Below are 138829 nucleotides of genomic sequence, written 5' to 3'. Positions count from 1 at the left end.
CACTTCCTGGGTTCTACCATTCCAAGTGTTGCAGAATTTTAAGGACTACGTTCCATTTAGGAGAAAGAAAAAGAGATTTTTTTTTAAACTTCTTTCATGCTTAAAGAATTTCCATGGGATTTTTTAACAGGTTGACAGTTAAATTTAGCAACTATAAAAAATTCTTGTGGAGAAATAGCCCCCTGGGTAGAGAGGCAGATGTCACGGGGTGTGGGAGAGAACAGGCAGAGAAAATGCAAAAGTAGAAGAGGCGTTTGAGAAAGAACATTATAAAACCTGGATGATTTTTAGAAAAGTTCTAGACTGTCCCCATTGCCCCAAACATGTCTGTATTCTCTCTCCTATCTCTGAGTCCTGGCTGCTGTGTATGTGTGCCCCTGCCATCTACCTGAGAGAGTCAGAACAGGCCTTTTCTACTTCACAAACCAGGTCACATCATGCGGCATAAAATCGAGGCCTTGACTTCATGTGGTCATTAAAACAATGGCCTGCCCTTCTCTACCATCTTTCTTCCAAGGATCTCAAACATTCTATAACGAAGTCTGGCAACTGTCCTGTGAGGCAGGCAAGGGAAAACTTCACCAACCACTGAAATGCAGCCACCTCTGGAGTAGAACGCAGCAGCTAGTCAACAATGCTCAACAACACTGTATAACAGCTTTGCATATAAAGTGAAGAAGAATACAGTAACTTATGGACATGATACAGGGGTATGACCAGAGTTCAGGTTTGATCAGGATACCAGAGCTACTCTTAGGAAGAGCACCATGAGATTTTTCATGACAAGATGAGGTCAGGAGGACATCTATTTCACCTATACAGGCTGGAGCACACAATAAATACTCCCACACCTCCAGCCACACAGTACCTCTAGCCCCACATTACGGCCTTCATTCCATTCCTATCCAAAGGGAAAAGCACATGCCACATAACTAAATGCCACTCCAGTGAGCTATCTACAGATCTCCCACCTAAGTACGATGTAGGATCAACCTGGCATCTTCAACACCAAAGGCACAGCCACATCCTAGTCAGTTAAAGGAGTCACTGCCTTAACTGCTAGTATGAGCGGGCTCAGTATATATTTATATGGACCAGTCATGGGAAGGCAACATGACACACTTAGCCAGAGGGCTAGATCCAGGCCACACCAGCTCTAGCCCTGGGCCCGATTTTCAGTCATGTTAAGTCCTCTTTACACTTGGGGGGGGCCTGAAAGTCAGTGTAGCATAATCTGCAGCCCCTCTATGCTGCCAGAGCTGTGGAAAAGTGCCAGATAGCATAACTGAGCGAATCCGGCCCAGATAAATTACACGAGGTTACAACAAAGCAGCAGGACCTGATTCCCCATTGCCCAGCCTCTCACACTGTCACTTACCCCTAGAGTATTTTATGCCCACTTTGGCCCTGGAGTAAAGTATGGCACTCTGGAAATCTGGCCCATAGGTGCCATATGAAGATACATTTACGACCCCCTTCCCCCTGGCCCATAGCTCCCCAAAGTGTCTTTCTGGTATAAACATTTGAAGAATCCAGTTACAAAAACTCCAGACTAGTGTTGTCAGAGGAACCTGGGTCTCACATGGTCAGATCCTACTGAATTTCTATCTCCTATTGCCCCCTTTGAGACACCCAATTGCTCTGCCCCTGGCATGGCCTTGGCATTCTAGGTCTTGTGCCAACAAGTGAAGCCAACAGGTTCTTTAAAGGTGGAGCCGTTGGGTTTAGGCTTCACATCTGGATTTTTGCAGCGCTGATATTTTAAAGGTGTACTAGAGACTGAGTTGAAGGACCCACTGTGGAGAGGTCGATAAGAGAGCAAGAGTTCCCAACTCTGCCACTGTTGCCAATGCATGTGATTCTCGTGATAGCTGGTGCTTTTCTTAATGCCCCAGCTCCTGAAGTCCTGGGATAATATAGGGCATCTCAGCGTTTCTTTTGTTTTGTTTTAGAGGACATTTTCTAGCCCTTGTGGGTGGATGGGCTAGAAGGTCAAAGTAGCCCCAGTGCGTCCCTAGAAGCTCAGTGGCCAGAAGGCAAATAGAAAGGACCCAACTTTTATTTATTTTTTTAAAGTCAATGTCATGAGTTGTAAGCCAACTTCATGATTTTAGGGACCTGCCTCATGATTCCTGAATGCTCAGGGCTGGCAATGCTGTATCCCTCCTGGTTCTGAATGGTCAACACTGGCTTAGATGCATTTGGGGCCTGAGTCTCATTTACACTAATGCCCCTTTACACCACTCTGGCTGCCAAAAAGAGTCTTAACGTGGCTGTAGCTGTAAGTTGCACTTTACACTGCCAGGGCAGAGTGAGGGAGAATCCAGGCCCCTGTGTCTGTGATGCTCATAGGCAGAGCCTTGCTGCCTCTTGAGCTGAGCTCCTGCTTGGCTTTGTCACAGACGTTGAGTTGCTCCGAGGGCTTCTTTTCTTCTTTTCAAACTCTCGTCTCGTGAAACAAAAGGGAAGGAAATAATCAAACCCACATCATGCTCAAACTGAGGTCTTCTCGCTGTGTGGAATCACCGTGCTAAGAGAGGCAGCTTCTAAGCCTTGAATGGGACTGACCTACCTGTTTATTAGGACTGTTTGCAAAAGTCCATCCCCATTCTGCATTCGTTGGTTCCCAAGACAAATGCTTCAGAGCTGTTTGCTTCTAAAAGAAAAGCAAAATGTTACCCACCCAGCAGTTAAGAGAAACCCTACAATAACAGCCCATTGCATGCACCCCGGCACTGACAAGCAAACCACAGCGAGCAGCCCAGCATTCACAAGCACCCCTATGAAAATAAGCCACTGTCTAACCCAACGCTCATGAGCATCCCTACAATAACAACAAACCACTGCCTGCAGCCCGGCGTGGGCAAGAATCCAGAGGACGTTCCACCCCATGGGATGAGAACTGGCATGGGACAGTCCCTGGACTTTCAGGGGTGGATAGTGTCCTTTAATCTGCTTTGCTGTGCTTGGGTCTGCAGCTCCCATCCATCGATCAGGCACTCCCGTGGTTATGTCCTTTGGAAAGAAGGAAGGAGGAGTATCGAATATTGTCCTGATCCATGTGACTCCTGGGGACACTACTCTCATTTCCACAGACTACGGAAGTGTCTACATCTAAGTGTCTGCCCTCAGGACCCCATGCTGGACTGGATCTGCCGAAGGAGGGGGATGGAGCAGAACGGTGTCTCTATCACTTGGAATTGGAGCAGACTGGAGCCACTACTGTTCTGCCAGGCAGGGGTCCAGCCCACGGGACACGGGGCTGGGAGAGTTTCCTGCTGTGTCTACAATCATGGATGTCTTGCCACATGTACTGTGTGTCTGCCATCATCCTGCTAATCCTAACAGCCTCGTGACAGTGCAGGGAGAAAATCCGTGTGTAGGGACGTAACATATGGGCATCCATGGAAACAAGCCTGGCACTCTGACCGATAGCACGCCATCTCTCAGTGTATTCACGTGGGTGGGCGCATGCGCACATGCATTCACGGATGTTCAGATGCTTCCAAAGACAGGGGGCGTCTTATCTTCTTTTAAATTGCTATCAAATAAACAAAAGGGAATTAAATAATCCCATCTGCTCTTATGCAAAATGGAGCGCATCGGCACGTGCATACACACTCATACGTGCACTGACACATATACACACATGTACACACCCATATACATGCATGCACACACATATATATATATATATATATGCACGCATATCCAGACACACAGAAACTACACTGGTTTCTTACAAGAACAGGGATTGAGGAGACCATGTAAGGAGTGAAAAAGAGAGAGGTAATAACATGCTTTACAATGACACAGAAACAGCACACACACACACACACACAGATTCTATATAGTGTTTCTATCTTATGGTAAAGCACTGCCTAATACAGGAATGGTGGTGGGAAAAACCCAGAGCCCCTAACAGCTGCACTTTGCTGGCAAAACCCCCAGTGTAGATGTAGAAAAGGATGTCTGTCAGGATAGGTGTTGGTGTTGGTCCTGCTTTGAGCAGGGGGTTGGACTAGATGACCTCCTGAGGTCCCTTCCAACCCTGATATTCTGTGATTCTATGATATTAACAGCACGTATTAATCTAGCATACAATACTTCTATAGAGATATAGCACCTCTCTTTATATATACTAAGGTGTATCTAGGCAGATTTTATAATGTTATATATCTCTGTATAAATATTGTGTTCTTTATTAATATCTATATTATATATAAGAGGGAGAGAGATTGGATGTAGTTAGATCCATTGATAATGCTTCTGCCTCACTTGTGCATATTAGAGATATGTAAAAGTATTGCAATGAGGCTTTGGGTTTTGTGCAGATATCCCAGGATTCAGCCCTGGTTCACAAACCAGGGCCAAATTTCAAGCCAGCCTGGGGTTTGTAGTGGAAGCCACTTTGGTGTTGAGTTTGGGGTTTTCCAATCACACGACTCCAGAAGGCCAGGTGAAGCATGTGGAGAAGATGTTCCTGAGAAGCCCCGGGAGACCCCACATTTTGGCGCTTCCCATAGCTCCGCTGCACATATTTCTTGAGCCACCGTAGACACACAGACTCATGCTGTCTGTATACTGGAGGTGACTAGGTGGCGGAGTTGACACTGTTGCCATGTTATCTATTTAGCCCAAGCCTAGCTAGGTAACCCTTCCACCTGGAATCAGAACCTTTCTGCCCCTACTGAGATTCTGAAGGGCTAAAGGCCAAGGGTTTCTACCTTTGTGATGCCTTAGAAGCCAAGCCCACTTGGAGATAGATGGGCTTCAGCTTGAGGGAGCCCATGTGCTAAGTGGCCAATGATGCTGGTGATTGCTAAGGCAGAATGGGGGTCGGGGAGTAGTTTTCAGCTCCCTCTCGGAGCCACGTAGTTGTAGAACTGGGCTGGTTTCTTGCAGAAACGGTGTCCAAAGTGATGTAATGTAAAGATAGAAAGATGGAGAATGCCTCTGCTCTCCATATAAAATATCTATTGAATATATAAATCTCTATAAATGAAATATAAATCTTTATTTTATTAGGGAGATCTAACAGAACTACTGAGCACTTTGTTGTCGGAGGGTTGAGAAGTGGGCACAAGATTCCATCAAGGTCAAGGGACAAATTCAGGGGAGCCAGGGCGAAAATTTCAATGAGAAATGTTATCCAAATTTGAAACATGCACAAAAAACCTGTTGAAATGTTGGCAAAAACATTCATTGAAATGCTGACAACATTTTATTGAAACATGAAATCTTGATGAAAAAATATTGTTGCAATTTAGATGGAAATTTTCATTGATATCTGAAATTATGACAAAAAATTAATTAAAATGTCAAATTTTTTATTAAAATGCTGACATTTTAATGGAGATTTTAATTGAAATCTGGAATAACAGATTGTTGGAATTTTTATTAAAATGTCATTGAAATTTTGATGGAAAGTTTCACTGAAATATGAAATGTTGACAAAAATTGTCATCAGAAGTTGAAATGTTGACCAAATAAAACAGGGAAAAATGCAACACTTTCACAACAGTTTTCACCTATTCTCAGACCAACTCGAGAGCTCAGAGGCAGCTCATAACAAAATGTGAGAGGGAAAAACTGCTACTGTTACAGAGAACAGTAACCCCAGATCTGAGCAAAATGATGGGGTGTAAGAAATCTGCACCTAGTTGAGAATTTTACAATGAGAATGTATAATGGACATGCAACCTGGGGCCTGATATACAGATATGAGCATGGATTTATCTCAATTTACCAACATTTCCCCCACTTATGAGCTGGCTTCAATTCTGGGCGAAGTGCCCTCATCCCTTGATAAACCCATCTGCACAGCCACTGATGGAAGCGGCTTTATGAATGCACAGAGCACGTTCCTTTGAGGAAGTGAAAGAAAGAGGGGACTTACCCACTTAAGTTCAATATGATAATCAAACATAAAACCTTGAGACACTGCTAACTTTTTTCTACCACTATTCTCAGCTGTCGGTAGCCCCTCGGAGTCAGGGTGAGCTGTGATGTTTTAACAAGGAGTTTAATCCAAGATTACCAGCAGCAGCAACAAAGCTGATTTAGTGGAATGACAAACTGATATCTGTACTTTGTATATGGACCTGCCGACATACAGGCATGTACGTACACCGGCTTAGTGTTAAAGCAAACCTGCTACTGCTCATTTAGTTCATCTGGGTATTAACGTATTTGGTTTAAAAAGAAAAAAATCTATGTTCATTTTTGCCTGTTAATTACGTACTGTACTGAAAAAAATATAATATATATATAATGAGGGAAGACGTGCTTTTATCCACTGGAAAGACTTCACATGAAAAGTCTGATTTTATTGCGGGGGGGCAGGGAGAATGTTCTTCTATTTTTTTCTCTGTTTGGGAAAAAAAAGTTACTAAATAAAAATATTCAGATTTTAAAATCGCTTTTGAACATGTCTCTTTCATTTGCCCTGGTGAATGAAAGGCAAATATATTGAGCCAGATTCTCATTGACACTCAGGCCCCTGAACTTTTCTGGCAGTTCATTGTTTGTAGCACAGCCACATTAATGCTCCTGATGGAGAACATAGACACGCAGTCAGCTAGAGACAGTCCCAGCCTCAAAGAACTCACGATCTAAATAGACAAGACAGAGGAAGGGTAGGAGGACAGAAAGGGTAACATTTCCACAAGCGTCTGAGTGACTTATCCACCTCATGCAGCTATATGGGTTTTGCTGCGCTGGCAGAACAGCCTAGTGCAGACACAGCATGTGCGGACAGGAGTGCTGCCACTATAGTAACACCTCCCCATCCCAAATGGCTATCATAGAATCACAGAATATCAGGGTTGGAAGGGACCTCAGGAGGTCATCTAGTCCAACCCCCTGCTCAAAGCAGGACCAACACCAACACCTATCCTGACAGACATCCTTTTCTACATCTACACTGGGGGTTTTGCCAGCAAAGTGCAGCCATTAGGGGCTCTGGGTTTTTCCCACCCCTGACGGACATAGCTATTCCAACAACACGTTGCAGAGCAGACCTGGTTCCTTGGTCGCTTTGGAAGATGGGGCTGAGGTTCCTAAATGACCTGGGCATTTTTGGAAATTCCACCCATGAGAGCAGCAGAGCCAGGAATAGTCTCCAGGTCTCTTGATGGCCAAATCAGGGCTCTATCCACTAGACCACACTGCTTCTCCAAGTCAGGCCCCCTTTAAAGTCTCTTTTCACTGCTAAAGGGATCTGATTATGAATGAGACTCTTACCAGAATCAGAAATTTAGGGTATGTCTACATTGCAAAGAAAAATCCATGACACCAAATCTCAGAGTCTAGGTCCAATGCCTCAGGCTTGCAACCCCCAAAAAATTTCAGGAGGAGGGGGCTAGCCTTTATATCCAATAGTCCTGTGGTTAGGGCACTCCCCTAAAAGGTGTGGAACCTAGGTTCAAATCCCCACAAAGGATTTTTTTTAGCCAAAAATTTTGCCCAGCTCTACTCATTGGACAACTGTAACCAATGAAGTTAGTGGACCCCCGCCTTCTGACCCATATAACCCTAAACTAGATCAGGTGACTGGGGATGGAGAATAAAATTTACACGCTTTTCAGCACTCTTGTGTGTCATACCTGGGGCTGGGGTCAGGAGTGGTGCTGGGTGGTGCTGCCTTCCTACCATGGGGGCTGGCCCGGGCCCCAGCTGCGCCCCCCTGAATTATCCTCCGTGTTCCACTAGGGGGGCACGCCACACAGTTTGGGGATCTCTGGGTTACAGGGATGTATTTAGGGCCACTGGGCAGAGTCACCACCAGCCATCTGCTCCCTCCAAGGCAGGGAACGGAGCCCATTGGAACTATTCTGGTCCTGGGATGATTCAAGATGGCATCTGCTCATGCCACAGATCCTCCTGGATGTCAGCTCACATCTCTCTTAGGTCATCCAGGGGGGTGAGGAGGGAGGAAACAATGCTACTTATCCAACCCAACTTGGAGAATGTTGTTAGTAGCTAAGGGAAGCAGCTGTCTCTTGCACACACCCCTGCTAAAAATCACCACCCAGCAACAAAGATATTGGCTATGAACCCAGTTAGAGGTGTAGCTCAGGGTACGAAAAAGCCACTGGTGCAATGGGTGGGATGCAGACGAGAATTGCCTCAGCACATCAAGGCAAGAGAAAGGCTATAGAGATTACCTGAGCAGTATTGTCTCGGGATGAGAGAACTGGGAGCCAGGACTCCTGGGTTCTAATCCCAACTCTGATGCGGTGTAATCTTTGGCCTAATACCTGGACAATCTTTCCTGTATAGCTGAACGTGGCTGTTTATTCAGCTCAGCCTTCAGTGCCCTTATGTGATTGTTTTCTGTTATTTAAACCACGTTCTTTATTATTTAATTCAATTTTAATGACGCACAAAAGCTTGCAGCCATCATCAGCTGCTGTCATCAGAGGCTGCGTAATTATCAAACCCTAATCTGAAGCAGTTTGGGGCCCAGTTTGCATGAGGGAAAGATGCTCTGTGTAATAAAGGGCTGGTTTTGCAGGCCTCACTCAGGCAACCCTGCCTCGGACTAGTCTCAAGGCTGAGGGTAGATTCAGTGGGTGAAATCCTGGCCCCATTGAAGTCAATGGCAAAACTCTCACTGACTTCAAGGGGGCCAGAATTTCATCCTGATTGCCATCCTTATTTAACACATGGGGAAACTAAGGCAGGCTGAGGTAGTGGGAAAGACTTGCCTAGAGTCACAGAGTGAATCAAGGACTGCATCCGATGAAGTGAGCTGTAGCTCATAAAAGCTTTTGCTCAAATAAATTTGTTAGTCTCTAAGGCGCCACAAGTACTCCTGTTCTTTTTGTGGATACAGACTAACATGGCTGCTACTCTAAAACCAGAGCTAATTCAGTAATTTTCTAACAGAGAAGCTGTCAGACTAAATCAGAGCTGAGGCTTTTCCAATCCAGCCCCATCTCTAACAGTGGCCAGCACCAGATGCTGTAAAGGAAGGTGTCAGAAACAGGCCAGAGGCAACTGGGAGATAATCTGCCCCCTACATTAAGTCTCATGAACCAAGAAGGTTCTGTTCCTTCCAGAATATTTGTTTGCATGAACTAGGACCACTCTAGATATTCTAGCTGTCCGTAGATATAGTCAATCCCTCTTTTAATCCATGCTGAATTCTTGGCCTCAACAACTTCCTGTGTCAGTGAGTTCCACAGGCTTATCACTCACATTTCCTTTTGTCAGTTTTGAATTAACACAAGCTAACCCAATTTAAGTAAAGGTTAAACCAGTTCAAGTGCATCTACATAGGATGTTTGTACCACTTTAACTAGCCCAGGTAATCACATATTGGCCAGGCCCGAAACATGAGCACAATCCACAATGTCACAGCTGTCCTTTTGAAGTGTTTCGTCCGAGGAGAGACTGCAGGATCTGACCCCAAAGCTGCACTGTACTCAGTATAATATTAAAATACACTGTGTTTATGATGTTTGTATACATCATACATATATCAAATATATCAAACCCAAAGTGGGACTTAAAACCCAGTTGGAATTTTATTTATGTGTATTTTTTTTAGTTGATATGATCATTTTAAAAGATGAGTTTTATTTTTCACAGTGAAACACTCTTTATACAGTCCCTATAGCTTTAAAACTCCTTGCTCCCTCCGTCCAGCTGTGCTGGGATCACACACAGGACATTGCTAATGTCTCCTTTTTTTCTACTACTTTATATGGAGATTTTGCATATTGTCTGGAGTATTGGTTGATCATAGGATGATTATGAGCTGCCAATGTGATATGGCTGTGAAAAAAGCTAATGCGGTTTTGGGATGCATCAGGAGAGGCATTTCCAGTAGGGATAAGGAGGTTTTAGTACCGTTATACAAGGCACTGGTGAGACCTCACCTAGAATACTGTGTGCAGTTCTGGTCTCCCATGTTTAAAAAGGATGAATTCAAACTGGAGCAGGTACAGAGAAGGGCTACTAGGATGATCCGAGGAATGGAAAACTTGTCTTATGAAAGGAGACTTAAGGAGCTTGGCTTGTTTAGCCTAACTAAAAGAAGGTTGAGGGGAGATATGATTGCTCTCTATAAATATATCAGAGGGATAAATATAGGAGAGGGAGAGGAATTATTTAAGCTCAGCACCAATGTGGACACAAGAACAAATAGGTATAAACTGGCCACCAGGAAGTTTAGACTTGAAATCAGACGAAGGTTTTTAACCATCAGAGGAGTGAAGTTTTGGAATAGCCTTCCAAGGGAAGCAGTGGGGGCAAAAGATCTATCTGGTTTTAAGATTCTACTTGATACGTTTATGGAGGAGATGGTATGATGGGATAATGGGATTTTGGTAAGTAATTGATCTTTAAATATTCAGGGTAAATAGGACTAATCCCCTGAGATGGGATATTAGATGGGTGGGATCTGAGTTACCCAGGAAAGAATTTTCTGTAGTATCTGGCTGGTGAATCTTGCCCATATGCTCAGGGTTTAGCTGATTGCCATATTTGGGGTTGGGAAGGAATTTTCCTCCAGGGCAGATTGGAGAGGCCCTGGAGGTTTTTCGCCTTCCTCTGTAGCATGGGGCATGGTTGACTTGAGGGAGGCTTCTCTGCTCCTTGAAGTCTTTGAACCATGATTTAAGGACTTCAATAGCTCAGAGATGGGTGAGGTTTTTCATAGGAGTGGGTGGGTGAGATTCTGTGGCCTGCGCTGTGCAGGAGGTCGGACTAGATGATCAGAATGGTCCCTTCTGACCTTAGTATCTCTGAATCTATGAACTAACACAGTCAGTGGAGCAATTGGTGGCTCAGATACCACGGTGATGGGCACCGATGCAGCGATTAGACGGGGATTCCGTATGCCCCTGACTCAGAGTTGCCATAGAGCAGAATTTCTTTTCAGCTGATCGCAAGGGGCCCCCGCTGAGTAACTGGGGCCATGGAATGGGGACCTGCAGAGGTAAGAGGGGATGGGAACCTGCCACCAGCCTGAAGGGCAGCCACACAGGAGGGATCCCTGAAGTCACAGATCCACCCGTCACTGCCCCACCTCCATGCCCTCCCTCCGCACTCCCGGACACCCAGCCCCCCTGCACCAGCCCCCGCACCAGCCCCCGCAGCCCCTGCCACTCTTGCTCAGCAGAACCCCCCCAGTCCCACTGGCAGGGGAGGCCTCTGAGTCAGGATTGGGCCCATCTCTTTGGTTTCACGTTCCAGCCTTAAAGTGATAGAAGCAGAAAAGGAAAATTGGGGGCAGCGTCAAGGTATTTCTGTGAGGCATAGGGAGAGTTAGGCGCCTAAGGACAGGAGCCGCGAAGGGGACCAGTCAGACCCTGATGAGACAGGGGGAGCCCCTCCCTGGCTGGGGCCTAAGTGTAAGGGCCTGTTGACCCCTCACTGAAACTCAGTGGGGTTTTTTGGTTGGCCCTCTCCCACTCCCAAAAGATAGGCGAATAAGGAAATCAAGACCCTGTGACTGACAGTCCCCAGGGCCAATGGGGAGAGGACAATGCTGTAGGGGAGACTGATTGACAGGGCAGGCAGGCCAATGGGGAGAGGACAACGCTCGAGGGGCGCCTGTTTGACAGGGCAGGCAGGCCAATGGGGAGAGGACAACGCGCGAGGGGCGCCTGTTTGACAGGGCAGGCAGGCCAATGGGGAGAGGACAACACTCTAGGGGGCGCCTGATTGACAGGGCAGGCAGGCCAATGGGGAGAGGACAACGCTCGAGGGGCGCCTGATTGACAGGGCAGGCAGGCCAATGAAGGAGTCAGGAGCCTGCAGTCCCGTCCTCCGTGTGAGCTAGAGCTGCCTGAGGCAAAGTGGGCCGAGCTAAGGGGAGAGCAGCAGCCTGAGGTGAGCTGGGAGAACAGAGCCGCGCCGGCCAGAGCCAGAGGGGCCAGCCCAGGGGGCCGGGGCCGTCCAGAGCCGGGTGCGGGGAGCGAGGGGGACCCGGGCAGCGGGCCCAGCGTGAGGAGACGCCCCCAGCCAAGGGGCCCTGCAGGCCGGACTGGGAGGGGGGAGGCGCGACGCTGCGGGGGAAGGGCCCTGGCACCTGTGGGCATGTGGCCACCGCCACAGCAGGTACCCGGCCCACAGCACAGCCAGGGCCTGGGCCGCGGGAGGAGGCGACTGGGCACTTCCCTCCCCTTCCCATGGGGCAGGGTTACCGCTGTGCCTTTCACCTTTCCCTTTTCGGTCCTCCTTTTTGCGGCGGTTGCTCTTGAATGAATTGTCTTTGCTTTGAACTATAAGCAGCGAGCCGTGGGTCAGGGAAGCGGCCGGTGCGGAGAGAGCTCCCTGGAGTGGGGACACCCTCACCCCTGCCCTAAGCGACCACGACAAGGTTGGGGGTCGAACCCCCCAGGAATCCTGGGGGTTACGAGAACTCTGCCCCACAGGAGGGAGGAAGGGGGAGTCCTCCAGGTCAGGCAGGCCTTCAGGATAAAAGGACTCAAATCCTTTCACTAGCCCATTTCACCGAGGTATGGTATAGGCCAGGCAAGTTCACCACAATAGTAGGACCATTCCCCCGCTTACATTAATAATAGGTGGGCCTATCAACCACGGCTAGAGAAGTGGGAGGCGGTGTGGCCTGGGGGAGGGAGCTCTGGCCTTGACTCAGGAGACCAGCATGCTATTTCCTACTCTGTTGCTGGGTCACCTTGGGAAAAATCATTTCACCACTCTGTGCCTCAGTTTCCCCATCTAAAATGGGAATAATGCTACGGACCTGCTTTGTAAAGCACTTTGTGACAGATGAAGATTACTACATAACACCCAGTGCTCCTCTTATTGCTAACAGTAAATAATTACAAATAATGACAGAAGTGTCTCACTTTGACTGGTGCTGAGAGCCCTGCAATCGTCACTAGGGGAGCAAATCACTGACATCCCAGCCCAATTCAGATTCCTTATTTGCATGGCAGACGTCCAAGTTCAAAGCCAGGGAGCACCGCTGTCTGGAACAAACACCATTGTTCACTGGAGATTGTCAGCCTTTCCGGACTCAGCTGTAGAAACACCACCACTGTGGCCTCAATCATCTCCTTGGATACGCTCCAGTACTGATGGGTTCCATAGCCGTTCCAATCAAAGATCATGTGTTCCAGTCCCCTAATCATTTTTGGTGCCCTCCACTGGATGCTTTCCAATTTTTCCACATCTTTTCTTGTAGTGTGGGGCCCAAAACTGGACACAGTACTCCAGAGGAGGCCTCACCAATGTCGAATAGAGGGGAACGATCACGTCCCTCCATCTGTGGGCAATGCCCCTACTTATACATCCCAAAATACCATTGGCCTTCTTGGCAACAAGGGCACACTATTGACTCATATCCAGCTTCTCGTCCACTGTAATCCCTAGGTCCTTTTCTGCAGAACTGCTGCCGAGCCATTCGGTCCCTAGTCTGTAGTGGTGCCTGGGATTCTTCCGTCCTAAGTGCAGGACTCTGCACTTGTCCTTGGTGAACCTCATCAGATTTCTTTTGGCCCAATCCTCTAATTTGTCTAGGGCCCTCTGTATCCTATCCCTACCCTCCAGCATATCTACCTCTCCTCCCAGTTTAGTGTCATCTGCAAACTTGCTGAGGGTGCAATCCACACCATCCTCCAGATCATTAATGAAGATATTGAACAAAACCAGCCCCAGGACCGACCCTTGGGGCACTTCACTTGATACCAGTGGTCAACTAGACATGGAGCCATTGATCACTACCCGTTGAGCCCGACAATCTAGCCAACTTTCTATCCACCTTATAGTCCATTCATCCAGTCCATACTTCTTTAACTTGCTGGCAAGAATACTGTGGGAGACCGTGTCAAAAGCTTTGCTAAAGTCAAGGAACAACATGTCCACTGCTTTCTCCTCATCCACAGAGCCAGTTATCTCATCCTAGAAGGCAATTAGATTAGTCAGGCATGACTTGCCCTTGGTGAATCCATGCTGACTGTTCCTGATCACTTTCCTCTCCTCTAAGTGCTTCAGAATTGATTCCTTGAGGACCTGCTTCATGATTTTTCCAGGGACTGAGGTGAGGCTGACTGGCCTGTAGTTCCCAGGATCCTCCTCCTTCCCTTTTTTAAAGATGGGCACTACATTAGCCTTTTTCCAGTTGTCCGGGACTTCCCCCGATTGCCATGAGTTTTCAAAGATAATGGCCAATGGTTCTGCAATCACATCTGCCAACTCCTTTAGCACTCTCGGATGCAGCGCATCCGGCCCCATGGACTTGTGCTCGTCCAGCTTTTCTAAATAGTCCCGAACCTCTTCTTTCTCCCTAGAGGACTGGTCACCTCCTCCTCATGCTGTGCTGCCCAGTGCAGTAGTCTAGGAGCTGACCTTGTTCGTGAAGACAGGCAAAAAATGCATGGAGTACCTTAGCTTTTTCCACATCCTCTGTCACTAGGTTGCCTCCCTCATTCAGTAAGGGGCCCACACTTTTCTTGACTTTCTTCTTGTTGCTAACATACCTGAAGAAACCCTTCTTGTTACTCTTAACATCTCTTGCTAGCTGCAACTCCAGGTGTGATTTGGCCTTCCTGATTTCACTCCTGCATGCCCGAGGAATATTTTTATACTCTTCCCTGGTCATTTGTCCAGTCTTCCACTTCTTGTAAGCTTCTTTTTTGTGTTTAACATCAGAAAGGATTTCACTGTTAAGCCAAGGTGGTCGCCTGCCATATTTACTATTCTTTCTACACATCAAGATGGCTTGTCCCTGTAACCTCAATAAGGATTCTTTAAAATACAGCCAGCTCTCCTGGACTCCTTTCCCCCTCATGTTATTCTCCCAGGCGATCCTGCCCATCAGTTCCCTGAGGGCGTCAAAGTCTGCTTTTCTGAAGTCCAGGATCCGTATTCTGCTGCTCTCCTTTCGTCCCTGTGTCAGGATCCTGAACTCAACCATCTCATGGTCACTGCCTCCCAGGTTCCCATCCACTTTTGCTTCCCCCTACTAATTCTTCCCGGTTTGTGAGCAGCAGGTCAAGAAGAGCTCTGCCCCTAGTTGGTTCCTCTAGCACTTGCACCAGGAAATTGTCCCCTACACTTTCCAAAAACTTCCTGGATTGTCTGTGCACCACTGTATTATTCTCCCAGCAGATATCAGGGTGATTGAAGTCTCCCATGAGAACCAGGGCCTGCGATCTAGTAACTTCCGTAAGTTGCCGGAAGAAAACCTCGTCCATCTCATCCCCCTGGTCTGGTGGTCTATAGCAGACTCCCACCATGACATCACCCTTGTTGCTCACACTTCTAAACTTAATCCAGAGACACTCAGGTTTTTCTGCAGTTTCTTACTTGAGCTCTGAGCAGTCATACTGCTCCCTTACATAAAATGCAATTCCCCCACCTTTTCTGCCCTGCCTGTCCTTCCTGAACAGTTTATATCCATCCATGACAGTACTCCAGTCATGTGAGTTATCCCACCAAGTCTCTGTTATTCCAATCACATCCTTGACTGTTCCAGGACTTCCTATTCTCCCTGCTTGTTTCCCAGGCTTCTTGCATTTATGTAAAGGCACTTGAGATAACTCGCTGATCGTCCCTCTTTCTCAGTATGAAGCAGGAGACCTCCCCTCTTGCGTGCTCCTGCTCGTGTTTCCTCCCGGTATCCCACTTCCCCACTTACCTCAGGGCTTTGGTTTCCTTCCCCCGGTGAACCTAGTTTAAAGCCCTCCTCACTAGGTTAGCCAGCCTGCTTGAGAAGATGCTCTTCCCTCTCTTTGTTAGTTGGAGCCCGTCTCTGCCTAGCGCTCCTCCTTCTGGGAATACCATCCCATGGTCAAAGAATCCAAAGCCTTCTCTCCAACACCACCTGCATAGCCATTTGTTGACTTCCACGATTCGACGGACTCTACCCAGGCCTTTTCCTTCCACGGGGGGGGATGGAAGTCCACTCAGTCCTACTTCTTGTTCAGCCGATTGCTAAGACAAACAAGTTTGTTTACATTTATGGGAGATACTACTGACTGTTTCTTATTTACAATGTCACCTGAAAGTGAGAACAGGTGTTCGCATGGCACTTTTGTAGCCAGCGTTGCAAGGTATTTACGTGCCAGATATGCTAAACATTTATATGCCACTTCATGCTTCGGTCACCATTCCAGAGGACATGCTTCCATGCTGATGATGCTCATTAGAAAAATAATGCGTTAATTAAATTTGTGACTGAACTCCTTGGAGGAGAAATGTACATCTCCTGTTCTGGTTTACCTGCATTCTGCCATATATTTCATGTTATAGCAGTCTTGGATGATGACCCAGCACCTGTTCATTTTAAGAACACTTTCACAGCAGATTTGACAAAATGCAAAGAAGGTACCAATGTGAGATTTCAAGGATAGATACAGCACTGGATCAAAGGTTTAAGAATCTGAAGTGCCTTCCAAAATCTGAGAGGGACGAGGTGTGGAGAATGCTTTCAGAAGACTTAAAAGAGCAACACTCCCATGTGAAAACTACAGAACTCGAACCATCAAAAAAGAAAATCAACTTTCTGCTGATGGCATCTTATTCAGATGATGAAAATGAACATGCATTGGTCTGCTCTGCTTTGGTTCATTCTCGAGCAGAACCCATCATCAGCATGGACACATGTCTTCTGGAACGGTGAGTTGAAGCATGAAGGGACATTTGAATCTTTAGCACATCTGGTACATAAATCTCTTATGATGCCAGCTACAATAGTGCCATGCGAACGCCTGATCTCACTTTCAGGTGACATTATAAACAAGACATGGGCAGCATTATCTCCTGCAAATTGTAACCAAACTCGTTTGTCTGAGCAATTGGCTGAAGTAGGACTGAGTGGACTTGTAGGTTCTAAAGTTTTACATTGTGCTTCTCTGTGGCTGGTCCAAAAATAACTGCATTCAAAAATAAAACAAACTCAGACATATACAAACACGCAAATCCTCCCCCCTACACACAATCGCACAAAGACACACACATCTGTCTATATTTAAAGTAGAACTGATGTTTTTAATAGGAGCTATGACCAAGAACTATTTCACATCCCTGAATCAGTAGCGGAAGATCTTTATAAGTTTGAGAATCACAAATAGGGGGTAGGTTGTAGAACTGGCTGGACTGGGAGCTGCTGGAGGCTCAGGACTTTTGAAAGTCAGGTTTCTTATTGAAGAGTCTTTTAGGGTCAAGATTTTCAGACTGATTTTGGGTGTCCAACTCAAGACATCTGAGGCCCCTTCAATGTGTCTCAAGATAGGCACCCAAAATCACTCATCACTTTTGAAACTCTTGGGCTTGGAGTCAAACTTTTTATATTTAGATTGGAAGTTCCTTGGGGCAAGGATCATCTTTCTCTTCTGGGTTGTACAGCACCTAGCATTTTGGAGTTCCTGGTCCAGTCCTGGATCTCCTAGGCATTACTGTAATACACCTAATAGATAATGGACAATGCCTACCCCCAAGGGATCCTGGTTCAGAACTGGGGCACGTAGGCACTACTGTAATACACCTAATAGACAGTAGATAGTGGCTACTGGTCCAGGACTAGGGCACCTAGGTACTATCGCAATAATTAATAATAATAGCCTTAGGCAACCATCTTTGAAAATCTTGGCCCTGGAACATGGACAGAAGAAAATTGTTGCAGCTAATTTAGGGTGAGTTCTGGTTGGCAGGAGGCTGCGTTAGGGTTTGGGAGAATTATTTCCAGGAAGAAGAGGGAAAAAAGCCACTTGCCTGGTCACTTGGATGAGGAGCAGCAGGAGAGTGAGTCGTTTCATTGTTGACTTTGCAGCTGGGAAAACAGTAGATCAGCTGGTTAATAGCCAGGCTGGAGGGTGGGAGGGCTCCACCCCAAATCTTCCTGATCCCAGGGCTGCCCTGACTCTCTGCATAACCTGCCCATGACACTAACATCCCAGAGGAAAGGTTGAGACCCTGCAGCCCTTGAGTTCAATGGGGGTTTGCTTGAGTGGGGATGGCATTGCAGTGACAGACTTAAAGCAGTTTTCATCTTCAGAGCCCACTGAGGGCTCAGTGATGGGCTTGTGGGACAGAAAGCTCAAGGGAACCAGGCTGGGAGGGGAGCTCCGGAAACTATGGTGCCTGCAACAGGTGCTAGGAGGAAACCAAGTAGCACAAAGCAAGCCCTCCCGCTGCACTCCCTTTGCTAACTGAGCCTTGCATCACCCCTGCAAGGTGGACAGGTCTCATTATACCCATTTTGCAGGTGGGGAAACTGAGGCAGAAATGGCCTGACCTAAAGCGCATGGAAGTCAATGGAATGCTTCATACAGGCTTCAGTCAGCGCTGGGATCAGGTCCAGAGAAGAGAAGCGAGGGGATCAGTACCCAAGTCCAATCTCAGACCTTTTTCTAGGAGTCTCTCTCCTTGCTTTGCAGCAGAACTGACACCAGAACATTTCACTCATGCCATGGCATCTGCCTGCACACGGCACACCCACAGCTTCACAAGCCCAGCCAAAGGGCCCTGCAGCACAGCTACCCAGTGCTAAGGGTAGGCGGAGTGGGGCTTGTAGTTAAGGCTCTGATTCAAAAAAACTGGGTTCAATTCCCCCGTCACTGACTCCTTGGGCAGGTGATGGGCTCAGCTCCCCACCTGTAAAACAGGAGTGAGAACGGTTCCTACTTCACTGGGTGCTCTGAGGATAAGTCCATTGAGGCTCATGTATGCTGTAGTGCTGGGGAGCCAGATGGGCTGATGCTGTGTAATAACAACTCCTAGTGCTGTTCACGAGTACATCTCAAAGCACTTTACAAAGCAGCTCAGTAGCATTTCCTCATTTTACAGATGTAGAGAAACCAAGAACATCTTGGGCTTTTTTTTAAAGTGTCTCTTTGCCAAGTGAACATATTACAACTTCCACGTTAAGTCACAATGTAACACACCGAAGAGAGGGTCAGGACCCACCTGGTTCATAGGTCCAATGTCTGAGGTTTCCAACTGCAGATTTGAGCATCAGAAACTTCTTTCACAGAGAGACAGAGCTATTCCTCTGATGCATTAACCCCTCTGTCTTAAATAAAGCACCAATAGCGAAAGTGACCTTTCAAAAGCAAACACAACAACTACCAGCATTATCCGTACACATGGGGATTGGGGAGAAGGTTTCAAGTGAACACCTAGAGCAGGACAAATCTAGTTCGTCTTTCATCTTCATCAGCCCCAATGCTACTTCTGCCAGTCCAGCCAGGGAACTCCATGTTTACACACGAGCACATGGCAGGCCTGGCCTTATCAACTTATCACGGAGCATGCTGCTGCTGAATATTGGTTCAGGGGGTGGAGAAGAATTGTCCCAATGAAGCCGCAAAGGATGTTGGAGCTCTCTAGATCTTTCACTGCTATAATAAAGAAGCAGATTAAAACAGGAACTTTGTAATTTCATTGAAACAGCACCTCGGCCCTTGGAATTCAGAAATAACTCCAGCCACTAAAAACAATCAAGGGATCAGAACAATTTGTTTAATTTTTTTCGTGTCTCTTAAGAACGGTCCCCTCTTGCAGAGCATTTTTTATCCACAGATCTCCTTCTGCTTTCCAAAAGGGATCAACATCGTTATCTCAATTTACTGGAAAAAAAAAAAAAAAAAAAAAAGATGCACCAAGAAGGGAAGAAACTTTCCTGAGTCTCCAGCAGAGCTGGGAATAACCCAGCTCTCCCGGTTCCCACTCCCCACTGGATCGCACAGCCTCCTCTTTGCAGCACAATACCCTTTCTGCTCTAGTTCTCCAGCAACTCACCAACATCCCTTAGTCCAGTGTTTCTCAATGCGTGGGGTGTGTCAGTGCCCCACTGTGACAGAATATACCCTTGTGTTCACACCCTACGCATTACTGTAATGATTTTGTACATTGCATGTCTTGTAGGGTACCATTTGAAAATTTGTAATTTGCTGGTCAGCATCATCCTGACAAAATGTGTGGCATCATTATATGTGACATTGTAAGATTTCCCTTTATGTTACTAAGCCATGTTCCAAACAAGTCTGTCCTAAACAAAGGAATATGTGCTCTGCTAATTTTCATTTAAGCAGTAAACAGAGTCATCAAGCAGGAAGAGACAACAAAGTAAGTTCAAATACATGAAAAAACCAGCAGGGAACACCCTTCCACATAGACTCTGTCTCCTAGGGCTCAGCTGGAAAGGTTTTTCAAGAGGGGGACTGAAACTATAACAAGGATGGACAAACATCCAAGGAACCCCCCGGCTAATACATTTATTGCACCTAAAGAGAAAAAGGAAGCAGGTGTTGGACTCTGGTGGAGGATTCCTGACCTGCGAGTTTGGTCAGTAACACTACTGAAAGCACGTGGTGAGAAACATTGCTTGAATCTAATATAGTTTGTTCTATACCACAAGGGTTCAGTCCCTTTCAAAATGTTTGTTCACATAAACTAGGATCACTCTGAATATTCTAATTGTCCATAGAAATAGTCAGTCCCTTTTTTAATCTTTGCTGAATTCTTGGCCTCAACAACTTCCAGTGGTAGTGAGTTCAACAAGCTGATTGCATGCATCTCCTTTTGTCAGTTTTGAATTAACACAAGCTAACCCAATTTAAGCAAAGGTTAAACCAGTTCAACTGCATCTACATGGGATGTTTGTACCACTTGAACCCAGATAATCTCATATTGGCCAGACCCCAAACATGAGCACAATCCACAGCATCACAGCTGTCCTTTTGACAGGGGTGTTTCGCCCGAGGAGAGACTGCAGGATCTGACCCCAAAGCTGCACTGTATACAGTATAATATTAAAATACAGTGTTTATATGTTTGTATACATATATATCAAACCCAAAGTGGGACTTAAAGCCCAGCTGGAATTTTATGTACATGTATTTATCTTTTTTAATCATTATAGTTTTAAAAGATCAATTTTAAAAGATTAGTTTTATTTTTCACAGTGAAATACTCTTTATACAGTCCCTGTAGCAGCAAATCTTGTGCCATCTGTCTGGCTGTGCTGGGATCACTCGCAGGACATTGCTAATGTCTCCTTGTTTTCTATTACTAAACCTTTTACATGGAGATTTTGTATATTGTCTGTTAATTACCACAGTCAGTGGAGCAATTGGTGGCTCAGATACCACGGTGATGGACACCAACGCAGAGATCAGACAGGGATTCCATATCCCACTGACTCAGTTGCTATAGCACAGAATCTCTTTTCAGCTGATCGCAAGGGGCCCCCGCTGCGTAACTGGGGCCATGGAATGCAGGGTCCCACATACGTAACAGGGAATGGGAACCTACCACCAGCATGAAGGGCAGCCACACAGGAGGGATCCCTCTAGTCACAAATCCACTCATCCCTGCCTTGCCTCCATACCTTCCCTCTGCACTCCCAGGCTCACTGACCCCCTGCACCAGTGCCCGCAGTTCTTGCAACCCTTGCTCAGCAGAACTATCCCAGTCCCACTGGCAGAGGAAGCCTGAGGCAGGATTCACCTCTTCTACTCAGATCTTTGGTTTCACATTCCAGCCTTAAAGTGATAGCAGCAGAAAAGGAAAATCAGGGAAGCATCAATTTATTTGTTAGGAAAATCTCTTGGGCACAGTATGATATTGGGCCCTACCGGGAAGATCCCAATTCCTTGTGCCACTGGAGGCTGGGGCAGAGCCATCTCCCTGCGCTACAGAGTGACCCCCTCTCCAGAGGGGTGAGGAACAGGATTGACTGTTCCCCTCTGCCCTCCACCAGGTAGCACTATGGGGTGCAATGCACCTTGGGCTGCTGCTGAGGAAATCGTCATGACTAAGTCCTGCCCCTCAAAGGGATTTACGCTGGGCTGGAGGGAGGCACCTAAGCCAGGTTGGTCGTTTTTTGAGGCAGAAATTTCAAGTCACTGTTCCAGTGTTTGGGGGGCAGGGTAGAGCTTTCAAGACAAAGTTGCCAGAATTTTTTTTTTTTTTTTTTTTTAACATGGACAAAACACTATTCTGGGTAACAGCTGAGCCCTTTCCGCTGAGTTAAAAAGAAATTCAGACGGGGTGGACACCAACAAGGGAAATTCCAGCCCAAAGGGTTGAAGTTTGGCAAAATTATAAGCAATGAAAACAGAGTTTTAGAACCTAGCAACTACAAATAGAGAAGGTGGGGGGCGAAGGGATGAAGCACTAGACTAGACTCAGGAGACCTGCATTCTATTCCCCACTCTGCTACTGGCTTGCTGGGTGACCTTGGGCAAATCACCTCACCTCTCCATGCCTCAGTTTCCCCATCTAAAATGGGAATAATGCTACTGACCTGATTTGTAAAGCACTGTGAGATCTACAGATGAAGATCCCTTCATAATAACACCTAGTGCTCCTGTTATTGCTAACAGTAAATAATTACAAATAATGACAGAAGCATCTCATTCTGACTAGTGCTGAGAGCCCTGCAGGGCTCTCCGTCACAAGGGGAGCAAATCACACTGAGACCCCAGCCCACTTCAAATTCTTTATTTGCGTGGCAGACGTCTGCATTCAAAGCCAGGGAATAGCTCTGGCTGGAGCAAAGCAGTGTCGTTCACTGGGGCACGTCAGCCTTTCCGGACTCAGCGGTAGAACAGCAGCACTGCTGATTCAATCATCTCCTTGGATACGCTCCAGTGCTGATGGGTTCCGTAGCCGTTCCAGTCAAAGGAAGGGAAATCGCCACACTGAACCGGGTTCCCTTCTGGGAAGAACCCTCCTCCACCCATGCAGTGCTGGAGAGAGAACAGAGGAATTGCCAGGCTGGAGCAGAGCTGGGGCCCATCTAGCCACTCTCCTGTCTCCAGGCCAGTGCCAGCTGGTTCAGAGGAAACCACAAGAAACCCTGCAATTGCCAGTTGGCAAATAATCTGTCCACAGAGAAAGTTACCTCTTGACCCCCACCAGTCAGAGGTCAGCTAATGCCCTGAAGCATGAGGGTTTAAATCCCTTCCTAACTCTTGGGACCAGATTCTCCATTGCCCTGGCTCTTATGCAGTCACTTACCTTGGTGCAAAGGGCCCTCAAATGACAGCGTTTGACACTCCTTTAGTGCTGATGTAAACATCTGCACAAGGGGCAGGGCCAGGAGGCTTTGGGCCATTGGGTTTTTATTTTTAGTATTTATTGTTTGCATTGAGTCTCAGAGCCCCCAGCCATGGCCCAGAACCCTGATGCTAGGCGCTGTACATTAGTTATTAGGTGTATTACGGTAGCACCTAGAAGCCACAGCCATGGCCCAGGACCCCATGGCACTAAGCGCTGTACAGACAGAAGAGAGAGATAGTCCCTGCCCCAAAGACCTCACAATGTTCTCCTAGCCCATCCTTGATTGAATCCTGCTTGCGGGATAAACACAGACTGATGGAGAGGGCTGGATGGGTAGTTAGGGAAAGGCCAGGCATTATCTCCCTCCTTGAACTGCAATATCTGCACATATGGACTCAACTCATGACTCCAAGCTCCTGCTACTGGATTGCCCATTAGAAAGCCCTTTCCCCCTAGAACTGAAATAAAGTCTCAGGTTTCACATGCAAACACCCGGCAGGTTTGAGTCCCCTCTGGCAGGATGTGGCATCTCTTCAACAAGAAGAAAGGGTCAGTTGAGACCAAATGTGGGCTCGCAACCAGCGCTGGCTGGTCCAGCCTGGAGAGTTGCTAGGGCTGATCACTGAGGGCCCAATGCACCAGAAAACACACTGATTCAGCACATCCACCCCCACCCCCCAGCAACTTCTGACAAAGGGCTCCTGTGAGCTGGTCCTTCCTTGATGGAACCTCAAAGGACAGAAATAACATCAGCACCCCCTAGCCTACCTGGGGGAAGATTGCCTGCATGGGCACAGCTGGCCCTGCTGGCACAGGGGCTATAAACTGAACCCACCCTGTGCCAGTGCAGAGGTAAAAAGAGGCTTTGCACAGGCAGTGAGCTCCAACAGTGTGACACTAGGCAGCTCCACAGCAGAGCTGGACAAACAGCTTCTGCTGGAAAATGCAGTTTTCATAGAATATCAGGGTTGGAAGGGACCTCAGGAGGTCATCTAGTCCAACCCCCTGCTCAAAACAGGACCAATCCCCAATTTTTGCCCCAGATCCCTAAATGGCCCCCTCAAGGATTAAACTCACAACCCTGGGTTTAGCAGGCCAATGCTCAAGCCATTGAGCTATCCCTCCCCCCAAAAACTATTTCTGAAGTAAGGTTCAATTTAGCGAATACTTTCAACGTGGGTGTGTGAGAGTGTGAGTGTGAGAGAGGATATTTGGTTTGAATATTTAGCTATTTTATTCATTTTAAAAATGGGGGGAAATATACACAAAAAGAAACAACAAAAATAAAAAATACCAGGTTGTTTTGAGTCAAACAAAACATTTTGTTTGACCCACCACAACTATTTTGGGTTTTTATCCATTTTGGGTTGACAAAGAAATGGTGGTTGTTTTTTTCAGATTACAGTGGAGTCACATCATCGCACGTTTAATTTACGCTAATTCAACTATACACAAAAGAAAAATAACTTGCAGCGGTGGAGTACTGTACAGGAGTCGATGGGAGAGCGCTCGGGGGTTGATTTATCGCGTCTAGACTAGACATAATAAATCGATCCCCACTGGATTGATTGCTGCCTGCCAATCCGGTGAGCATCTTGCCGCGATGAGTGCGATTCTAGTGTTTAAAGATACGTATTTTTCGTACAACCTGGCCCCTAAATGCAAGCCAACTACTTCATCTGGTGCTCAACCAAAGAAACAGCAATCTGTTCCAATGCTGGAGGAAAAACTGGCTGTGTTAGATTTATTGAGAGACAGTATGTCGGTCTCCAACATGGCACGTAAATATGAACTCAATGAATCTAGCATCCGTGCCATCAAGATTCGAGAGAGAGAAATTCGTCAAGCCGTGGCATCAAGTGCTCCAATAACTGCTAAGATGACAAGCCAGGTGCGTGATAAGACTTTAGTGAAGACTGAAAAGACATTAAAACTTATGGCTGGAAGACATGAACCGTAAATGTGTGCTTATCAATGGCAACATGTTGCGAGAAAAGGCTCTTAGCCTCTACGCGCTGTTCAAACCTCTCGCTGAAGAGGGACAGCCTTCTGATGAGAAGGAATTCAAAGCCAGCCAAAGTTGGCTTAACAATTTTAGGAACCGCTTCAACCTCAAAAATGTGCAGACTACTGGTGAAGCTGCATCTGCCAATGAAGAGGGAGCAAAAGCCTACCCCAAACAATTAAAGAAAATCAAAGAAGAAAAGGGCTATCTTCCGGAACAAGTTTTTAATGCTGACGAGACTGGCTCTTCTGGAAAAAAAATGCCCAACCGCACTTACATTTCGAAATCAGAAAGACAAGCCCCTGGCTTCAAAGCAGCTAAAGACCATGTGACTGTGTTGTTTTGTGGCAATGCGGCTGGGCATTTAATAAAGCCGGGCTTGATCTACAGGACTGCAAATCCCCTTGCCTTAAAAGGCAAAAACAAAAGTCTCCTGCCTGCATTCTGGCAATCAAATAAAAAGGCTGGGTGACGGCAGCATTATTTCTGGATTGGTTCCACAAGTGTTTCATTTCGGAGGTCAAGCGGTACTTCGAAGAGAAAGGACTTAACTTTAAATTGTTGCTGATCATAAACAATGCTCCTGGACATCCTGAGGCCCTCCAGTTTATACATAATGACGTTGAAGTCATCTCTCTCTCTCTTTTTTATTCTTTCATTCTTCCCTCTCTCTCTCTCTCTCTCTCTCTCTGACTATACACGATTTTCGCCTTACACACTGACTTTAGAATCTAACCCCCGTGTGAGAAGCAACTCCACTGTAACCCCACTCTGGTCAGATACTCACATGTTCGGTGTTACAGCCGGTGACTTTCACCCCAGCACACAGAGCCATGGCCGCCTTCTCAGAATTAAATACACTGAACTGGATGTAGCCGGGAACGAATTCAGCTGGTGACAGAAAACGGGAGGTCAGAACCATGGTTTGCCAGAGACAGGTGGAGAGAAGTGATTTAGCTCTAATCCCAGCCAAGCCCCTTTGTTAAGTCCCTGTGTGTAAACTGGGAATGATTAAGAATCTGGAACTCCTGACTAGGCCACTGCAGAGAAACTAAATGATTTCTTTGCATCGGTCTTCATGGCTGAGGATATGAGGGAGATTCTCAAATCTGAACCATTCTTTTTAGGTGACAAATCTGAGGAACTTTAGATTCCCAGATTTAGGTGTCATTAGGGAGGTTTTGGAACAAATTGATAAATTACACAGTAATAAGTCACTAGGACCAGATGGTATCACCCAAGAGTTCTGAAGGAACTCACATGTGAAATTGCAGAACTAATAACTGTGGTATGTAACCTATTACTTAAATCAGCCTCTGTATGAGATGACTGGAGGATAGCTAATGTGATGCCAATTTTTTTTTTTAAAAGACTCCATAAGTGATCTTGGCAATTACAGGCTGGTAAGCCTAATTTCAGTACCAGGCAAATTAGTTAAAAACTACAGTAAAGAATGGAATCATCATAGATGAACGCAATTTGTTGGGAAGAGTCAACATGGTTTTTGTAAAGGAAAATCATGCCTCACTGATCTACTAGAATTCTTTGAAGGAGTTAACAAGCATGTGGACAAGGGGGATCCAGTGGATATAGTGTACTTGGATTTTCAGAAAGCCTTTGACAAGTTCTCTCACAAAAGGCTCTTACACAAAGTTGTGGAATAAGAGAGAAGGTCCTCTCATGGCTCATTAATTGGTTAAAAGATAGGAAACAAAGTGTAGGAATAAATAGTCAGTTTTCAGATTGGTAAATAGTAAATTGAGGTAACTAGTGGCATCCCCCAGGGGTCTGTACTCGGACCAGTGCTGTTCAACTTATTCATAAATGATCAACAAAGGGGTAAACAGTGAGGTGGCAAAATTTACAGATGATACAAAACTACTCAAGATACTTAAGTCCAAAGCAGACTGTGAAGAGTTACAAAGGGACCTCACAAAACTGGGTGACTGGGCAACAAAATGGCAGATGAAATTCAATGTTCATAAATGCAAAGTAATGCACATTGGAAAACAATCTCAACTATACATATAAAGTGATGGAGTCTAAATTAGCTGTTACCACTCAAGAAAGAGACCTTGGAGTCATTGTGGATAGTTCTTTGAAAACGTCCACTCAATGTGCAGCAGCAGTCAAAAAAGCGAACAGAATGTTGGGAATCATTAGGAAGGGGATAAATAATAAGACAGAAAATATCATATTGCCTCTATATAAATCCATGGTATGCTCACATCTTGAATACTGCGTGCAGATGTGGTTGCCCCATCTCAAAAAATATATTCTGGAATTGGAAAAGGTTCAGAAAAGGGCAACAAAAATGATGAGGGGTATGGAACAGCTTCCGTATGAGAGATTAATAAGACTGGGACTTTTCAGCTTGGAAAAGAGACGACTCTGGGGGGATATGACAGAGGTCTATAAAATCATGACTGGTGTGGAGAAAGTAAATAAGGAAGTATTATTTACTCCTCATAACACAAGAGCTAGGGGTCAATAAGTGAAATTAATAGGCAACAGGTTTAAAAACAAACAAAAGGAAGTATTTCTTCACACAATGCAGAGTCAACCTGTGGAACTCTTTGCCAGAGGATGTTGCGAAGGCCAAGATTATAACAGGGTTAAAAAAAAAGAGCTAGATAAGTTAATGGAGAATAGGTCCATCAATGGCTATTAGCCAGGATGGACATGGAAATGTCATGGAGAAGGTCCTCAAGGAATCCATTTTGAAGCACTTGGAGGAGAGGAAGGCAATCAGCAACAGTCAACATGGATTCACCAAGGGCAAATCATGCCTGACCAACCTGATTGCGTTCTGTGATGAGATAACTGGCTCTGAGCATACAGGGAAAGCAGTGGACGTGATATATCTTGACTTTAGCAAAGCTTTTGATACAGTCTCCCACAATATTCTTGCCAGCAAGTTAAAAAAGTATGGATTGGATGAATGGACTATAAGGTGGATAGAAACCTGGCTAGATCGTCGGGATCAACGGGTAGTGATCAATGGCTCAATGTCTAGTTGGCAGCCAGTATCAAGCGGAGTGCCCTAGGGGTCGGTCGTGGGGCAGGTTTTGTTCAACATCTTCATTAATGATCTGGATGATGAGATGGATTGCACCCTCAGCAAGTTTGCAGATGACACTAAGATGAGGGGAGAGGTAGATATGCTGGAGAGTAGGGATAGGGTCCAGAGTGACCTAGACAAATTGGAGGATTGGGCCAAAAGAAATCTGATCAGGTTCAACAAGGACAAGGACAAGGAAGAATCCCATGCACCACTACAGGTTGGGGACCGACTGGCTAAGCGACAGTTCTGCAGAAAAGGACCCGGGGATTAGAGTGGACAAGAAGCTAAATATGAGCCAACAGTGTGCCCTTGTTGCCAAGAAGGCTAACAGCATATTGGGCTGCATTAGTAGGAGCACTGCTAACAGATCAAGGGAAGTGATTATTTGCCTCTATTCAGCACTGGTGAAGCCACATCTGGAGAATTGCATCTAGTTTTGGGGCCCCCACTACAGAAAGGATGTGGACAAATAGAAGAGAGTCCAGCAGAGGACAATGAAAATGATTTGGGGACTGGGGAACATGACTTATGAGGAGAGGCTGAGGGAACTGGGATTGTTTAGTCTGCAGAAGAGAAGAGTGAGGGGGGATTTGATAGCAGCCTTCAACTACCTAAAGTGGGTTCCAAAGAGGATGGAGCTTGGCTGTTTTCAATGGTGGCAGATGACAGAACAAGAAGTAATGGTCTCAAGGTGGGGAAGGTCTAGGTTGGATATTAGGAAAAACCATTTCACTAGGAGGGTGATGAAGCACTGGAATGGGTTACCTAGGGAGGTGGTGAAATCTCCATCCTTAGAGGTTGTTAAGGCCTGGCTTGAGAAAGCCCTGGCTGGGATGATTTAGTTGGTGTTGGTTCTGTTTTGAGCAGGGGGTTGGACTAGATGACCTCCTGAGGTCTCTTCCAACCCTAATTTTCTATGACTCTATGGGATGTTATCCCTAGCCTCTGTTTGCCAGAACCTGGGAATGGGTGACAGGGAATGGATCACTTGATAACCTGTTCTGTTCATTTCTTCTGAGGCACATGGCATTGGCTTCTGTCTGAAGACAGGATACTGGGCTAGATGGAACATTGGTCTGACCCAGTATGGCCATTGTTATGTTCTTATGTTCTAATTCCAGTCCCACACAGGAGATGGGCAGTTATCCCATCACAGCTGGGCCGACCATAGCTCTGTCACTGTTCTGCGTGTGTCTTTAGTGCACTGCACCTTTCAGTTCCTAGGAGCCCTGAGTAGTGTTACGATCTCAAAACACCCTCCTGGCATGAGCTGCCAGTGCAGCCACTGCCTCATTCCCCAGCTGGAGATTTCCACAGTCTGGACTGTGGAGGGGCTCCTTCTGTCACCCTGCTGACTCTCAGGGCTTGCCCTGGTCTGGCTCTCCCCAGGCTAGGTCCTTATCCCTGGTCTGTCTGTCTGTCTGTCATGGGGGAAGGGAAGGTCCTTTTCGCAGGCATCTCCTCAACCCTTGCTGCCGCCTTCCTTCAGGGCCAGCTTTAGGGCCTAAGCTCCCTCCTGCCTTTTCTCCTTGGCTCCTTTCCCAGAGATGGGAAACTCCAGATCACCTGTCTCCTCTTCTGGCCACGCCCTCACCAAGTATCACAGACCACCCCATGCCGGAGCCCTTTTGTGTTCAGTTGCCATGTAGCATGTTAAAGTGGAGAAAACACACTGCGTGCTCTCCTGGGGATTCTCCATATCCTGTCTCTCATTTCATCGTTTGCCCTTTCTCTAAAACAAAGGTAATTCAGACTGGAAGGACAGGGCTGGTCTGTGCAGGTGCAGAGGCAGAACCCGCACACTCACTACCAGACTTACTTCGGCCATTTGGAAAGTAATAGCTGGAGGTTTGCTGGGCATCGCCATAGTCGTAGATGATGGGCACAGCGGGGCCATTGTTGGTCTTGCAGACACCAGCACCGTATTTCACTGGGTATTTCTGGGAGACACAAACACGGCGAGTATCCAGTGTTAGTTTCTGTCCCTGTGGCAGGGCAGCTCCAGCACAGACAAGGCAGCATTGACTAAAACTTGCTTACTGGGTGATTTGTTCAGTCAGTACCTCTGCTCACACAGGCCAGCCCGAGGGCACAGCAGTGACTCCAGCAGTGGGCAAAGAATATGACATGTCAAGATGCCCCTTGGGGTGGATTTATCACAGACTATTTGGGGCAGGGACTGCTGTTCTGTTCTGGGTCCGTGCAGCACCTAGCACTGTGGGGCCCTGGTCTGCGGGGGTCCGCTAGGAGCTTCCACAATGCGGGCAGTAAAGGATAATAGGTGAGAATCAGCATGTGTCCAGCATTGATGCCCCTGCACCCCAAGCCCTGCTAAGATGCCTGAACCCCAAAGCCAGGGCTTAAGGGTGGGTCAAGGGCTTGGCCTAGCACTGAAGCACCTGTGTCCACTGGCCCCCCATCTCCAGGGTATGAGGAGGGGTCGGTCTTCATAGACCATTCAGCCTCTCTGCTGAGTGTGTCAGCGAATCAGTGCCAAGGCGGTGGCTGGTTTGGGATGTGAACACCAGCAATTGGTTGAGAGCTCCTTGTCCCATTATCAGCCCCTGGCCCCCCAGCATGGAGCGCTTTTAGCATGTTGAGAATTTGCCCAACCAAGCTCCTCCCTCTACACTGGGGCCAGCAGAGCCACCCAGCCCCTCTTGCACATGTCCCTCCAAAGCCCCCAGCTCAGCACCATCACCTGGTAGAGTCTGAGGAGGTTCCCCCACCTCTGAGGACAGGAAGCCAGTCTCGGTGTGGTACCTCAGGATGGACCTGTTCTTCCATTCCTTCAGGGGTGTCTTGTTGTTTACGTGCCACACAGACAGGTCCCGGGCTTGCAGATCGTAATAATCAGGGTTCTGAAAAGCAAGGACCCAGCTGAAACCTCTCAGCCACATCCCTGGTACTTACCCACTCCCTCTGCCCCCCATCACTGGGGAATCTGGGCACCTCACCACCTGTGGTATACGTATCCTGACACTCACCCCACAAGGCAGAGCAGCACGAACCTCATTGTAGGGGGAGAACTGAGGCACAGAGACTAGGTGACTTGCCTTAGGTCACACACGGGGACCTAAGGGACTCAGCCTTGGGTTGCCAACCCTGCAGGATTGACCTGGAGTCTCCAGGAATTAAAGACTAAGTCACATGATGAAACTTCCAGGAATACATCCAACCAAAATTGGCAACCCTAGCTCAGCCCCAAGACCAGGGCTTGCACCCTCTGGCCTCCCTGTCGGAGTCCTGCACGCCGTTCCTTCAGCTGAGACTTATGCCAGGGTCCATAGAGGAGGGGGGAGATTTTCAGAGGCACATGCTGGGCAATGGGAGTTGGGCGCCTCTGTGCCACTTGTGTCTCTGAAATTCTCTGCTGGGGGAGACCAGCCAGACACTGACGAGGCAGCAGGATCCCTGACAAGGTTTTCTCTGCCGGCAGCTCCTGTGCATGGTGGAGGCCTAAGTAGCAGGGCACTGACAGAGAGCTGAGGTCTCGTGTCGCTCCAGCAGCAGGGAATGTAAGGATAAAGCCTTTTCCTGTAACCATATTGTAAGGCCTAAGGCCTTTGTCTGCAGGCATATTAAGAGAGCAGCAGCCATGAGCTAAGAAGCAGGAAGTCACATCCTCACATTCCATGTAAATTATATTAAAACAACTTAATATTGGGCTGTTAATGGCACCCACTATCAGCAGGTAAAGAAATAGATCTTATGATGGTTAAAGAAAACTTAGTTTGATAGCATCCTGTCTGGCAAGAAATCACTTATCAAGAGTTGTGGTTGTGAAATCCTCATTTCTTTATTGTTTTATCTTTATGGTTCCCACTTCTCTATTGTTTTTCTGTATGATCTCTGTCAGGTTCTTTGATTGTTTCTGTCTGTTACATTGCTAGGTGTAAATTAATTAAGGTGGTGGGATGATTAGGTTAGAGAATTTTGTTACAATATGTTAGGATTGATTAATCAAATTTTAATAAAATGATTGGTTAAGATACAGCTAAGTCAGATTCAAGTTTCACTATGTAAACTGGGGTCCAAAAGGAAGTTCTTTGGGAACCAACTCCAGGACACAGCCCCTAGATCAGAGCAGCCAGACCTCAACACTCTGCCAATGACACCCTGAAGAAACTGTAGGCCCCCAGATGACCTGATCCTGACTGGCCAGCAGGGAAAAGTTCATCTGTCTCATTGGGAGTGGTGAGCACTGTATGTGTACCATGTGCAGTCTGTTTTGGTGATTGTTAGTGAATAGAGATTAAGTAGGACACTACTGTGTAAGGTTTCAGAGTAGCAGCCATGTTAGTCTGTATTTGCAAAAAGAAAAGGAGGACTTGTGGCACCTTAGAGACTAACAAATTTATTAGAGCATAAGCTTTCATGAGCCAGAGCTCACTTCAAGTGAGCTGTAGCTCACGAAAGCTTATGCTCTAATAAATTTGTTAGTCTCTAAGGTGCCACAAGTCCTCCTTTTCTTTTTGCGACTACTGTGTAAGGCTCTTTCACTGGTAAAGGACCCAGTAAACCCGCAAAAGATTAATCCCTGAGTCCACAGGGTATGGGTGTTTGCTTGGAGTCCACAGGGAAAGTGTGTTTAACCCTCTGGGGCTCCAGGATCTACTCCTCCGGGCTCTGGGTAAAGTTAGGTGCTCTTCGCCTGGAGCCCTAAGAATTGGAAAAGGGTAGGGGGTGCCTAAATGAACCGGGTTACGCCTTGAGCCCTAGGAACTAGGTAGAGGTGGGATGCCCTAGAGTGTGCAAGTGACAGAGAATTTTGTGCAGGTAACAGGAGGGCCCCCTGCACAAGTGCTTAGCACACAGCGCTCCCCCTAGTTTGCATTAGTCAAAGGGCCCCTGCTCATTGTCAGTCCCAGCCCTGCTGGAATCAGCCCCTGAATGTATTCAGAATGAGCCAGCCCTGGTAATGCGATTGCCCACAGTGGCCATGGATGGGCAGGTGTCCCTGCTGCCAGAGCAGAGATGCCCGGGTGCATCTGAACCGACTGGACCCAGCTGTAGTCTTTACATTGGGCTAGAGCAGGCACCCAGCAGAAATCAAGCAGCTTCTGAAGATCCAGGGATGCCCCCTCTGCACTCACCTCTAGCCCCGATCTGGGTGGCTTTAATTTGCTTGCAGCTGCGGGGCAGGCTCTGGTAGGTCTGGTTACTCTGGGGGCTCTGGCTGACATGCGTGTCCTCCCACGTTTCCAGCAGGTCACGGATGGCGAGCTTTAGCGCAGCAGCACCCCCGCTCTCATCTGCATAGCAGGGTGAGGAGTTTCCATCTGATACCATTTATGTGGCCAGGATGGCAGAGCCCTCAGTCCCCTCAGTGCGGAGATCCCGAGTCATGGGAAAGCCACTGGGGGAGTGACATCATGTACACCACACACACAAGCACACAGATGCACAATCAGTCACACACACACACACAACTGAACACATACAGCCCCCCCAATCATACACAACACAGAAACACACACAGCCACACATACAACCAGCCACAGAATCACATACAGCCAGAGAGAAACAAACTCAGACATACACAAACACGCAAAACCTCCCCCTACACACAATCACACAAAGACACACACATACACCTGTCTATATATAAAGTAGAACCGATGATTTTAGTAAGAGGTACATCTAAGAACTATTTCACATCCCTGAATCAGTAGTGGAAGATCTTTATAAGTTTGAAAATTACAAATAGGGGCTAGGTTGTAGAACTGGCTTGAGTAGGAGTACCTAGGCACTACCGTAATACACCTAATAGATAATATACAGCTCCTAGCACCATGGGGTCCTGGTCCAGAACTGGGACACCTAGGCACTATCACAGTAATTAATAATCATACCCTTAGGCACCCATCTTTGAAAACCTTGGCCCTAGAACATGGACAGAAGAAAATTGTTGCAGCTAATTCAGGGTGAGTTCTGGTTGGCAGGAGGCTGCCTTAGGGTTTGGGAGAATTATTTCCAGGAAGGAAAAGGAAAAAAAAAAAGCCACTTACCACAAGGATGGCCCCTGGTCACTTGGATGAGGAGCAGCAGGAGAGTGAGTCGTTTCATTGTTGACTTTGCAGCAGGGAAAACTGTAGATCAGCTGGTTAATAGCCAGGCTGGAGGGTGGGAGGGCTCCACCCCAAATCTTCCTGATCCCAGGGCTGCCCTGACTCTCTGCATAACCTGCCCATGACACTAACACCCCAGAGGAAAGTTTGAGACCCTGAAGCCCTTGAGTTCAATGGGAGTTTGCCAGAGTGGGGATGGGCTTGCTGTGACATTCTTAGAGCAAAAAGAAAAGGAGTACGTGTGGCACCTTAGAGACTAACAAATTTATTAGAGCATAAGCTTTCGTGAGCTACAGCTCACTTCATCGGATGCATTTTTGGATGCTGTAGCTCACGAAAGCTTATGCTCTAATAAATTTGTTAGTCTCTAAGGTGCCACAAGTACTCCTTTTCTTTTTGCCAATACAGACTAACACGACTGCTACTCTGAAACCTGTCATTATTCTTAGAGCAGTTTCCTTCTTCAGAGATGGCTCAGTGACAGGCTTATGGGGTGGGAAGCTGAGGTGATCTGGGCTTGGAGGGGAGCACCGGGGACCATGGTGCTGTACGGGGCACTGGGAGGAATCCAAGTAGCATCATGTGCACAGAGCAAGCCCTCCCCCTAGACTCCCTCTGCTAACTAGGGCGACCAGATGCCCCAAAAAAACTGTCCATATAAAATCGGAACTTTTTCTTATATAGGCACCTATTACCCTCAGCTCCTGTCCCGATTTTTCACACTTGCTATCTTGTCACCCTAACAGCCTCGCATCACCCCTGTAGGATGGACAGGTCTCATTATACCCATTTTGCAGGTGGGGAAACTGAGGCAGAGACGGCCTGACTCAAAGTCAATGGAATGCCTCACACTGGCTCCAGTCGGTGCTGGGATCAGGTCCAGACAAGGGAAGCAAGAGGATCAGTACCCAAGTCCCATCTCAGACTTTTTTCTAGGAGTCTCTCTCCTTGCTTTGCACAGGAACTGACGCTATCACATTTCACTCATGCCATGGGATCTGCCTGCACACTGCGTGGCCACACCATCAGGAGCCCAGCCAAAGCCCTGCAGCACAGCTACCCAGTACTAAAGGCAGGCGGAATAAGGCTTGTGGTTAAGGCTCTGATTCAGGAGAGCTGGCTTCAATTCCCCCTCTGTCACTGACTCTTCGGGCAGGTGATGTGCTTTCTCTGAGCTCAGCTCCCCACCTGTAAAATAGGGGTGATAACTGTTCCTACTTCACTGGGTGCTCTGAGGATAAGTCCATTGAGGCTCATGTGTACTATGGTGCTGAGCAGCCAGACGGGCTGATGCTATGTAATAATAATGCCTAGTTCTGTTCATGAGTACATCTCAAAGCACTTTTCAAAGCAGCTCAGTAGCATTAACCTCATTTTACAGATATAGAGAAACCAACACACTTGGACTTTCTAAAGCTACTATTTGCCAAGTTAACATATATATAAACACACAATTTCCACGTTAACTCACAATGTAACACACTGAAGAGAGGGTCAGGACTCACCTGGTCCGTGGTTCTAATGTCTGAGGTTTTCAGATGCAGATTTCAGTATCAGAAACTTCTTCACACGGAGAGACAGAGCTATTCCTCTGATGCATTAACCCCTCTGCCTTAAATAAAGCACCAGTAGCGAAAGTGACCTTTTAAAAGCAAACACAACTAACAACCACCAGCATTATCCGTACACATGGGGGTTGGGGAGAAGGTTTCAAGTGAACACCTAGAGCAGGACAAATCTAGTTCATCTTTCATCTTCACGCCCCAATGCTACTTCTGCCAGTCCAGCCAGGGAACTCCATGTTTACACACGAGCACAAGGCAGGCCTGGCCTTATCAACTTATCACGGATTACTTGCGTGCTGCTGCTGAATATTGGTTCAGGGGTGGAGATGAATTGTCCCAATGAAGCCGCAAAGGATGTTGGAGCTCTCTAGATCTTTCACTGCTATAATAAAGAAGCAGATTAAAACAGGAACTTTGTAATTTCATTGAAACAGCATCTCGGCCCTTGGAATTCAGAAATAACTCCAGCCACTAAAAACAATCAAGGGATCAGAACAATTTGTTTAATTTTTTTCGTGTCTCTTAAGAACGGTCCCCTCTTGCAGAGCATTTTTTATCCACAGATCTCCTTCTGCTTTCCAAAAGGGATCAACATCGTTATCTCAATTTACGGGACAAAAAAAAAAAAAAAAAAAAAAAAGATGCTCCAAGAAGGGTAGAAACTTTCCTGAGTCTCCAGCAGAGCTGGGAATAACCCAGCTCTCCTGGTTCCCACTCCCCACTGGATCGCACAGCCTCCTCTTTGCAGCACAATACCCTTTCTGCTCTAGTCCTCCAGTTACTCACCAACATCCCTTAGTCCAGTGTTTCTCAATGCGTGGGGTGCATCAGTGCCCCATTGTGACAGAATATACCCTTGTGTTCACACCCTACGCACTACTGTAAAAATTTTGTATATGGCATGTCTTGATTTGAAAACTCATTTTCAAAAACAATTTGAAAACTCATAATGTGCTAGTCAGCATTGTCCTGATAAAATATGTGTGGCAACACTGTATATGAAGTTATAAGATTCCCCTGTTGTGATGCTCTGTACCTTGGGGGAGCACCCTCATGTTCATCCTCGTAAAATAATTGTGTGGCATCAAATGCAAAGTTTGTCATGTCGGCTGTCTTCGGAAGGCTCATGATGCACTGAGCATGTTGTTACAGTAATGTTATAGGTTATAATTTCATGTATATAGTTATGAGGCTGAAAATTTATCTTCATGGCTTAAAATAAGCCCAGGCAAAAACTCTGCAAGAGCTGAGAGGCAGTATGGGATAAACTCAGCCCATCCTCACAGGAACAAAGGACACTGGCATAGGTAGCAACAAAAGAATTTGTTAGACTCTCAAGGGAGTCACCCTCTTCCTTTGGGCAGTTTGGAACTGCGATGAGATAATGCTCACCTGACTCTGAAGTGGGGTGGGGGGTAAAGCCAAAAGGGAAGAAAGAACATGATAAAAGGGGGAGACATTTGCCATGCTCTCTCTCTGTCTCTCTTCCACCTACATCTACAGACACCACACCAAGTGACTGAAGTGCTAATCAAAGGGGAGAGCCTGGCTGAAGAGCATGGCTGAGAAGCAAGTAAGTTTGTAAGGGCACTGAAAGTGTTAAGATCAGCTTAGAATGCGTTTTGCTTTTATTTCATCTGACCAAATCTGACTTCTTGTGCTTTGACTTATAATCACTTAAAATCTCTCTTTATAGTTAATAAATCTGTTTATTCTACTTAAAGCAGTGCGTTTGGTTTGAAGCATGTCAGACTCCCCTTGGGATAACAAGCCTGGTACATATCAATTTCTTTGTTAAATTGACGAACTCATGTAACCTTGCAGCATCCAGCAGGCATAACTGGACACTGCAGGATGGAGGTTCCAAGGGTTGTGTCTGGACCAGAGATATTGGCTAGTGTCATTCAGTTGCACAATCCAAGGAGCAGCTTACATGCCAGAAGCTGTGCGTGAACAACCCAGGAGTGGGGTTCTCACAGTAGAACAGGGTAAGGCTGGCTCCAGAGTCAAAGATTGGAGTGACCTAGCAGATCACCAGTCCAGATAACACCAGAGGGGAACATCACACCTGTATGATATTATTAACCTGTTTTCAAAACCCCACAGCCCTGCTCAAGCAGACGTAGGCAAAACAAAGGACTGTGTGTTCTGCTTAATTTGCATTTAAGCAGTAAAAAGAGTCATTAAACAGGAAGGAAAAACAAAGTAAGATCAAACAAGTGAAAAAGGCAGCCAGGACCATTCTTCCGCTTAGACTGTCTCCTAGTGCTGGAAAGCTTTTTCAGGAGGGGGACTGAAACTATAAGAAGGATGGACAAACACCCCCAAGGAACCCCGCCTCCCCCTCTCTCTGGCCAATACATTCACTGCACCTAAAGAGAAAAAAGAAACAGTGTTGGACTCTGGGGGAGGATTCCTGACCTGAGAGTTTGGTGAGTAACACTGCTGAAAGCATGTGGCGAGACACTTTGCTCACTCTGAAATAGTTTGTAAAGTTAGGCATTAGTCAGCAGTTTATCTTTATTTTTCATGTAACCATTTCTGACTTTTATGCCTCATTACTAGTCACCTCACCTTTGTCCGGCTTGTCCTCGTCCATCCCTCCACGAACGCAAGTCAACACCACATCATTCCGTTTTGTTGTGAGGATGTTCTTCCCATTTCTGGCCAAAGAGTTTTGTCATGGGATCGGCCCCACACATTTTCAGTCTTCCCAGCGGTCGCATGTGGTCTCTGGGAATCCAGTCACTGATGTGGTTGTCCACCTATTGTCTTGCCTGTGGACTACATGACCTGTCCATCTCCACTTTGCATTGTACGTCGCCTGCACTACATCGGTTACCTCTGTATGCCTTCTGATCTTCTCATTAGGTATGTGATCATGGAGCATTACACATTCACTGTCATGAGTTTGAGCCTTTTGGGGTGTCACCTGATGTGCTGGGGTGCCACTGAGTCAGCCTATTTGGCCAGCCTGGGTCCCCTTTACTTGGCCTTGCTGGGCTAGGCTCACAAACCTCTTCCAGCCAAGCGCACAGGCAGGGCCACACCCAGCTGCACAGAGAGACAGAGACCTGCTCTGGAAAGATTCAGCCTTAGGGGCTTGCCCCAACACCCTGGCGCCCACTCCCTTTAAGGGATACAAAAACCCAAAGGTTTTATGAAATTCGCCCCCTCCCTCAATGTGGAGGGAGATATGCACAACTTCTTCCCCTCCCCCCCATTAGAAATTACATAAACTGGGTTATATGACAAACAAGCAATACATTTATTAACTAGAAAAGGTGAATTTTAAGTGAATATAAGAGATAACAGACAGAGCAAAGCAGATTACTGACCAAATAAAAGCAAAATACACCAGTTAAGCTCAATATTCTTAAGAAACAGGTTACAAAATGTAAATTCGCACCCTAATTGTTATTCTAGGCAAGTTGCAAAGTTTCTGTGGTTCAGAGTTCCAGTTATATTCCTTTTCAGACTGGACCCCTGTCTCAGTCTGGACTCCCCCCTTGCCTTCCCTGCAGTCTTTGTTCTTGGGCAGACAGTCCATGGAGAGGAGGAGTCCTGTTTGCCTTACTCCCCACCCTTAAATAGGATTTACATAAGGTGGGAATCCTTTGTTTCCCAAACTTGACTCCCACTTTCTTTACAGTGGAAAGTTACAAGAAATCCTTCTAATTTCATGCATGCCCTCCTTGCCGTCAGATTCAGTTTCCTTGCTGATCCTCTGCTTGCGTCCCAGCATTTTCAATGCCTTTGCCTTCTTAGCTGCTGAGATTATTTGCGAGATAAACTCTTCATAGTCCACATCAATGTCCTTGTTGACCTTATACTCGAGGTCCATTTCACTCACTTCCTGTGCAAATGCCTCTTCATTAAAGTGCCACTTTTGCTTCAGTTTCTGGCTTCTCTTGACTCAGTCTTCATAGGTATTGTCAACGCATAGTTTTGAGCGCAACATATGATGTGCAAATTATTCATTCACCTATTGTCGCTACATCATTGAAGAATCTTCTGGCATCCATCAATACATAATCAACCTGATTCAGTGCGACTCCATACGGGCTTTCCTATGTCCACTGCCAATGTTGTTCTTTTTGAAATATCATGTTCATTATGTGGAGATGGTCTGCCTCTGCAAATGCAACCAGATGTGCTCAGTGATCATTTCTTATACCTTTACCGAATTTTCCCATGTACTTTTCATTCTCACTCTCTTTTTCACCTACTATTGCAGTGAAGTACCCTTGGATGATTGTGTAGGTGGCTCTGCATTGCCTCCTCTAGCTCTTCGTAGAAATGTTCAATTTCTTCGTCTTCTGCTTGTTGCATGGGAGCATACACCTGAATAATTTTAATCATTCTCCTTTGTTTTATCTGAAGCATGAGAACTGCTGTCCGGGGTTATATGATGTTGCAGCTGACTATCCTTGAACTGTTTCTTTCCTGACAATGAATCAACGCCTCCAGTCCTTACTCTGTTGTTGAATGATATTCCTAGGAATACTTGCTCTCTGCTTTTCCATTGTGCAACGAGGTCTTTTGTTCTTCTTGTTTGGCATATCCTGATGACATCAGTTTTTATTGATTTTGTGACTTCAATATAAGCATCAATGTACAGATCAGATGATAGTGTTCTTTGTTGTGACTTGCAACAAATAGTTGGACTATTCTTTTACTCATTTTCCATTTTTCATCCTGTGTTACCCTGGGTTGTGAGCATTGGTGAGACCGATGCACAAGTCTGTGCTCAGTTTCCTGCTTTATTCTGCTTTGCGTGGCTTATTTGGCAGGAGAGTTTTGCAGCAGTGTGTTCAGGGTGCCAGCCCTTGTGCCTTATAGCTGCTGTACCCCCTCCACTTTGGCCAGGTTGCCCTAGAGTAATAGATGTATGGTCGGACTCCCTACTAATCTGGATGCTAGCTCATTACTTGTATTCACTTAAAACAGTAAAACAAGTTTATTAACTACAAAGAGGTGGATTTTATCTGATCAAATTGTGTTTAAATTGAAATGTCTGAATACCTATTTCAAATGATAAGCCGACATATTATTCCCTTTAAGAAATAATGGACTTAAAATATTTTGCACTTTCCAGGAGAGGGCTGGGTAGTACAAGACATCCATTTCTGGGAAGAAATTGGGGAGTGTGTTGGGTCACTCTGCAGTATAACTCAGACTGGTGAGAGCCAGAGTGTAATCCGAGTGTGGCTGGCAGGCTGCAGAACTTTCTTCCCTTCTTGATGAGTTGTTGTTTTTTCTGTAAATTGGGATGTCAACACTGATTCCTTTTGGGAAGAGTGGGGAGATCTGCGGATAAGACGTGCTGTGCAAGAGCAAACCGGTTCTTATTGAAAGACAGAAAAAGTTGACACTCAGGGCATGGCTTGCATGCTGGAAAGCCGTTTGTGAGCAGCCCAGCTGGGAGCTACTTCAGCAAGGCATTGGAAGAAGCACTGAGAGTTTCAGGGCAGGGTTGACACAGCTACTCATTAGTCTAGATTATACCTTGGTATGTCACACCCACCTAGGGATCTTGGAGGCCGGGGGTGCAGAAGCACCTCATAATTGTTCTGCAGAGTCTCAGTTTGTATTTGAATAAACAGCCTCCTGCTGTTCCAGCTGTGCAGAAAACCTAGACAATGTGACCCAAGTTTACCTAGTGCGGGGACATCTGCTTGGGTCTGCAGAGAGCCTGAAACAGTAACTGAGGGATGAACTGCCCCATGCATTTCAATGGGTGCTAACTCAGAGCATACCAATCTTTGTGACTATTTCATCAAAGTGTGTGAGGAAGCAGGGGAGGGGGTCAGTGGATGAAGAATTACAGGATCATTTACTAAAGTGAGGGGCATGTCCAAAGGGCTGGGGTGGAAGGGGTAAGGGTAATGTATGAATTCACAGCATATGGTGCAGGGGATGGGAGAGGGGCATGAGTGTTCTTGTTTTCCTAAATGGGAGCTCAGCTGTCAAATATTTGCAGCTTCACTAACCCCAGTCACTAAAGACTCTCACATCAGACCCTTTAAAAAAAAATCACGAGACTGGCTTAAAAATCATGAGATTTTTTTTTTTAATAGATGACATGGGAATCTCTCTATAGGTCTGCTGGTTTCTGAGCCTTTAGGGTACACACAGACCACGTTAGAAGGTTTTCTCTGCAACTACGAAGGCTGGAGACTGGTCTGAATGTCATCACAGTGGGAAATCCCCACCACTCCAAACAGTCACTTTCTGCACAACCAACTTTTTCCATGAGAAATTTTCATAAGAAAGTTGTTCCCTGCTTTGGACTCCCTGCTTCTTAGCAGCCTGCCTGGCTCCCCACCTGGCTGGCTGCTCCATTACAGGAGACCCCAGGCCTTCCACATTCCCAGATCCTCAGTAGCCTAGAAGCCCTAGGAATTCCAGCTCCCAAGCTCCTGCCTTGCAGGCTGCTGGGGCACATGGTGACTGTGACCAGGCCCAGTGGTTAAGAGCAGGACAGAGGCATTAGAAACTGGAGCCCAGGGTCAGAGGCAGAGGCCAAACACCAGAGCAAGGGTCAGGACCAGGTTACCTGGAGCAAAGGAAGGCAGGATTAAGGCTAGGAACAAGCAGGGGCAGGAGCTATCACAGCTGTGGGTGAGTGCACTGAGCAGCTGCTGAATAGCTGCTGCTGGGTTTAGGAGCCAGTCTGCTGACTCTTCCCAGCAATCAATCAGGCAGCCTACTGCACTTGTTAGGTTGCCCAGAGGCAGACTCAGCTGCAGGCCCACATTCCTGATTCCAGGACACCTCGGGAGCTTCAGAAACAATATGAAAAAAATCAGAACAAAATGTCATTGACTTTTTCTGAACAAAATTTTGGAATTCCCTGTCCACAGGAAATTTTAGTTTCAATTGTTTTGGTTACATTTTGGAATTAATTTTTGTGGTGTGAATTTTCAGAATTTCCTGCAGGATAGGGATTCCAGTTTCCAGCCAGCTCTATCTATTTTTAATGAGAGCTGAGATTCACACCTAATGAGCTGATTCGGGGAGCTGGAGCTTTATGAAGAATGACAAAAATGTCATGAGGCTCATGCTAAAATCGTTAGAGCTGGCAACACTGAATTTGGGAAATATTGACTTGGTTCTTAGGATCTGCAGGAATAATCTGCCATGCATTACATCTTGCCTAGCGCTCACCAGGGATAAAGCAACATTAGATTTTTCATCTCTAGGCTATTTCTATGGGAATTCGAACAAGACAATTTTGTTTGAAATTTGTCACAGGAATTTTCTATTTTTGATAGAAAAAACATTGAAACAAAAAAATGTTGGTTTGGTTTTGTTTTTATTTTTTCATTACCTTCCCCTCCCCTTCTCCCCCCCCCCCCCCACATACCAAATGGCATCAAAAATCAACTAAGGGACTTTTCTGTTCCTAATCGATTGCCCATCCAGCTGAATGGGGTCAAAAGAAGATCCCTAAACTACAACTTCCACAATGCACCCTGGCGCTATTGGTAACTGATGTTCAATATCTAACTGACTCCAAATGAATCCCCACAATTCAGTTCAACAAACAGATGAATCATTTTGATCTGGGGACATTGAAACATTATTTTTCCTGGAAAATGTCAATATTTTGATTTTTCCGGACAAAAGGTTGAAAGATCGGAATTTCCCATGGGACATGAAATTCTGATTTTCACGAAGCTCTAGCTCTAACTGTGACAGATATGGCAATTTTCTGCACTATCTTTGGGAGATCTTACTTTGTGTATCATTGCAGGCCACAGACTGTGTAGTTCTGTGGGGGAGGGTGACCACAGCTCCCCCAGGAACTAAGAAAAGTAGGGGGGAGGGGATGGGGTACCTGCCCCACACTGGGCTCTAAGGGGTTAACAGAGCCCTAGGGAGGCTGTGCAGGAGGCAGCCAATCAGAGAAGGGCTGAAGGGAGCAGCCAAGCAGGCCTATATAAAAAGGGAGCTGCAGGGCAGAGGAAGGCAGTTCTGCTGGGTGCACAGGAAGGAAGAACTGTCTCTGGAGGGTTGAGAAAACTGCCAGCACCCTGGACAGAGCAATGCCACTAGCAGGGACCGGGGGAGTGACAGATAGCTCCTGGCTGGCTGCTGGGGTTTGCAGGCTGCAGCCCTGAGGCAAGGGCAAGGGCAAGGAGAATACTGGGGCCACGAGGAAGGGGCCAGACAATTCACTGCAGTGGCCACTAGGGGAAGTGGCTGAACAGCGGACTCCCAGAAGAGGGGAGCACAGCGTGTGGCACAGCCAGAGAGCTGTGTCACTGAAGAGGACACTGTGGTCCTTGGAGAGACCTGGGTCCTAGAGCAGGAGTGATGGCAGCAAGGCACCACCCGAAGATTGTGCACTAACATGCAGAGCTAATTCCCAAGACAGCAGCAGGAAGTGCCAGACCGGTGAGTGAACCCCGTTACAGGGGGTGATTAGGCAAATTAATTCAGATTGTAATGCCTCTAGAGAAGTACCACCACCTGGGGAGGCTCCAGATACTAGTTCAAACTGGGATTCTCCAGAGACCAACAGATAAATAATCTGAGTTTCAACTGGCTCAGAACCTTCTTTCTGATCCAGCAAACAGACAAGACCTTCTGTCCAAGAGGGGCCCCAATCCTTCCTGTGAAGGGTTGGAAGTACTTTGGCCTACTGATGTCCCATAAGCCTGACAGATGACTGGAAAGTTTTCTGCACCCTGTCTGGAGGTTTACAAATCCCAGGCAGGACGCAGGCAGAAGAGTCTTCCCTGCTCCCAGGCAACCAGGCTGACCACACCCCAGTACTGCTGCCAGAACTGCCACTCATGGAGACAAGAAACCCACAGCTGGGCCCCATAAGAAAACAAGTCCAGCTATGAAAGAACAGAAAGGTCTGCAATGATGAAGAGGAAACAGTAGCAGGCCAAGCTGACTCCAGGGAACCGATCAGGGGACACAGGAAAGCTGTAGGCCCTGGAGCTTAAGGGCTGATTGGTTCATTTCATGTTAAAAGTGATGGACTGAGCCCATTGAAGTTGAATAGAGGAAAGCTGGTTCAATGAAAATTGGGCCATAGAAATGGTGTGTACACAGAACTGACACATACATATAGGAACTTGTGTTGGTTTGATAAGTCTCTCTCTGCAATGCTTTCATCTTACCAATAAATGTACTTGCTTGTAAAGAGCAATCTGACAATGTGCGACTGCTGGCAATTACAGCTGTTCATAGCCCTCAAAGAGAACACAAAGCAAAGACGCTGGCCTGGTTAGGCAGTCTGGCATGCTGGGGATATCACAGTATAAGCAGGGAATGGAGCAGCCTGGAAATAGCCTGGTCAGGACAGAGAGAGATGCAGGTCTCTGACCAAGAGAGGTGGTGGCTGAGGATGCAGAAGGCTAGAGCAGTTGCCCTCGAGGGACCATTGAGGGAGAATCCAGGTGCAGTTGCCCTGAACTGTGACAATAACCTTCTCTGTAATTGTTGAGAAAGCAAATGAAGAGGAGTTGGCAAACTGCATCTGCAGAGCGATTTCACAGGAGAAAATTCATGGCTAGCAGTTTTGCTGAGTACATGCTTTGGAAACGTGTATAGACAGTACCCTGATTGACCTGGCCCAGCCTCTGCTAGGCTTACACAATGTAAGGCGTTCGTACTGCCTCACATCACCATCATTAATGATTTGTATTATGCTACCACCTAGGAGCTTCAGTCATAGAGCAGGACCCCATTGTGCTAGGGGCTGTACAAACACAGAACAAAAACTAGTCCCTGCCCCGTAGCATCTTAGCACCTTCCATGGCAAACAGATGACTTATGAGGGAAGATTGAAAAAATTGGGTTTGTTTAGTCTGGAAAAGAGAAGACAGAGGGGACATAACAGTTTTCAAGCATGTAAAAGGTTGTTACAAGAAGGAAGGGAAAAAGTTGTTTTTCTTAATCTCTGAGGCTGGGACAAGAGGCAATGGTCTTAAATTGCAGCAAGGAAGGTTTAGGTTGGACATTAGGAAAAAATTCTTAACTGTCAGGGTGATTAAACACTGGAATAAATTGCCTAGGTAGGTTGTTTCAAAATCTCAGAATTTCCCACAGGAGGCAAAGTCCATTTTTCGACCAACTCTGATCCCAAGTGAATGTCTGGGATTAAATTCATACAGATCCTCCAAGGGTGGCTGGGCCAAAGCCCTAGGCAGGAACTAACTAAGGGGACTTTCATTGCATGGTACGTATTAACAACACGGACGTTCCTCTGATGATCTTAAAACACATTAGAGAGCTGGGTAAATATGAAAATTATTCCCATTTCTCCTAAAGAGTTAGACAGGGCACAAAGAGAGGGAGTGACTCTCCTACGTGAAGAAGTGGTAGAGTGGGGAAGGAAGTGAACCCAGGAGTCCTGAATCCCACTTTCTTGCACTAATCACTAGTCCTCGCTGCCTCCCAGGGCTGAGACTAGAACCCCAGAGTCCTGATCATCAGTCTATCTACCCTAACCCTTAGACCACACTCCTACCTCTACACTGTAGACTGGACTTTGCTTCCATACTGTTCATTACAGCAATATGAAAGCTAAGGACATATTTAAGTTTTGCTAATTAATTGTGGGGTCACAGAACTTTACTTCATTTTCACCCATTTCCCCCTTCCCCAAAAGAAAGGACTGCCTTGATTCTGACATACTGTACTCTGGCTTTACTGCCATTTCCGAGTGGTTACTCCTCATTTACACTGGAGTTACTCCTGGTTTACAATGCCTATCCAGATCCTCACTTTGTTATTTCCTACACTAGTAATCACTAGCTCTTACATCAGTAGATCTCCAAAGTTCTTTACAAAGGAGGTCAGCATCATTATTCCCATGCTACAGGTGGGGAAACTGAGATACTGGGGAGGGGAAGTGACTTGCCCATGGTCACGCTGCAGCAGAGCTGGGAATAAAACCAAGTTTTCAGTCCACTAGGCCACACAGCCCAGTGACTTCAATAGAGCTTTCCCCCAATTTGCCCCAGCTGAGTTTCTGGCCCAGAATATTTACAGCTTCTGGTTTACAACAGAGTTACACCCTGTTTACAATGGAGTAGTTACAGTAAAACCACATCCAGTTTACAATAAACCATTTAGTTATAATGGGGTTACCCCAGGTTATAACAATATACTGTATGTACAAGAGTTACTCGGGTTCATACCAGCATTACTCCTGGTATACAGGAGATTTACCCTTGGTTTGCAACAGAGTATCGACATCTGTTACTCCTGGTTTACAGCAGTGTATTTACAACAGAGTTATGACTAATTTACAATGAAGTATCTATTTATAATGGAATTACTCACAGTTTATGATGACATATTTAAGATGGACTTACTTTTGGTTTACAGTGAAGTATTTACAACAGAGTTACTCCTGGTATACCACACACAGACACAGACACAGACACCCTTGATTTGCACCAGTGTCAGTGACAGCAGAATCAGCTCTGATATTTGACATTTAAATAGCAAAGTAACAAATGCAGCAGAAACTTTAGAAATTCAATCATGGATTTTATATCCAGCTCAGGAATGAAATTCTGACATCAGGTAGGAAGCTCAGGGGATTTCCAGGAGATGTCGGGATCCTGTCTGCACCTGGCACTGGATTTTGGTCCCTTGCCTCATGGAAGGTGTTTCAATCTCTCTCTCCTCCTCCTTTCTGGCTCACTTCTTAGCATCCAAGTTGAAAGCTTTAATAAGCACCCTCTGGGCATCAGCAGCCACTGCATTCACAAAGCTCCTCAGCATCTTGTACGTGGTGGCAAAAGACAGTGCTCCAGATGCAAGCGAGCCCAGCAGCGGGACAGAGCTCAGCACCTCTTTGGCTAGCTTAGGTGCCTCACTGCCTGCCTGTAGCAACAGCTGCACCACCAGGATGTTGGAGATCTCCTTGGCCAATGGAGACTTGATCACGGCCTTCATCTGCTCTACCGGCTGCCCCATTTGTGCTGCCAGCTTCTCCAGAGAGTCATCATCCAGGCCAAAGCCCTTGCAGTAACCTTGCAAGGTCCTGGCCAGGACATCCACATCGCAGGAGATCAGGAGCCCTGGAATGGGCGCGGCATGGATACCGCAGGCCACGGTGGAGACCAGCCACATGTGTTCCAACATTGCTGCCTTTTTCTTCTCCAGGATGTGCAGGGAGATGTTGGGCAGGGCCATCAGGAAGGCGTGCCGCTTGTGGTTGCTCAGCTCCCTCTCCAGCATCTCCCCCAGGAGGTGGAAGTCATACTTGCTGAGATCAAAGGCCGAGAGGAGGAAGACCTGGGGTGAGCGGATGCCTTGGGCCTGCAGACCTTCCAGGCAGTTCTGCCGGATCTCCTGCAGCACCTCTACCTCACCGTAGCTGGATGGCCGGCACCTGAGGGAGGAATCCAGGTCCACGTCCACTTTGGAGCGGACGAAGTAGAAGCTCTTGTCCATGGCCTGGATGTGGCGGGCCAGAGCAGCGTGGTTGGTGGTGAAGCACTGTGAGGCGATGATGATGAAGATGTCGTAGCGCGGGAAGCCGACCTGCTCCAGGTAGGCGTCAGGATGGAAATCAGGCCTGCCAATCCCCGGCAGGTCCCAGATGGTCAAGTTGGGGTACCGGGGATGCTGGTATGGAGTCGGCTCCCTGGTGGTCTCCACCACACCAGTGCAGGCGGCACCTGCATCCTCATCATCCAGGCCCCGCAGGGCATTGATGAAGGACGACTTTCCGGAGCCAGTCTCGCCTGTGATGCCCATGTCCAGGTGGATGCTCTCCAGTGACTCCAGCATCTCCTGCAGTCTGGAGGCCACTCCGGCAAGGTTCCCCTCCTCAAAGGCAGCTTTCAGGGCCTCCAGCTCCTCCCTCGACAGCTTGATGATGCCCTCGCTGCTCTGTGAGGCCATGTCGGCTCCGGCAAACTGCTGCAGCCCCTGCCTTACAGAGGGAAAGGCCAGTTCTTGTACAAGTTCCTGGGAATGCTGAACGGCTGAAATCCTTGTCTAGGTCTTTTGTCTCTGGGCAGCTCCTCCCAGAGACCCAGCCCCATCCCAGCCTCCATCTTCTCTGGCCCAGCCAATGGCAGCTCCCTCCCCTCTGACCTCCAGCTCCCCCTTCAGCTGAGATTCTCACCCTGGCCTCCATCTCCTCTGGCCTGGGCTATCACAGCTCCCACCTCTCCCCAGCTCCCAGACCTCCGCTCGGCTGGGATTCCCCCCTCCCAGCCTCCATCTCCTCTGGCCTGGCCTATGGCAGCTCCTGCCCTCTGGCTTCCCAGAGCCTTAGACATCAGCGTGGGCTGTCTGGGAGAGTGTGGGCTCAAAGCAAGAGCAGAAGTGGAGCTGAAGGGTGGGAGATCGTATGGGTAGGGCCCTATCAAATTCATGGCCATGAAAAATGTGTCATTGACCGTGACATCTGCTCTCCCTCCCCCTGAAATCTGGTCTTGTGTGTCCTTTTACCCTATACTATACAAATTTCACAGGGGAGACCGTTTCTCAAACTGGAGATTCCGACCCAAAAGGGGGTTGGGGGAAGGGGGGTGTTGCAAGGCTATTGTGGGGAGGGCACAGTATTGCCACCCTTACATCTACACTGCCTTCGGAGCTGGGTGGCCGAGAGCAGTGGCTGCTGACAAGGCGCCCAACTCTGAAGGCATTGCCCCACCAGCAGCAGCACAGAAGTAAGGAGGCAATACTCTACCAAGCCACCCTTACTTCTGTGCTGCCTTCAGAGATGGGTGCCCGGCTAGCAGCCGTGGCTCTCCAGCTGCCCAGCTCTGAAGGCAATGCCATTGCCAGCAGCTGTGCAGAAGTAAGGGTGGCAATACCAAGATCCCACTCTTACAGAAGCCTTGCAACCCTCCCCCTCCTTTTGGGGTCAGGACCTCCATGGTTACAACACCATGAAATTTCAGATGTAAATATCTGAAATGGTGAAATTTATGATTTTTAAAATCCTATGACCGTGAATTTGGCAGGGCCTCTTAGGTGTGAGGTAACAAGCAACTAGGAACCTTTCACCAAGACCAGCTCCATGGAACCGGGAAGGGTCATCAGGGAAAAAGTGGGTGACTCACAGTGGGGCTGAGAGAAGATGAAAGCCAAGGGTCAGACTGAGGGACGATTCCTTACTCTGACAGTTACAGTGATGAAGGCAAGAGTCCAGCCACTCGACTCCCACTCGCCTCCCAGAGCTTGGTATAGACCCAGGAGTCCAGTATCCCAGATCCCTGCACTCTAACCACTAGACCCCACTCTGCTCCCAGAGCTGTACATCGAACCCAGGTGTTCTCACTCCCAGTCCCTCACTTCCCTCACCCACCTGCCCTCCCAAGGGAGCTCTGGGTGCAGAGATGGTTCTGACTAGGGCTGTTTAATACACCAGCAGGGATTTAATGCACCTCAGAGCAGGTCACTCCCATTCACAGCGGACTGGCCTCAGGCCCTGGCTCTGCCCCAGCATCTTATACCCAGGGGTGTCTGCAGCACCATCCAGGACTGCCATGGAAACATGCTCACATCTTATAGCCACATGCTGATTGGCTGGCTGAGTCTTCATATGTGATGTCAGCGGCTGTGTGGTGATCCATGGCATTCATTGCTCATTTGCATCAAGGGGCTCAGTGACAGCTATAGGAAAACAGCCCCTGCAGGATGGGGCTAAACAGTTGCTATGGGCTGGGGTGCCCAGCCCCACTAGCTCTCCAGGTCTGGGATTGTTCCTCAGAGGACCAGGAATGAGGCACTTTATTAGAGACTTTCCAAAGGGAAAAATAAGAGTCCATAAGAGAAGATCCCGATTGCAATCCCCCAGCTCTCCACCAGTCTGACCCTCAGTGCCCACTGGCAAAGGGCCTACTCTCCTGTAATTCACCCTAGGCCTAACACAGTCACTACCCCCAATACACTGTTGTCCTAATATGTATCTAAAAGGTGTCATGGAAAGTATCATCCATAAACAGGTGACAGGCTGGTCCTGAAAATCACGTGATGCATGCACAGTGTGGATATAAAGAATGATGTATGAGTGCTGGCAATATGTTCTTACACTGTGTTTGGGAGGCAGTGCCTATAGCAAGGCTGCCCCAGACCAGGGAATGTGGGTTCCCCTCTGAGCGGCTTGATAACAGGCAGAGCCCAATGAAAGGACATTTACATACAAGATAAACAAAGCTATCAAGCAGCAGAGAAAACTTAGTGAGCTCGCTCCAGGTCTGAGTTTGTGCCCTCTCCCCCAAAGGCTTCCTGGCTCGAGACAAAGACAAGGAGGCAAAAAGCCACTTTGGTTATCCACCACTCAGAAGACATAGGATGGCGCCTGTGAACGGCGGATCCTCTTTGCCTGAAAGGCAGGAGCTAAGTGAGAAAACTGCTTAGGCAAAGATTACAAGTTTTAGGCAGCAGACAGCGAGCTTTGTTTGTAACCAGTCGCCTCTTTTCCTCAAATCTCGGTTGTGAAAACTTCTGAGTTTTCCTATAAACCATCTCTGAGCTGGTCTATTGAATCATAGAATACCAGGGATGGAAGGGACCTCAGGAGGTCATCTAGTCCAACGCCCTGCTCAAAGCAGGACCAATCCCCAACTAAATCAAAGTATAAAGTGAGCCCTCAGCTGGCTTAGCAGGGTGGTGTGTGCCCAGTCTCTTTGGAGACAGTGAACTTAATTTCTGTGAGTGGCCCGGGAGAGGCACTGGATGCAGACACATCTCTGGGGAACTGCAGTTCACTGAATGTTACCGGCAAGGCAAGGAAAAGGCTGGCAGAGGCTCAAGGCATTTGCTGGCAAGACAGACAGCCTGGCAGAGCAGGGAGCCGAGACACAGTATAGTCTCCAGCAAAGCTCACGCTTGCTAGGGCAGAAGGGTAACACCATGGCTTGCGGCTCTGGGTGTACCGTTCTGGTCAGGACAACAGGGATGGAGGCCTTACCCTCTCACCTCCTGCATAGGGATCCCCCAACCCCCCAGCTTCACTACAGCCTTGTTTGGATCGAAGTGGAGCCGACTTGTTCTGATTCAAGCGCCTATGGCAGCGGGAAAGGCGACAGTCCTAGTCGAGCCAAGGACTCCAGCGCAGAGCTGTATGTGAGGGTAGGTTCTAAGGGCCAGTAAAGAACAGGGCCCTGTTGTGCACCCCAAACACCTCATCCCCAGCCCCACCTCAGAGCCACCCACCCCTCCCCAGTCAGAGCCCACATCCCCTCCTGCCCCCCCCAGTCCGAGCCCTCCCCACCCACACACCCAAACCCTCTGCCCCAGCCTGGAGCCACCTCCCACACTCTGAACCCCTCAGTCCCACATCACCTCCATATTGGTGCACATAAATTCATTCAGCACATGGATGTAAATTTCAGGAAACATGCTGAAGCTCACCTGCTACTAAAGCCACGTCTACACTTACAAGCTCACAGCTGTGCGGCTGTAAGATTGCTGGTGTAGCCACATTATGCTGACAGGAGAGCGCTCTCCTGTGGAGATCAGGAAATCAGCCCAACAGTGGTGGTAGCTCTGTCGGCAGGAGAGCATCTCCCACCGACAGAGTGCTGGGCACATGAATGCTTATGTTGGCGAAGCTTGTCACTCGGGGGTGTTTTTTCACACCCCAGAGTGACAAAAGTTTTGCTGACATAAATGTAGTGTAGACGTGGCCTGAAGTCTGCCAGAACAGTCCCAGCCAGAGACCTCAAGTTCTCCCCAGCCAGGCTTCCATTAGTACCTGTGTGAAAAGAGGGGTGGGGAGAGTGCTGCTAGCAGAGTTCTGCAAATAATGGATGTTTTTATTTGGGGGCTGAACCAAATATTCTGAAGAATCAGGTTGGAGTTAAACCAAATCCAATTTTTTTTAAAAAAATTTTGTCCAAGTGAAAAATTCTTGTTCTGGATTAACAAACATTTTGGTTGGCTCAGGTGAAGTTTGAGTTCTCCTTTTCAATTCAGCCATGTTCTGGTGTTTTTTACATTTGGTTTCTAATTCAGCCAAACACTTCCTAAATAAAAAACTGAAACATTGACTTTAAAAAACAAAACCCCAACCTTCTTTTCAGCCAAAACTATGCTGAATTCAACCCGAGTCCATCAAGAGTCCCAGTGCCCCCTAAAATTTGCTCCCAATTTAGATGCCAACACAACTGTTAGATCAGTGATCCTCAGTCTGAGGTTCACGAGAGGCTCGTTAATGCGTCTCCTGCGGCTCTTTGCAGCATGTGACATTAAAACACTGTGTGCTGAACCACCAACCAATCAGGATGCTTTTACTAGGTTATTAACCAATTGTAGTTGATAAAATGCTTGGTCAGTCATTTTGCTGGGAGAAGAATATATGAAAACTAAACATTTCTCGTCATACTGTTTAAACATGAAGAGTACTATTGTTGATTGCTAATTTGGCTCCTGAACCACTGAGGTCCGAGTGTCACCACAGAGAACTACTGTGCAGTCCCTCCAGTTCCACCACTGACCAGCAGGGGGCAGGAGAGCTGCAGTCCACACCATATCCTAGCAAGCCAGCCCCACCTTCCTCCTTCCAAATGTTCAGGGAGACTGAACTCAAACCAAAGGGTTTATTTCCAGTTACAAATAGATAAAATTACACAAGTATTTTAAAGTGGTTTAAAAAGTGACTATTACAGTGTCTCAGGCTTTCAAGTTAAGGTCTGGTAAGGTTTCTTTTGTTGAACTGTAATAAAAAGCAGCCGCACAGTTAAATCTGTCCAGCTGTTGGAGAGGAGTCTGGCCCTACAGCCTCTGCTTGCAGGACAGCCTCCTGAAGAGCTCTTGCCAGGGTGGTTACGCACTGTGACCCAACAAAGTGAAGGATTTGATTCCAACCTCCATTATTCCTGGTAACCGATCCAGTTTGCTTTGGAGCCCCGCAAGAGAAAAATACAGATTTCATGGATGAGGCACCATCTACCGCAGCCTTGCAGTGGCCCCTTTCCTGCTTCCTGCAACAGGCTCCTTCCCTACAAGTATTTCTCAGTGGATCCAGATGTGTGGTGGTTCAAAACTCCTGCCATTCATACGGAGGTTGAGGTGACCAGATAGTGGAAAAATTGGGACCCTTTCGGGGGGGAGGGGCATGGACAGCAGGGGGATGTTGTTGAGTATACAAGACAAAGCCCCTAACACCGGGACAACCCTGATATTGTCAGGAAATCTGTCACCTAGATGTGGGATCTGTAGGCATGTCTGCATAGCTCAATGTTAAAAAGGCTGAGTGCCCAGGGATCTAGCCACTCACCTCCTTCCCATTCAGCTCTACAGGTCTGTCTCATTTGCACTAAGGCCCCTTCACACCACAGGGTCTTGGTAAATGGTCATAAGGCACCTACACACCTTTAACCATCTCACCCAGGCACCAGTTGAGCAGCCATTTGCCCCGCAGAGCATCTTCCATGCAAAGCGCTACCCAAAAACTAACAACGCGAAAGCTGATTGCATCTTCCTTCCCAAGCATGAGCAGCCACTTGGCCACACCAGCCGAGTTGGGTGCCCCGGTGTTGCTGTGGGGAGTGTGGGGTGAAGCAGCACAAGGCAACTCAATGCCAACCCTTTAAGAGCACCAGCCTTGAGGAAGAGCCCAGAGCTTCCCCCTTAAGGAAGCCAAATGCACCCCACAACCCTGCATCACTAGGTCTCACTGCAGCCCCCCACCTTTCAGATATGGTCCATAGCAGGGTGTGAACTCCATCTCCACACCATGCCAGCCAACCTGTTCTCAATCAAGGTTTGGCCCAAAAATGCCAGACAGAACCAAGCTCTTCTGGAAGGCTCTCCTGGCCCTGCCAAGATGGCTGAAGCAGGGCAGTAAATCAGTGGGAAGAAGTTCTTGATTTCTCCTGGATTGGATTTTAAATCTCTGCTGCCTCACAACCAAATCACAGGCCAAGGGAGAGGTGAGCAAGTTCCCTCAGATCTCATTGCTATGCCCCTAATCCCTTCTCACCAATCACCTCCTGCTCCAGGGAGATGTAGAATTCAACCTGTTCAGACACCAAAAGATGACATCCTGACACACTAGTATAGCAGTGATGATGGGGACCACACAACGATCTTCTACAGTCACAAAAATATACTTGCATTCCCTACATTCAGTGCTTTAGCATAACCACGGCTCCCTAGCCTGCCACCTCTGGCAGCATAAAACCGTCAGATAAGCTTAAGTGGCACTACGGTGCTGCAAAGGCCTTACATTGGCCTGCTGCATGGGTGGAATTTCACCCTCCTTGGGAAAGCCCTGTGCTAGCTGATGTCCCCAAAGCAGGGTGAGCAATCTGCAACGCCAGCAAGTGGCAGGGGAGCCCCTCTGCTGGGTGTGTTCAGCAGCTGGGTTTGTCGTCTGTTGCTCTTAGGAAAATAACGCTGGTTTCTGTGAAGTCGCCTGCAGTGCAGCGGGCAAGACTCCAGCCCCACGGATTTACAGGACAGGGAGAGTCTAGAACAGGACCAACAAGGCACTAGGTGTAACTTTAAAAAAAAAAAAAGTTAAAATTGCAGTGTTACAGTAATTCACACAGAACATTTACAGCAGTTCATGGGGCAAGGGGCAGGACGTCAGCAGAAGAGGGGGATCCAAGCCAGGGCCAATGTCACACCAGGAAGGACGAGGTCTGTTTGAATTCTCCCTGGGGGAGCAAAAGAGAAACAGTGAATTCCCATGTACGTGAATTACAGTGAATCCTTCAAAACAAACCTGCTCGCTCCCTTTTCCTCCGTTCCTGAGCCCCCTCGGAGAGAAAAGCTTATGGCACTGGGTGGCCAAGGAGAAACAGCAAGTTCCAGCAACGAGGACACTGGGCTGGGAATCAGGAGACCTGGATCCCAGTCCCTGCTCTGCCTCCCACCTTGAGCAAGTCACCTCTGCTTTCAGTGCCCGTTTCCCCTCTCACCCTATTTGTTGAGTCTGTCTAGCTAGACTGAGCTCTTGGGGGCAGGTCTAACGCCGCAGCTACCAAGTGGCTCAGCAGGAGAGCCCTGGGTTTCCTGAGTAAAAGCACAGACTAGGTTGCAAGTCAAGTTATGTTTATGGGCTCAACCTCTCTCATTACAAAGCTCCCATGTGTCAGGGAAGAGCCAGCTGTTCACTTAGGAGAAAGTTGGCCTGGCAACACCCCGTTATTCCAGTCCCGTGTGAGAATCAACTTCGCAACTCCTCCCGCAGCCCATCTCCGGCATCAGTCCGTGTCACTAGCACACAGGGTTTGGGTCTTGTCAAGTACACGTCCCTCTGTGCCTTGTGTGGAGTCCATGGGAGATCTGCCTGTATTCTGGGGAAGCAACCCGAGCAGCTGCACCGCTTTACAGAGCGGAACGCACCAACTGCATCTATGTAATACCTGAGTCAAGGATCTCAGGCCGTTAAACTGAATCACCATGATGACATATTACACCCATTTAACAAATGGGTAAGTGGAGGCACAGCAGGTGTAAGGAACCAAGTTGAGCAGAGAACCCTTTAACTCCCAGATCCTGACTCTGGCTTTTACCATTAGCAATAACTCCCGTTTTCCCTACCCCCAGACCAGCGAATGGTGCTGATTTCAGAGTACAGCTGTGTTAGTCTGTATTCGCAAAAAGAAAAGGAGGACTTGTGGCACCTTAGAGACTAACAAATTTATTTGAGCATAAGCTTTCGTGAGCTACAGCTCACTTCATCGGATGCTGTATTTTCCACTGAATGCATCCGATGAAGTGAGCTGTAGCTCACGAAAGCTTATGCTCAAATAAATTTGTTAGTCTCTAAGGTGCCACAAGTACTCCTTTTCTTTTTGCGAATGGTGCTGGGCTCTCAGCAAAGACAGAATTTTCCTTTCATTTTTGTGCAAAAACTCCTGGCTAAGAGGCTCTTAAGTCCCATTTTCAAGAGTGTGGAAGCGCTTGGGGCCAGGTTTTTAATGGCATTTAGGTACCTGAACATGCAGATAGGCACCGAGGGAGATTTCCAAAAGCACCCAAGCACCTGTCTGCATCTATAGGCACCTACATCCTTTAGAATCTGGTGTGTGGGGCATTTAAGTACCTACATCACTTCTGAAAATAGAACTTTGGTGCTTTTGAAAGCGTTACCCCCAGTCTGACGGCAGACAAAGGACTCAGCATGAAGACATCACTTCCCATGTCCCAGCCTCCATCAGACTCTCAGAATGGCCTCTGGCTGATTGTTTAATTAAATTCCAGACACTAAAATTAGTCGTTTATTTCTCACTGCAATGATTAGTCATTCAATTTCACTCTTGCATTGGAATTTCACTTTGAGGGCCTTTGCCTATTTACCACATGAATAAGATTAGTTGGGAGATAAGCATAGCAATACTGAAAGGTTCTTGATTTAATGGCTTGCATGGCCAAGAAGCACTGAAGCTACCATACCCCACTTTACGTGTCTGTGGGAATGGTTTTCATTCTAAAAATCGGCGGCTGTTGCTCTTTAATTCCACACAACATTGGTAAGCAGCACCACAGCTGCCAGACCGACCGGTTCTCTACCTGGGGGGGAGGAGAAAACTAATTCTTCCTCAGCTAGTGGTATCAAGGAGGCCCCTGGCCCGATGCTTTCACTCAGCCAGAAGATATGGGCTTGACTCAGGGTTCACTATCCCCATTGCACAAGGAACTGGGTACCTGTGGCACAGATCCACAGATGTATTTAGGCTCTATTTCAGTGGAAGTTAGGAGCCTCAATACCTAGGTGGGTCTGAGCCAGAGAGACTAAGGCCAGGTCCACTCCAAAACGTTAAGTTGACCCAGCTATGTTGCTTGGGGGTGTGAAAAATCCACACCCTGAGCCATGTAGCTAAGCTGACCTAACCGCCTGTGTAGACAGTGCTAGGTCGAGGGAAGAACAGCAGCTAGCTGTTTAAGTGTAGACACAGCCTCAGTGACATACTCAAGGTCACACAGGTGAGTGTGAGAGCGGTTTTGGGTGAGGTGCGTCTCGGACACTCCATAAAGACCACAAGTCATGGGTAGATCACTGCTGTACCCCAGCTCTGTGACTGGTTTACATCCTGCCTCTCTAAGGAGTTGCAAAAACACCAGTCCCAGCCAGCAGGCCATTTGATTGCAGCTCTCACACAAGAAGCCAGGAACAAAGTTATTTCTTTGGGAACAAGAGACTTTCTGGGCTGCCAGAGCAAAGCTACCTGGCTGGCGGTTCTACTTACGTCACTCCGGTTGGAGGGCTGGCTGTAGATAACTTGCTTATTAGTGCTGCTAAAAAGAGAAAGAATTAAACTAAGACTTCACAAGGGCTGATCACTCCTCAGACCCCACCCCAACCACCAGCTGTGCCAGTGTGCCCTGCCAGTGTTGGGCCAGACAGCCAACAACGATGGGGAAGCAAGTTAGCAGGCAGCTGCTGTTAACCACAAGGCTATGTCAAACTTCACACAAAAGATAGACGGGAGGTGCCTGATGTGCCTCTTCTCTCCCAACCCTCACCAGGCAAGAGACAGCCTCCCACCAGCTCTGGTAGGAGAGATGCTTTACAGACTGGTCTCTTCCTTCCATCCCTATTTCCCCATCCGATACCCAGGACGCAGCTAAGAGGCCTAGTCCTGATACCCAGCCTGCTTTGGGTGCCAAGTAGATTTTGGGATCTACTCAGTCCCCATGTTAGAACCAGCTTGTAACTTTGTATAATCAGGCCAGGAGCAGAACTGGCACAGAAGTGAGGGCTGAAGAGGGTCAGGACTGAGGGGTATTGGCAGAACTGGAAGGGGAGTCCAGGGCCAAATAAGTGGGGGGCTGTGGATCAGGTACATGAGCGAGCTGTAGAGGGGGCACTTCGCAAGCTCATACCAGTGCTATTTGCTCCTGAGATGTTGACTTCTTTTGGGTAAGGAGAAGGAGACTGTGCCTGGCATGGTCTGGAGGCAGCACACTGCCCTGCTCTGACCCTTCTGCAGCCTTTTGCTCACCAGGCCAGCAAGAGGTGGGGACACAAGACAACACTGCCATCTGGGGAACAGGGGAAGACAGTGCTCCACCCAGATGCCACTTGTTGACCCATTCGGGTGGGGAAAACTGCATTGATGGAGGCTTGGTTCCTGCCTTCAGCTGGAAGATGCGGCTGGAATAGGGCTAGGACAGGGGCAGTGTGGACCTGAAAGGGTAGGAGCGACCCATGGTGGAGACGACAGAAACATGTGTCCTCGTCCAAGAGGAAAGGTGAAAGTCTCCCTACTGTTCCAGACCCAGAGATCCCACTTGGCGGTGGGGAGGGGGGGGCAGCAACATGTCACACGGCAGCTACTCTGGGGCACAGTGGGGTGGGGGGAGTCGCTTGGGGTACACTCTGGCACCTTGCACTCTAAATGCAGTCTGGAATCTCTTCCTTGCAGCAGATAAACTGCCACGGAGGAGGAGGTGGAGTCTGGCTAGTCCTGGTTCCCCAGGTGAATACTCTACCCACTCCACAGCGCTAGAAGGATCTCTGCAAGCCAGGAGCACAAGAGAGATGGAAGAGGCTTGGAGGACAGACAAAGAACAAGGCACACACTTGAACAGAGTGCAAGGTTCCACTTACCCTCTTCTCTCTGGAAGGAAAAAAGAAGAAATAGGATGGTTAAATGTTGGCAGCCGAGTGACATGACCCATCTCCAAGGGTGGCACCCTGGCACTGCTACAGTGGGAAGAAACACAGGCTTCTGGGGGGCCACGTTGCTTTCAGAGTGCACTCAATTGGCTGGGCCAAGAGCAGACAGGCCACACGTGCACGGGGATGAGACAGAGAATCACAGAAGGGGGGAGCACAGGCCTGACCACGACACAGCCAAGCAAGCTCTGCACCACAACCTGGGGGACCCCCACTTAACCCAGAGAGGCAGCCGGCCGGAACTACAGTTCCCAGCATGCAATGCTCCATCTTGAGACAAAGGTGGCTTGATGGAGGGCTGCCCAATGGGGTCAAGAACTCCGCAGGCAGCCCCTCCTCATTGAAAGGCTGCCGAGGTTTGCTGCATCACAGGTAGCCTTCAAGCTCCTGGCAAGCAGGAGACTCCGCCCACTGCGTAGCTGCCCCTTCACAGAGACACCTTGCCATGCAATGGCTCCTCCCAATAGTTTCTTCAGCTGCAGTAGTGGCCAGAGCTCATTAGCCTGCAGCTGTCTGCCAGGCACCCTGCCCAGCGGCACATGCTTTAACTTCAGCAGGGGAATTGACGGGGGCTCAGAGGAACTACCTAGGTCACGGGAGTGGCGGAGTGCAAGTGGAAGGGGGCAGGGAGAGATATGTTCGCAGCCCAAGTGGGTAGCTTAATACTTACTGCTGAAAAAGCCACGTCTGTAGGCAAACCAGATGCCGAAGGCAACCAGTGCCAGCACGATTAGCAGCACGACCACAGCTGCCACAATACCGCCCACATTGACTTCAGCTGAGTGAGAGAAAGACATTAGTGCAGCATGCAGAGATCTTATATGGACAGATCCCCTGCAGGCCACAGGATCCCAAACGCTTTCTCCCACGGGGGCAGTTCCAGATGTGAGTGACACCAGCAAAGGACTTAACCTGTCTAATTGCAGTCACCGAGGGGACTGGGCCCCACCTTCCTTCAAGGTGGAATCACCCTGTCTCAGTTACCTTTAAGATTTAAGCAGGTAGGGGTGAGAAACCTGCACCGGGGAACCCGCAAGCTTCCCAGCCAGCACTGTGAGGGGCACATATTGAGAAGCGCTGCGCTAGTTATCTCAAGTGGGGGTTCTGCAATTATAACCCTGCTGCTGTCCCACTCACAGGTCTCAGCCAGGTTCCCTTCCAACTAAGACAGCTCCTAGCCTGCTCCACCTCCATTTCTTCTTGCCTAGCTGTCACCAGTTCCTCACCACACAGCTGGGTTCAGAGCTTGGTGCTAGCTGCTTCCACCTATCTGCAAGTGGCAGCAGGAAGAGCAGTGTCCGAGAACGGCAATATTCCCCGGCTAGCCTAGCCTGGGACGAGCCTGCGAGCACATCTGCTGCTTTGCTATGTGGTTCCAGTGAGCTCAGCCCTGCTCTGATACAAAGTCTTCAGGCAATCAGAGGGGAACTGGCTGTAGCCTGGGAAGGCAGCACCAGCATGGACCTGGCACCCGAAAATCTGCAGTCTTCTGAGCGCCACTGTATGGGCCTAATGTTACAAAGGGCTAAAACCAGACCAAGTGTGGAAAACAAGATGGTTTGGGCAGCTCCAGGGAACGGGGGCTGACGGCACGGTAGCTTTTCAGAGGATGGAATGGTTGGAATGCTTGTCACCAGAGCTGGGCCCAGCAAGCACCCATCCCCAACCTCAGTCACTCCCAATCCCAGGGTGTACTAGGCTAGGGCAGGAGCCTCCTTTGGGTCTGTCTCTATAGAGGCCCAGCTCCGGAGGTCATGTAGGAGGTGGAACATGCCAAGAACCACTTGTCGGCCCTCAGAAGACTCAGTTCTCTGTGAAGGTTGCTCTTTTAGCAGGGCAGCCCAATGGGTTTCTGGTTCCAGGCTCTCCCCCGCCCCCTCCAGCAGAGCACATGCCTCTTTTCCCATCAAGACACTTGGGCACTGTCCAACCTTTAATCTACTGCAGTCAGTACAGGGAGTAGCTGCAGGAGGCTGGGGAAGGGGCAGTGACAGCACTGGCTATTGTAAGCTTGCAAGTGACTTCCAAAGAGCCCAGTGTGGACGTCTGCACACACCCACCCACCCACATGCAGGCTCTGCAAGCCCCCATTTCCTTACTGGCTTCCAAGTGGATGGCTTCTGATTTCTGAGCGGTCCCCACGTTGTTCTGAGCCTCACAAAAATAATCCCCCGTGTCGAAGCTGGTTACAGGCTCAATTGTCTGGAGTGGGAAAGAAGGTGTGAGAAAGGCATGGACAGAGGTGTAAATTCTCCACGAGTCAGGCAGCCACCTCCCCCGTGCGTACCAGCACTCCAGTCTTTGTGTCAATGGTGTAGGAGGAGTTCCTGAATTTCTCATTGATCTTGGGGTTGGAGGGCATCAGGATGTTGTCCCTGTACCATTGGAAGGTAGGGGGTGGAGACCCATCTGTTTCCTTACACGTCAGCACAGCTTTGTTGCCAATTGTCACCGAGGTGGGCACCTTGGCAACGGGCTTGGACGGAGGCACTGCCAGTGGAGAAGGCAAAGAGGCACATGTTACAGATGACCTTACAGAGCTTTGAACCCACCGCTGTGACCCCCCTTCCTAAACACACCCAAGTCACAGTCATTCGCATTTGTTAAATTGCGCTTATTAACCTATGACTGACTGGATTAGACTAGAGGACCAGCTCAGTGACACAAAGGCAAACAAATGGCCAGATCATTTTAAGTGAAGTAAATGGTAAGCAGAATCCATGTCTAGCTTGATAGGTCATGAGTCAATGGACTAAGTCAGTGGCTGGGCCCTCTTCCATTGGCAGGGTTTTCTTGGCACTGCTCCAGGGTTGATCAGTGAAGTTCCAGAGCTCAGGCCAGTGTAACTGTCATTCCCCGATAATGCACCTTTAATTGCGATGGGGAAGGAGGGAAAAGCGGTTCCTTCCTGACCCATGCAGAGATCCTGTGCTGCCCTGAAGCTTAATTATACTCATGTCAGCACAACTACAGATAGTAGCGGACTTTTCTTTAAAAACCAGCCACACTATTGTCTTGATCTCCTAGACACATTCCACAGAAAGCAGCATTTCCTTGTGTGGATTCTGAACTAGCTGCTCTTTAATTCAATAGCGGATTAATGGCACTCAATGGGCTGGAACTTCCATTGCCCTGCTCCCTGGGCAGTCATTTACAGCACTGCAGAATAGGTGTGGAATGCAACTAAATTAGAGCAGCTCACCATGTTCTGGTGCAAACGACTGTACGAGGAGCAGGGAGATGGAGGATCGGGTGCACAGCATTCAACATTAATGGCAAGTGCATGTGGGGAGAAGTGTCAGTGACCAGAAATTAACGCTTTGACTACGAGCCCCGCTGCTGGCAGTAGCCCCCCTGCTGACAGGTGTGATGCTGGCCATGTAGGTGAAGCCAGTGTCCATCCCACTTTGATAGAGTAACTTGTCAAAACAAAATGTTTGACCAAAACTGCTGCGATCCTGAAGGAAACAGTTTGGTCCAAAACTGGGCTCCCATTCGGTGATGATTTTGCGGGACTGGTGAAAGGTGCTAGACTGACACCATTTGAGAGTTAGGCTCTGGATACGGCCACAGAGAAGGCATGGTAAAAGTAGTGCAATCTCCCCCGCCTAATCTTTTGTCAGAGACCTCAGCCCTCCCTAATCTTTTGAAGGGACCGTTTCTGGGGCGAGGACTGGTCAGTCTCCATTGATCTCTGCAGATAATACACCCAAGGTTCAGATTGGTGCCGACAGTGAGTCAAGGTGTGAAGAAGTGCACTGACAGCACATATGTATGAAGGGGATCTCTGCTTAAAAGCCATTAGTATGTAATGCAACATAAGCATAGACTCGCCCATGTCAGCAGGGGGAACAGTTACAATGTCAGATTTCCTGAGTGCATGTTACAGAAATAATGGTGTCCTCGTGTAGCTAGGATTGTTTCTTTATGGCCACCTAATGGACTATGCATTGACCTGTGGGAGACGTTCCTCGATAACCAGTTGTGTTTAACGGTTCTGAAGATGCAGAGCCAACAGAACTGGAATCTTTTGAAACCATTGGATAATCCAAGCATTAGGCTTTCCCCAGGGCACCTCTTCAAACCTGGCTAGCCCAATTTGATTACAGGATACTTGCCACTGCCCAAAGCAGCCTTATTTCATGGCTCTATTCCAACAGGACTAACGCTGCTCTCAGGAAGGCCCAATAGTGTGCCGCTCTGGCCCTGCAGGTCCATGGTCAACGGACATGGGTGAGAATTTCAGATAGCCAGGTTCAGACAATTGAGGCTTCCCTAGAGTCTAAGTCCATTGTTTCAGTGACCTCAGGCTAGTTTGCTATCCACTGATGCCACGTTGTGCGGAGAGCAACACTGTTCAAATAAGCCATTGGGCTCAATGGCATCTCTTAGTAGGGAAAAATAACCACCTCCTTATGGCAGGAGTCACTGGCAAGGTTCCCCAGTCTGTGCCACGCAGGTTAGAAGTTCATAATGCTCCCTTCTGATCTTAAACTCCATGAAAACACACTCATTGCCCACCATTGGCAACATGCCCCAAGGGGCCCCTCTCACTGAGACTAGAAGCCATGGCAACCGGTCCCAAGTTGTAATTACAGGAAGGCATTAGTACCTTGGACAATGAGGTCCACTTCTGACTTTCTCAGTTGGCCACTGCCACCGCTCCCAGTCCAGAGGACCTCGCAGATATACTTCCCCGTGTCCTTCCGAGTCACCGAGGTGAAATGAATGCCTGTGGGTCTGAACTGAGCACGGCCTTTGTAGGGGTCTGCAGAGTAAGGGGAGACAGCAAGAGCCTGAGCGTGCTTGGAAGTGGAGGAATACAGGTGAGAGCTAGAACAGGCTGCTGGTATGGAGAAGGGGAGAGCCCCAAAAACCAGCCTCAGAGCAGAGAGAAGGGTAAGGAGAAGAGCTGATTAAATGGGGTTTGGTTCAGTTCAAACACAACAAGAGGTTTCCCCATTACAGGAGGAAGCTACAAGCCCCTATGTACAATAACTAAGCCAGCCCAATCATAGCTGGCCGGGGATAGAGGGGTTTGTTGCAGGGTTTAAGGGATGGGTTCTGTTATGCTATGCTGCTGGCAGATATGAACTAGTTAGTGAGGAGGTTATTCCACCCCATTTCTTTCCTCATAGCTCTTCCCAGGAGTGCTCAGTGCTTTTAAGAAATTAGTTAGCAGTGGTAAAGCCGCTCTGTGTGGTTACACCAGTCACATTAAAAGACTGTTCTCAAACTGTTCAGCTGACATGGCTGAGCAACAAAGGGGTCTACAGAAGGGGAGGAAGCCATCACTAGGACAGAGGATGGTTCTCGCCTGTCTTCGTAACACCTCAGCACATGTGTACAGCACAGCTCAGCCATGGTACCATCAGTGCATGCTGGGATTCCTGAAACACCTACCCCATAGGGTCCAGCTTTGTTATGAGGAGAAGGAGCTTCTGGCTAATTTCCAGATGTGAAGCACTGCACTGTGGGAAAGGAGTAGCTGAATCGGGGTATCTGCTGCCAATCCCTGTGGCTTCATGCCCATATTGGGAAGTTACAGACTGAACTGATTCAGAAGGACCCAAGGTAAAGACCTCACTTCGGATCAAGGCAGATAAAAATCAATGATTAAAAAAAGTGCAATTTAAATTGATTTTAAATTGGATAAACCTATTTAAAAATAAATTTGAAATTATTACAACCAGTATTAAGGCCAAACTTACTATTGTCTATTAAAATCATTTAAATTACATTTTAAAAAACCCAGTATGTTCACTGATGAAGTTTTAAAGAAAATCAGATCATTCAACTGGTGGAAGTCACTGGCTAAAGTCTTGAAACCAGAATTTATTGACTTGCAGAACCAGCTTTGAACAGCAGCAGCTTCTTCTGCACGTGCAGAGAGAATATTTTTTCCCGTTTCGATTTATTAACTGATTCATCTGAATGATTAGGTCATTCATTAAACCGATTGGGAGCTGAAAAAGCAGAAAAAATTTTCTTCCAGTCTATGAATAAAAAGCTCTAAAAATCTTGCCATGGTGACCAGAAACAATTAATTCAATTCACTGAACTACAGATAATACTTTAGCATTTAAAACTGATTTGTTAAACAAAATCACACATTTCTTATTTATTCAGTGCATGTAAGATAGTTTTATTTAACTGCTTAAAAAATGTTTAAATGCTGATTGTGCCTTATTTGAATTCCAATCTCCATCCAAACAGAGCTTGACACAAACCCCACACAAAGAAAATTTAATCAAGTAAATAAGAAATGCATAATTCCCCATTTTCAAACAATAAAATGTAAACTTTAAGAATTTGAAGAAATGTATGTTAAGCTATATAATTGCTTAACAAAATGTGGATCCACCTGTTTAGCAAAGAGCACCAGCAAACTTAGGGTAAAGCTAGATTTAGTTACAAATGAACATATTTTAATGAATGCCAATTACTAAAAATCAATGCTTCTTTAGGAAAATAACCATGGGGTGGAGGCAACCTCCTGATTCAATAGGTGAACTATACTAAGCTACTGGGGGGGGCACCGACCACCTGCAGCAACACTTCTTGACCCAGCACTGAAATCTTAATCCTGGCCCTGGTGTGGTGAAACGGGCTGGAGAGCGAGTCTGCCCCACACTTATCCCTACAGCTAGGGTTGTCAACTTTCGCAGAAAACCAAACACCCTTGCCCCACTCCTTCTCCAAGGCCCCACCCCTGCTCACTCCATCCCCCCTCCCTCCCTCATTTTCACTGGGCTGGGGCAGGGGGTTGGAGTGCAGGAGGGGGTGCGAATGAGGAGGAGGGATTTGGGGTGCTTGAGGGTGCTCTGGGCTGGGGCCGAGGAGTGGGGTGAGGGCTCTAGCAGGGAATGCAGGCTCTGGGGTGGGGCCAGGGATGAGGGGTTCAGGTTATGAGAGGGGGCTCAGGGCCGGGGCATTGGGATGGGGGGCGGAGGAAGGGTGTGCGGGCTCCGGGTGGTGCTTACCTCAGGCAGCTCCTGGGAAATGGCAACAACACGTCCCTTGAGCTTGGGGATGGCCAGGTGGCTGTGACCTGCCCCCGCTAGCGGACGCCGCCCCTGCCGGAGCCGGCACTTGTGGTGGGGACAGTGCATGGAGCCCCCATGGCCAGCCCCGAGCCAGAGGGACATGCCAGCCACTTCCCAGGAGCTGTACCATGGAGCCTGCTAGCCTCGCTGCACTAACAACTGGACTTTTAACATCCCTGTCAGCATCACCAGGGTCCCTTTTCCACTAGGCGTTCTGGTTGAAAATCAGACACCTGGCAACCCTATCTACAGCGGTGGCTCCTGTCTTGCAAGGCTGGGCCTGGCTTCCTACTCCAGGCATTGTGACCTGGTGCATAGGATTGCTGATGTTCCAGGATGGGTGCAGGGCGGGCTGACGCCGAAACAGATTTCCACCCCACAACCACTGGGGCCTGCCATTCACATAGTGCTGGGAAACAATGTATTTCTGTTTTTGCATCCTTTGTTTCATGACATCTGTGGGTGCAAGTGAACCCATAAACCCTGCTAAAGCCACCACTGAAAATAACTAAAAAGTACAAATGCAAAACAAGATAAACCATTTAAAGCGCTCCAATTTAAAATAATCCACCCTGCTTCAGCTGGTATAACCTGTGCTTATCCAACACCTGGACCAGAAACCGTAAAGGGGCCCTCAGACACTCCATACAATGGCTCACGTACCTGTGAATTTGGAATCATAATAGAACAGCACTATTGAAGAGCCCTTTTCAAACTTCCACTCGACCCTGGGTATTCCGTTTTGCGATACGTACGCAGCACAGGGTATTTCAATTGCTGGAAAGAAACAGCAATAAGTCAGCATTTGCATTGCATCCCAAAGGTAATGTCATGAAATAAGATCCTATTTGTAAACACCTGGCAGAGATAAGCCAACAACATTTGTTTTAAAAGGGAGTGGGAGCCAGATTTTCATTTATACCCAGGACCAATTACAACATAGCGTGAAGAGATCATCCTTCCTGAATCCCAAGGGTTGGAAAAAATACCTAGCTGTTTAGTTCATTGAAAAGAAGATTGCAAGGTCACATGATGGCGGCATACAAGTATGTTCTCAGGGAAAAAAATACCAGGTACAAAAGGGCTCTTGGGCACAAAGGCAGAAGAATCACCAATGGCTTGAAAAAGTCAGACCTGTTCACAATATTGTATCGTTTTTAAAAGAGTGATCAATCATTGGAACTATCCAGGGAAGTGATGGATTACTCAACTCTTGATGCCTTCAAATCCATCCCGGCTGCCTTGCTGAAAGATGCTTTAACCAAACAAGTGATTGGGCTCAATATAGGGGTAAGTGGCTGAAATTCTCTGGCCTGTCAGATGCAGGAGGTCAGAATAGATGATCTAATGGTCCCTTCTGGCCTTAAAAATCTACCATTTCCTGAAGGCCACCATGTTATCACCACATGGGTCTGAAAATGTAACCTACTGCCGACATGCAATACTAAAATCACTGGAACAAAAACATTAACGAGCTTTTTCATTCACTTTGTGCATTTGGCAGCACTTTGGGTGTAGTCTGTTTCAATGCTGCCTTGTGTGGTCGGTTTATATGGGTCTTTCCATCAGCAAAAGGACAGAAATTCACTTATGAAAACTTAAAACAGGAAATTGATTGTGAAGCTGCAGAAACTAACAGGGACAAGTAGTGTATCTGAAATTACATCCGATGAAGTGAGCTGTAGCTCACGAAAGCTTATGCTCCAATAAATTTGTTAGTCTCTAAGGTGCCACAAGTACTCCTTTTCTTTTTGCGAATACAGACTAACACGGCTGCTACTCTGAAACCTGAAACTACTGGGAACTCATTGAGATTTACTAGATTACAAATCAGTGTTCTTGTAAGCGTGAATACAATATTAACAATAAATTAGAAAACTGACATCATATTGGCAGCCCGAAGCAGAGTGTAGCTATGTTCTGCTCCTTCTTGAATGCCTGGGAATCTAGATGGAGTTATCACTGGCAACTGACTAACAAAAAAACCTAGGGGTAACATTTTCAAAACATGCCTGAATGATTTAGGAGCTTTTAAGTCACTTAGGGCCAGATTTTCAAAGGTCTTTAGGTACCTAAAGACAAAGGGAGGCACCTTTTGGGATTTGTAAAAGTGAAACCAATGGGAGTTATATTTCTAGCCCACCTAGGTGCTTTTGAACACCCACTAGGCATCTATCTGCATCAATAAGCACCTAAATATATTTGACAATCTGGCCACTTAGTTTGAAAGTTTTACCCTAGATTTAGTAGTTCAATTTGCCAGATGCCATTCCAGATTCTATACTAATTCAGTCATCTTGTTTGCGCTCAGGCATCATCTCCACCCTGAAACTCATCAATATGCTCCAATACAACAGCTATTAAGCCCCAAACTTTTGTCTACATTTCGTCTGAGACATGGACACTGGAATCTTTGAAATTCAAGTACTTCTTGCTCTAAAGATTCAATACTCACCAAAACTACTGTAGTATTGCTTTGAGTGCAGAAAGACTCAAAAAGTGTATTTACTATTGGAGAGAACAGTTTCTTACCCTACAGCAGCTGTGCTTCTTTGAGATGTAGTCAGTGTGGATCCCACAGAAGATTCACATGCGTCTCATGTGCATGAGTTCAGATATTTTGAATAGCAGTATCTGTTCAGGGCTGTAGTAAACAGAGAGCCTGGAGCATGCAGCCTGGTGCAAGATCTGTGTCCTGAACCAGAGGCTGTGAGCCAAAGTCAGACCGTGTATTAAAGCAGATGCTTACAAGTTCACCATTTAGTACATGAACTTGTCAAAGTTGTTGCTAGTGTACTAGGCACTAGATATTTACGTAAATATATTCCAGCTAGTACAGATACATCCCAATCTAGTACAAGATCAGATGGTTTGACAGAATACTGTATAGGGATGTTTTGTCCAAGATATCAGGAACAAGAGGAGTTAAAAAAACAGATGTCATGGAACACAAAGGTGGTACGCAAGTTATTTATCTCAGCCTACAAATGTCGGGGTAACTTGCCTTAACCCTGTGTGCGACCTCAGGGACAGCAGAGACTCCTGCTGCTGACTGGGCACTCGTGTGTTAGTGTACCTGTAACCACAGAGCCAGGGCACTAGGACTGTGCGCCAAGGACAATAAACCTGACCGAGTGCCTTTGTCACTGTACCGTGCTGGTGGTCATTCTTTACGAGTAACAGATCTGCTGAATGAGCAGGCTGCCTTAGCTGCTGTTAGTACTGATAACACTGAAGCTCCAAGGACAGAAGCACTGAGCAGCCTGAACAATGTTACCAAGGCAACAACATTTCAGCCTCCAACATCATTTAACAAGGGCCATGCATGTCCTTCGGCTCCCTCACAACTCAAAGACCACATTAGCTGATGACTCCGAAACTGGCGATGGAAGATGGCTTGTGGGATCCACCCTGATTGCAACATCTTGAAGAACCACAGTTACTTTCAGAAAACAGACTGGTTCCTTACCCTGCAGTATCTGTCGATTCCACTATAGGTGACTGGCCATCAGTGTCCCCTCCGGACAATGGGAATGAAGAGCGCCAACTGCATCAGTCAACTAGGGATTGTAATACCGCTCTCCCAAACTACATCTGCCCTGGCAGCTAAGTCCAATGTGTAAAAGCTAATGGCCTGTATAAGGATCTCCTGGACTTGTCTCAGCTGTCCATCTGTAAAAAGAAAAGGAGTACTTGTGGCACCTTAGAGACTAACAAATTTATTAGAGCATAAGCTTTCGTGAGCTACAGCTCACTTCATCGGATGCATTTCCGATGCACTTCATCGGATGAAGTGAGCTGTAGCTCACGAAAGCTTATGCTCTAATAAATTTGTTAGTCTCTAAGGTGCCACAAGTACTCCTTTTCTTTTTGTGAATACAGACTAACACGGCTGCTACTCTGAAACCTGTCCATCTGTGTCATTCACCTAAACAACATCCGGGCAGTGAGGTGCAGGGACTTCAAGTCTGGATAGAGCATCTGGCCAGGATGCTGGGACATCAGGTCTGGACAGGACTGGTGGCTGAATGGACACTGGCAGAAGGTCCATTGGCCAAAACTGCCTGGGCCAGTTGGGAGCTACAAGAACGACTGGGGCTTGGTCTCTTGATTTTGGAAATCATGCTGGGACCAAGGGAATCTGAGGAAGGGTAAACAGGATACCTGGACTCCATTGCAGAAGGACAGTGTTGGGAAATAATGCCAGGCTCCTGCCCCCTTTGGAACAGAAATGCTGACTCTTGGTGTTTTCCTGGGTGGCAAACAGGCCTACCACAGAAGCTCCCCAGTGGTGGAATCTTGGCTCTATCATGGATCTCTCCAGGGACCACTCCCAACTAGCCATGGATTTTCTGCTCAGCAAGTCCACCAGGTCGTTGCTGACTCCTGGGAGATGGAGAGCTATTGGGGTTATCCTGTGTCAGCAGCACCATGTCCAGAGCTTGAAGGCATTCCAATAGGGGAGACACGTGTGCACCTCTTTGCTTGTTGATGTAGTGTGTCGCAAGTGTTGTCAGTCAGGACGTGCGCTGTGGAGTTTGGGAGAGCAAGTAGGAAGGTTGTGTGCAGGGTAGCCTGATGTGTAGCCCCGAGTTTCCTGGGTAACAAGTTCCTTACATCTGTAAATGGTATAGGTAGGCTCCCAAACATGCTTCCAATACATCTGTGATTAAAGTCCTTACTGGGGCGGGGGCAGGGCAGAGCAGAGCACTGGGGTTCCTACCATCTCTCAGTTCTGTTACGTCTAGTGGTGGAACCACAAACTTCTTGTTTTACTGGAGAAAAAGACCAACTTGAGCCAGAGCTGAACCAGCTGCAGATGAAACCTGGCAAGCGGTGTCATGCATGTGTACATCAACATATGGCCCCACAGCCCCAGACACATCTGCATTGTCAGTCTGGTTTGATTCGATCAAGACTACACCTGTCTCCAGGAAGGGTCTCTGACCGATCCAGAATTGGTCAAGGCTCCTGGGAACTCTATTGCCTGTGGTGGGATAAAAGATTCTCCCTAGCTCACCAGGGGGCCCAGCTTAGTGTGTAGTCCAGGCTTTCCGCTGCCATTTCCTCCTGGCATCTGCCCATGAATCATCCAGCCAGATCCACCTCCACCAAGGTGAGGGTAAATGTAAATGGGCTGTTACTACCGTGAGGCACTTTGTGAAGACTCAGTGCCACGGAAAGTCCAAAGGGCAGAACGTTGCACTGATAACAATGGGGCCCCCACTGTGAGTCCTAGGTGCTTCCTGTGAGCCGGATGGATGGCTGGCTATGTGGAAGTACGTGTCACGTCAGCAGAAAGCCACAAACCAGCCTTGAGACTGATGAGATGGGATGGAGGCAAGTGTTACCATCCTGAATTGGGCTTATATGTGTCCAAACTTCTCAGGTCTAGGATGAAGCTTGGATAGGACAAAAACTCCTCCTTTCTTCTTCAGAATAAGGTATATAACTGGAGTATAATCCTCTTCCCTAGTACATCTCTTCTATGGCATGAAGCAACTAGTACACTTCTGTCTGTAATAGGTTCTCATGACAAGAATCCCTGAAGAATGAGGCAGGGGGTAATACGTGGAAATGGATTGGGGAGCCATGGGCAATTTCTAGCACCCATTTGTTAGCTCTCATGGCTGCCCAGGCCTAATGGAAAGGGGCAAGGGGGTTCCTGAAGGTGGATGCAGGCTCCACACTGACTCCAATGCAACTCCCAATGCTCCTGTCAAATCTGCTGCCTCAGAGGGAGTCTGGTGCACTGAGGTGATGGAAGATGGGTGCCCCCAGGAGTATCTGGGATTCTCTCTTTGTGCATACTCTGGCTGTCGAGCCCACTAGTAGGATGGTGACCTGTCTCTCTGCTTGGGCTGCTACTTGTAAGGGTTCCTTTAGGTGGGTAAATCCTTAAGAACCAGAGCTTTCCTTGAGGGACTGGAATACTTTTTTTTCTGGTTGAAGAGCTCCATCCCATTCAAGGGCAGGCCCTCTATCATGGTCTGTACCCACGAGGCCCGTCTCATAGTGATGACAGTGGCCATCAGCTATGTGGCCATGTCACATGCATTCTTGGCTGCCTGTAGGGATGCTCTCAACCATCTGGCCTTCCTTGATTTCTTCTTTCAACTCGTCCTTGTTATCTTGAGGGATCTTGGATAGGAAGGGAGTGACCCTCTCCCAAATGAAAAACGTGTATTTGGTGAACAGGGCCTGGTAATTTGCCAGCTAGAGGGAGACTGATGAGTATGCCTCGTGTCCATGGAGATCCAACTTTTGGAGTCTTTGTCATTAGGCATGCCTTTCGTGGACTGTGATTTCTCCTGTTCCTGACGCAACAGCCAGAAACTCTGCATTTGAATGGACGTATGTGTTCAAAGCCCTTTGGGGGCACTGGTATCTGTTCTCCACCCTTGTCAAAGAGGGAGGGAAAGTGCACAGCATTTGCCACAGTCCTTTAGCTGGTTCCAGAAGCCCTTTGTTGATAGGAAGAGTGATTCTGGCCAGCATGATGGTGCTCAAAATAAAGACTTCTCTTGTATAAATGTAGTCTTGGTATCCAAGGTCTCTGCAATGCAGGAAAGGAGGTCTTGAAAAGCTTTAAACTCAATTGCTGGGGCCAGGGCTGGTTTCACTGCCTTGTCCTTGAGTGGAGACGGGGGTCATTGCGATCCCTCCCTTGCTTCCTGCTCTTGTGGGCCCATGTTTGGTTCTGGTGTGGGTGGCTTGGTTAATGATGCCATTGGGGAACAGGATCGCCTCCTTTCTGGCAACATGAGAGAGGGATCTTGCTCCCAGACACAAGAGCTGATGGTCCCCAATAACGATAAGGCGACATCATATGGGTACTAGGCTCCACAGCAACCTCCTTGGGATCTGTGATGTTATCCAATTAAAATAGGACCATGCAAACCATTGTTGCTACCACTATTATATAATTGCAGCAAATCTTATACAAAGTATGACACATGGCCAGAAAGGGTTAAGCAGCTTGCAGGCTATATAACCTAAAGCCAACCTTTAGAGACATGTTAGAAGAGTATGTGAATGGTAATTAGGGCCATTCCCTGGTAGACAGGCTAGAACTTTGAAATGCAAACCTATGTTAGAAATTAAAAGTGATACGAATTGTATGACTACTTATATCTTGTTTAATGTTAGCCATGTAAACAGTCAGTTCCTGTCTGTCACTGCAGCTGTTGATTCAGAGATCAAAAGGGAATATTAACATTTAGATGAGTCTTGAGTGAAATAATGTCACTGGCTATGTCACTTTAAAGTTTGTGATAGACTGCCTAATGGATAAGCTGCCTTATGTAAAACCGTGTAGCTAATTAGAATAATAGAATATCAGGGTTGGAAGGGACCTCAGGAGGTCATCTAGTCCAACCCCCTACTCAAAGCAGGACCAACACCAAATAAATCAAAGCGTTACCAGTAATGCTTAGGAAATAGGTCCACTTCAAAGTATCCGTGATTGCCTATTGTTCGCCTAAGGACTCCTATCTGTAAAAAGCTGCCTTGGGTCCCAGTCCTTTTCATCTCAGATCTGATTGATGCTTCAAGCAGGGGAAGCTTAAACCTAGGATTGAGATCCTAGTCCTGACTGGACCACCCTGAATATAAACATTGGACTATAACCTGTGCACAAATTCTGAAAGAACTCTTGGGAGGTAGGTGTCAGTAGTAGCCGTGTTAGTCTGTATCTGCAAAAAGAAAAGGAGGACTTGTGGCACCTTAGAGAAATTTATTTGAGCATAAGCTTTTGGTAGAAATGTATATGATGAATAAGATTTTCAGTAAACCTCATTATATTTGACTTGCATGTCTGGGTGGAGGCCTAAGGTTGGGTTGCTTTAAGGGAACTGTGTTGGCTTCTGGGTAACCAGTGAGGTGTTATAGAAGCTGTTTTGTGCTAGTTTGGTAAACATAGGTATTGGAATATCCAGCTTTGGGCTGTCTGCCCCATTCTCTGCAGTTCACCCTAATTGAGTGACCTTAGTTGGCTCCCCTGCGACTCCGTTACAGGTTCTCTCTCCAAAGGAAGAGGGGGCTCTTTACTCAATTTGAGCAAGGAGTATCATCTCTTCCAACAGCAGTGCCATCAGGCAATTTGCCATTGGGGCTGCACAGGGAACATGTCTGGAGGTGATCCAGATACACCAGGGCAGAGAACTGTGCCAAGACAGGTGCTGAGTCCCTCATTCCCTGTGCCATTCATGGCCTGTGTCGAGGATTCAGATGCTCTGGTCTTTGAATAAAGGTTTTGTTCCCTCCTTCTGGGACCTTCCTTCAAGTTTGGTGCTATATATGGGCTCTGTCCAGTCCCATGAGAGCATCTCATCTTTATGTACGGGCACGCATGCCAGCTTTACTGCCTAGGAAGCCAGCGCCAGATGCGGACACCAGGGCTGTCCTTGCCAAGAGTGTCAGTACCGCAGCTTTTGGTGCAGAGGCCTTTGCCAATATTGAAGTGATTGGCATTGTAGTCACTTGTGCCAGCTCTGCCAATATTCTCTTAGCTTTTTTTTCAGCGCTCGATCCTGGAGCATGACCTATGCTCAAGAGAGCGCTGGCCGATAACTACTTAACTAGCCTCACAGTGGTAGCGGCCATCACTGTGTCTTAAGTGACCCATGTGGACTGCTCCAGCATACGTAGCCTGAGCAGAGTGTCCCTGGATTTGCAGGTCCTGGATGAAAAGACTTGCCCACAGAGCACCCATCCAGGAGGTGGCTCTCCCACAGGCAGAAGCTGCCTTGACTGTGTCCATCCTTGATAGGCATGAGTTCATCACAGGATAGGCAGATTTTGAAGTCTGCCATGAGATGTGGCAGGGGGACGGGTTCCTCAGTAACTTTTTTTTTTTTTTTTTTTAATGTCCACATGAAAGGAATGTGAAGATGAAGATTTTTCTTCCCAAATTTGATTAAAAAAATAACCGTGTTCACAGTTAGGTCAGACATTCGCTCAGTCCTGTCTTGCTGCCATGGGCATCAAAGGGAAGTGAGGGAGCATTGTGTCTGCTCTGCCTTTTATGCCCTCAAACAGGAGCAGAAAGGGGCCAGGAAAGAGCGGGGAGAAGATAAGCTGTTCCAGCGAGCACAGCTATTCAAAAGAAACCAAACTCATGCCCACGAGATGCACGTACAGCTGCAGTGGAATCCACACAAACTCCAAGTTGAAGAAGAGCTGACCTTACAGCATCTTAGGAACAAGTTGTCATGACTAGATCACGTTCAATATGTGCAAACAGAATCACATCTAAACCAGTTTGTTTTTTTTTATATTTTATAAAAACAGGCTTTATAAGGGCCTTTACAAAGCTGAAAACAACTGAACTAAACCAGCTGGCAGGAACCAACCCAGGGATAATCTTTGCAGTTTGTGAGCTCCGAGTTATCAGTGCTCCTAAAGATCACTGCACTGACTTTTGCTCGAAGGAAGCAAGGCCACAGTAGCAGTTTGAGTGCTTGAGCATTGACACTACAGTGATAGGAAGGATTCTTGTGTCACTGTAGTTAACCCACCTTCCTGAGAGGCAGTCACTAGGTCAACAGAATAATTCTTCATTTACCTAGTGCTCTCTACACCGGGGCTTAGGCTGGCATAGCTATCTCTCGGGGGGGGGGGGGGTGGATTTTTCATACCTCTCAGAGATGTTGCTATGCCAATGTAAGTTTTCAGTGTAGACCAGCCCTCAATCAGAGATCATTCCCCAGCTGGGAAAGGCCAGTGGCTGGAACTACACCTTGACTGCACATGGCAGCAATCAACATAACTTCTCCATCACTGGCAATTTTTAAATCAATTGTTTTTTCAGAAGATCTGCTCTAGTTCAAACAGCAATTCATTCAGGGAAGACCTATGGCCTGTGTTATCAAGGGAGTCAGACTAGATCACAGTGGCCCTTCTGGCCTTTGAATCTATTAATTTAGCACTCCACACTTACGGTTGTTCTCAGGCACTTGAATGGTTTGTGTGTCCTTCACCTGGGCTGATATCAAGGACCCTATGGGAAGGAGAAAAAAATACGATTAGGATAGATGTTTGTTTACAAACCACAGAACCCAAGTGATCCCAGAGCCAGCAGAACAGCTGTCAAGCTCAACCCCACAGAGATTCAACTCTCCTATGAAGGATCAGCACCTTAAGAACATTCTTTTCTACCTCATTTTCTTGGAGAACTCTTAACCTTATAGTAGTTGCCAGGGGTTTTTTAGTCAGACTGCTTCAAGCTTTGCTTTCTGGTTGGTGTTTGTTAAGACAATGTTTATATTCAGTAAGGCCTTATAGCCCTGAACAAGGATCAGGGCCCCACTAGGCTAGACACTGCATGTGTACAGAAGACAGTCCCTGCCCCAAAGCGCTTACAATCTAAAGACAAGACAGATATAAATTTCTTCCCCACTTCCTCTCTAAACAATTGCACACACCCCGCCCACCCCCTGCTGATTGCCTCCCCAGTCTCAGCAGCACTCCTCCTCCCCACACAAAACCACTCATCTTATCTCTGATCCACCAAGAAAGAGCCAAAACTGACTTAAGTGTGCACAGGCAGGTTCCTCTTCCCCAGGGAGAGAGAGGCAAGTTCCAAAAGGTTGGGGGCAGGTGGACCACACAGCCCAAGGCATCTATGACTAATATTTTGGACAAAGGAAGCCTCTGTTAAAAGTTCCACACCCTCATTCCTGCAGTTAATGCAGAGCTCACAGCAAACACCCAAGACCTCCTAGAAGGCCTGCAGCAAAACCAGGGGAGTCCTGACTTGACATCCCTGATGTTAAGATAAAAGCACAAAGCAGGTTTTTTTGGTGGTAAAAAGGTCTTTCCAGGCCTCTTTCATATGTCATATGGACTGAAGAACTTGTGGATCTAAAGGCGAAGGAGGCCTGGAATTACTTCAAGTCAAAGTTGCAGAAACTATCAGAAGCCTGTATCCCAAGAAAGGGGAAAAAATTCATAGGCAGGAGTTGTAGATCAAGCATCTCAGAGAGGCGATTAAGAAAAAGCAGAAAGCCTACAAGGAGTGGAAGATGGGAGGGATTAGCAAGGAAAGCTACCGTATTGAGGCCAGAACACGTACGGATAAAGTGAGAAAGGCCAAAAGCCATGTAGAGTTGGAAAGGGAATTAAAACCAACAGTAAAAGGTTCTATAGCCATCTAAATAAGAAAAAGAAGGAAGAAGTGGGGCCGCTAAACACTGAGGATGGAGTGGAGGTTAAGGATAATCTAGGTATGGCCCAATATCTAAACAAATACTTTGCCCCAGTCTTTAATGAGGGGCTTAGGGATAATGGTAGGACGACAAATGGGAATGAGGATATGGAGGGAGATATTACCACATCCGAGGTAGAAGCCAAACTTGAACAGCTTAATGGGACTAAATTGGGGGGCCCAGATAATCTTTATCCAAGAATATTAAAGGAACTGGCACATGAAATTGCAAGTCCATTAGCAAAAATTTTTAATTAATCTGTAAACTCCAGGGTTGTACTGTATGACTGGAGAATTGCTAAACACAGTTCCTATTTTTAAGAAAGGGGAAAAAATATGATCAGGGTAACTACAGGCCTGTTAGTTTGACATCTGTAGTATGCAAGGTCTTGGAAAAAATTTTGAAGAAGAAATTAGTTAAGAACATTGAGGACAATGGTAATTGGGACAAAATACAACATGGCTTTACAAAAGGCAGATTGTGTCAAACCAACCTGATCTTCTTTGAGAAGGTAACAGATTTTTTAGACAAAGGAAACGCAGTGGTTCTAGTTTACCTCAATTTCAGTAAGGCATTTGATACGGTTCCACATGGGGAATTATTAGCTAAATTGGAAAAGATGGGGATCAATATGAAAATTGGAAGTTGGATAAGGAACTGGTTAAGGGGAGATTACAACAGGTCACACTGAAAGGTGAAGTGGCCTGCATTGTGCAGGAGATCAGACTAGACTATCATAATGGTCCCTTCTAACCTTAAAGTTTATGATTCTATTAAAAGAAAATCACAAGCCCAGATTTCTCAAATGCTTTGGAGGCAATTTTAAGCAGCATGAAGCCGGACACTCATTTTTCCAGAGATCAGTCTGAGGTGACAATGTGTGTTGGGCTGAGAGTTCCTGGTCTTGAAGAAACTGGCAGGTCTGAGACAGCAATGACCACTCCCAATTATTTTTAGAATAGCTCAACTATGAGACTTCTCACTGAAGAATGAAACACTCGGCGTTTTCCACTCTTGCTGCAGATAACATCCCCAGCATCCGACCTGGCTTCGGCCAAGTATCAGAGAGCCTGCTGCCATCTAGCTTCCCTCTGTAGCCCCCCGCTCACTCCTCTTTGCCTCTGTGGAAGGGAACAGAGTCCTTTTCCACCTAAGCACCTAGCCTGTCAGCTAACAGGAAATCCACCTCTGGAAGTGACCTATTCAGTAATCAGGCAGACATGGGAAGCCTAACAAAGAAGGCAGGAGGTGGCCTATTTAAAATATCCTGAGGAACAGAAGGGCAGGACAGAGGTTTGTTCTGTCTCCCTAGCTCCACCCAGATAGCTTTGCACTTTGCCATCATACCAGTCATTTTTGCTTATGCAGTTTCCTGCGCTGTTACAGAACTCTTATAGCACCTATTGCCTTTGACATGAGTGCAATCTTAGATCTATAAATAGAGTGTGATTGCCATCGGGGCTGGAAGCCACAATGCCCTAGTCTTGCCAGAACCACTACCAACACACAGATACTCTAAGGCTCTGGCTCTGATGAGCAGCAAGTTCTAAATGGGATGGGGACCTCCACTGGGAAAACTCTGTACTGGTTCTAGGCCAAAAAACAAAAGAGTGATGGCACATGGCTATGATGGGCTATGACAAGGGAATCTTTCCAGTAGCTGGGTCCCCGACAATTCAGAGGTTTAAAGATTCTCACCAATACCCTGAATTGCACCAGCTCCATTTTGGGGCACAGGTGCACTGCTCTGAACATAGTTCTGGGCAGCAGCATGTTCCCCAACTGGAGTTTCTGGGTGAAATCTAAGAGCAGTCCTACACTGAGCTCCTTCCAGCCTGGAGAGGCCAAGGGCACAGATGGTCACTGGCAGGCGAAGGTGCAATCTCCTGTTCACTATGGATAGAGAAGGTCAACATGGACCATTGCCACTCCCTGAGAATCCAGAAGGACCTTGAGATTGTGAGCAGCACTGATGAGAGTCAGGCTCACCTCCACTAACTGAGACACAAGACAGTGCCTCAGCGGGTCTCCCCACACACTTCCTTCTGCCAATACCCTCTATCCATTCTCCTACCCAGGCTGATTTGCAACCACTCCCCTTAACACAGACACAGAAGAGGAGTGAGACTGGGTAACCTGGCTCCTTGGGAGGAGCTGCAGAGCTGACACTGCAGCAGGACTCCTTTCCCCCAGTGGATTACTGAACGGGGGTTGGGGGGGAACAGTGGTAGATTTGGGGCCCCTGGAAAAGTCTCCCCCCACTGTTGCCACAGCCCCAGGCAGGGCCACAGAGCTTTTCTAGTCTTGGGGACGCAGGGGGAAAGAGGAAAGGAGCGAGCGAGGGGCAGGGCCTTGGGGGGGCAACATGAAGAGTTGGGGCAGAATGGGGGTGGGGACATGGGTGGAATGGGAGTGGGGCCAGGGAAGGGGCCATGGGCAGAAGGGGAGGCAAGGGGGAGGGATTCCGGGTTCGGAGCTCGCAGCCCCCACGCCATGGCCCCGCTTGCAGCCCCCCTCCATCCTCAGTGGCTCAACTGAGCTCTCAGCCCCCGACTCTCCCCAGGCCACAGGGAACTGAGCAGCAAGCGGGGCGTGGCCTTGGCTGGAAGAGGCAGGGCAGAGGGGATAGCCTCCTCCACTGCCCATGATCCCTACTGTGCAATTTCTAGTGCTTTGTCCATGTCCCAAATGATAGGGCCTTCTCCAGGCTGCTAGAGCACAGGGCAGACACAGCTTTCCCAAGGCCCGGTGGCTTTGTGACTAAAGCCCAAGACTGGGAGTCAAATCCCCAGGTGAGATTTTTCACAGCCAGTCATGGGATTTAGTCAAACTCCAGGTTTCAGAGTAGCAGCCGTGTTAGTCTCCAGTTTGTTCTAATCAATGAGAGTTGCCTCACTTAATCTCCTAGTCAACCTGGAAATTCCCAAACTGTCCCTGGCTCAATGAGCTTGGTCGCATCACTCCCCCTTCAAGTCTCAACCCCAGCTGTAAAAGGAGGAGACACGAACAATTTACAATGTTTTACAAAATTACAAATGGATTTGAGATCCTCTGATGAAAGGTGGCAGAGAAGGGAATCTACCACTTTTACTCAGCCTCTGCTCCCACAATATTCGGCATTCCTGGTTTCATCCCATCCCACGGGATTCTTCTCCTTCTGTGAAGCTTACACCATGTGAACATTGCCGACGTATTTGCTCCCCACCCTCCCCAGAACACCAGAGTTGCCTTTTGCCAAATGCATTGCCATAGATATGCATGGTGTCTAAATATGTAGCATCAACTAGTAGTTCTTAATCTTTCCTCCGTTCATCCCTTTGGACTGCTGATAATTTCTCACTCATCTCTGAGAACGCCAGGTGTTACATCTTCCAGGAAGTGAGATACCAAAAGTGAAAACAATATTCCAGGTACAGTAGCACCAACTATTTAGATAGAGCAGAAAAGTGAGAGCATCTAAAGCCTGGTCTACACCTAAAACCTCAATTTGACCAAGTTATGTTGCGGAAAGACATTGTTAAGCCAATTTAAACCCTAGTATAGACACTGTAGACTCAGCTACTGCCTCATGAGAACATGGATTTACTACAGCAACAGAAAAAAAAAAACCCTGTCACTGTTGCAAGTGTCCATGCTACAACAGCATAACTTCAGCATTGCAGCTGTGCTGCTGAAGTGCTTGTAGTGTGTAGTCATAGCCTGAGACTAGATGCTTCCACACATGCAGCTAAAACAGCTAATGTTGTGTTAAGCTGTATGCCTATTTCACTGTTTACTAGGAACTTTAGGTCTCTCAGCATTACTGCTCTCTTGGTTTCTAGCTCCTAGTGAATATGTTTAACCCCAGATTAGATTGCAGTCATACAAGATTATTCTTCTTTTGTTTTTAAATCTCTTTGGGTCCCTCTATGCTATTTCTCTGCCCTCACTACCATTTGCTACTTCTCCTGATTTAGAATCATATGAATGTCATTAACATACTTTTTCTCTCATATAGGAGACAATTGCAGAGCTTTAATTTGCAAGATCTACAGCATTTTCTGCTTTACAAACATGAGAGTTTAGACTAAGATGCTCAAAGCTGCCTAAGGGACTAACTGTAATTAGCACTGGGCATCCAAAGTCCCCTAGACATGGCTTGGCAAGTCTCTGCCTCTGAAATCTCTCCAAAACCCATGGGATGGGTAAGCAAGTGGCCCTGTTTTATAAAGCAGCAACAGAAGCACAGAGAGGTACTTTAACTGTCAGGTGTTTGGGGCAGGAATGTCTTTGTTCCATGTCTGTACAGTGCTTAGCATGTTGGGGCTCCTAGATGCTACCAAAACAAATCCCCAGTACCCCAAACCAATATGCGACTTACCTAGGCTTACACAACAAGCTTGTGACAAAGCCAGGGACACAACCCAAATTGTACGCCACCAGTCTTGTGCAATTCTCTAGAGATAAGACCCAACCCTGTAGCACCCAACTAGACAGTTATCTAGGTATCTATCTGGCCGCGTCACTATTACCCAGGAGTCAATCCCACCACAGTGTCATTTATTACCCTGCTAGTTTCCATAGCACAAGTGGCATAGACAAGCTAATCTGAATTAATTGCAGTAGAAGACTGAGATAGGCTAACCAAGTTTTAAAATCCAAGTGTGACATCTTAATTTCCCCAACAGTTGCTCTGTTAGAAGAAAACAATCAAGCAAAGCTGTTACCAAAATGGAGGAAGGGAGTAGGCCAGTAAAGTGATGTGAAAGACACTGTGTCCCCAACTAAAGGGCAAGAACAGTGTATCAGAACCAAAGCCAGTTATCAGCAAAGGGACAAATGTACATTAAACAGGGAGAGAGGGTGGAGTGGAACAAGGGAGAGAGCTCAGTTGGCTTCTGTAGGCTGTCTGGTGGAATTTCCTGTTCCACCTGTTCTGTATCATCTCCTCCCACGCAGCCCCCACTTTGTTCAGGAGTTTCACAGGGAAACTAGCCCATATCTGTCAAATGAAATTTTGCTTGGCATTTTCCCAAACACCTCCCCCCACCAATCTCCAGTCTTTAGTCATCAGGCTCTGCATTTCCTGCTCTGTTCAGAACAGATTACACAAAACAGGACTTTATACAGGGCCCCATATCTGGGAACTCAATCCCTTTCTCATGCTGCTTTGCCAGGTGTCCTCACTCCCCAGCAGTGTGGCAGGTTTTTAATGATTTTTATAGTACCTGCTTCCCCACTTGTTTTACATTTCCTTGTGGGGTTGTTTCCTCCAGATGCCTATGACTTGCAGGCAAGTTACCACCCCCTACCCGCATGAGTATTCGAGACTTGCTAGTGATCTTGTGTGCTTCTGAAGCTTGACACATTTAGGGTGTGCTTCAAGTGTATGGGCTGCTTCTACAGTGGCAGTCTTCTTGGATGCCTGATTGTTAAGTGTTAGTCTTGGCTCTGCCTTGGGCAACTCACACAAGTTCCTCAGTTTCCCCATCTGTAAGTATTCTTATACTTAAATTCCTTCTCACAAGGGGTGGGCTTTCTACAGTGTCATAAATGTGGGGGAGGTTTACAAGACAGGGTTCCTCCCTAGGAAGTTCACAATCTAAAGCCCCACTGATTCCATAACCATACCGGGATGACAGCTAAATCATGGCTCTGCTTTGTAGTAGAGACAGGTCTTAGGAGGATTCAGCCCTGTCTGTGAATGCTCTTACACAGCCCATTGGGAACAGCCAAGATCCGGTCTACGCCACCAAATGTAAACCATGCTTTGATTATTCTGAGGGAAAGCTATGTTGTAACAGGGAACAGTGACAGAGCTGTTCTATAGACAAGGCCTTATAGCCAATTTAAATGGTCATAAAATCTGCCCATGAGCCAACCAAGTTTATGACGACATTTCCTTCTATCTCACAGTCATGCTAAGAAACTATGACTTAGCCTAGTATCTACCAGGATTAAAACAGTTCCCTAACAGCTGTATCCTGTTATTTTTCCTGACCACAAAATTAAACTATACATTTCACAGCTGCCTCTAAATATGGTTCTTGCAGTGTTCAGGCCTGTGACACAATGACGATTAGGGTAAGCAAGAGACAGTTAAGGTCCCATGATCAGGTTTCACTACATTTTGGTTCTTTGGTATACCTTAAGTTAAATGATTTTAACTGTATCAGTATTGCAGGTCCATCAGGGACAAAGAGCAGGATGCAGAGAGAGAGAGAGGGGCTAGGCTAGTACTTTGCAAGTCAGTAGAGAAATGACACAAGGTGTACAATGAAGTGTTAATGGACATTATGATGTCCATCTGTTTGCATTTGGAGAGGAAGATGATGTCTGTATCTGTGCGAGTTTTTTCATGAAGTTGACAGATTTCCACTCTATTCGGCTAAATTCAGTGCCTGGCATAACGACAGGTTTCAGAGTAGCAGCCGTGTTAGTCTGTATTCGCAAAAAGAAAAGGAGTACTTGTGGCACCTTAGAGACTAACAAATTTTATTTTATTTTGCGAATACAGACTAACACGGCTGCTACTCTGAAACCTGTCATTATGCAAGGCACTGAATTTAGCCGAATAGAGTGGAAATCTGTCAACTTCATGAAAAAACTCGCACAGATACAGACAGACATCTTCCTCTCCAAATGCAAACAGATGGACATCATACCGAAAATTTGTTAGTCTCTAAGGTGCCACAAGTACTCCTTTTCTTTTTGCGAATACAGACTAACACGGCTGCTACTCTGAAACCTGACAATGGACATTATGGCTCTAAATTGAACCAGGCAGAAAAAGCCTAAGCAGCAGTCTGATAAAAATGGCTGCTAAGTGGCAGCAACAGGCTGGAAATGGGGCAAATCAAATTACAGTAATTGATTAAAGTCAGTTAAGTAACTAGAGAGTGAAAACCAGTAATATGCAGTACTAATCACATGGAAAAGTGAATCAGCTACATGACAATCAAAGAATTCACACACAAAGTAGGGTTCTTTGAGTCAGTGAATTTCAGCCTGAGTAATAGTCTGGAGTCTACACAACATGAAGACACCATTTCACAATTAAACAAACAGATATAACACAAAGATGTGCCACTGTGCCTAGGTCCAAATTATAACACACAGCACACCCTCCAAGACTGCTGTACCAGTGGTCTTGCCCCACAGTTCTCAGAGAGAAAACGTTTGCAGGAGTAAATCCATCACTGGTTGGTCCTGCACCAACATTTCAGAATGTGAACCACAGAAGTGGCATTTTTCAGTGTACACAAAAGGAGATCTCTTACTACATTAATAGCAACCTGTGTGACATAAGGGACTCTTTATTCTTTGGAAGACAAGACACAGGACTATAGATTTTTAAGTGCTGGAAGGGCCAGTGTGGCCATCTAGTCTGACCTCCTGCAGAGCACAGGCCTTAGAATTTCACCCAGCAATTCCTGTCTCAAGTCCAATACCTTGTAACTGAGCTGCAGCATATATTTTAAGTTTCAGAGTAGCAGCTGTGTTAGTCTGTATCCACAAAAAGAAAAGGAGTACTTGTGGCACCTTAGAAACTAACAAATTTATTTGAGCATGAGCTTTCGTGAGCTACAGCTCACTTCATCATGACACTCAATCATCATGATTTAAAGATTTCAAGTGATGGAGAACCCACCAAAACTTCTTGGTTCACTGTCCCAGTGGGTGATATGCCCTCACTGTTAAAAATGTGTCCCTTGTTTCCGGTTTGAATTTTTCAAGTTTCACTTTCTAGTCCTCAAATCTGGCATTCTGCCTTTGCCTGCTACATTAAAGAGCATCTGCCTGTTATTCCTGAGGGCAATCTGTGCCTAAAACTTCTGCACACAATATTTTAAAATTCTGCAAGCTTTATTTGTCAATAAATAAATGCAGAGGCTCCAGCATGGCAGTGGGGAACACGGGCCACTAGTTGCACGAAGGTGGGAAATCGTATAGCCTTCCCACTGCCCACCCCCAGGGCACAGACTCAGTAGTGAGCCTGCACCCAACCCTGACACAGTACAAGGTCTGGGCCTACGCTAGTTGGGGGATCAGTAGCATGGGGGTCTGGATGTGGGGGCTCAAGGTGGTGCAGAGGGGGAGGGCTTGAGGGCAGGGAGCTCAGTGGGGGGTGGTCTGGGTGCAGGGGTGGGGGTCCAGAGGCAGGGGCTCCAGGTGCAGGGATTGAGGTTCAGTGGAGTGGGGTTTGGGTATGGAGGGCTGGGGGGCGGAGGGGAGGGGCGGAGTACAGGGTGAGGCTTGGTGGTGGTGTCTGGGCATGGGAGGTCCAGATGCATTGGAGTTGGGTGGATGGGGGAGCAGCTTCCTGTACAGCGGCGGGCCTGCCCCGCACTCACCGGGCGACCCGTGAGGAGGTGGAGCGACCCGGCCCCAACCCGCTTCGCCAGCTTGTGCTGGGGGGGCAGTTCCCCCCCAAGCCTGCTCCTGCCCCCTCACCGCCCGCAGAGGCCTGGGGACACCCCCGGAGAGGGGCTCCATAGGACACCAAAATGTCTAGGGACAGCCCTTTGTAAGACAGCTAGCCTTGCTCAAGGCAAAACACAACAGTGCTGGATGCATTCAAGCATCGATTTGATCATTCCTCGGGGGGGGGGGGGGGGGGGAGGAGATAAATATCCTGGTAGCACAGGCTGGTGGACTGAGCTGGTGGTGCAATTCCTAGTGAACTAGGAGATGCAGCAACTCTCTCTCTGGGACAGGAAATGACCTCATTGAGTAAGGCACCATGACAAATTACTTCCATCAGCTCCCTGCAGCTTCTGCTTTACCCCTAACCCCCTATATCTACAACCCATCTTTAAAAAGGTGAGTTGTGAAACGGAACAGAACAAAAAGAAAAGGAGTAGTTGTGGCACCTTAGAGACCAACACATTTATTTGAGCATAAACTTTTGTAAGCTGTAGCTCACGAAAGCTTATGCTCAAATAAATGTGTTGGTCTCTAAGGTGCCACAAGTACTCCTTCTCTTTTTGTGAATACAGACTAACACAGCTGCTACTCAAACAGAACAGAACAAGCGATTTTCTTTTGCCCCTTGCTGCTCCCGTGCAAGAAGAGGTTACAGATTTTCAGAATAGCAGCTTGGGAATTTTTTTATTATTGAAATACCAAAGACCTCAGGCCTCCCCGAGCCTTGATCTGCTAGAGGGCTTTGCTAGACCTGAATAGTGATGGCACACCAGACCATAGCTGGGCAGCAACTGTCCCTCCTCTTGCATTAAGAGGGAAGAAATACCAGGTCCAAGTAAAAATCTAAGGATCTTGGAAGGACAAGGGACTGCATTGACCCCCATGAGGATTTGAACCTGGAGTTCCAAGGAGTAGGTATTTTAAACCCCAAGGCTTAGCTCACTAAGGCAGCCCCTCCAGCACAAGAGAGCTAAGAGGCACCTAAAAAGTCACAAGAAAAATGAAAGTCTGCCCCTGTGCTTTATAACCCTTCAGGTATGAAGATCTTGGGGGGCAAACTTTCAAAGGGGCCTCAACCAATCTGCCCCGTACGAAACAGGATTGAGACTGTTAACTCTCCCAACATGCAGGCACACATTTCCACCCAGGCAGCTGCCATCTCAGCAGTGCCAGGAATCGATTGAGGATGTAAAACAAGAGGCCGTTAATTAAAAGTAAGATGTTACCATGAACTGACTAACTAGTAGAGGGAGAATCCTGCTGCAAGCTGAGGAGAGGGAGGACAAAGGAGTTGAGATTTTACTTGATATTCTTCAGAGTTCCCGCATCCAGATTCCAGCTGATACAAAGGTGGAGAGTAAAGCCCTGTTTTGTAATTAATCTGTCTCCCCTCAGGCACTTCCCAGGAAGATCCAAACCTCTCCATCACACAAATAAATAATGGACATCTCTTAGCAATCAAGGGTAACCCAGTTTATAAGAGGCCTCCCGCTGAGACAGCACAATGCAAGAGGCCACTGTTTGGAAGTGTAAAGGAAGGAGGTCTGGAAGTCTTATTGTTTGTCTGCTCAGCAAACTAGGAGATTTTGGGTTTTTTTCTTTTAAACATAAGCAGGCTAGCTGAACCAGGAAATGCCAAACTGTTTAACCCTATGGCTTACAGATCATCAGCAGTGACAAATAGGTTTGGAAAGGAGGGGATTCAAGGTACCCAGTCCGTTTTGGTTTCAGCATGTCTGCACAACAGCATATGTTGATGCACTAGTTCTGAGAGGTACTGTGGTCTAGCAGACTAGACTAAACTGGAAATCAGGACTCCTGGGTTATACCAGGCTGTTACTGACCTGCTCTAACCTTGAGCAAATCACCTTTCTTCAATGCCTCTATTTCCTTTCCCACCCCTCTGTCCTATTAGATTTTAAGTGTTTCAGGTGAGAGACTGCGTGTACATACAATGCCTAGCACAACAAGGGCCCAGTTTTGGTTGGGACCTCTAGGCATTTCAGCAGTACAAAAAAAAAAAAAAAAAAGAAGTTACTGTTTTTCCATGCAGTTTCCTCGCCACATTCCAATGTTAGATCCATAGAGTTCAACTCTACAGGCAAGAGAATCAATACAACTGAACTTGAAAGGGCTCCTAGCGGCCAGCTCTAGAGACCTATCCCTTTGTATTGCATCATAAACCACTGCCCTGTTCCCAGTCCCACTTCGAGACTAGAAAGTCAGAGCTGCTCCTGAAAAGCAGAAGTTCCCTTGAGCCAATTGACCTTTAAATACCAGGCAGTCATAGTCTAGTCTCAGAGTAGCAGCCGTGTTAGTCTGTATTCGCAAAAAGAAAAAGAGTACTTGTGGCACCTTAGAGACTAACAAATTTATTAGAGCATAAGCTTTCGTGAGCTACAGCTCACTTCATCGATGTCTAGTCTGTAAGAGTAGGTTATGTGCCAGCCCTGAGTTTCATTCAGCCCAAGAGGATAAGATGGTTCAGGGTTTCTGAAAGGCAAATATTGAGCCTATTCCCCAGGGTTTACACATGGCTTCAGAGGTTATTTCCCAGCAGCTTTCTGGGCGTGTTTATAATACAGCACAATGGCTATAACTCAGAATCGGTGATTAAGTCATCATTTAATTTCTGTATGATAAATGCCTGGCTGCCCTCATACTTGCCTAAGCCTGATCCAATACATTTAAATCTGGCACCCACAGTGCCATTTCAACTCACTAGAGACACTTCTAAACTCTTGCACTAGTAGGGGTGCCATTCTTATGCTGTTTGTGCAGCACCCAGCACACTGAGGCTCCAATCCAGCTTAGAATCTGTGGGTGCTACCGTAGTACACTTAAAAGTTAAGTTGCCATCTGCCCCTTCCCACACAGCCACTTATTTATACTATGGTAACATTTAAATGACACCACCAGGACAGGCCCCACTGTGATAGAGACTGTATGAACACATAGTAAATGACAATCCTTACAAGCTGGTTCCTGGGAGTTGGAGGGTACTTACTAGTTCACAGGCAGTGCCAATAGCTGATGTAGAACCAGGGTGGGGGACAGACAGCCAACCACACATAATTGACCCAAGAAGGGTCAAATGAGTCATTCTGCTCTAAAACTACAAACAGCACATGATGGAACAGGCATGCTGACAAATATTAAAGTTGCCATGGTTTCCGGTAATTTTTCACCCCGAACGGTTGCTAAGCAGAAGCAAGGATAAAGACCCGCATAATGCAGCTTCACTTTCCCAGCAAGGGCAAGTCAATGACATTCCTGGGACCTTTTCAGACCCATGTCCAATCTATTATGGGCAGGCAGAGGTGGGTATCCAGGGCACCAGATCCATTGCCATTCTGCTTTATGAAATGCTGGAGAAAAACTGGGAAGGACTCCAAGCACAAAGAAATTCCGAGTGAAATTCTCCTTCAGATGAGGTGCTGGATAACCACCAATACAGCACTTCGTACCTGTACCTTAGGTACTTTCCATCCAAGGACTCCAAAGCTCTTTACATAAAATTTGATTCAAAAGATGGCATGTTTATTCTACCAAATATATTTAAACTCCTAATCTCATCCCTCAATATAACAGCACCTCAAACAAAGTATTAATTAGGCTGGTAGGAGGGAGAGTATACCACTGCAGAGGTACAGCCAGCACTCAGGACAGTATGGGGAGTGCTACCTAAACAGCCATTGTGTTACCTGTATGTCATCACAGCACCACTCCTATGCACTGAAGTGCTATTTAGTGTACCAGGGATAGTAGATAACTCCCTGCTGAGTGTGCCAGCCTTCCCATCAATCACTGCAGCATAACAAACACCAGCATCCAACATGTTTACACTCCAGCCAACCACTGCTGCTCTTACACCATCCTAGAGATACCCCTGCCTGGAAGGAAAGAGCAAACTGTGCATGGGGCCTTAAAGGCTGTAGGACAACCTCTAGAGATTTAAAAATGGGGCTCTTGCCAAAACCATACCCGGATTGCATGGCACAAGGAGTTCCTGTGGATGCTCTGAACCAGCCAGTGATCACAGCTCAGTTTGTTTCCCTGTACAAAGGGCAACAGTCTGAAACAGAATCAACTCCCCATGGACTGAACTGTGGGAGCTGCCCTTGGATTAAGGGGTCTGTATTTCTAACTCTTGCAATTTTACAAGTCTCATGATATTTGGTATTTTTCTTAAAGCCCCAACTCCTGCAGCAAGGTGATTACAAGAGAACCTCCACTTTCAGTTCTTAGCAATGGTCACTGAGAAGAGCTCAAGGCCAATAAAGATCACTCAAATTATTTAAAATTTTACTAATTTTAAAACAATCTTGTGGTCTGGGGGGGACCTGGTCCATGGCTTTTGAATTGTTGGGGCTGGCAATGCTGAGAACCCAAGAGCCAGAGGACGGTCTTAGTTACTGTTGCTTGAAAGTGTTTAGAGGATTATGATTGCTCCAGTGGTGCCTCTGAACAGCACAGCTAGAATAGTCCAATATTGCATGAGCACAAGAGATCATGACTGCATAGTCTCCACTCATCTTGGGCTGGATTAACAGCACACCATGGAAAGACTCCCACACCCTCCTGCACTTGTCACTCATTCTGTTCCCAGTACAGAGTCAAACTGGAAGCACTCCCCCCCAAAACCTGTCAGGCTGCACATTCCCAGGACTTGAGTGTGTGGATTTTACACAGAGCATCAACACGTGTCATTCAACAGCCATATTTCATTCAGGACACTAATCAAAGGATTCTGAAGAATGTTGGCGGACTGGGTACAATTCAGATCTGAATTAGGGACTCTCCTTCCTTCTCTGAGGATCAGAATTTAGCACTTACACACCACTTTATCTATAGACATTAAGATACTTTATAAAGATGGGGTGGTGAGGTCATTATCTTCCCCATTTACAGACACAGGAAAAGGATTTGCCCAAGATTACACAGCGGACCAGTAGCAGAGCCAGGATTAGAACCCAGGAGTGTTGACTTCCAGTCCAGAAGATAAGGGAGACAGCTTTGTCCAGTGCCCTAATAGCTGCTGAAGACTACAGCTCTTCATGCTCCCCTTTGCGGATCCACCGATGAGGGACCCCCCCCCCATCTGTCCCATGATGATGGGGCTCTAGTCAAACGTGCAGAGTCTGAAGGAATACGCATCTGGTTAATTCAGACAGGAGGTATTTCTGCTTATATGTCACAGATAGGGTGACCAGAGATACAGATAAAAATCGGGACAGTCACGATTTTTAGGTCTTTGTCCCATGTACCGACCGCTGCACGGTCAGGATGCTGTTTGTCCCGATATTGCAGCTTTGGCTGCTCTGGCTGTTTTTGCTTCGGCAACTCCAGCTGCCCCCTTTTTTTTTTTTTTTTGGCGCTTCCCCCATGCGTCCCAATATTTTCTCCATTTAATCTGGTCACCCTAGTCACAGAGGGGCCTGACACCTGGCTGTTTTGCTCTTCACTGGTAATGACTCATCCTGCCCTGACATGCTTCACCCAGTGTTTGATTGAATTTACCAATCAGGTGAGATGGATGGGGCCTGGACAGATTCAACTGGCTGATAACTCCTAGCTTGATGCCATGGAGCCAGCATAGAGTGAATGACTCACTACTCGATTTGCCTTAGTCAAATTACAACAGCAAGGAGAAAAACCCCAAGGAGCTAGCAACTCCATTCAAATCACATGACAAAGGGCAACAAATTGTAGGTTTGTCAGAAGAAATGTGTCTGGCTTCTAAAAGGAAGCCAGACAAGGTGGGGGAGGTAGTATCTTTTACTGGACCTTCTGTTGGTGAGAGAAACAGGCGTCGGAGCTTACACAGAGCTCTTCAGGGAGGCAGCTTTGTCCAGCCTCTCTTCCTACCTCCTGTTTTCTAAAAGGAAACCAGTGGGTTTTCCTTTGAGAAAGCTCTCAGCAGGAAGAGGTGAGCCATTTCTACCAGGAAGAGAATTCTCTCTCACGGTCTCCACTGAAGACTTGTGGGAGGAGGAGGGAGAAGTTTCCAGATATACCCTTAGCTAAGCAAGGCCAGAACATCCCACCAGTGGAACAAGTCAGATCCTGTGATTTTAGAGTTTCTCTGCAATTAACTTCATGTACATACAAAAGGGGATGTGAAGGCTGCATCTTTGCAACAGAAAAGCAGCACAATGCACACTGCTATCTAGCCCTGCCCTGCCTCCAGCCAAATAGCAGCCAAAGCGTGAACCCACCTTTCCCTCCCCCAGTCAGGTGTTCAGCTGAATGGCCAGTGGCCCAGTTAAGTGCTATGTTAGCAAAGGAGTGTACAAAATAAATTGTCAGAGGCACAATCAAGCCTGGGACTGCCTAGTTCACACATTGGAGAAGTGATGGCAGCTGTATTGTAGATAATATACCTACACTACAATTCCTGCTATTGCTATCACCACTGGAGTTGCACCGTGGAGTTGTACAGTCACAGCCCTCAGGAAGATGTTTCCTATCACAGTGCCTGGGCTCAGGATTCTCTGCCTCCCTGCATTTGCTTCAAGCTCAGTTTTCACCACTAACCCTGATTAAATGTGTTTGTGGCCAGAGCATGTTGCACCATGGTTGTGTTGTGTCTTTGCAGACAGAAGCAGCATGTTCTGGGATTATTTTTGCATTCTGGAAGATACCAATGCATTTCTTCTGCACCCTCACACACACAAAATACTAAGCCATTTTCATTTCCCAGCCGTCTCCTCCAGAGCAGCAACGACGAGGATGAACACGTGATTTTTCAAAAAGAAAAAAAAAGTACTTGTGACACCTTATAGACTAAAATTTGAGCATAAGCTTTTGTGAGCCACAGCTCACTTCATCGGATGCATTCAGTGAAAAATACAGTGAGGAGATTTATACACAGAGAACATGAAACAATGGGGGTTACCATACACACTGTAATGAGAGTGATCACTTAAGGTGAGCTATTAACAGCAGGAGAGCGGGGTGGGGGGGGGAACCTTTTGTAGTGATAATCAAGGTGGGCCATTTCCAGCAGTTGACAAGAATGTCTGAGGAACAGTTGGGGGGAGATAAACATGGGGAAATAGAAAAGTAGTACTTGTGGCACCTGAGAGACTACGGTGCCACAAGTACTCCTTTTCTTTTTGCGAATACAGACTAATACGGCTGCTACTCTGAAACGTGATTTTTCATAACTGATGCACATTATTGTTTAACATGCAAGGGTGCGGTGAGTTAGTCACAAGGACTGTACTTTATTACCAGTGAGCAACTCCCTCCCAGCTGATCTCCTTGCAATGATCTGTCTATATGCAACATCACTCAGTTTCCAGAACAGGTTTAAGTCTTGTCCACAGTGTGAAATGCAATCATTTAAACCAAGCCATTTTCAACAGACCTAAACCCTAGCAACTGCCTCTCATGCTGCCCTGCCTGCAGACAATCCCAAGACATGGCTGCTGAACAGTAGAGGGGCAATGCTTTTAGCAGGCCTTGCTCTGGGTGGCCAGATTGTCAAAGAGGGGGAAACAAAACAAGGGAGGGGCCCCACAGGGAACATTATGGTGTGGCCCAGAAGGACACACCGGAAGAGAGGGGGGATAGAAAAGGGAACTCATACCCCTCTTGGGTGTGGATTGCAGTGAGGCTCAAAGGGAGGCCTCAGAGGGCAGGGGAAGGCGGCGACAGTGCCAATATGCTATGGGCCTGATGGAAAATTCCCTGGGGCATATGGTGTATTCAGCCAGGCTGTCATCATCCATCCAGTTCAGCTGGCCAGCCTGGGAGGGGCAGGATGTCAGACAAACCACCATTAAAATCCAGTCCTAAATGTGTATGACGGAAACTGTCTCTTATTTCCCTTTTCTTCCCATTCTTTGAGACTTCAAACGGCTCTTCAGTCTGTCAGACTCTTTTCATCCTCTAAAATCTTCTCACTTTTCTAGTTTGGCCTCTCCTAAGAGCAGCCATACTGGTCAGACCAATGGTCCATCTAACCCAGTATCCTGTAAACACTTCCCTATTTACTTTTTCCACACCATTCATGGCTTCACCATATCCCCCTCTCCCCTCCCTTAGTTGTCTCTTTCCCAAGTTAAATGGTCTCAGGCTCTTCAATCTCTCATGTAGATGTTCCATACCCCTAGTCTTGTGTATTCCACCCCCCCCCTTTTTTTTTTTTTTAAATAAAGGCAACCAGAACTGCATGCAGTATTCAAGGTGGGGGTGTACCACAAATTTATATAGTGGCATTATGATATTTTTCTCTCTGACTACCTACACCTTTCCTAATGGAACCTAACATTGTTACCTTTTTTGATGGCCACTGCACATTGAGCAGATGTTTTCAGAGAACTATCCACAGTTACTTCAAGAGCTCTTTCTTGAGAAACAGCTAATTTAGACCCCATAATTTGGTGTTCATAGCTAAGATTATGGTTTTCCAGCACACATTACTTTGCATTAATCAACACTGAATTTCATCTGCCATTTTCTTGCCCAGTCACCCAGTTTAGTGAGAGCCTTTTGTAACTCTTGGCAGTCAGCTTTGGACTTATCTGGAGTAATTTAGTATTGCTTACAAACTTTGCCACCTCACAGTTTACCCATTTTCCCAGATCATTTATGATTACATTGAACTGGTGGGTAGAATAGAAGAGTGGGCAACCCAGGTTTTGGCCATCCTAAAAGATTCCTTGTAAGCTCGTCAGGGGCAGAGAATCTCCAAGGCAGCCCCCAAGTGGCAAGCAGTTATCTGTGACCCCCCTGAAGATCCTAGGATGGGAGAGAACTGGTTGTCTCTCAAGGAGGCACTCAAATAGAAGAGTAGGGGGAGGACACGCCAAAGACACCAAAGGTAAGGGATGTGAGGTGTTGTGGTCGGGGGGGGGGGGGGGGGGAAGAAGAGGAGTTGCTTTCGGGAATGGCAAGGGAAGGAGTTGAAGCTGGATGACTATTGGTGAACCTAGCCCAATCTTCAGGGTCTCACTGGGATTTACTTAGATGGTAGGTAAGCTTTGGGACACAGACCCTCTGTTTGTAGAGTGCTTACTACAGTGGCTCACTGGCCTCCAGGTGCTACCATAATACTATTAATAGAGGAGCCAAAAAACCATCCCCTTATTTTGGCTTTTGATTTTCAAACCACTGACCACTTTCTCCTTCTCCATGTGAAGGAGAAGGAACTGTGAACCCTGACCCAATCAATAAGTCTTACTTTCTAGTTTCATCACAAACATTGTGCCTGGCCAGATTCTGAACAATAGAGATACAGCATTTTAAAACACAATTATGTTCCATTAACCAAAACTTGTGAATTATCTATTTTTAAAAAGGACTTGCATACAACAAACCAAATACGGCATGATCTCTGGAAAACAGATATATACTGCACCCAGGTAACTTGGAAATGAAAAGGTCTCTCTCTAAATTGGGTCAAAATTATTCAGTCTTTTGGCACCTCAAAAACTGCTGGAGCAACAAGTGGCTTTGGCAGGAAAACAAAGCTTTGGTAAGTTGTTTCATATTTGATCCACTCAGAAATGAGTAAAAAAGTGAAAGCTTGAAACGAACTTCAGTTAAGGAGTGGAAATTTAACACATAAATAGATCTAAAAGATGGCAGCTATACTGGGCTTTCATTCACAGTGAGGAAGGGCAGTCAATTCAGGCAGTGACAATGCATGACCCCCTCCACTATCCAACTTATAGGGCCTCACCCTCATCTGGAAGAATGAGGGGGAAGTTCAGATTTCATGGCCAATTCTGTCTCTACTGGGTCTTCTATTAAGGGTATCAAACTGTGTCAGTTGTGCTGGATTTTCCTGAGGTGGATACTTGTCCTTTAGAACCTGGGGTAGGGCACCAAAATCATTTCACCATAAATCACCAAAGGACATTTAGAGGAGGAGGATGATTTTCAGTTAATAAAAATCAGGGCATACGTGTGGTGTTCATAACATGTTCATGGCATCCACTTTGAAGTACCAGCTGGTTTAGAAGTTGCCAGGTAACAGTCAGTGTCTTGCCCTCAGTACAGCTTCACCCAATGACAGCTTGTTCTGACGTCATGCTTGGGCCTTTAGACCCCATTTCAGAGCTTTGAGTGGGATAGAGCTCCCATTCAACTAGAACTAGTACTTTGTTCCCTGCTCATGTGCAGGGAAAGGCCATTGTTATAGTCACTTCCAGGCTTTTAATTGCTTTTGTTCTGAACACAAAGTGAAAGATTCCATATTATCTGTCAATTGCCTCAACTGCCCCAGCTCCCATCCCCATGATGTTTATCCCACATTTCTTCCTAGCTACCACTCCAAAAATCCATCTAGTTTACCACATGTAAGTGAAGATCAGATTTTTTCCCCCTTCTATTTTTGGTCTCCAGTGTATTGCCTCCTTTCCCACACCCCTTGGATTCAGTCCCCATTCCTCTTCTCCCTCCCTGTACCCCTTGGGGCAGGGGTGCATCTCCAAATGCAGGGGGATGAGCTTTCGGAAGGGTGTGTTGGGCAAATCTGCAAGTTACCCCCCTCCAAATGCACGGTGAGTCAAGAGCCCAGACACTAGTCACCTTGCAACTTCAATCAAGAAGCCACATGCAAATATGCAAGTGACTGAAGGGTTGAAAAAGTCCCCACAAACAGAGAAGGCTCCTTAGAGAGCCTGCAATCTCCCACTGGTACCAGGTTCTCCATCAGAACACAGCATGAATGATCACTGCAAGCAACACCCACTTTTTTGAGTAAATCCTCTTCTGTCCTGTTTTTCCCCTTTGTTCTCTTGTATCACAATTCCCACCCCATTGCCTATTGTTCTAAGTGGGGATTTTTTTTTTAATTATTAAAATCACAGCCAGGTGTGCATACTAATAGTTTCAAATGGAGTTTTATCTTAATCTCCATTCTCAGCATTTGAACAATGAGTCTGCTGATTGGAGCCACAAACACTGCTTTCCCCATCTAATTGAAAATAAGTTTGCCCTTCTTATTATTTAACTTAAAAAAACCCTCAAAATTACATCCTCTTGGAATCTGACCACCTGTTTGCTATCCTCTCCTCTTGTGCAATATATTCAGTATCTCACTGTAAATAAAACCCTTATTCTTTAAAGCTATATCTCCTGGCAGTTTGAGTAGGGAAATCTAATCCTAACACAGCCAACCCCAGACAAACTCCTGGAGGAGGTAATATCCCAATGTTACAGATTAAGGAAACGGAGGAACAGAGGCAGCTCAAGGGAGTCTATCAGAGTCAGAACTGGAATTCTAGTGTCAAAGGCTCCTGTAGCCTACTAGTGAGTGTATTACAGGTCCCATCTGTGCCCAATCCTCAGGTTACACATCTGTTACAGCCTTGTGTCTTTAGCTCTGCAGGCCCCTGGTCCAATCCCTGAATGCAGCAGCTGACACCCACATCATGAATTCATGGACCGGATAACAGATCATGGCAGCCATACTCTGTTTATTGCTTCTCCAGATGGGTTTTACTACCCCAGCTAACATTGGCTGATTTTTATCTAACAAAAAAACAACTGAAACTCAGGAGAAGGTCCCTTTGTTACTGAAGGCGAGTGAAAGGTGCCAGAGTGAGAGGGGCCCACCTGGAATGATTAACCCTTTCAAAGGCAGCCTTCAGTTTTCAACCATAGCCTGGGACTTTCATGAGTTTAAGGGAATTTAGTAGCCCAAAAATACTTAACCTAGGCTCCCTTGATCAGTACCCAGAGCAAATTTACAAACCCTCCTCCCCTTCAGCAGGAAATCCCTCCCCCCCCCAGGACATTTATGGGTAGTGTCACTGCATTGGGGGAAGGGTCACTGATCAAATAACCATCCATTCCCACTCTTACCTTCTGCCAACAGCCAGGATTTCAAGATACAGCTAAGCTGCCTCTGCCCACTAGAGTCCTCAGTTTCACTCTGCTCAGCAGCAGCTGCTGCTGCTCTGCTTGCCCTGGGGCCCTGTCTACATTAGGGATTTTTACCAGATTGCTTCTCATTGCCAACACTGGTACAGCACATCTTGATTTTGCAAATCCACTCAGAGCAGGTCTAACCAATATGGTATTAAAAGCCTCAACAACCTGTCTGCACTAAACTCCCAGTGCTACCACCAGCAGTGGAAAATGTTTCAAAATGTTTTTAATTAGCATAGACAGGGCTCATCCATCCTTTGCTTTAGCTCAGTGGTTCTCAACTTCATTGCAGCACAAACCCTTCCTAACAAAAAACAAGGTCCCCCCATGCAACGTTGAAGCAGTAGCCTAAGCACCACTGCCCTGGGTGTGGGAGATGAAGCCAAAGCCCAAGGGCTTCATTCCTGGGCAGCAGGGTTGTAGTCTGAATCCCACTGCCCAGGCTGGGGCTCTTGGGTTTTGGCTTCAGCCTGGGTGGCGGGGCTCAGGTTCTGGCATCTAACGTGGGCCCTGCTGACCCCATTAAAACTGGGTTGTGACCCACAGCTTGACAGCTGCTCTAGCTCATTCTCTGGAGCCTGATGATGAAGCAGTGTTTAAAGCCCTCAGAGGAACAATTTAACTTTGGCCTAGTGAAGTAAGGGGCAGCTACATATTAACCCGATATGCTGGGATAAGCAGCTTACTAAACGTCACTGCTCCCTGCAGCTCTAGGATAGTCCCACTAAGGATAGTGTGTGTGGAGGGGGGAGGGGGAAGGCACAACTAGACCAGTGGTTCTCAAACTTTTGTACTGGTGATCCCTTTCACATAGCAAGTCTGAGTGTAACCCCCCCCCCCATGAATTAAAAACACTTATGTATTTAACTCCATTATAAATGCTGGAGGTAAAGTGGGGTTTGGGTTGGAGGCTGTCAGCTCACAACCCCCCCCATATAATAACCTAGCAACCCCTTGAGGGGTTCCAAACCCCAATTTGAGAACCCCTGAAGTAGACAGTCTTTTTGCCTTTTAGGTATTCTGCATAAGGACCATGTTGAATGGTGAAGTGCAGAGCCCTCAGTCTATAAAAATAGTAGTAACTCTAGGAAAGAAAAGCTGGGCAAGATTTGAAAGCCAGGAACTTGTTTTTAAACACAGAAATTACCGATTAAGGTACCCTGAACAGCCCTTACTCCATGCTCACCCTGTCCAAGTGAAAGATATCTGGCATGTATTAGCAAAAAGGCATTTTAAATCCTGTATCACTGTTGCTTCAGCTATGGGTCTTCAGCTCAGCTCCAGACTAAGGGCTTGCCTGTATGAGCTAGCCGCACTGGTTTACAAACAGATGTAATTAAACCAGTGCAAAACCCCATGTAGACACTTATTTGGATTTAAGAATTGCTTTAACTCAGTTTAGCTGGAGTTAGGAAGGAATCAACTTCAGCTAAATTGATATAAGCCACTCTAATTTTAGTTTGAGTATCTACCCTGCAGTTTGTACTGGTTCAACTAGATGAGTTAAATAGTCCCACCAGGGTTAAGTGGCAGGGTATAAGTAATTGAACCAACTCCTGCCCAACATGGCAGGGATGTTTCTGTGCATTTGGGATTGAATAGCCACCATCTTCTCAAAACCTTTCCAGAAGTGCAATTACAGGCTAGTCATCAACACCAACACATGGCTCTGAGCATGTAAATTCTGTTCAAATCTCTGCATCAGCTTTTTGTTCATGTCTAAGATGACCTGACTGTGGAATGTGTTGGGACTCAGATCATGCTCCTCCCTCAGCAATTTTGCCATCAGTTTCTGGGACTGCTCTTCCCAGAAAAGGAGGGAGATCTCTTTCCAAACACTAGGCCCCTGGCAACCAGCCAGAGCACAGCATCTTTCAGGGCACAAGTGAAGATGCATTTATTTGGTTTGGCATTTGGGCCACTTTCATTCCTAGGAAGGAAGCTGCCAATACACTTGATAGATTGGTTTATTTAAAAAAGCATAAATTAGTGCCTAGTTCCTATACCAGCAGGTGTTATGTAAGTCATTAATACCCTCCAGTTGTATATAAATATGACAGAGGCTGGGAGCAATATGGAAGTGTTTGGCTCAATGAAATGTTTCTAGTAGCCAGTGGAGAGCACTCCACCACTAGCTGCACCGTAAACAGTAATAGCATGGTGCCGAAAATAAACCCATAAAGAGCATACAAGAAGAACATGAATGAGCTGAGATCGATTCAGAGCCACTCAAACACTGGAGTTGTCCAGGGAGCTACCAGGTCTCTTGCTGGGTGACTCATCAAGGACTTCTCAACTATTCAAGCAGACTCAGGTTGCTCCCCTGAAGCTTAAGGAAGCAAACTCTCCTGTTCTCCCCTCCCATGTTCATGAATAGCACTGCACAACTAGTGAGATGCATAAAGAAGCTTTTTCCTCCCTTTTCAGCATCATGTCCTGGCCACTGCCTGGAGCCACGTACCAGACCCTGGCCAGATCTACACAACAAGCTGTCAGGTAGGGGCGTGAATAGGTGTGATTTGTGACCAACAGAGGTGGGTCAGCAAAAGCACCTATACTGGTAAAAGTGCCCTTTATTGGTACAGCTTATTTCACTCAGGGAGGGTAGAAGCAGCTATGCCAGCAAAAGCACAGTTGTGCCAGTATAAACCATATGAACACAAGGTGCGCTTGCCAGCAGAGTACACCGACATAGCTCACTGGCAAAGCCTTTTATGCTTAGACCTGGCCAAAGCAGAGCAGATTATAGCCTCTCCTATGTGCCCTGAGCTAACAGAACTGGTCCTACACCATGTGCCAACGTGTCCATTTTAGAAAAATGCTCTCATCTAAAACGAGTAGGAAGCATCCCTACTATGGGAGGGGCCAGTCCAGTCATGTTTGCAGAAGATACTCTTTAGCTCTTAACAGAATTAGGTTTCTGTCCCTCATAGCTGCAAACTAAATTTTCCAAAAGGGTCCCGATACTGTGCTGTCTTCCTGCTACAGCTAACAGAGCCTGGAATAAGAGGAGCTCAGATGCCCTCCCACCCATAGTGATGGAGCAGTAACTCTGAAACACTTTAAAACCGACACGTCAGGCACTTTCAAGAAGTTTAGAGCCTCCTTCCGCACCCACCCAAAACCCATCCTCCCGCTCTGTAAGCGCCAGCAGGACATCTTATCCAACTATGGCTGGCTTGCTGATTTGTCAGGGGTCACCTCTGCCCCACCTCTCCCCTCAGAGCAGTGCCATGTTTGCTGAATCTGTCACAGCCCATGATGCGCTCCACTTGCAAGACACTTCTCATATAAATAGAAACCACAGGAGAGAGTGAAGGAATTGAGGCACAGAATCCCAGTTACATGCCATGGGCCTCAGCTTCTATTTAATGGTGCTAGCCCTCTAGAAGACCCAGAAAATATGATACAAGTGTAAGCAATGCTGCAACTTCTACCTGAGTCTGCAGACAGCCTTCAGCAGGAGCAGCAGCTATTAGAGCTGGGGGGGTAAGCCATTGGCCCCACACTCACCACTAGTGCAGCCCAGGCACTCACTGCTCTGGGGGAAGCCACTAGTATGGGACATGGGTCATGCACATGGAGAACTCCTAAGCAAGGGTGGGGTACGGCCACAGCATAGGGCCAGAGCATGATGGGAAGGGGACTGGCTAGAGCACAAGTCAAGCAAGGCTATGGAGTGCCCGACTCTGCCGGATTCTAATGAGATTCCAGTGATCATTACAATACCCAGACCTGACTGGAAAGTAGCACAGGGTGATACCTCTTCTGGACAGCAATAGGCAGAGCTCAGAATAGTTCAGAAGTTGCAAAGCAGCATGAATGGTTTCTGAATTTGTTTGGCAGACGAGACTGAGTCATTTGGGAACCTGCGTAAACAAGATAGGCTGTTCTTTGCCCTGCTGAGGCAAGAAGCCTTTCACACAGGAGGCCTCTCCATAGTAACTTACACTTTTCAAATTGCAGTGCTCAGAGAAGAGCCACAGAGGACGATGAGGGGTTTGGAAAGACTAGTTTATGGAATTGAGAGCAACAAGTGACTCAGTTTGCTTTGCCATATCAGCATACCTCACTCCCGTTACACTGGAAAAGGCAAATCCCAAAGGAATAGTCCCTGGGACTGATCACCTCTTTTCCAACACCAACCTGTGTCTGCGCCATACCTCTGGATGCATTCAGCAGCAGGTTAAAATCCATTAATAGATTTTTACCAGCACGGTTGCGCCAGGTTAATATAAGTGAGATATAACTGAGTTTACAGTTTCCAAAGGCAAACTGGGATTTAGGATAGCCTCTCAGCCACATCGTTTCCACCCAGGCACTGGACGCAGTAGTGTGGTGCTCATTTCTCCAGTCTGAGCTACAGAGGTTTGCTTTTTTGTATGATGAACCCAGATTGGCTATAAAAAGTTTTCCAAAATCCACACCCTGGAACACCAACATCCATAGAGCAAAAGCAGATCTAGGTAGTTATATCTGAGCTCCTCACCACCAATGGATTTTAACCTCACACTGCTGTATTAGCCTCATTTTACAGATGACGAACTGAGGCACAGGGTAGATTAAGTGATTTGCCAAGGTCACACCAGAAGCCTGTGGCAGAGTAAGAAACTGACTCCAAGTCTCCTGATTTCCCAGTCCAGAGCCTTATCCAATAAGCTATCCTTCCACCCTTCATGAGACTAATTACCAAGATTTCCCCTCCAACATCTGGGTCAGCAATCTGTGTCACTACATCCGCAACAGATGAGAAGTTCAGGTTTATGAAAGAGGCATGCTCCCTCTGGGGCTTTTAAAGGCTCAGGGACTGAAAGGCAAGATCTCTGTCCTAACAGGACCCCATCAGTACTTGTTTAGCCTAGACCACCAGTTTCTCCAGAGGTTCTTACATCCTTTTGAAATTCCTGCCCTCTGTCTGCACTATTGAGACAACCCCTGCTGATACCTCTACCATTAACAGTCAAGCATTTTGCCCTTATTACTAATGTTTTAAAGAGATTAAATCTGTAAACACTAAAATTTTATAGGAAAACAAAAAATTACTTTAAGTGCTTTTTAACGCAATTAAGAAACATCTTTATCATGGAAGATAGGTCCATCAACGGCTATTAGCCAGGATGAGCAAGAAGGGATTGGGTGACAGGGCATGGATCACTTGAGGATAACCTGTTCTGTTCATTCCCTTTGGGGCACCTGCCATTGGCCACTGTCAGAGGACAGGATACTGGTCTTGATGGACCTTTGGTCTGACCCAGTATGGCCATTCTTATTTTAATTTGGAGCCAACTTTACATTAGTATTGATTCTTTGTGTGGACAGACTGGATCCTTCTGCTGTCAGCATTTGTTATAAGCACCTCTATCAGGAATTAGAGCCCCATTCATTGTCCTAGGCAAGGTATAAACAAATCAGACATCCGATGAAGCGAGCCGTAGCTCACAAAAGCTTATGCTCAAATAAATTTGTTGGTCTAAGGTGCCACAAGTACTCCTTTTCTTTTTACAAATCAGACAGTCCCTTTCCCAGAACGCTTAGTCTAAGACAAAAGATTTGACTTGTGAACAGACAGGAGGGTGAATGAAGGGATGTTAGGTTAGTGGTAACAGCAATCTTAGTACTCACGAGTGATCACTATTTATAGCCAGCATCACATGGTAGTGATCAATAGGTTTCACAAAGATAGATTAAGGATGGATTTAAAAGAAATAAGGTGGCGACTTCAAATTTTGATGAGGATTTGTTCTCATAAGTAAAGGGCAAACATGGGAGAAAGCATGATGGGAAAAGCAGACACGCAGGTTTATTAATAACCCATTATCACTAGCATGTCATTAATGGAGAGAAGGAGCCAGTGCTCACACATCATAAGAATGTCATTAAAACAGCATCATGTGCTAAGGAGACCGCAAGCCCCCATGATTTAATCAAAATCAATGGTTAAAAGAACTGGGAGGTTTTGGAACAGAGAAGTGGTCAATTTGTCTGACTTATACCATCCAGAATTTGAAAAAGGGGGGCAAAAGCCAAACCTGATTGCAGTAGCTACACATGCATTCTGGAATTATTTGAAGTTTTAATTCAAAAGTTAAATTTACACACACAACATGCATTACATAAGACTGAAAAGAGGTTTTTGGGGGTTTTTTAAGTGGAAATAGAGGCTACCTTAAAAATGGAGGCTGGCAGGTCAGCTTTGACCCAGGAAATTAAACAAGCAAATTGTTTTTCTTTAAAAAGTAAGTTTTAAAAACTAATCACAAATTTCCATTGATTTTTAGAAATTCAGTGGAAATGGTCAGGGTTTAATGTTTTTTAAGTGACCTACAAAAGGGGAAAATGTGTTTGATTGTAAAGAAGAAACTGCACAAAAAGGTCTGAATTGATGTGTTTTAATAGGTTTTGTATTTTTGCTTTTTTTTTTTTTTAACATGAGAGATTAGAGCTTTTGCTAAACACACTCACTGATTCACTAGAGAATTAACCAGATTTTGACATTAACCAGAGCTATTTAAAGGAAACTGTTTTCCAATGCTTCTCATCCCTCTCCTCTAGAATGGTTGTTGATTCCCTCCATTCTTTACTTATCCACCTTGACTTTTTTCACCCACTTCCATCTGAAAGTCCTCCCTGACAACTTACCGCTGCTCCCCCCACACACACACACACCCTGCCCATGCTCACCCCCAACATCCGCTTCCTCCACTCCTGTTCTTGCATTGTGGTGCGTTCCTGGCAAAACCACTATGACCAGGGCTGGATTACCCAAATATGCAGACTAAGCAAATGCTTAGGGCACCAGCAAAGCAGGGGGCACCAAAAAAAAAATTTTTTTTTAATTTGATTTGATATTTAAAAAAAAAGCAGTTAAAACATTTGGGCAATGATTGTGTGTTGAAATCTCTAATACTCACTGGGAGGCACATGCAGCAGCAACAAGTGCAATTCTGGAGTCCTACTCAAAGACTGTGGATGCATTAGAAAGTTTAGCTGAAGACCAGTCATAAAAAGGGAGAAACTATACAAACATTGCAAACAAGATGCAAGAACTAGAGTTTGTATTCATGTTGACCATGTGGAATGAAATTTTACAACACTTACCAAACAAGTCAAGTTCTCCAAGAAAAAATTGGATTTGAAAACATGTGCAGACCTCTGTCAATCATTAGCAGACCACTTGCACACTTTGAGGAATGATTTTGAAAGATTTGAAGACCTATCAAAAGATATCCTGCCTGATACTAACTACAAAGAAGCCCAGTCCCGCAAGCGAATCAGGAAAAAAAAAACAAGCAAATGATATCAGTGCAACAGAAACGGCATTGAATCCTAGAGACAAATTTCTATTGTAGCGTAGTAAAGTAGATATGCGATACACTTGAAGCTCATTTAAAGAGGAGAGGTGAAGTGTACAAAGTAGTATCAAGTAGATTCTTTTCTAAATTATATGGACTTATCTGACAAACAATATTCACAAGGTTCCCAAAAGCTAGTTGACTCACATCCTGTTGACTTGAACATGAATCTCTGGGGAGAGGTATGGCAGTCCCACTGTTATATGTGTGCAAAGTTTAGTGAAACAGGAAAAATGAAGTTCAGTCACATTGATCTTCATGACACAATATCAAAAGCCTGAATACGACGTGTATTTCCAAATGTAGAGATCACACTACGTATTTTTCTAACATTGATGATTACTAACGGCTCTGCAGAACGCTCTTTTTCTCAGCTGAAAAGAATAAAAAACCCTCAGAGAACAACAATGTGTCAGGACAGACTTGATTCACTTTCCCCATTGTGTATGGAAGCGGACATGCTTCGTTGAGTCAGCTTCAGTGAATTTATCCAGAATTTTGCAATCAGAAAATCTAGAAAGAAACTATTTTAATTCCACCATACATGCACGTTGTGTCATTTCAAAAAATAAAATTTTATTTTATGGTATAGTATTGTTTTTATTTTGAATTACATATGGGGGGCACCATAATCTTTTCAGTGCTTAGGGCCTCTAAAGGCCTTAATCTGGCCCTGGCTATGACCAGGCTAATTGCATGCACTACAAATTAATTCTCTCCTGTTCTACCATCTTCCTACATGAACCACTCTACTACTCCATCTTAAATGAATCCCATGCCTCCAATCCCAGCTGCCTTTTCACCACTTTTGGGTATGTCTACATTGCAAACTAGAGGTGTATTCTTAACTCAGATTAGCTAATTTACAATAAAATAGCAGTGAAAACACTGCTACTCGGCATCGTGTTAGCATCTTGAGTTAAAGTCTATAGGGCAGCCTCAGATGAACTTGCACTGCTAACCCAAGCTAAAAGACAAATGTCTTCATTATTATTTTAGCCAAAATTAGTGAACCCGAATTAATACACTTTTTTCCAGCAGTGTAGCCCTACCCTTTGACTCACTTCTCAAACCTTCCCCTCCTCCTGCATCTCTGCTTCTCTCTTGACACAGGTTTCAGAGTAGCAGCCGTGTTAGTCTGTATTCGCAAAAAGAAAAGGAGGACTTGTGGCACCTTAGAGACTAACAAATTTATTAGAGCATAAGCTTTCGTGAGCTACAGCTCACTTCAGCTCACGAAAGCTTATGCTCTAATAAATTTGTTAGTCTCTAAGGTGCCACCAGTACTCCTTTTCTCTTGACACAGGATCTTATCAATTTCTTCCCAGGGGAAAAAACAAAACAAAAAAAAAAGCACAAAAATCTGACCTGACCTTCCCTCTCCCATCTGCTTGCCTTTTCTTCACCTACCCCTCCACCTCACAACTCTCTCCTCCTTCTCCTGGATCACAGACAGAAGTTTATCTTCTTTCCTTCTCCAACACCTCCGCTTGCCTCATTGACTCCATCCCACATACCCACTCTCATTCCTTCCCTTACTCTTCTCCTGCTTTTTCCTCTCACAATATAAACATGCCTTAGAGAGTCTCCCATCTTAAAAATTCCACCCTTCTCCCTCCATTACCATCCCATCTCCTCTCCCCCTTTTATCTCTAATCTCATTGAATAGATGATCTACAATCCCTGGCTGGAATTCCTCTCCTCCAATTCCATCCTAGACCAGGGCCAGTACTAGCAGGGAGGGGAGAAGGGCTTGCAGGGCATATAGCCACGACAAAATTTGTCTTAGCCCTCCCCAGCAGCTGCCATTCTCCAGCCACCCAGCTCTGAAGGCAGAGCAGAGGCTGCTGGCTGGGCATCCAGCTCCAGCAGCATTGGAGAAGTAAGGCCAAGTGGGGGGGAGGGGCCCTGAGAGTAGCCCCTGGCCTGTGTCCCCACTTGCTGGGACATGATGCCCAAGGCAGGTGAAAGGCTGGAGCTCTCCACAGCGGCCTGGACTGACCCATTCTGGCCCAAGCTCCTGGACCCTGACCCCCCACAATCACTGCTCCCCGAGGGCTCTGCTGGGCCTGGAGCCAGGTCCCCACACCCGGGCAGCTCCTGCCAGCTGCAAGCAGCCAGTGCCCCACATTGCCCAGCTCCAGCTTCAGACCTGGCTGGTGGCAGGGCCTCCTGGCGAGCCAGGGCACAGCTCCCCAATTTTCTGTCTGGCCCACCTCAAACCCCCCCACCCCAGCAGGAAGAGTCTAGGGTTGCCAGGTGTCCAGTTTTTAAACCAGAAAGCCTGGTTGAAGAGAGACCCTGGCGGCTCCGGTCAGCACCATTAAAAGTCCAGATGGTGCAGGCTGGCAGGCTCACTACCTGGCTCTATGGCTCACCGGAAGCAGCGACATGTTCCTTGGCTCCTAGGCAGAGGAACAGCCAGGAGGGGTTCTGTGTGCAGCCCCCGCCCTGAGCACAGCTCTGCAGCTCCTGGCTGCACCTCCACCTAGGAGTCAAGGGACATGTGACCACTTTAAGGGAGCCGCCCAAGGTGAGTGCTGCCTGGAGCCCATACCCCCCACCACGCCCCAACCCTGAGCCCCGTCCCACACCCAAACTCCCTCCCAAAGCCCCTCCTGTGCCCCAACCCCCTGCCCCAGCTCAGAATCTCCTCCTACATCCCAAACCCCTAATCCCTGGCCCCACCCCAGAGCCCGGCCCCCTAGCCAGGCCCTCAAACCTCACCCGCCTCCCGTGCCCTGAACCTCTCATTTCTGGTCCCACCCCAGAGTCCATAGCCCCGCCCACACTCCAACACCCTGCCTCAGCCCAGAGCGCCTCTCTCCCACACTCCGAAGCCAGCCCGGAGCCTCCTCCAACATGCTGAACACCTCAGCCCAGAGCATCCTTCTGCACTCCAAACCCCTCATCCATGGCCCCACCGCAAAGCCCACACCCCAACCCTCTGCACCAGCCCAGTGAAAATGAACCAGTGAGTGAAGGTAGTGGAGATTGAGCGACAGAGGGAGGGGGGAAATGGAGTGAGCAGGGGCGAGGCCTCGAAAGAGGCTGGCACCACCCATCCTAGACCCTAACCAATCCAGCTTCCACCCCTTGCACTCAACTGAAACTGCTCCCACTAAAGTCTCTAATAACCTCCTCTTAGCCAAAGCTCAGAATCAGTACTCCATCCTCGCCTCTCCTTGACCTATCAGCCACCTTTGACATAGCTGACTATGCTCCTCTTCTTGAAATCTTGTCCCTCCTAGGCTTCCCTGACCATCCTCTCCTGGTTCTCGTCCTACCTCTCTAATCACTCCTTCAGTAAGTTCTCCCTGCCCCCCCCCGAAGCTTTCTGGGGAGTTCTACAGGGCTCCGTCCTTAGTCCCTTTCTCTTCTTCAGAGTAACAGCCGTGTTAGTCTGTATTCACAAAAAGAAAAGGAGTACTTGTGGCACCTTAGAGACTAACAAATTTATTTGAGCATAAGCTTTCATGAGCTACAGCTCACTTCATCGCGATGAAGTGAGCTGTAGCTCATGAAAGCTTATGCTCAAATAAATTTGTTAGTCTCTAAGGTGCCACAAGTACTCCTTTTCTTTTTGTCTTCTTCTACACCTTATAATTGGGTAATCTTATTTGCAAACACAAGTTCCCAACTACCATCTCTACACTGACGGGTCAGACCTAGGTCTATTTCAGATCAGTCGCCTTCTGTCCAAACTCAAATCTCAGCCTCTCCCTCCCGATATCGATATTGCTTTGTGGATGCCTAGCCAGTATCAGCTCAAGCTGTCTTTTGGTTCTGTGTTTGTACACAGCTTAGCACAATAGAGATCCTGGTCTGTGACTAAGGCTCCTAGATGCCTGGATAATACTAATAGCTTGAGAACTTTGAAAATTAAACACCTATTTAAAGCAAATCCTGATAGATTTGAGTTAATAGCTCTTTCTAGAAGATTCAGACACCCTTTTGGTTGAGAAGACTCCAGCTCTCTCATCCTCCAGCAAGGACAGGGAAGACAAGATTTGATATTCCTAATTGTAAAGTTACAGAAAGCAAATGAAACATTCAGGCTGCTCTTATGCATCATAGAAGCAGCACAAAGTTAACAGCTTTAAACAAACAAAGCTTTCCCAGCAGCATTTGCAATCCAAACATGCCAAGTGCATGAAAACACTGGAACAATGGCAAAAAGGCTACCCAAAAAAATACAACTAATTTTCATTGTTTAAGTGCAAAAAGTGAATAGCCTCAACAGTGAAGACCAAATGGATTTCTAGAGTGATTCCAGTTTCCAGAATTTGAGATGTTCTTCTCAATACAGGAAAGGACATTTGTTTAGCGGCATCTAGGATGTGTGACTTAACTGGGTCTCCAACTGTGAGCACTGTGAAAATAGAGCCTCCTGCAATCAGTATGTCTGCACAGGCCCCTCTGCATGCCTCTGATAAGGAATCAACAGCATTTTACAAACAGTGTTTAACTCGCAAGGAAAGAAACAACTTCCCCCATTTCAGACCAAGCAAAAATTCAGAATAAAGCATCGCTAACATCCACCTCCACCCTCCCAGGCCTTTTATCTGCCCAGAAAGGGCCTGGCAAGGGCTTTACAGAGGTTCAAACTCAAAGCACCAAATGTTTAGCACAATCCTCAAACCCCAAAGACAATATGGGCCAATGCAGGGTGGGGACTCAGCTGAGAAAAGGAGGCTCAGCCACAAAACGAGCAATCTGTGAAGCAAGGAGCAAGACCCGGGAGCAAAGGCAGCCATGGGCAGCCCCAGGGTGCTGGGGTCTCAACATCTCAAAGAGAGAGAAACAGACACAGCCCCATGCAACAGCACCACCCAACGTGATAAAAAGTGAAGCTCCTGAACTGCCTCCTGCCCCCACCCCCCTCATTGCCCCTGCCCCCTCCTCTACTCTCCCCCCCCAACCACCTCCCGGGCCAAGGCGCCTCCTCCCGCCCCGCCCGTCCGCCTCATTGCCCCTGCCTCTACCCTCCCCCCTCCCGGCCCCCACCCGCGTCCCGGTCCAAAGCCCCCTTCCCCTCACCTACCCTCCCCCACCCACCTCATTGCCCCGCGCCCCCCCTCACCTACCCTCCCCCACCCACCTCATTGCCCCGCGCCCCCCCCACCTACCCTCCCCCCTCCCGGCCCCCACTCCTGCCCCGCGCCCCCCTCACCTACCCTCCCCCCTCCCAGCCCCCACTCCTGCCCCGCGCCCCCCCCTCACCTACCCTCCCCCCTCCCGGCCCCCACTCCTGCCCCGCGCCCCCCCTCACCTGCCCTCCCCCCTCCCGGCCCCCCCCCCCCCCCCCCCGGCCCCCACTCCTGCCCCGCGCCCCCCCTCACCTGCCCTCCCCCCTCCCGGCCCCCACTCCTGCCCTCCCCCCTCCCGGCCCCCACTCCTGCCCCGCGCCCCCCCTCACCTACCCTCCCCCCTCCCGGCCCCCACCCGCGTCCCGGTCCAACGCCCCCTTCCCCTCCCCCGCCCGCCCCACTGCCCCGCGCCCCCCCCGGTCTCACCGCCCGGCGCCCACACTCCGCCCCCCGGCGCGGCACTCACAGAAGCTGACGCTGAGGAGCAAGAAGCGGAGCCGGCCCCACGCCCCGGGCCCAGCCATCGCCGCGCGCCCCACGGAACTCCGAGAGGCGACGCCCGCCGCTGCCTGACTAAGCCCCGCCCCGCCCGGCCCGGCCCGGCCCGGCCCGCAGGTGAGGCCCCGCCCTCTGGGTCCCCATTGGATCCCGGCCAACGGCCACCGCCCCGCGCGCCCCGCCCCCGGGGGCTGACTGGAGGCCGGTGCGCTGTCGACGATTTAGTCAACCCTGTGCCCTGCCTGGCTCTCACACCTACAGCTCCGCTCTGATTGGTCACCAGTGGCGGCCCCTAACCTCGCCCCCGTGAACTTAGTCCCCGCCCCAAGGCCCGCCCCTCCCCCCGCCAGGCCGCTCAGGTTGTCATGGTGACGGAGGCCTCCCTGGGCTCCGCTGGCCCGGACTGTTCCAAAGAACGCGACCCCCCCCCGCTCGGCGCTGATGGGGGCGGGGCTGCACCCAGGGACTGGAGCCCCCCCAAATCAGAGAGGCCGCTGGGAGAAAGCTGCCCCCCCCCGCGCTGCCCCCACCCCAGCTCACCCCCCACCCGTGTCCTGCGCGCAGCCTCCTCCCACTAGCCTAGCACCCGGCCCAGCTCACCCCCCTCCCTGCACCTCCCTGTGACCCAAGGTCCCCCCCCCAGCCCCCGTCCCTGCACCCAGGCTTAACCTCCCCCCCCCCCCCCCGTGGCCAAGAGCCCCTCTGGCCAGGTCATTTCTCCCTCCTGCCCCACCCAAGCCAGCCTTCCTCCCCAACCCCTGTGGCCCAGCCCCGGCCCAGCTCACTCCCCACCCCACGGTACCCCGGACCCAAGCCCAGCCCCTGGTGGCCCAGCGCCCTGCCCTGCCGCCTGGTCTTAGTGTGACAGGGCGGCCTGAGGCTGGGTGCTGGGGAGAGGCTCTGGCCCTGTCTCCATTCGGGGCCCCGTGAGCGGGTCTGAGCCAGCCAGCGCAAACTAAAGTCCCAGGTGGCAGCAACAGTTTCACCAGGAGAGCAGGAGAAACAGCATTTCCCTCCCCCAGGGGTAATCCAGACATTTGGGGAAAAGTTCTCCGCAGAATGGAAAGTCCGAACACAGTCCATTTCGGGGACCTCGAAACGTTTTCATGCTGCTGAACCATCATCATGTAACGTAACAAATGCAATACAGTACGTCATATGCACAGATGCTATATAGACCATTGCAATCAGGTCATGGATTTATGGGCAGACTTTATAGGCGTGGGGGAATAAATCGGCAGGTTGGGTTATAACTCCTTCCTGAGTGTGCCCTGTCCCCTCCCTTCTGCCTTTCTTTGTTGTTTCTTTCCCTCTGTTTCTCTCCTTTCTAGCCGGGTCTACACTACAGCTCCTTGGCCGGTTTTTAGGCTAGACGCAGCATTCGCCAACAGAACGAATTCTTCTTGTGCCATAGCTACACCACCTCACCAAACCGCAGTCGCTATTTCAATGAGGCGCTCTTCTGTCGATATAGTTGCATCTGTTCTGGGGGTTCTGCCAGCATAGCTGTCAAGTAGGGTTTGTGATTTTTTTCACACTCCCAGCCAACATAGCCAGGCTGGCAAAACCTTGTGTATAGATGAGGCCCCAATTTTTGTTGCCTGTTACAGAGACAAGGTGGGGGAGGTAATATCTTTTGTTGGACCAATTTCTGTGGGTGAGAGAGACAAGCTTTGGAGCTAACACAGAGCTCTTCTTCAGGTCTGGGCTGAACACAGCTACAACAACGCTGAATATTGCCTTTTATGTCATTTGTATTTTGTTTTGTGTGTAATAATTACTCTGTTTGATCGGGTTATCCTCTGTAGGGTAACTTCTGCTATAGTGTTTGGGTTTAGTTTATTATTATGTTGTTCTATATAAACTTCAGTTGACATACCCTATCAATATTATATTCAAATTAATGTTATAATATGAAAGTCAAAATGAAATGAAAACAAAATGTTTTTACCCTATCAAAATGAAACATTTCAACATTTTCAGAACAAAACAAGACAGTCAAAATGATGATGTCGTGGTCAGGGTCCTAGCCCGGGACTTGGAAGACACAATTTCAATTCCTTGCCCCAAAGGCTTCCTGTGTGATCTTGGCCCAGTCACTTAGCCGCTCTGAGCCTCAGTTCCCCATCTGTACAATGGGGATGACAGCACTGCTCTACCTCAGAGGGACCACGACCAATGGGAGCTGCAGGGGTGGCGCCTGTGGACGGGGCAGCGTGCAGCAGAGCCGCCTGGCTGCTCCTCCATGTAGGAGCCTGAGGGGGACATGCCGCTGCTTCCAGGAGCTTTGCGGAGCGGCCCCCAACCCTGCCCCTGGCTGGAGCACCAGAGAGAGGCAAGCCCTAGACTCCACTCTCCAGCAGGAGCTCGAGGGCCAGATTAAAATGGCTGGCGGGCCGGATGCGGCCCATGGGCCGTAGTTTCCCACCCCTGCTTTAATGGAATAATATAAGCTTTAAATGGAGCTACCCAGACACTTTCACTTAAACACATTGGATTAGATAAAACAATAAAACAAGTTTATTAGCTACAAAGGGATAGTTTGAGTGCAAGCAATAAGGCATAAGATTCAGAAATGGTTCCAAGAAAAACAATAATCAATTGCTTTCAAGTGCTTAACTTAACAAGCTATATTAGATATAAAGCAAAGTTTCTAACCACATGTTTCCAACAGCATTATTGACCAAACCCTTCAAATCGGGACTCCTCCCCTGAAGTCTAACGGCTGCTTCTTTTGTTTTGTTAGGCACAAAGAGTGAGATAGACAGGAGAGAGGGGGATCCCTTGTGGGGTTTGTCTCTCCTTTTAATAGTTTCAGTCCACCTCTTGAAAAACCTTTCCAGCTAAGAAACTGGAGACAAAGAGTCTGTGTCGAAGGATATTCCCTGCTGGGTTTTGTCACCTGTGTTTGAAATGCAGCTTTCCTTTTGTTTCCTCCCTTGCCCCTTTCTGCTTGATAACTCTTTACTGCTTAAATGCAAATTAAGGCAAACACACCAGTTGTTTAGGACAAACCTGTTTGCCGACTTCTGCCTGGGCAGAGCTGTGGGTTTGGAACATGTTCTAATAACATCATACAGGGGAATCTTATCACTTCACATTGTGCTATGTGCTGTGCAAACACACTGCTGATGTGTTCTACCCCTTCCCCTATTCTGTGTCTGGTCTAGTTAGATCAGGGGTTCTCAAACGGGGGGTCAGGACCCCTCAGGGGGTCACGAGATTATTACATGGGGGTCGCAAGCTGTCAGCCTCCACCCCAAACCTCGCTTTGCCTCCAGCATTTATAATAGTGTTAAATATATAAAAAAGTATTTTTAATTTATAAGGAAGGTCGCACTCAGAGGCAGGCTATGTGAAAGGGGTCACCAGTACAAAAGTTTGAGAACCACTGAGTTAGATTGTAAGCTCTTTGGGGGTGGGGATTGTCTACTTCTCTCTGTTTGCACAGCATCTACCACAATAGGGTCCCATTCTTGGTTGTCCTTAGCCACTACCACAATAAACATAATTAATATAAGGTTTAGCTAAACTGGTACAACGTGGTATGTAGCCAGGGCTAACATTTTTAAAACCTCCCAAGTGACTTACGTCTTGTCTGCACATTCAAGTTATTCTGGACTGAAGTAGAGTGTAAATTTAAAGAGGAATAGCTATTCTGGAATACCTCCCTGGATGGAATAGTCCTAAATCCCATTTTCAAAAGTAGCTTTCAATGAGATATAGTCTCCTAAGTGCCACCAGCCTTGTCTACACTTAAAAGCTTTGCAACTTTATCTAGGTCAGCATAGTTAAAGTGGCAAATGCCCCCTAGAATAGATGCAGTTATACCAGTATACAAGTGCTTATACCGGTATAGCTTCTCCACTTAGGTGAGTGGTGCATACACTAGGCAATCTTGAGGCTACACTACAAAAGCTCTGCTGGATGGTAGAGCTGTACCAGCAGAGCTATGCAGTCTAAGGCCTGGTCTACACTACGAGTTTAGGTCGAATTTAGCGTTATCTCGATTTAACCCTGCGCCCGTCCACATGACGAAGCCCTTTTTTTCAACTTAAAGAGCTCTTAAAATTGATTTCTTTACTCCACTCCTGACGAGGGGATTAGCACTGAAATCAGCCTTGCCGGGTCGAATTTGGGGTACTGTGGACACAATTTGACGGTATTGGCCTCCGGGAGCTATCCCAGAGTGCTCAGTTGTGACCGCTCTGGACAGCACTCTCAACTCAGATGCATGGGCCAGGTATACAGGAAAAAGCCCACGAACTTTTGAATTTCATTTCCTGTTTGGCCAGCGTGGTGAGCTCACCTGCATAGGTCACCATCACAGGAGACCATGCAGTCCCAGAGTCGCCGAAGAGCTCCAGCATGGACCGAACGGGAGGTATGGGATCTGATCGCTGTATGGGGAGATGAATCCATGCTGGCGGAACTCCATTCGAAAAGATGAAATGCCAAAATATTTGATCTCCAATGGCATGAAGGACAGAGGCTATAACAGAGACCCGCAGCAGTGCTGCATGAAAATTAAGGAGCTCAGGCAAGCCTACCAAAAAACCAGAGAGGCAAATGGCCATTCCAGTTCAGAGCCCCAGACATGCCACTTCTATGATGAGCTGCATGCCATTCTAGGGGGTGCAGCCACCACTTCCCCAACCCTGTGCTTTGACTCCGTCCAAGGAGCGGGAGGCAATACAGAAGCAGGTTTTGGGGGCGAGGAAAATGAGGAGGAGGAGGAGGAGGTTGTAGATAACTCACTGCAAGGAAGCGGAGAAACCAGTTTCCCCAACAGCCAGGATCTGTTTATCATCCTGAACCTGAACCCAGTACCCCCCGAACCCACCCAAAGCAGGATCCCGGACCCTGAAGGTGGAGAAGGGACCTCTGGTGAGTGTACCTTTGTAAATATTATACATGGTTTAAAAGCAAGCGTGTTCAATGATTAATTTGCCTTGGCATTCGAGGCCAGTACAGCTACTGGAAAAGTCTGTTAACGTGTCTGGGGATGGAGCGGAAATCCTCTAGGGACATCTCCATAAAGCTCTCCTGGATTTACTCCCAAAGCCTTTGCAAAAGGTTTCTGGGGAGGGCAGCCTTATTCTGTCCTCCATGGTAGGACACTTTACCACGCCAGGCCAGTAGCATGTAGTCGGGAATCACTGCAGAACAAAGCATTGCAGCATATGGTTCAGGTGTTTGCTGGCATTCAAACAACATCCGTTCTTTATCTCTCCGTGTTACCCTCAGGAGAGTGATATCATTCATGATCACCTTGTTGAAATAGGATAGTTTTAGTAAGCAGACATTCAGAGGTGCCCGTTCCTGCTGGGCTGAACAAAAATCTTCCCCGCTGTTAGCCACGCGGTGGGGGGAGGGGTGAAGCCATCATCCCAGAGAATTGGGGGGAAGCGGGTTAGTTGGGTTTCTGCTGCACGTGAACCCGGAAACCGCAGCCCCTCCTTTTAAATTGCCAACCCATTTTTAATGGCCAATGCAACGGCTACTTCGTATGGGAAATGAGGGTGCTTCTGTTTGAAGCCATTCCCACATGTTATGAAGGTTAAAGAAGCCAAAAGACTGTGGCTTACCATGGCTGCCTGCAAGCCGAATTCTGCTGCCCGGCCCTGCGTGAGTGATCTCTCAAACAAAACCGGCAGACCATCAATAAGAGGCAAAATGCAATCTTGTAATGAAAGCACATGTGCTATGTAATGTTAACAGCAAAGTTTATTGTGAAAGAGTGTACCCATTGTTCTATAAAATGTGTCGTTTTAACTACCACACTCCCTTTTTTTTTCCTCCACCAGCTGTATATGTTTCTCCTTCCCAGAGGCTAGTGAAGATTAGAAGGCAAAAAAAACGCACTCGTGATGAAATGTTCTCTGACCTCATGCTGTCCTCCCACACTGACAGAGCACAGCAAAATACATGGAGGCAGATAATCTCAGAGTGCAGGAAAACACAGTATGACCACGAGGAGAGATGGTGGGCTGAAGATGGTAGGTGGCATCAGCTTGCTGAAAGAAGGCAGGAGTCAATGCTCAGGCTGCTGGAGAATCAAACTCATATGCTCCAGCATATGGTTGAGCTTCAGGAAAGACAACAGGAGCAGAGACCACTGCTACAGTCCCTGTGTAACCAACTGCCCTCTTCCCCAAGTTCCATAGCCTCCTCACCCAGACACCCAAGAACGTGGTGGAAGGGCCTCCAGCCACCCAGCCACTCCATCCCAGAGGATTGCCCAAGCAACAGAACGCTGGCATTCAATGCAGTGGATCTAATTTACCTAGATTTCAGTAAGGCATTTGATACCGTGCCACATGGGGAATTATTAGTTAAATTGGAGAAGATGGGGATCAATATGAACATCAAAAGGTGGATAAGGAATTGGTTAAAGGGGAGACTGCAACGGGTCCTACTGAAAGACGAACTGTCAGGTTGGAGGGAGGTTACCAGTGGAGTTCCTCAGGGATCGGTTTTGGGACCAATCTTATTTAATCTTTTTATTACTGACCTTGGCACAAAAAGTGGGAGTGTGCTAATAAAGTTTGCAGATGATACAAAGCTGGGAGGTATTGCCAATTCGGAGAAGGATCGGGATATTATACAGGAGGATCTGGATTACCTTGTAAACTAGAGTAATAGTAATAGGATGAAATTTAATAGTGAGAAGTGTAAGGTTATGCATTTAGGGATTAATAACAAGAATTTTAGTTATAAGTTGGGGATGCATCAATTAGAAGTAACGGAAGAGGAGAAGGACCTTGGAGTATTGGTTGATCATAGGATGACTATGAGCTGCCAATGTGATATGGCTGTGAAAAAAGCTAATGCGGTTTTGGGATGCATCAGGAGAGGCATTTCCAGTAGGGATAAGGAGGTTTTAGTACCGTTATACAAGGCACTGGTGAGAACTCACCTAGAATACTGTGTGCAGTTCTGGTCTCCCATGTTTAAAAAGGATGAATTCAAACTGGAGCAGGTACAGAGAAGGGCTACTAGGATGATCCGAGGAATGGAAAACTTGTCTTATGAAAGGAGACTTAAGGAGCTTGGCTTGTTTAGCCTAACTAAAAGAAGGTTGAGGGGAGATATGATTGCTCTCTATAAATATATCAGAGGGATAAATATAGGAGAGGGAGAGGAATTATTTAAGCTCAGCACCAATGTGGACACAAGAACAAATGGGTATAAACTGGCCACCAGGAAGTTTAGACTTGAAATCAGACGAAGGTTTTTAACCATCAGAGGAGTGAAGTTTTGGAATAGCCTTCCAAGGGAAGCAGTGGGGGCAAAAGATCTATCTGGTTTTAAGATTCTACTCGATAAGTTTATGGAGGAGATGGTATGATGGGATAATGGGATTTTGGTAAGTAATTGATCTTTAAATATTCAGGGTAAATAGGCCAAATCCCCTGAGATGGGATATTAGATGGATGGGATCTGAGTTACTATAGAAAATTCTTTCCTGGGTATCTGGCTGGTGAATCTTGCCCATATGCTCAGGGTTTAGCTGATCGCCATATTTGGGGTCGGGAAGGAATTTTCCTCCAGGGCAGATTGGAGAGGCCCTGGAGGTTTTTTGCCTTCCTCTGTAGTATGGGGCATGGTTGACTTGAGGGAGGCTTCTCTGCTCCTTGAAGTCTTTCAACCATGATTTAAGGACTTCAATAGCTCAGACATGGGTGAGGTTTTTCATAGGAGTGGGTGGGTGAGATTCTGTGGCCTGCGCTGTGCAGGAGGTCGGACTAGATGATCAGAATGGTCCCTTCTGACCTTAGTATCTATGAATCTATGAACTGTGAGGGCTGCTCTCATCTTGGTATTCTTGCACTTCAGGGCAGGGAAAAGCAAGTCACAAAGTTCCATGAAAGTGTCCTTACACATGCGAAAGTTTCGCAGCCACTGGGAATCGTCCCAGACCTGCAACACTATGTGATCCCACCACTCTGTGCTTGTTTCCTGGGCCCAGAATCGGCGTTCCACATCATGAACCTGCCCAATTGACACCATGATGTGCACATTGCAGGGGCCCGTACTTTGTGAGAAGTCTATGTCCATGTCCTCATCACTCTCGTCACCACACTGCAGTCGCCCCCTCCTTGCCTGGTTTCACTTTTCTTGCAGATTATGGTTCTGCATATCCTGTTGGATAATGTTCACGGTGTTTATAGTGCTCATAATTGCCACGGTGATCTGAGCAGGCTCCATGTTCCCAGTGCTATGGCGTCTGCGCTGAAAAAAGGCGCGAAACGATTGTCTGCTGTTGCTCTGACGGAGGGAGGGGCAACTGACAACATGTCTTACAGGGTTGGCTTACAGGGAATTAAAATCAATAAAGGGGGTGGCTTTGCATCAAGGAGAAATAGAATGGCCCCCTCAAGGATAGAACTCAAAACCCTGGGTTTAGCAGGCCGTTGATTTCACGGAGGGAGGGAGGAAGGGAGGAGAAAATGAATACAAAACAAATCTGGTCTATTTCTTGTTTTAATCCACTTCATCTATCTTTATACATCTTGCTGGCAGCAGGCGGTGGAGTACGACTGCTGGCCATCGTCATCTCCTGGGTGCTCGGCAGAAGATGGTGCAGTATGACTGCTGGCCATAGTCATCTCCTGGCTGCTCATTAGAAGACGGTGCAGTCGGACTGCTGGCAGGACTGAATTGCCAGGAGACAAAACTTAAAGGGAAATGACCTGGCTGAGTCACTCCCATGTTTGCCCAGGCGCCCCGACCGACCTCACTGAGGTCGGCTAAAAGAGCACCCTGGAGTACGGCGACGATGGCTACCAGTCATACTGCACTGGCTGCTGCCAAAAGGCAATGAGCTGCTGCTGTGTAGCAATGTAGTACTGCACCTGCCAGCACCCAGGAGACATACGGTGACGGTGAACTGAGCGGGCTCCATGCTTGCCGTGGTATGGCGTCTGCACGGGTAACCCAGGAAAAAAGGCACAAAATGATTGTCTGCCGTTGCTTTCACGGAGAGAGGGAGGGAAGGAGGGGCCTGACAATATCTATCTAGAACCACCCGCGACAATGCTTTTGCCCCATCAGGCATTGGGATTTCTACCCAGAATTCAAATGGGCGGCGGAGACTGCGGGAACTGTGGGATAGCTACCCACAGTGCAATACTCTGGAAGTCGACAGTTGCCTCAGTACTGTGGACACACTCCGCCGACTAAATTCACTTAGAGCATTTGTGTGGGGACACACATAATTGACTGTATAAAAACACTTTCTACAAAACCAACTTCTATAAATTCAACCTAATTTCATAGTATAGACATGGCCTAAGTCCCCTAGTGGATCTGCAGTGTATACCAGCAAAAGGAGTTCTTTTGCTATTGTTAAGCCTCCAACGACATGAAGCTATACCGGCAAAAGAGTCGTCTACATGGGATGGGTTGCCAGCATGGCTACGTCAATTGGGATGTGAATTTTTTTCACACTATGCCGGCAAAACTGTTTAGTGTAGACCCAGCCTTAGGCTCCTAAATCATTTAAAAAAACAAAAAGGAGTACTTGTGGCACCTTAGAGACTAACAAATTTATTTGAGCATAAGCTTTCGTGAGCTACAGCTCACTTCATCGGATGCATTCAGTGGAAAATACAGTGGGGAGATTTATATACACACACAGAGAACATGAAACAATGGGTGTTACCATACTCACTGTAAGGAGAGTGATCACTTAAGGTGAGCTGTTACCAGCAGGAAGGGTGTGGGGGGGGGAGGAAGAAATCCTTTTGTGGTGATAATCAAGATGGGCCATTTCCAGCAGTTAACAAGAACGTCTGAGGAACAGTGGGGGGTGGGGTGGGGGGGGGAGAAATAACATGGGGAAATAGTTTTACTTTGTGTAATGACCCATCCGCTCCCAGTCTCTATTCAAGCCTAAGTTAATTGTATCCAGTTTGCAAATTAATTCCAATTCAGCAGTCTCTTGTTGGAGTCTGTTTTTGAAGTTTTTTTGTTGAAGGATAGCCACTCTCAGGTCTGTAATTGAGTGATCGGAGAGATTGAAGCGTTCTCCGACTGGTTTTTGAATGTTATAATTCTTGACGTCTGATTTGTGTCCATTTATTCTTTTACGTAGAGACTGTCCAGTTTGACCAATGTACATGGCAGAGGGGCATTGCTGGCACATGATGGCATATATCACATTGGTAGATGCGCAAGTGAACGAGCCTCTGATAGTGTGGCTGATGTGATTAGGCCTATGATGGTGTCCCCTGAATAGATATGTGGACAGACTTGGCAACGGGCTTTGTTGCAAGGATAGGTTCCTGGGTTAGTGGTTCTGTTGTGTGGTGTGTGGTTGCTGATGAGAATTTGATTCAGGTTGGGGGGCTGTCTGTAAGCAAGGACTGGCCTGTCTCCCAAGATCTGTGAGAGTGATGGATCGTCCTTCAGGAAAGCCTGTAGATCCTTGATGATGCATTGGAGAGGTTTTAGTTGGGAGCTGAAGGTGATGGCTACTAGCGTTCTGTTATTTTCTTTGTTGGGCCTGTCCTGTAGTAGGTGACTTCTGGGTACTCTTCTGGCTCTGTCAATCTGTTTCTTCACTTCAGCAGGTGGGTATTGTAGTTGTAAGAATGCATGATAGAGATCTTGTAGGTGTTTGTCTCTGTCTGAGGGGTTGGAGCAAATGCAGTTATATCATAGAGCTTGGCTGTAGACAATGGATCGTGTGGTGTGATCTGGATGAAAGCTAGAGGCATATAGGTAGGAATAGCCGTCAGTAGGTTTCCGATATAGGGTGGTGTTTATGTGACCATCGCTTATTAGCACTGTAGTGTCCAGTGCTTTTGAAAATGTTACCCTCAGGTCTAATTGACTGCAGGATCTGAGGAATATTTATATGGATTTAAGGGTGTCCACCCACCCTCATGCACTGGGTTAACAAAAGATATTTTTCATTATACCTTTTGTTAAAACAATACAATTTGGCATGTCTCTTTCTCTCTCTATCCCCTCCTTCAGTTTTCCATATTCCTGTCTTTCTTTCTCTGTGTTCCCTCTGTCCACCGCCTTTTACCTTCTCTACCAAAGGCTATGGCATTATAATTCAGCTGGTTCTGATGAAGCAGCACCATAAAAATAGGTCCATAATTTTTATTTACAATGGAAAAGCCCTTTCCTGGCCTTCCCTCCCTCCCGAACTAATTCAAAAAGGGGTTTTCTTCAACTTTGCAGAAGAACCCACACCCCAGAGTGATGTAGCTGTGCTGATCTGGCTTCCCACCCAATGACACAATATTGCACATCTCACCTGCCCCAGGTACTACCAATGTTACATATGCCTTGTGTTATCCCATTGGTTTCCATTAGCCAGCTCCACTCAGCCTGATTCAGAGAAAGGTGGAGGGAGTCAGGGGTTGCAAAAATTCAGACACTGTTTTTCTTCTCTGGTACTCCGTGACCCCCTACAAGATGTGTTGATTGCTACAATATTACTTGTGGTGAGGGGGACATTGGGGCTCACCGCCCGGGTACTGTGGACATTGTTATCACTGGTGGATGTATAGAACCCTTCATTTTCAGTTTTTATTTTATTTATTTTTTCATGGGAATTGATCAGTGTTTATTACCACAACCACAAAAACAGGTGAAACTCAGTGCAAAAAACTTCTAATAATGTTTCTGGGTAAATATCAGGGTTTATTTTGGTGGTCTGAAAGACGGGGGGAAAAGTATTCAGTAAATTAATGCTTTGAATTCCATTCATTAATGTGGTTTGCTGCAGAACTAAAACACATTGTCACCTCTGAGTTTAAGAAAACAATATATCTCTAATTCCCAAAAGAAACTTTTCATTTGAATAAACAGTTTACTGTTGTAGATTTAGAACTATTAGCCTATAAATATTTACAGTAAAAGCTTTTTTATCCAGCATGTTGGGGCAATGGGGGGTGCAGGTGTGATGTTGAACTCTATATGATTTTATAAAAATATGCTAAAGAGTGTGAATATAATGTAACTGGAATATGCTTCGTGCAAAAGGTGACTTGTAAGGTATCATTACAAAGCTTATAATCCACTAAGTGTGGTCATCCTATTTATATGTATTTATCACTCTTGTATCTGAAACTAGAAATATGAAATATAACTCTGAGGTCCTATTGTAATTATGCAAAGTGTGGGCCATTAATGGTGATTTGGAATCTTGATGGTTCCCATTAACCAGGACAATTGACTGTAGATGGCTCTGTTTACTTGTAAGTCTTCCTGTATACCTGTGTGCTGGCAAGTGGGTAATGAAGTCTTAAAATGACATGTGATCATGTCACCTGAACTGGAATCCATCTTTAACCTAGTGCTTTTCCATTTAGAAGGAGGGGTGGGAACCCAAAGAGGGACAAAGGATTCCCAACTTGTGCAAAAGATATATAAGGGGGTGGAACAGAACAAAGGGGGTTGCAGTCATGAGAAATTCCCTAGCTACCACCTAAGCTGGAACAAGGGCTGTACTAGTGGAAAGAATTTTGCCCAGACTAGGAAAGCATCCAGTCTGTGATAGAAGCTTATTGAAACATCTCTGAGGGTGAGATTTTATCTGTATTCAGTTTTCTTACTTTTTTAGGCTTAGACTTGCGTGTTTTATTTTATTTTGCTTGGTAATTCACTTTGTTCTATCTGTTAGGACTTGGAACCACTTAAATCCTACTTTTTGTACTTAAAAAAATCACTTTTTACTTATTAATTAATACACAGTATGTATTAATACCTGGGTGGGGGGGCAAACAGCTGTGCATATCTATCTGTGTTATAGAGGGCGAACAATTTATGAGTTTACCCTCTAAGCTTTATACAGGGTAAAATAGATTAATTTAGAGTTTGGACCCCATTGGGAGTTGGGGATCTGAGTGTTGGAGACAGGAACTCTTCTTAAGCTGTTTTCAGTTAAGCCTGGAGCATTTGAGCAATGTGGTTCAGACCTGGGTCTGGGTTTGCAGCAGGTTGGCATGTCTGGCACAACCAGGCAGGGTTCTGAAGTCCCAAGCTGCCAGGGAAAATGGGCTTAGAGGTAGTCTCAGCACATCAATTGGCAATTCCCAAGGGGGTTTCTGTGATCCAACTTGTCACAGCCGGTAAGTGAAAAATTCCAGTTAACTAACAGGGAGGGAGTTTGGATGCGGGAGGGGGTGCGGGGCAGGGGGTTGGGGTGCAGGAGGGAGTGAGGGATGCGAGCTCTGAGAGGGAGTTTGGATGCGGGAGGGAGTTAGGGGACAGGAAGGGTTTTGGGGTGCCAGATCTGGGGGGCAGTCAGCTTGCGTGGCTCCCTGCATGCAGCGACCTGTCCCTGGTGCTCCGAGGCAGACATGCAACAAGCGGGTCTGCACGCTGCCCCTGCCCCACCTTGAGCACTGGCTCCGCAGCTCCCATTGGCCGCGGTTCCCGGGCAATGGGAGTTGCAGGGGCAGCTCCTTTGGGCAGAGGCAGCGCGAAGAGCCGTCTAGCCATGCCTCCGCCTAGGAGCAGCAGGGACAGGTGGCTGCTTCCGGGGAGCCATGCGGAGCCAGATAGGGAGCCTGCCGGCCCTGCACCAACCAGAGTATAAATCAGACATTCTATGAAAATTAGAAATGCCGGTTTATAGAGCTTTCCGGTTGGTACGGGGCCAAATAACACAGTTTTTATTGTACATTTAATAATTGGGCCACACAATTTGCAGTGCATACGCTCAGCTTCCTCCTTTTCTCCTGTTTTTGTTTTGTTAAAACTTTTGAATATTTCCTTGTGTTCTGAAAAGTATTCTGATACAGATTTTCATTTTCTTCCCATTTTAGTGTGTCAAATCTTTAAACCATTTTCTACTAACAGCTTGAAATAAATATATGGTGGGCATGAGAACATGCAGATGTTCATGCACTTCAGAGCTTGCATGAGTGCCTGTTTGTTTATTGTGTCTATCTTCGAGACCAATGGTTCTCAATCTTTTGTACTGGTGACCTTTTTCACGTAGCAAGCCTCTGAGTGCGATCCCCCATATAAATTAAAAATACTTTTTTATATATTTAACACTGTTATAAATCCTGGAGGCAAAGCAAGGTTTGGGGTGGAGACTGAGAGCTCATGACCCCCCATGTAATAACCTTGTGAGCCCCGAGGGGTCCCAACCCCCACTTTAAGAACCCCTGTTCTAGACTAATACACATAGCCTTACTTCAACAGGCAGCTTTGCGTACACATACAGACCAATATACTATCATCATGCATAAAGAAAAGGAGTACTTGTGGCACCTTAGAGACTAACAAATTTATTAGAGCATAAGCTTTCGTGAGCTACAGCTCACTTCATCGGAGCTGTAGCTCACGAAAGCTTATGCTCTAATAAATTTGTTAGTCTCTAAGGTGCCACAAGTACTCCTTTTCTTTTTGCGAATACAGACTAACACGGCTGCTACTCTGAAACCTATCATCATGCATGTATCTCATGCAATGTATTGTATTTTCCTAATAAAACAAGTTTTTTATATATATATTTGAATGATACAAAAGTAGGGTGAAAATCAGAAAAAAAATGAATAATACTTTTTGTAAAACCTGGGAAATTTTCAGTAAAAATCGATTTAAACTGAAAATGAAAGGGCTTATGGATGAACAGCAAATTGATCCTTGAGGGCATGCTGACCTCTGATGGTCACTGCTAGGCAGACAAGTTAAAAAAAATTCTGAATACTTTCCCCTTCGATAGAGTCTTGTATCCATGGATCTCTGATCTTCACAAGTCTCCTGCAGTTTAGATCATTACTACTATCACCCCCATTTTATAGGCGGCACAGACAGATTAGTTAATTTGCCCAAGATCACTCAAAGTATGAGGCAAACCCACACATATCATTAGTTTCTGAAGTTTCCAGCCAAGATCAGGGCTGTGAGGGGTTCTCCCGTCAGCGTAGGTACAGGGGCGGCCTGTCCACATAGGCGAACTAGGCAGTCGCCTAAGGTGCCAAGTTAAATGGGGCGCCAAATTCAAGGGAAAAAATCAAATTTAAAAAAAAGAAAAAGGAAAATAAATACAAATAAAATAATTATGTCATTTCAATTCCAGTGCGCGTACAGAGGGAATATGAATTATAATTCATTTCTCTACATTTCTGAGAATTTATTAATATGTCAAATCTTGTATTTAATGCAAAAATAAATAATATTTTAGCGAATTTTTTTTTCAATTTGTGACGTAGGGTCAAGATGACCCACTGCGCAATTTTGATAAGCAATAACTCAGCTGAAAATTCGTGTAGAGTGGAGATCTCATGAGTTGATACACGTCATTTTTAACACACGTCGCAGGTAGATGGTTAAGAATCGAGCAAATACTGTAGAAAATTGTGTTTCTTGGTGCCAAAGAATAAAGAATAACATATTTTAGCATTATAAATCCAAAATGTGAGTATCTTTAAGCATTATTAAACCTTAGCGTTATTATCAGGCTGTATAATTATGAACTTTTCTTTGTTATAACTGGTTCACATGTAATAAATAAGGTCCATAAAAGAAAAGTAACAGTATTAATGCTTAATAGGCTACAAAAGTGATGACATCACACTCTAAGTGGGTAACCATGAGGAAGGGGATTACTTTCCAAACAACCAGTGTCAGGTTATAATGTTGAAAAAGGTCATTTTGTTTCCGTGTAAACGCTGTAACTAACTGGTTTAATAGGTAAGTGAATGTGTGTTACTAATCGGTGACCCTTCAAGCAGTGAAAAGACGTGTTGGGATGGCTGCAATGTGGTTTAAATCGCCAACCATGTGGTATGTCAGCCATCCTTAATGCTATAATGCTTGCAGTTGGGAGCACAGTACATAACTATATTCAAATGCCCCATTTATGGACAAACCGAATAATTAAGCCTCTGTTTAAAAAAAACGCTTAAAAAACATTAAAAGGAAAAAAGAGGCAAAATGTTTCCCAGTTTACCAAAACCTCAGACTAGATCTGCCCTTGGGATTTGGTGGAGCCGATTGCATGATTTGCGTAGGGCACCAGTTGCTGGCAGCTAGTCTAGGGCCGCCCCTGTGTAGGTAATCGACCTCCCCGAGAGGCAGGGAAGAATTCTTCTCTCAACCTAGCACTGTCTACAAAGGGACTTAGGTCGGCTTAATAATGCCGCTCAGGGGGGTGGATTTTTCACACCCCTAACCGACGTAATTTTCTAGTGTAGACAAAGCCAGAGCCTCCACTCTGCCCCACAAATGAAAGATGTTAAAGCCACGATCTGGTGTGCAAAGCTTTGATTTAGTCTACACTTAAAACTTATACTAGCATAGCTATGTTGGTCAGGCCTATAAAAACCATACACTTAAGCAACCTAGCTCTGTCCACAAAACCCCCAGTGTAACCACAGCTATGTGACAGAAGGGTAGTGCTTCTGTTGGCCCGGCCAATGTCATTTGGGGACGGGGTGTTCTTACACTGGCAGAACTCCTCCTTCTGTTCACATGTGCTGTGTCTACACTCGGGGGCTATGCTGGCATAGGGTCTGTAGCAGGCTGTGTCCACACTACAGTGCCACAGCTATGCTTCGGTAGTGAGGACATTTCCCCCGTCAACAGAAGGGGTTTTCCATCAACGTAGTTAATCCATCTCTTCAAGAGGCAAGTATTGTTTCATCGACCTAGCCACATCTACATATCTAACTACGGTGGTCAGGGGGTGACATTTTTCAAAGCCCTGAGCAACATAGCTAGGTCAATTTTAATTTTTAAGTGTAGACCAGGCCTTAAGCATCACCCTGCCTACACCGACATAAGCTCTATGTCTCTCATTGAGGTGAGTTTATTATGTTGGCATAGCAGGGGAGTTACATCGGCAGGAGGAACATTTCAGTATCTACACTTTCACTGTTTTGTTGACAAAAGCTGACTCTTGTTGACAAAACTGTGTAGTGTAGACAAGGCTTTAGAGTATGTCTACACTACGGAGACTATACCAGCATAGTTATGCCGGCATTGTCTGCTAGCATGGACACAGCCTACGCTGGGCTTTTTCTGTAGGGTCATATCTACATTACAAACCTTGGTCAATGCAAGTTACATTGTTGTATAGCCACTGCAGTTAGTATATCACTCGAGCATGTGCATACTTGCCTGCTTGCATCGGTGCTCAGCGTAGTCACCAGTAGTGCTTGTGTCAATGCCCAGTGTGGTGCACCACAGGTAGGTATCCCAGTATGCCACTCGCCACCATCTGGCGCAGTGTCTTCTGGGAAGATTTCACTATATGTTGTAGGATAGAAATAACTCACCCAAGGATCTCTGGGCGCTAGGGTTCAAGTTCCCAGCATGCACCTTCATCCATCTCATAATGCCATCCTTATGCCATAATTGTTGTGCTTTTTTTTATTTTTAAATCCCACAAACCCAGCCCACACTGTTTTGTGTCCACCATCTCTGGGGGGAAGTGTGGAGCCTGCACAGCTATTTACTATTCTCATGAACATTGCAAATACAGGACACACAATCCTCTGGTACTATCAGAGCTGCAGGAAGAACAGAACAGTTTCTTCAAAGACAGCTTATTGAGGGACATAGCGAAAAACATTTCAAGGTTGTTGGTGGCATTTATGGCGCAGCTGCAATAGTGGAACACCGCTTTTGGGCTCGAGAAACAAGCACTTACTGGGGGGATCACATCATAATGCAGGTTATAACGCCATAACGTTTTGTTCAGAAATGAATATTTCAGAGTTACAAACAACCTCCCTTCTCGAGGTGTTTGTAACTCTGAGGTTCTACTGTACAATACAAACTCCTAACATAAATTAACCAAATGGAACTTAAATTTAGAAAGGCAGCAAACAATTCTGTCCATTTCAGGGCACAACTGCAGTCCATTTTGGCTACACATACATGAACTATGAGAGGCATGGTTGGCATATGTGAAGCTGTGGTTGTCCTTCCTGTGCACTATTGATGGATCTAATAGCCATTGATGGACCTATTCTCAATGAATTTATCTAAGTTTTTTTTTAACCTTGTTATGGTCTTGACCTTCACAACGTCCTCCAGCAAGGAGTTCCACAGGTTGACTGTGCATTGTGTAAAGAAATACTTCCTTTTATTTGTTTTAAACCTGCTGCCTATTAATTTCATTTGGTGACCCCTAGTTCTTGTGTTATGAGAAATAATAAACAACACTTCTTTATCTACTTTATACCAGTCATGATTTTATAGACCTCAATCATATCTCCCCTTAGCCATCTCTTTTCCAAGCTGAAAAGTCCCAGTCTTATTAATCTCTCCTCATACAGAAGCCGTTCCATACCCCTAATCATTTTTGTTGCCCTTTTCTGAACCTTTTCCAATTCCAATATATCTTTTTTGAGATGAGGTGACCGTATCTGCACACAATATTCAAGATGTGGTCGTACCATGGATTTATATAGAGACAAGATGATATTTTCTGTCCTATTATCTATCCCTTTCTTAATTATTCCCAGCATTCTGTTAGCTTTTTGGACTGCCGCTGCATATTGAGTGGATGTTTTCAGAGAACTATCCACAATGACTACAAGATCTCTTTCTTGAGTAGCAACAGCTCATTTAGACCCCATCATTTTATATGTGTAGTTGGGATTATGCTTTCCAATGTGCATTACTTTGCATTTATCAACATTAAATTTCATCTGTCATTTTGTTGCCCAGTCACCAATTCTGAGAGATCCTTTTGTAGCTCTTTGCAGTCTGCCTGGGTCTTAACTATCTTTAGTAATTTTGTATCATCTGAAAATTTTGCCGCTTCACTGTTTACTCCTTTTTCCAGATGATTTATGAATTTGTGGCATAGTACTGGTCCCAGAACAGACCCCTGGGGGACACCACTATTTACCTCTCTCCACTCTGAAAACTGACCATTCATACCTACTCTTTGTTTCCTATCTTTTAACCAGTTACCAATCCATGAGAGCACATTCCCTCTTATCCTGTGGCAGCTTACTTTGCATAAGAGCCTTTGCAAGAGGGACCTTGTCAAAGGCTTTCTGAAAATTTAAGTACCCTATATCCACTGTAGATCCCCTTGGTCTACATGCTTGTTTATCTCCCTCAAGGAATTGTAGTAGATTGGTGAGGCATGATTTTCCTTTGCTAAAACCATGTTGACTCTTCCTCAACAAATTATGTTCATCTATGTTCTTTATTATACTTTCAGCCAGTTTGCCCAGGACTGAAGTCAGGCTTACAGGCCTGTAATTGCTGGGATCACCTCTGGAGCCCTTTTTAAAAATTGACATCACATTAGCTATCCTCCAGTCATCTGGTACAGAAGCTGATTTAAATGATAGGTTACAGACTACAGTTAGTAGTTCTGCAATTTCATGTTTGAGTTCCTTCAGAACTCTTGGTTGAATACCATCCAGTCCTGGTGACTTATTGCTGTTTAATTTATCAATTTGTTCCAAAACCTCCTCTGATTATACCTCATTCTGGGACAATTCCTCAGATCTGTCACCTAAAAAGAATGGCTCGGATTTGGGAATCTCCCTCACATCCTCAGCTGTGAAAACTGATGCAAAGAATCCATTCAGTTTCTCCGCAATGGCCTTATCGTTCTCGAGTGCTCCTTTAGCACCTCGATCATCCTGTGGCCCCACTGGTTGTTTAGCAGGCTTCCTGCTTCTGATGTACTTAACAGTTTTTTTGCTATTACTTTTTCAGTCTTTGGCTAACTGTTCCACAAATTATTTTTTTGGTCTTCCTAATTGTATTTTTACACTTCATTTGCCAGTGTTTATGCTCCTTTCTATTTTTCTCACTAGGATTTAATTTCCACTTTTTAAAGGATGCCTTTTTGCCTCTCACTGCTTCTTTTACTTTGTTGTTTAGCCACAGTGGCTCTTTTCTGGTTCTCTTACTATGTTTTTTAATGTGGGGTATACATTTAAGTTGAGCCTCTATTATGGTGACTTTAAAAAGTTTCCATGTAGCTTGCAGGGATTTCACTTTTGGCACTGTACCCTTTAATTTCTGTTTAACTAATCTCCTCATTTTTGTGTAGTTCCCCTTTCTGAAATTAAATGCTACAGTGTTGGGCTGCTGTGGTATTTTTCCTGCCATGGGGATATTACATTTAATTATATTATGGTCACTATTACCAAGCGGTCCAGCTATAGTCACCTCTTGGACCCAATCCTGTGCTCCACTTAGGATTAAATGAAGGCATCTGCCTCTCCTGCTGGGAATCATGCCTCTTTCTCCATTTTCTCCTGTCCTTTCTATCCCGCTCCCACCAGGCCCTATGTTCATGGTCCGATGCAGCACAGCTGGCAGGATCCCGCTCAGCATGTTCTCCCTAGTCTTTTTTTCTCCTCCGCATCAGGGTCCGGCATGCTGCGGGTGTGGAGGGGACACCCCTCAAGGCAGCTACAGATAAAACAGACCCAGGGACCGTTGTAGTTATTGTCGGTTGTTGGCTGCATGTGTGTCCTCTCTTTGTGCTGTCACGGCTCTGGCCAGGTAGCCGACCCAGCCGACCTCAATCGAGCTGCCCAGAAAGACCACAGACTCAGTTTAGTGGTGAAGGCACTCGGCCAGGTATATTGCCAAGAAAGGACAGTTCTAGCACCCCAGAGCCTCTTACAGGGACACTAATACATGTATCTCTGTGACAAAGGACAGGATTAGTCAGTGGCAGGATTTTCCACTGCCCCCTAGGCCAGACAAAGGATAAGGCGAGGCATCTCAACATTTATAGACTGAGACCAGCAATCTGGGATAAACAACTTACGTACCACCTTACGTGTTTCATGACACGTTTGTAACTTCCCTTTTTACCTTTCTCCGGTTTCAGACAAAACATCCCTACTCACCCTGTCTTTGTACTTTACTCCTGAGGTTTCAGACAAAACATCCCTCTTCATCCCTTCTGTTAAACCAGCTTATCATGTGCTAGGTGGGGGTGTTCTTCTGCTGGCCTGCTGGAAGCTGGTTACTTATTCAGTGTGGTTTAGCAATGCTAGCAATACCAGTGCCGACTTCATGAACCGGATGTTGATTTGCAGGCAAATGTTTGCTTTTGTCAGGGCCTGACTTTTGCTGATTTTCGTTCAGGCCTCAGGTCTTGCACCAGGCCCATGCTTCAGGCTCTCTTTCTACTACGTTAGTTACAATCACAGCAGAAAGTGCTAGTTTCAAAACTCCCCTCCCTTATTCCCATAAAATGTTGTACTCAGACATGATGCTGATTGTGATGATCAGCTTTGGAGCACCTCTCTCCAGTCCCTGCCATGGCAAGTACAGCCTTCCAGGGGCCAGGCTGCAGGGAACAGGAAGAGGGCAGTATGATTTTTGGTTGTATGAAACAATAACATTTTGGTCCTTATTTCTGCACTGAAACTTGGCACGGTTTTCCACAGGCAGTGATTTTAGCTGATAGCTCGCTCCTGAGGTAACAAAGGCACAGTGCACAGCTGCAGCCGGTGTCCCCAAACTGCCTGGGTTTGTCACTAGCCTGTTTATTGCAAAGGTGCCAGCTGAATTCATGGCCAAGTGGCATGGGAAAGTGTCTTACTGCAGAGGAAGAAATAAGGCTGCTACTCTAGAAACCTGTGGGAGAGGATCACAGATTACTTCAGTGAAAGTTTCATCAAGATCTCTCAGGAGGCAGCATGGGATATCCCTGTGTACATAAACAACCACTCCCCTGCCTCCCCTAACCCAGCAGAAAGAAAAGCTGATGCCAACTCTCTCTCTCTTTGTTGCATCTCTTCCTCTTCTCATACAAGAAAAATGATGAAAAGTTGATACCTGTGTCTTGGTGACTTGGATCTGGGCTGGGCACCATCTTTACATTGAAACATTGCCAGGGAAAACGCATGCACACACTTACACAAGGTTTCTTCCCCTTCAGCAAGATCATCCGTGCTTGCCTGATGGGACTGACTAGACCAGTGGTTCTCAAACTTTTGTACTAGTGACCCCTTTCACATAGCAAGCCTCTGAGTGTGACCCCTCCTTATAAATTAAAAACACTTTTATATATATTTAATATCATTATAAATGCTGGAGGCAAAGCAGGGTTTGGTCTGGAGGCTGACAGCTAACAACCCCCCATGTAATAACCTTGTGACCCCCTGAGGGGTCCCAATCCCCAGTTTGAGAACCCCTGCACAGGACTGTGGCAGCATCTCACAGTGGTGCTGGCTCACAGCAAAGCGGTCTTCCCCCTGGGTCTCCCCCTCTTCCTCCCACAGCAGGTGTCTCTGTCTCCTCCGAGGTATTTATAGTGGCCTGCGGGTTGCAAATAGAGCACGCAGCTCATTGTAAAAGCTGCAGGTCTGCGGCTCACCACCAGGTTGATTGTTGGCCTCCCTGGCCGTGGGGTCTGCCCCCTGCAGTTCCTTCGCTTTCACAAGGCACTGCTACGGGTCCCTGTTGTACTCCTCTGTCTGCATCTCCCATGCAATCTGCTCATAGATATCCACAGTTCCATAGCTCTGCTTGCACCCCACAGGCCCCGGAGATCCAATAGCTCCAGTCTGCTCTAGATCAGAGTGTGTTTGGAGCATGTAGCCAGCATGCTCGGATAGGCAATTGCACGCAACAAGGGTGAGCTGCTAGGTGTGCTCGCCCAGCTGGGCAATCAGGAAAAGGCATTTCAAAAATATATGGGGTGTTTTAAAGGGATGGGGAACAGGGGGAGGTGCTTCCAGTTTCTGTGGGCTGGGCCCTGGAATTCACAATTGTGATCAGAGCAGCCACTGTTGGGCTTTGTGGGACAGCTGCTGGAGGACTGTGAGGGTCAGCTCTCCCACTGTGTTGACCGCTGTAGGTCGACCACGGTGCAATGCCATGAGGTAAGGTGGTTTTACAGTATTGCGTTATTGGGGCACTTCATGCAAGTAGGAGACAATTTGAGCATAGACACACACAGATTGGTGCAAGGTGGCTTACATCAACCTAATTTTCTAGTGTACAGCAGGCTCGGGTGTAGAAAGGCCACCTGCCTGCATGATGTAGCTGCATTTACACCAGGGTTTTTTTGTCAACAGCACTGTGTTGCTTGGGGGCGGGGGGTGTCACACCCCTGCCACTATAACTTTACTGTGTGGATTAGGCCTTTAAGTTAAGTGCCTTTTTGCACTTAACTTAAACCTGACTTAAGCTAAATCAAAATACGTTGCTCTTAAACTGAAATAAAAGTGTCCACAGAGAGGTCTGCAGCGATTTAACTGAATCGGTTTCAGATAAAGCCTTAAGTTAAACCACTGCAGTTTTCTTGTGAAGACAAGACCTTAAACCGTAGCTTAAAAAGATCCAACTTCTCTGTGCTCTGGAGTTGACTGTGTGCTGTTTCTGTTGGTAGTTGTTACAAAGTATCGCTTTGAGAACAGACTCTGTCTTAGGATGTACTAACACTATTAGCAGCTTGCAAGTTTCACACAGAGAGGGAGAGAAACAGTAAAAATAAGAGACCAAAACCCAAGAGACCTCTTAATTAGTCATGCCCTGGAATTTAAACTATGGGGAATCAAACTCATTTGTGATTTTTAATATAGAACTTCTTTAATATGCTCCAACATAATAACTGGTCTGGAAAGTGAGGCAGAAAGCAGAGTGGCAGGTGCCTTCGCCAAGAGCCCACCAGGACCCAGAGCGTTCCCATTCCAGCATCAGGTATCAGCAGCAATGGGACTACGTTGCAGCAAGGAAGTGAAGGAAGAGTCCTCAGGGCAAAGCAGCTGCTAGGCATGGAGGGACAGACACCAGCCCTCGGGGAGTTGTTCCTACTTCACTTCCCTTCCTTCTCAGACCATTCCTTGTAGCCACCTGCATAGTTACGAGCCCTGCAGAGACAGGAGGTGACATGTGGCTTCAGAATAGGAGATGGGAGGGACTATCCACAGTTAGACGGACCCACTGCCTCTGGAGTGGAAGAGTCAGACCCAGCCCAGCTGTGACTGCCCAGGGGTCAGAAACCCAAGTGGGACCAGAACATCAGAGCGGGAGCTTGCCCAGAACTTTGAGAAATAACCTGTCCCCAGCACAGGGTCATATGGATGAATTTGAAGGGTCTCTGAGGAATCAAGGTAGCTGTGGGAACATCCTCTATGGGGTTAGCTAGGAATTATTCTGTCCTCTCTTTCAGTAGCTAACCAAAACTTTGTCTCTCTGGCCCTGGTGAGAATCTGGAGTACAACCATCCCCTCCAGGGGGTTTACTCCAGAATACATCAGTATAAGCAAGATCAGTGCCGAGGGACATCTGAGCCCTCTCCTTCTCCACCAGACCCAATGATTTCTCCATTAATAACCCTATACGTGAGAGTTATGGGGAGGCATTCAGAAGGGCTGGAGTCCATAGGACCCAGTGCATTTTAAGCACCCTACAGCCCTTGCTTCCAAACCCACAGAGTCCGTGGTACGCCCACAATCTCCCTGAGGGTCTGGTGACCCATGGTAGAAGAGCCTGGGGGGAAGGGCAGGCTCACTTGGCGTAGCCGAGGGTCATGGCGATCTCTGTGGCCTGAGCCCCTCTCCTGCCCATCTGGCAATGGAAGATCAAGTTCTCGTCATCCATCCGTGGCTTGTCCACACCATACTTCATCTTAAACATCTCAGGGTCCATCTTCAGGGCTTCCTCGACTTCTGCCACTGGGTGGGGAAAGAGAGAGAGATGATTGCGATCAGCAGTGCTGGTGTATCACACCGGCAAAGGGTGTGTCACATCCCCACTAGATGGGATGTGACATTAGCTGGTCCGCTAGAGGATAAAAGCCTACTGCTGCTACAAGCTGATGGAGTTACTCCTTTAGCTCAAGTGGTAGAGGTCTGTATCTTGATGCTGAAGTTGCAGAGTTAAACCCTGCCGATGATGATTGTGGGTGATTGCTACACTGCTCCATAAATACAAGCGATGATGCTCTTATGCAAGTCCCACATGCTTTACAAAGGGACACAAGCTATCACTTTTCACACTCCTGAAATGCAGCACCCTCTGTGGTGGAACATAGCAAATGACCAAGGCATGGAAACACTGCACATCCATTTAGGACAGGAAGTGAAGTAGAAGCCTGCATCCGTTTAAAACCATTAAGGTAGTTTAAGGAAGGCAAGAACTCCATGAGGTAGAATTTGGCACGGGTTACATCCTGTTAGGAGTGCTAGTAATAGTGTAGAATTCAGGCCTGTATTTTTACCTGAGATAGAATTTTAGGTCTTGTTTGCCCATTTAATTTTTGATACATTTATATTTTTATTAATATGTGTAAACAAAGGACAAAGACACTGCATGTTGCTTCTACATAGCCAGATAGGTTTGTTAGTATAATGGGAACAGATAAGAACAGTTAAAGTGTTACTGGGTATAATGAAAGTATAATATACGAGCACACACGTTAAGACTGTCTCAACTTCTATCTTAAGGCAAGGTAAAACAACCAGTCGGGAGGGGCAACAGGGGATTGGGGGAAAGGTATAAAACACTAAAAGACCAAAAAAATAAAATGCCTGTCCCTGACCATAACACAACCTCCCTCCTTATCCCTCCCATTGAATACAAAAGAGGTGGGACAAAAACCCCAGACTCATGGCCCCCAAAACAGAACATGACCATAAACAGTAAGGGGTGGGACCCAAAGCGTGCAGTTCAGGTATAATTCTGTCTGCTAAAGTGGGAAGAGAACAGAACACTGGGAAACAAGGCTCTGCAGTGTCAAAGTTATTGTCATGCTGGCTTAAAACGAACCCCAATAAACATCGCATTGCCTGCACTTCTGGTCTGCTGCTTTCTGTCTGCGTGACAAGAACCAGGGGAGGGGGCGAAGGGAAAGCCCTCGAATACACCCATCTTCTTGTGGACACATAGGATCTTTAATGATCCAGCTTTGGCCTCATGTCACTTCCCCAGCACAGCACCCCTGGCACACTGGAGAGCAGGGAAGAAAGCGCCCCCCCTGCTGAGTTACTAATTCCACTTTCTCCAGCGCTCTAATGCTACAGATCAGGAACGATGGGCCTGAGTCCTTGCAGCTGACCTGGGGCAGGCTGGCTCAGCCCTCAGGCAGGCTAATGAGCCCAGCTGGGCTGTGGCAGTATCGCCTGATTGGCTGGCTCTTCCATTGGCTGCAAGGAGACTACAGATCTGCATTTAAACTCAGTGGCAGGTCACTGACTCCTCCATGCTTCTGCCCACAGCTGTGATCACTTCTGTGCCCGCCTTGTTTCCAGTCCTGCTCAGTTCCTGACTCCAGCTTTGACCCTGGGCTCTGACTGCGAGGCCTGACCGCTCACGCTCCGGTCTGTGAAACTACGTTTTGCCCTCTGCAGTGGGGGGCACTCCCTCTACATGCAATCAAAGCTCTGGCTGCTGGCACCCACAGCAACCCCTCACCTGGAATATTGACTGAGTTGGCAATATGGCCGTTCGCCACCTCCCCCGGCAACCGCACATCGATAATCCGAGCCTTCCCGCCGGTGACCAGCGCTTTCATGTCCTTGTGGGAAATGACGTTTCCTTTGTGGAAAGCAGAAACCAGCAGTCACTTCTTCCGCTCCCCTCGCAAGGCTCCTCCCCCAGCAACCAGGGCAAACCCCTCTGCTCCCCCCATCACAGGGAAGGAGAGTCAGCAGGTCATCCACAGGCTGCAGCAGACCAGCCCCTCACATGGTCTAGTCTTCTCCCCGTGTGAGATGATTCCTAGCTACACCAAGGCCCTGTACAATGCTCTCTGTGAGAAACTGCCCTTTATACTCCTTTACACCACCAGGGCCACTGCTATATAAAAGGGCCTTTGTGTAAATCAGAATTGTGACAGATATGACAATCTCTTCAGCAAAGCTGGAATTACGTTGAACCCGACTGATTTAAGCTTAAGTATTTGGGGAGTCCAGGGTATTGACAATGCCAATGTTTGTGTACTATTGTAGGATCGTATGGCACTTCTCTGAGAGGATAGCCTTGATTAATGCAATTTCTGGAAGATATCAGAAACTTGGGGGACCTTTTGGGACAATACATGGGAAGTGGATTTCGCAGGAAATACTTGGAGGCTGAGGGAAATGTAAATGACCCACCTCCATCTATCCTTTAGAAGTTGGACTTTGAGCAGAGATCTGTTGTCTGGTGCATTACCTCTTTCAGGTCACTTCAAATAACAACTGGATAAAGGAGTGACTCTGTGTTCTCTTCTGAACAAAGAGCGTGATGAACTCAACACAGCAGGGAAACCCCTGGACGGGGCTGGGAAGGGCTGCTCCTATCAGAGCCTACATTGGAGGGGGTAATCTCTGATAAGCTTATTAGCAGGTCTGTAGATTTTTTTAGTTGTTTTTTCATATGTTTTCTCTACAATGCTTTTACCTTAATTAATAGGCTCGTGTAGGAAGAACTGCAGTGCCTAATTCATGCCAGAGCTGAGCCCCAGCATCTCTGGGCTTGGCAATTCAGAGCCCCGGCACCTCCGGGCTAAAGTAAAAAAAATTGCTTGAGCTCCAGCATCTAATTGCTTCAGCCCCAGCACCTCTTTCATTACAAATTAAGCACTAAAGAACCAGGCGGTAACTTACAATTGAAGCAAATACACCATTATTAATCTCTGAGGGAAAAGCCAGCAGGCCTGCTTGGACAGACTAACACAACACAGGGAAGGCAGGGAGCTACAGAAGTCTGGAGAGACCCCAGCCAGCAAGGAGGGAGACCTGTGTCTCCACCTGAGAGAGATAACAACCAGGGGAGATGGAAGTCAGAGCAGGCGCCCTTGCTGGGCCAGTGAGGTGCAGGTGCCCCGAACCATGACAAAAATCAGACCCCTTGTCTTTAGTAGGAGTCACTTGTGGGCAAAGTCCGGCCCCTGCAAGGCAATGGCAGAGTCGGGTTGTTCCTTTAACCACTGATTTTCTAGACACAGGATTCATTTGCTCTTGACATGCTGGAGCAGGGTTCAGGCTGTGCAAGGCACCGGGGGTGGGGGTGGGGAGATGTGCCAAATTCTGCTCTTGTTCACGGACTGTAAAACTGGGTGCAACCCCTCTGACTGCTGCGGGCTGTGTCCAAGGACAGAGAGAGAGAGAGGTGCTAGAGATGGGCCTGGATACAGAGCATGGAGGTGAATTTTCCCCACAGCTGG

The 138829-nt window shown here is 47.0% G+C and overlaps 4 protein-coding genes across 6 annotated transcripts in view; all 4 read right to left on the bottom strand.

Annotated features, from left to right (window-relative positions):
* Positions 1-22408: 22408 nt before the first annotated feature.
* ITLN1 (intelectin 1) lies at positions 22409-33362 on the bottom strand. Its single transcript, XM_038383426.2, is given in 7 exon segments — positions 22409-22676; positions 25782-25885; positions 29878-29998; positions 30760-30786; positions 30788-30919; positions 31282-31517; positions 33155-33362. Coding segments are annotated over 7 exon segments (969 nt in total). The 5' UTR covers positions 33351-33362; the 3' UTR covers positions 22409-22523.
* Positions 33363-47342: 13980 nt separating this feature from the next.
* Positions 47343-49039, bottom strand: LOC119847887 (interferon-inducible GTPase 5-like). Its single transcript, XM_038383082.2, has one exon. The coding sequence runs from the start codon at positions 48577-48579 to the stop codon at positions 47368-47370; it is 1212 nt and encodes a 403-aa protein (XP_038239010.1). The 5' UTR covers positions 48580-49039; the 3' UTR covers positions 47343-47367.
* Positions 49040-53220: 4181 nt separating this feature from the next.
* Positions 53221-110877, bottom strand: F11R (F11 receptor). 3 transcript variants are annotated; one of them, XM_043501730.1, is made up of 10 exons: positions 110723-110877; positions 76256-76315; positions 66979-67092; positions 63882-64037; positions 61557-61678; positions 61369-61471; positions 59940-60047; positions 59201-59210; positions 57837-57885; positions 53221-55298 (listed from the first exon to the last, which is right to left on the bottom strand). In XM_043501730.1, the coding sequence occupies exons 1-10, from the start codon at positions 110778-110780 to the stop codon at positions 55263-55265; spliced, it is 816 nt and encodes a 271-aa protein (XP_043357665.1). In that variant the 5' UTR covers positions 110781-110877; the 3' UTR covers positions 53221-55262. The 3 variants fall into 3 exon arrangements, with proteins under 3 accessions (XP_043357665.1, XP_038238739.1, XP_038238738.1); XM_038382811.2 differs by having other exon boundaries at positions 57837-57882; positions 61557-61759; positions 110723-110870; XM_038382810.2 differs by having other exon boundaries at positions 61557-61759; positions 110723-110869.
* A 23372-nt stretch (positions 110878-134249) lies between these two features.
* The window catches only part of TSTD1 (thiosulfate sulfurtransferase like domain containing 1), a 10279-nt gene continuing 5699 nt past the window's right edge, over positions 134250-138829 (bottom strand). The window contains exons 2-4 of the mRNA XM_038382812.2: positions 137095-137217; positions 135194-135356; positions 134250-134549 (exon numbers count right to left, since the gene is read on the bottom strand). Coding sequence (XP_038238740.2) covers positions 134495-134549; positions 135194-135356; positions 137095-137217 — 341 coding nt within the window. The 3' untranslated portion in view covers positions 134250-134494. The remainder of the gene's footprint in view (positions 134550-135193; positions 135357-137094; positions 137218-138829) is intronic.

Source organism: Dermochelys coriacea, chromosome 24 (assembly GCF_009764565.3).
Source record: "Dermochelys coriacea isolate rDerCor1 chromosome 24, rDerCor1.pri.v4, whole genome shotgun sequence".
In the NCBI taxonomy this organism is placed as follows: Eukaryota; Metazoa; Chordata; order Testudines; family Dermochelyidae; genus Dermochelys; species Dermochelys coriacea.
This window is presented reverse-complemented; position numbering and strand designations above follow the sequence as displayed.

Bases quoted from the DNA above. Each gene is read 5' to 3' on its own strand.
- F11R (XM_038382810.2), bottom strand. From the start codon at position 110,780: ATGGCTGGGCCCGGGGCGTGGGGCCGGCTCCGCTTCTTGCTCCTCAGC. The intron at 61,760-63,881 runs GTACTAATGCCT...CTCCACTGGCAG, and splicing joins AGTGGACCTCATTGTCCAAG to TGCCTCCGTCCAAGCCCGTT. The intron at 61,472-61,556 runs GTACGCACGGGG...TTCCCACTCCAG, and splicing joins ACACAAAGACTGGAGTGCTG to ACAATTGAGCCTGTAACCAG.
- LOC119847887 (XM_038383082.2), bottom strand. From the start codon at position 48,579: ATGGCCTCACAGAGCAGCGAGGGCATCATCAAGCTGTCGAGGGAGGAG.